General features: G+C 40.2%; 7 protein-coding genes across 9 annotated transcripts; 4 read left to right on the top strand and 3 right to left on the bottom strand.

Annotated features, from left to right (window-relative positions):
• Window positions 1-35,308: 35,308 nt before the first annotated feature.
• On the top strand, window positions 35,309-53,029 carry arfgap2 (ADP-ribosylation factor GTPase activating protein 2). The gene is made up of 16 exons (XM_074667328.1): window positions 35,309-35,439; window positions 38,428-38,546; window positions 38,728-38,800; window positions 41,236-41,367; window positions 42,175-42,255; window positions 44,097-44,205; window positions 44,540-44,596; window positions 48,821-48,873; window positions 49,079-49,215; window positions 49,326-49,457; window positions 50,008-50,136; window positions 50,226-50,378; window positions 50,477-50,603; window positions 50,700-50,787; window positions 50,913-51,037; window positions 52,543-53,029. The coding sequence occupies exons 1-16, from the start codon at window positions 35,368-35,370 to the stop codon at window positions 52,561-52,563; spliced, it is 1,608 nt and encodes a 535-aa protein (XP_074523429.1). The 5' UTR covers window positions 35,309-35,367; the 3' UTR covers window positions 52,564-53,029.
• A 1,793-nt stretch (window positions 53,030-54,822) lies between these two features.
• pex16 (peroxisomal biogenesis factor 16) lies at window positions 54,823-63,148 on the bottom strand. The gene is made up of 11 exons (XM_074667329.1): window positions 62,889-63,148; window positions 61,215-61,250; window positions 61,006-61,082; window positions 60,607-60,740; window positions 60,306-60,406; window positions 59,547-59,627; window positions 59,327-59,479; window positions 58,864-58,936; window positions 58,649-58,768; window positions 57,859-57,923; window positions 54,823-57,631 (listed from the first exon to the last, which is right to left on the bottom strand). The coding sequence occupies exons 1-11, from the start codon at window positions 63,019-63,021 to the stop codon at window positions 57,573-57,575; spliced, it is 1,032 nt and encodes a 343-aa protein (XP_074523430.1). The 5' UTR covers window positions 63,022-63,148; the 3' UTR covers window positions 54,823-57,572.
• Window positions 63,149-63,561: 413 nt separating this feature from the next.
• Window positions 63,562-78,993, top strand: cars1 (cysteinyl-tRNA synthetase 1). Of its 2 annotated transcripts, XM_074667325.1 has the most exons (23): window positions 63,576-63,671; window positions 65,867-66,103; window positions 68,514-68,605; window positions 68,894-68,982; window positions 69,064-69,160; window positions 69,262-69,360; window positions 69,785-69,934; window positions 71,550-71,690; window positions 71,786-71,874; window positions 71,955-72,076; window positions 72,182-72,294; window positions 72,391-72,519; window positions 73,652-73,781; window positions 73,861-73,964; window positions 74,044-74,141; window positions 74,224-74,413; window positions 74,532-74,600; window positions 74,678-74,759; window positions 74,860-74,940; window positions 76,567-76,634; window positions 76,736-76,795; window positions 76,885-76,968; window positions 77,767-78,993. In XM_074667325.1, exons 1-23 carry the CDS (start codon window positions 63,650-63,652, stop codon window positions 77,893-77,895), a joined length of 2,475 nt encoding a protein of 824 aa, XP_074523426.1. In that variant the 5' UTR covers window positions 63,576-63,649; the 3' UTR covers window positions 77,896-78,993. The 2 variants fall into 2 exon arrangements, with proteins under 2 accessions (XP_074523428.1, XP_074523426.1); XM_074667327.1 differs by lacking the exon at window positions 65,867-66,103 and having other exon boundaries at window positions 63,562-63,671; window positions 77,767-78,992.
• A 711-nt stretch (window positions 78,994-79,704) lies between these two features.
• On the bottom strand, window positions 79,705-97,939 carry crybgx (crystallin beta gamma X). Its single transcript, XM_074667178.1, has 8 exons — window positions 97,619-97,939; window positions 97,407-97,535; window positions 84,571-84,621; window positions 84,192-84,240; window positions 82,649-82,770; window positions 80,481-80,616; window positions 80,106-80,245; window positions 79,705-79,901 (listed from the first exon to the last, which is right to left on the bottom strand). The coding sequence occupies exons 3-8, from the start codon at window positions 84,612-84,614 to the stop codon at window positions 79,769-79,771; spliced, it is 624 nt and encodes a 207-aa protein (XP_074523279.1). The 5' UTR covers window positions 84,615-84,621; window positions 97,407-97,535; window positions 97,619-97,939; the 3' UTR covers window positions 79,705-79,768.
• Window positions 88,924-96,982, top strand: lctla (lactase-like a). Its single transcript, XM_074667179.1, has 14 exons — window positions 88,924-89,072; window positions 89,186-89,336; window positions 89,423-89,583; window positions 92,325-92,412; window positions 92,678-92,787; window positions 92,871-92,999; window positions 93,090-93,185; window positions 93,273-93,327; window positions 93,403-93,564; window positions 95,859-96,133; window positions 96,217-96,343; window positions 96,431-96,630; window positions 96,720-96,783; window positions 96,909-96,982. Exons 2-14 carry the CDS (start codon window positions 89,225-89,227, stop codon window positions 96,980-96,982), a joined length of 1,653 nt encoding a protein of 550 aa, XP_074523280.1. The 5' UTR covers window positions 88,924-89,072; window positions 89,186-89,224.
• A 769-nt stretch (window positions 97,940-98,708) lies between the features above and the next one.
• tipin (timeless interacting protein) lies at window positions 98,709-103,067 on the top strand. Of its 2 annotated transcripts, XM_074667176.1 has the most exons (8): window positions 98,709-98,778; window positions 99,926-100,063; window positions 100,165-100,258; window positions 101,495-101,570; window positions 101,679-101,801; window positions 101,884-101,938; window positions 102,024-102,269; window positions 102,373-103,066. In XM_074667176.1, exons 2-8 carry the CDS (start codon window positions 99,934-99,936, stop codon window positions 102,666-102,668), a joined length of 1,020 nt encoding a protein of 339 aa, XP_074523277.1. In that variant the 5' UTR covers window positions 98,709-98,778; window positions 99,926-99,933; the 3' UTR covers window positions 102,669-103,066. The 2 variants fall into 2 exon arrangements, with proteins under 2 accessions (XP_074523277.1, XP_074523278.1); XM_074667177.1 differs by lacking the exon at window positions 98,709-98,778 and having other exon boundaries at window positions 99,929-100,063; window positions 102,373-103,067.
• A 1,005-nt stretch (window positions 103,068-104,072) lies between these two features.
• dis3l (DIS3 like exosome 3'-5' exoribonuclease) lies at window positions 104,073-119,280 on the bottom strand. The gene is made up of 18 exons (XM_074667272.1): window positions 119,146-119,280; window positions 118,373-118,526; window positions 116,597-116,725; window positions 114,654-114,789; window positions 112,639-112,806; window positions 112,476-112,554; window positions 112,211-112,390; window positions 110,065-110,234; window positions 109,724-109,885; window positions 108,923-109,173; window positions 108,643-108,735; window positions 108,270-108,558; window positions 107,878-108,113; window positions 107,518-107,672; window positions 105,950-106,128; window positions 105,719-105,864; window positions 105,432-105,603; window positions 104,073-105,136 (listed from the first exon to the last, which is right to left on the bottom strand). The coding sequence occupies exons 1-18, from the start codon at window positions 119,273-119,275 to the stop codon at window positions 104,813-104,815; spliced, it is 3,153 nt and encodes a 1,050-aa protein (XP_074523373.1). The 5' UTR covers window positions 119,276-119,280; the 3' UTR covers window positions 104,073-104,812.
• Between the last annotated feature and the right edge of the window lie 22,538 nt (window positions 119,281-141,818).

Genomic DNA, 141,818 nt, shown 5'->3' with positions numbered 1-141,818 from the left:
CAACTCTAATAAAGTAATTGCTGACTTGCGTTATTCGTGTTACACAGTTACTTCTTTTTATTATTGGGTATAAACATTAACTTCACTTGTGGTCACTCTCTACTCTGGGTGCTCCATAAAATCCCAGGAATCCCCAGCCCCCCTCAAGTGTCCTGCAATGCATACCAACAACAATGAGCACCTGTGTACAACCAAGTTAGTAAAAGCACATCTGTATAGTATTGTTAATAAAAACATGTCTACATGGGCTATATATTCTTTCAATTCCCCCTTTTGACCTCATTTACATGAGGTCACCTAAAAGAAGTTACTTTATTCAGTGTTAACAACAGATCTTGTTTTTCTGCAGTTGCCCTGCCCTCTAGCAGGGAGGGGGTAATTTATTTTCTAAGAGATACTGGGTCAAAGGATACGAAGAAATACAGGAACCCCCACTCAGGACCAGGACCGCCACTCCTAAGGACAGAGACAAAACACCTCTCCATTTGTTAGACCATTTATACATTACCAATGGATGGGAGAGTCTCTGAACACCATCCTGATGTTGATGAGGTGTTGCTGTCATCCTGCATGGAGTGAGGTGGCCATTTCGTTGAGTTTCACTGCACCCGTCCACCGTGGCTCAGTCCTTTTTCTATATATGACATTTAGCAACCCATGCTCGGAGAGTCTTGCACTCTTACCCGAGCTCTTCTGAGTGTGTTGCTGGCAGGCCTCCTCAACCTGCATAGATATAAAAACTACCAGTGCAATTAGAATGATGTAACAGGATTCATGATCCAGTTGTGATAAGTCCAGGGGCGTCCCCCTTTAGACCTATTGTTGCTGGGTCCTAAATCACTGTCCTGTGCACAGCTCTAAAAAGGAAAAAAAAACAGTTCTATTGTTAGTTGAGGTCCTTATAGACATGTGAGCTACTGGGAGGACCTCCACCCATGTTAGCTTTGAGTCAGCACAAATTATTGCAAATTTTGTTTTCAGGGTTCTGTTTATGCAACCTACCTGCATTTTTGTCTGAGGGTGATGAACAGCATCATCACACTTGTGTTTGATCCCTAAGGCCTCTTCTACTGTTTGGCAGTCTGAATTTTTGAACTGTGTACCAATGTTAGACCTGACCTGTATTGACAAACTTAATCTCCAGATAAACCAGTTACTAGACTATTTAAAAAATGTACATGTATCTTCTTTCTTAGTTAGAATTGCCTCTATCCACTTGGTGGGAAAATTTTCAATAACCAGAATGTATCTTTACCCCTTATGGCACAAAAAATAGCACATACCTGACCGTTTCAGGGCAATTATGGCAGAGGATGGACATGAGGTGAGAAGATGACAGAGATGACAAGTTGCAAGAGATAATGCACCCTAAAAAGTTAACTTGTAGCCTTGTATTGTAATTTGGATTTACTGACTTTAATCTGCAATGTTGCAGTCATACTAAAGATTGACAGAGTGGTATTGAGACATGCAAGTTGTAATGCAGCAGCCAAGAGGATATCATCTACATACTGGATTAAGACTGGTCTCTCGTTGACAAAATGTATCTCCCTACACCTTTGGCACAAAGTCTTTTCTCTGTGTCTCTTCAGAAAATGTGTGTATGTGTGTGATTTACAATGACTGGCACTTAGAGGAGCACAGAAAGGAGGAGGGAGTAGGAGGGGGGGGTTAGGGTGAGGGGTCAAGCTGTTGTTATCTCAATTGGTAGAATGACCTGGCCTCTGCATAGGGGTAAATACTATTCTCTAACTTGTGAAACACACTAAATGTGACTTCAGTGACATTACACAATAACGTATAATATGTGGACATAATAAGATATCTCCTAAAAATATAATAATGTTTTTCTGCCTAGTTAATGTGACAGCAGCAACTCCACCCTTTTCACCCACAGAAGGCACAGAGAGTCAATTTATTAATTTGTGCCTTCAATCTGGTCATTAAAAAACTCCTCATACACAAGATTAGGAGTTTTGATGTGATTTAGAGTGATGTGGTAAGATCTTTAAGAGAGGCAAACAGCTTGATGGACAGAATCCACGGACACCATTGAGTGAACGGAGAAAGACTGCTTTCTTTCATCACTCTGCGTCTGTTGCTGCTTTTTTTTGTACATTCTAAGTTTTCGTTTGACCAGGTTTCTTGTATTTCTGTGAGTATTAACTGTTTTTTATGGCATCCTCATGATACTTTCTACACAGAGAGATGATGTTTGCTTCTCCTGGTGCTATTCTTCAAGCTCTTTCTTCAATTTAACTCCTGCCAGCAGGATGTTGTTTCAGACTATAGTTGACCAAAGTTTACAAAAACAGGTGTTACTATTTTTATGAAACTATGATCACATACAATCATTTACCACACGTGCTGAGTCTGAGATTGTATGGACACAATGCCCCGAGACCACACTTGACCCGGAAGCTTCTACAGTACTCAGAGGGATTACTGCGCCGGGTCACTGGGGGTTCTATCCCAGTGTGATTCACGGTTTTAATACAACCTCGACAGAGTCACCAAAATTACAACACAAACCACCCACAGTTTCCCCACACACACTTCTCAGAGCAGAATACAATTCTTTTAATCACTCAATGAGAAGAGACCCAGCCCACACAGTCAACCCCTGCTGGGCCTGGTTACCCCGACTAGAACCAAGGCCCTACATTTTCCTTTTTAGAGGGACATCCAGAGGGAACCCTTAATCTTTATACCATTGTTCCTTGTTTCCTTTACCATTTATTTCCTTTATTTCCCAAATTTCCTTTTTACCTTTTAACCAAAATTCCTTTTCGGTGGGACTTTAACCCCCGATATTAAGGTGGGTCCCCGACCCCCTTTTTTCCTTCCCTTTGAATAATAAGAATATATACGAGTAGGCCTTTATAATATTCTTGACATATTGTTTTCCCCTAAACTATGACAACTGATTGTTCAATGACAACAACATCTTTTAGAAATCAGCCAATTTGCACAATTCTATTAAAAAGGTTTGTGCTCACCTTATTCCTGAACAGAGGGCTCTTGTTGTTGTTGTCACCGGCCGTAAGGATGTCAATATTTTCAGCCTGAAATCAGCTGTTACCTAATTTCCAGGAAAAAAGACAATCATGTTAATTTTCATATCAAAATATCAGAATAATAATTTTTACTTACGTCCTCCTGGTCCATCCCCCATCACGTCGGGGTCACCACTTGTTGGAAATGAGGTGAGTTGTATGACATACATCTAAGTGTCACTCCTACTCCGCTTTCCCAAACTGCCTTGCAGGGTACCTCTAACTGGGTGCTCAGTATCTTCCCACGCTGCTATCCTGACAGAGCTACTTTGTCCACGCTGCCTTACAGGGTACCTTTAACCGTGCACTAAGTCATGTTCCCACACTGTTATCCTGACAGGGTACATTTTCGCACTGCCTTACAGGGTACTTTTTACTGTTCACCTCAGTTAGTTTCCCATACTGCGATCCTGACAGGGTACCTCACAGATAGTTTGTCACTCTCAAATGATGTCTTTGTTCTAAATTCCTCAAATACTTTAACTACTTCTTATTGGAAATGTGACGCTATCAATCTGACCAAAATATACTAAAATTATTAATCTGACTCCAATCTCCTCTCACCTCTTTCCGCGCAGTTCGTTGATGAGGAAGGATCAGGAGGCGTCCTGGTTCTCAGTTGAACACAAATTTATTAACAATAGGTCAAGAATATGCATTTACAGAGATCTCTGGTGCAGCCTCATTTCCCTGTTCCCTACATGTTGCAGAGACAGTTCATGAGACTGACCCTGACCCTCTCTCTCAGCACCAATATATAGTCACTAACAGAGTTTCTCTAAAGAATGTAGGTTGAGTCATCTTCTTATTGGCTCTCCAGGTGTTGTCCCCCTCTGATTGGCTGCTGGCCGTCTTCTGTCTCTGTCTGTGACTGGCATTCATCAAGTGGGTGATCAGCCCCCCTTCACTTATCTGTGGAGAAACTGTTAGACACACAAATCTCGCTTCATCCTTCCTTTAATTGTTTACCTTCCTCACTTCGACTGAAACACCTCAACTCTAATAAAGTAATTGCTGACTTGCGTTATTCGTGTTACACAGTTACTTCTTTTTATTATTGGGTATAAACATTAACTTCACTTGTGGTCACTCTCTACTCTGGGTGCTCCATAAAATCCCAGGAATCCCCAGCCCCCCTCAAGTGTCCTGCAATGCATACCAACAACAATGAGCACCTGTGTACAACCAAGTTAGTAAAAGCACATCTGTATAGTATTGTTAATAAAAACATGTCTACATGGGCTATATATTCTTTCATGGTTTAAGAGCATAGGTAGCCACTAAGTTTCCACAGCTGAATCAAAAAATAAAGTCAAACCTGAACTAACAGGGCTACTCCAGTGACCCACTCAAATCATACTTTTTTTTTCTTTCTAAAATATCTGTGGTTTGTTGACACAGACTTGGTTCGTCTCCTGGAATTCTTCTGAGATAGCAAGCTTTAGACACATCACAAACTCAACGAGAGGCAGTGACCGGTTGAAAATATGCTTTTAGGTTTAGGAGGAAGACACCAAAGGTTTGAGGGGAAAATTAACATTGGTGCCATCGCAAAAAAATATTAGGTCTATGCCTGAAAGATATTTTTTGTGTTAAGCTTTGAAATCCCAATTTCTTAAAGTTGGACCAACAAAAGCTTAATAATATCCTGGTTTGAACAGGTTACTGTATTGTCTACTTTCTTTAACTGTCGTTGACTTTGGTCTCCAGATTTTGAGACACTTCCATGTGCAGTTGTGTGTTCTGAAACTTTTACGCATCTGCTTTAATGTTTTGTTAGAAGTTTTAGTTGTCAGGTTTACAAATTAATCCAGGCTTTTACCTGTTAGACGATACAATTACTGTTAGTGTGACTGCTGGCAATCCTTTGCAGAAAGCTACTTTGGCAAAAAAAAAAAATTACATTCCCTGAAAAAGGCCTTGACACATGATGGCATATTTTAGCAATGACTGTTTGGTTCTGATTGCCAGAGACTCTTTATTAACTAGTTCATCGTGTGTTTTTTGTTTGCTCTATTAATACACATAATAAACAATTTTCCATAATCATACGCCTCTTTTTTTCTCAGAGATCACCTTGCCATGTGACCCATATTTATTGTGTTTCTGGTAAACCAGGACGTCAGCAGAGAGCTCCATCACCACACCCTTGAGAGGCACGAACCTGAAGTCTTTTTAATCTAGGTTAGAGTTTGGGCTGGCTGGGCATGTCTTGGACTGGCCTCTATTCATCCAGGATGGGCAATATCACATTTGCAAGGTCAATACAAGACTGACACCAGTGCTGCTCCTATTCTTTTTAGACAAGAAACAACACTGTAAATGTCTGTGGACCAAAGAACCAGTTTTTGGAGTTTGAAAATTAAATGTTGTCCCATTTCTGAAAGATAGAGGATTTCAGAGTATCTTTTGTCCCATTTTTTATACAATGATGGTCTAAATGTTTTCAGTTGGGGACAAGTCAGGACTCAGTTTAGCACCTTACTCTTCCTACAGAGCCACGCACAGATGATTTGTGTAGTATGTGTTTTTTTTATCGCCTCATTGAAGTATGTAATATCATTGTTTGGATGGCAGCACATGTTGCTCCTAAACCTGTCTTTGAGCCAAGAACAAGGACACTGGGCCCAATAAGGAATTTCTACTTTGGATACCACAGGACAGTTTTCTACTTCCGCTCAGTCCCCTCGTGGCTCAGGTCTAGAGATGTCTTTGTGTTTCTTGAACAAATAAATGATGTTTTATTCAGAAAGTCCATGAATGCAGTGATCTATAACATTTCAATTGTTCACTACTGAACCTGGGTGTTTTTCCATCTTTTGAGTCTCTTTGTTTTCATATTAGAGGGGTTCATAAAATGTGTGTTGTGATCTACAGACCCCCCAAATCCACTTCTGGCTTTTTTGAGCCATTTTCTGAGCTTCTCTCTTCTGTTTTGCCAAACCATGATCGTGCTCTAGTTGTGGGAGATTTTAACATACATGTTTGCTGCCCTGAAAATCCTTTTGCTTCCGAGTTTGTAAACATTATTGAAGCTCTTAATTCTAAGAGGATTCACACAGGGCCTACCCACAACAAAGGCCACTCACTTGATCTTGTCCTCTCCCACGGGTTTTTAATTGACAGTGTCCTATGCAATGATTTTAGTGTCTCAGACCACAAGTGCATACTGTTCAGGTCCGTGGTGCAAATCAATCAGCTCGGAAAGAATGAAAACTTTGTATACACCCGCATTTTTAATTCTACCTCTGCAGCCAAATTTATGGATGTGGACACAGTCCTCAATGATTTTAACAATACCTGCCAAAATATTCTTGATCAGATAGTGCCCCTCAAACAAAGAAGGCAGACAATGGCTGTCTGGCCTTGGATGACAGACTCCATATGTGCCCTTAAGAGGGACTGTCGCAGGGCAGAGAGAAGGTGGAAAGCCTCCAAACTGTCAGTGCATTTTGAAATCTTAAAATATCTAATGCACATTTTTAACACAGAGGTAAAAAATGCTCAATCAAAATATTTTTCCCACCTGATTGACAAAAACAGACACACAAAAAAAAACACTGGGTTGGCATGTCTGGTTCAGTTTTTGATTGGTTTTATTCATATTTATATGATAGGTCTTTCAGCGTGGCAATTGGCAGCTCTCGATCATCACATGCAAAATTGACCAGTGGGGTTCCCCAGGGGTCGGTCCTCGGTCCACTCCTCTTCTCTCTCTATATGCTACCCCTGGGACATATCATCCACAGCCATAACGTTAGCTTCCACTTTTATGCAGATAATACACGACTATATCTGTCTTTTAACCCCCACGATTTTAACCATCTAAACACACTGAGGAACTGCATCCGAGACATAACATGCTGGATGTCTCAGAAATTCTTGCAGCTAAATCTTAAAAAGACTGAGGTGTTGATTGTTGGCCCTGGTAGAGCAGGAATGATGACACATCTAGGGTCGCTTTCATATAACATCGCTGCCAAATGTAAAAATCTAGATGTCACTCTTGATGAGAACCTCAGTCTGAACCAGAATGTCAGCATAGTTGTACAGTCTTGTTTTATGCAGCTGAGGAAAATATCCAATATAATATCTGTTATGTGCAAAACTGATTTTTTGTTTTTTTCTTTTGAGGCACCTTCAGGCTTCCATACATTCAAGCTCCTGATGAGTGGCACCTGTGGGCTACCTTACAAAAGCCTGTGTGTGACTCCTCCCACGCTCTCTCTCACACTGCAGCCTGGAAGAGCTGCATGCATGGCAGCAGACCGAAACAATTCCTTTTTTGTCGATTATTTAACTATATTGTTTATCAATAAAGCATTCCTTAGTTGATCTAATCTTTTGACTCCCTATGTTGCTTCCCCTGAGCCAGGGTTGTAACATATTGGGGGCTCGTCCGGGATAAGTTATACCTGGTAGAGTTTTGTGAATGTTTCCCCTAGTTTGTCGGTGTTTGTTTCAGTAGTTTGCTGTTAATAGTTGTAGCTTTCAGCTGCTTTGATTTTTCTCTTCCAGTGATTGTATGGTGAGTATTGTCTTTTGAGTGCTTTAAAACAAGATTTTCCAGTGATCTCCCTGGTTAGATAGGGAGTGGGCTAGCTGGACTGATTCATTCGTACTTCCATCAACTCACTCATTTATTATTTTGCCTTTTTTGTTTTTGGAGATAATCCTGGGTGGAGACATGTTCTCTGTTGGGGGTAAACTGGGCTCAGGTCCTCAGTCTTCAGACTGAGGGGTACCAAAGCTCAGTTTTGAAAGTTGCCTCGAGCCCGGCACGTCTCCAGAAGATATATAGGTTTGTGTTAAGCTAGGTAGGTACCAGGGAGGTTACTGTTTGATGTATGCACTCAGAGACTTACTTGCTGTGGTCACTCAAGAGAGTTTTTTGGTATGTTAGGTGAGTTTAAAATTGGTGCTACATTGAATGGAGGCCATTGTGGTACAGTGTCCAGGATCCTAACTGTTGTGTGTTGTGCAGTTTTGTGTAATGTGGTGAAGGGGTGTAAACCTGACCTTGTGTAGGCTAGTTTTCCCTTAGTTTGTAGTTGCCTTAGAGGTGTTTTTCATTACCAGCATGTTTCACTAGAGTAATGAGATGTGTTTGGGTAATATTTTGTGCTAAATTAGCAATTTGATGGGATATTACTAGGCCTGCTTTTGTTGTTGTGGCTACTAGAGCGATTTTGTAGAGAGAGCACATGATACTGCTGCTTTTGTTGTAACGGACACTTAGTTAGGGCATGATGCCCGTTTGTTTGACTTGGTCTTGATTGAAGACTAAAGTATTAGCTATTTTGTTAGTTTTTGGAAAAGTTATCTAGTATGGCAACACTTGATGACTTCACTAATGCACCATCAGAGGAGCTGCTAGAGCAGTTTACTAAAGAACAGCTGCTAAATCTTGCAAGCTACTATGAAATTGAAGTCCCTAGTAGTGATAAAGGTTTAAAAAAAAATGTAAAAGACACCCTTAAGGCTGCTCTAATAGGACGGGGTATTCTTGAGCCCACACCCATACCAGCATTAAAGCTTCAACCTAAAGTGTCAGATGAGACCATAGAGTTGAGGTTAAAGGAACTCGCAGTTAAAGAACTGGAGTTAGAAGAGAGGCAAAAGGAGAGGTTGCTTAGAGAACGACAAATGAACTTGGAACATGAGCGTTTCCTTAAAGAAATGGAACTCAAGCACGCCGCATTGGCTCTCTCCACCAATGCTGAGCCACCTGAATTTGATGTTGTGAAACATATCAGGTTGGTTCCTCCTTTTGTTGAAAAAGATGTTGACAAATATTTCCCTCATTTTGAACGTGTAGCCACCATCTCAAAATGGCCGAAGCATGCTTGGACATTGCTTTTGCAAAGTGTTTTGGTAGGAAAAGCACAGGAAGCGTACTCTGCCTTAGACCTTGATGAAAGTCAGGATTATGAGAAGGTTAAAGCTGCCATATTGAGATCCTATGAGCTTGTTCCTGAGGCCTATCGACAACGTTTCAGAGGCCTTAGCAAGCTTGACAGACAAACTTATGCTGACTTTGCCAAAGAAAAAGAGACCCTTTTCGATAGATGGTGTAAATCACAGAATGTTGAGAGTAAAGACGAGCTCAGGCAGCTTGTCTTGCTTGAAGAATTTAAATGTTGTCTTCCTGATGTGGTTTGTACTTATCTTAATGAGCAGAAGGTTACCACTCTTGACAAAGCTGCTGTCTTAGCAGATGAGTTTTTGTTGACCCACAGATTGAGCTTTGGGAAAGATCAAGGTGAGCAAAAGGGAAAAGCTTTGTTTCACAGGACACGTTATTCAAAGCAATCTCCCGCCGTCTCTACGTTTTCAAAAAAAAATGGTGCAGGAGAAAAATCGGTGCCACCGGAAAAAGTCTGTTTCTACTGCAAGAAACCTGGTCATCTGATTGCAGAGTGCCCTGTTTTGAGTAAGAAACAGAAAACTACCAAACCTGTAGCACTAATAAAAACTGTAGTGTCTCCCTCCCTTGAGCAGGCCAGGCCAGACCAGACTGAAAAAAGTGAGCTTGCTGGCTCCTCGTCTTTTCTCATGGATGGTTTTGTTTCTCTGGACTCTAATCCTGCCAGTTTGCAACCTATTAAAATCTGGAGAGACACTGGAGCTTTTCAGTCACTTATCCTTCAAGATTTTTTGCCATTCAGCAATGAGACCTCATTGGGATCTTATGCTGTAGTTGAAGGGTTTGGTGGAGGTTACTTGTCTTTGCCCATGCATAGCTTGAATCTCCAGACATCTCTCGTTTCTGGTGAAGTTGCTGTGGCTATTTGCCCACATATTCCAATAGATGGTGTGTCTTTCCTGCTAGGCAATGATTTAGCTGGTAATAGAGTAGCTGCTGCACCTGAAGTCGTTCCTGTTCCCATCGTGTCTGAACCTCCTGATGAACTCGAAAAGCAGTATCCAGACACTTTTCCTGTCTGTGTGACTACTCGTGCTATGTCAAGAAAGAAAAAAGACAAAGCATGTGACCCTGAGATTGTGCTTTCTGACACTTTCTTAGCTAAAGACCTGACCTTGGATTTTGATAAGGTGTTCCCCTCTCATGCAGAACTCAAAGTAGAACAGACCAGTGATTCAACTTTGGCCCACCTCTTTGAAGAGGCTGTTGAAGCAGAGAAGTTGAAAGATGTCTCTTGTGGATATTTTGTTGATGATGGCGTGCTAATGAGAAAGTGGACCCCACCTCATGTGTCTTGTGAGGATGACTGGAGTGCTGTCTTCCAGGTTGTTGTCCCGAGTGTCTATCGTTCGGATGTATTGAGTTTAGCTCATGATCACTGTTTGGCTGGACATATGGGAATTAAGAAAACTTTAGATAGAGTTTTGAGGCATTTCTTCTGGCCTGGGGTAAAGTCTGACGTGGTGCAGTATTGTAAAACTTGTCATGTGTGTCAGAGTGTTGGTAAACCCAACCAGAAAATTCCCCCTGCACCTTTGCACCCTATCCCTGCAATTGGAGAACCATTTGAGCGAGTTATAGTTGACTGTGTTGGTCCACTTCCTCGCACTAAGTCTGGTAACCAGTTCTTGTTAACAATTATTTGTTCTGCTACCAGGTTTCCTGAAGCCATACCCCTTCGGCGTATCACAGCTTCAACAGTTTCCAAGGCTCTTATCAAGTTCTTTACTGTGTTTGGACTCCCAAAAGTTGTTCAGACTGACCAAGGGTCAAATTTCATGTCTCGGGTTTTTTCTCAGATGCTCCAGCAGTTGTCTGTTCAACATTGTAAATCATCAGCTTACCATCCAGAGTCCCAGGGGGCCTTGGAGAGGTTTCATCAGACTCTGAAGACAATGTTGCGAGCCTACTGTATGTCATCCCAGAAAGACTGGGATGAGGGAATCCCTCTACTCCTTTTTGCAGCTAGGGAAGTGACCCAAGAGTCCCTTGGCTTCAGCCCTGCTGAGCTTGTGTTTGGGCATACTGTGCGTGGCCCTTTGAAACTGCTGAAAGATAAGTGGTTGGCTAACCAGTCTTCTCCTACTAATGTCTTGGATTTTGTGTGCAGTTTCCGATCCAGACTCAAGAGGGCATGTGACCTGGCCAAGCAGAACCTGGGTGAAGCCCAAGAAAAGATGAAGGGTTGGTACGACAGAAGAGCAAAAGACAGGGTGTTCTCCCCAGGTGACAAAGTGCTTGTGTTTTTGCCAGTCATAGGGTCTGCTTTGCAGGCTAAATATAGTGGACCTTATGTTGTAGAGCGTCAGGTTGGTGATGTTGATTATCTGGTCAAGACCCCAGATAGGAAGCGCAAATCCCGCTTGTGTCATGTTAATCTGCTGAAGCCCTACCATGAGAGAAGTCCGGATGCATCCTCCAGTGTTAAAACAGTTGCAGTGCTGGGATGTCCAGCTGCTGGAGGTGAGAAGGAGGCAGATGATGCTGTTGTAGGTCAAGAAAGATATCACGGTAGGCTGCCAAACTCTAGAATCCTAGCCAATCTTGATGACCATCTTTCTTATCTAGATTCTACAGAGCGCTCTGACATCATTGAGATAATACAGAAGCATCCTTCTCTCTTTTCTGATGTGCCAACATGTACTAATGTTCTTAAACATGACATTGATGTTGGTGATGCAACACCTGTAAAACAACATCCTTACAGGGTGAATCCTGAAAAGCGAGGGATTTTGCGCAGGGAGGTAGATTACATGCTTCAGCATGGCATAGCTGAACCTAGCACCAGCTCCTGGAGCTCACCTTGCCTACTTGTTGACAAATCAGATCAGACGCCTCGATTCTGTACAGATTTTCGCAAGGTCAACTCGGTAACTAAGCCTGACTGTTTTCCCCTTCCTCGATTGGAAGATTGTGTTGATCAGGTTGGATCAGCTGCTTTTGTGACCAAGTTAGACCTCCTCAAAGGTTACTGGCAAGTCCCTCTCACCGAGAGAGCTCGTGAAATTTCTGCCTTTGTGACCCCAGATGATTTCTGCCAGTACATTGTCATGGCGTTTGGTATGCGAAATGCTCCAGCTACTTTCCAGCGGCTGGTGAACAAAGTGTTGAGAGGTGTGTCCAACTGTGAAGCTTATTTGGATGACGTAGTCATCTATAGTTCATCCTGGCCTCAACACTTGGCTCAGCTGGATGAAGTGTTCAGCAGACTAGCTGCAGCAAATCTGACGCTGAACCTCGCCAAGTGTGAGTTTGGACGGGCCACAGTCACCTACCTAGGAAAGGTTGTTGGATGTGGAAAAGTTTGCCCAATCGGTGCCAAAGTTGAAGCCATTGTTAGCTTTGGGGTTCCAAGTTCCCGCACCGAGTTGAAACGTTTCCTTGGTATGGCTGGCTACTACAGAAGTTTCTGTAGGAATTTTGCAACAGTTGCTGCCCCTTTGACAAACCTGCTCAGCCCTAAAGTTCCCTTTGTTTGGACAGAGGTTTGTCAGGTTGCTTTTGAAAACTTGAAAGCTTTGCTTGGGAGTGCTCCTGTCCTGGCGGCCCCAGACTTTGATCGTCCTTTTAAGTTGGCTGTGGATGCCAGTGATGTTGGTGCTGGTGCTGTGTTGTTGCAGGAGGACTCATCAGGTGTTGAGCATCCTTTGGGTTATTTCTCAAAGAAATTCAACACACATCAGAGGCGCTACTCCACTATTGAAAAGGAGGCTTTGGCCCTTATTCTGGCTCTGATTCATTTTGATGTTTATGTGTCCTCCAGTCTGCCCCTAGTGGTCTACACAGACCATAATCCCCTGGTCTCTCTTAGCAGGATGAAGAACTCCAACAGTCGTCTGATGCGGTGGAGTCTGTTCCTGCAGGGGTTCAATCTCAACATCCAGCATATCCGAGGAAAGGACAATGTGATTGCAGATGCCCTTTCAAGGTCGTGAGTGATAATATAAACTAAACCTGTCCACAAGTTTGGGTTTTTTTGCGGTGGAAAAAAACAACTACTTATTTGTTAAGTATTTACCTATTTTAAAGGTTGCAGGAGAGCAACCTGTTTATGGGAGGAGGTGTTATGTGCAAAACTGATTTTTTGTTTTTTTCTTTTGAGGCACCTTCAGGCTTCCATACATTCAAGCTCCTGATGAGTGGCACCTGTGGGCTACCTTACAAAAGCCTGTGTGTGACTCCTCCCACGCTCTCTCTCACACTGCAGCCTGGAAGAGCTGCATGCATGGCAGCAGACCGAAACAATTCCTTTTTTGTCGATTATTTAACTATATTGTTTATCAATAAAGCATTCCTTAGTTGATCTAATCTTTTGACTCCCTATGTTGCTTCCCCTGAGCCAGGGTTGTAACATATCCTTTTTATCAAGAAAAAATCTGGAGGTTGTCATTCATGCTTTTATTTCCTCTCGCTTGGACTACTGTAACTCTCTGTACATGTGTCTGAACCAACACAATGTGCAGAGGTTACAGCTAATCCAACATGCAGTAACACGACCCCTCACAGGAACCAGAAGGAGAGAGCATATAACTCCCATTTTAGCCTCTTTCCACTGGCTCCCCATAAATTTCAGAATTAATTTTAAGATTTTGTTGCTGACTTTTAAGGCACGCTCTGGTCTTGCTCCAAAGTACAACTGTGCATGTTTTAATTGTCAAAATGCTGCTTTTACTTTATTTTTATTTTATCTTTAAGTGACAGTATCATGGGCAGTATTTTAAGTCCTTTTAGATGATTTTATCCTTTGTTGTTTTAATTGTTTCAATCCTTAACGCTTTTATTTTTACAGATGTTTTCCTTTCTTTTTTTGGTGGTGGTTCTTGGTCTTTTATATATTTAAATATTTTTCCTCACATTTCTCTTTTACCTCTCTTTCACTTCTTCTCTTCTATTTCTTTTTATAGGTTGCTTTTATGATGTAAAGCACTTTGTAACTTTGTTTTGAAAGGTGCTATATAAATAAAGTTTATTATTATTATTATTATTATTATTATTATTATTATAAACTTTATGAAAACTTGAATGTTAAAAAAGGAAAAACAGTTGTCATATAAGGATGGCTATAAATAAAGGTGAGTCAACATGAGCCTGTTTCCTGTAAATACTGTTTACAGGCTCTTGACTGGAAACCTCACCACCTGGCACTGGCACTGAAGAAATGTGAAGCACCCCACCCTCTGTCTGCCCCAACAAAGGGCGGTACTTCCCTGCAGGCACATGTTTATTTTGCACACTTTAATTTACGACTGACTCGTGTGAAACTACACAACCTGTGAAGGACTCAGGTCGAAACCAACAGGGTTCCACAGAAAACAAAAGGCTTTTGTTCAGGTTTGCAGGTGATCATGCGAATCTAGAGGAAGGTAAACTTATGGAGGTTCAAGGGTTCAGTGAGGTTTTGGAAATAAAACTCACTGGTTGCTGTCTAACAAGAATCTAGGCCCTGGGAGCAATGCCAGGGTTTCTGCAGAAACTACCCACCACCTTAGACGTCCTTCTCTGGCTTTTAGGACCAAGAAGTCTTGACCAGGAGTCAGTGGTTTGATGGCTGCTAATGGGTTCCAGTCACCAAGGGCAGTGTCAGTTTATGGATCACTCCCTTGCATTCCAACACCCTTACATCAATCATCCTGTGCACAAGTTGTACTGCCATCACCATTTTCTATTTGACCATTTCCCAGACTTTCCCTGCTCATTTCCAGGTGTAATGCCACAGCCACATCAGATGGGTATTCACAAAGATGTGCGTTGAGATTACGTACAAAGTCAATGCAAAGACATGTTCTGACGCAGATTCGCCCTGGCCGGCGCGTTTGGGGCGTTGGGCGCATTTGGCGCGGCGCATACGGAGCAACCAGCAGCTGAGGAGACAGGTTTTGAAGGTAAGTTCTGTAAATATTCATTTGCCTGCACCTCGGATTTGCCTGCACCTCGGATTTGCCTGCACGGGTCATCACTGAGTCTGACTGTGTTTTGCTCAGTGGAGTTTTGTTGTAAAAGATGGAAGTTATCTGCGGTCCTCTCTTTCCTAGACCCCTTCATTATTCCCAGGGAGACCTTCAGGAACATGGGTCATGGGGCTGAGGATGAGGTCAGGGAACAGCCAGGCAGGGCCAGTGGGAGTGGATTACCAGGGAGGGGCAGCAGGCCCCTCAGGGAGGGGTAGAGGTGAGTGTAAAGGTTTGTTGAGAGATGAACATGCACACAAAAAGAATTGCCAGCAGGTCATTGTCAGCGTGTCGCCCCTCAGCTTGTCAAAATAGTCCAGCATCCAGCCTCAGGCCTGACACACGTTTAAATTCGCCAATTCACATCCGATGTGGCCACAGCATGAGAGGTGCAGCCTGGGGCTATAGTCTAACTGGTGTCCAAGGGTCACCTTGACCAGGGTTAATCATAATTTCTAGCTCTAAGTCTGAAGCAAGGTTGCAACTATAGGGATACACCCAGCTAGTGCACTCATCCTTTAGGACTGCATCATGGTAGATGATGTTTCACCTCTGTTGCTCCATATTTAAGAATCATGGCCAACTTGCAGTCTTAATGATACTTTCTATACAGTTGAAGGAACCAGTGACTCTTAACAAAAACTTTCTCTTCTTGACTTTGAGACTAGACACTCACCCTTGGAAACAAATGATGTAGCTGTCTGTTGACACAAATGACAGTCATAAGAGGTCTTTCCAGTGTGTTCAAGTATTTATTGATGATGGATTGCAGATGAAGAGCAGACTGTTATGGTGAGTTGCATACATTTTCACAGGCATAGATTTGTTTGATCGAGATGAAGTTAGTTGGCAGCAAGTTCTGTTCTTTGTTTTAGTCTATGTGCAATGATAATAAACATTACAAGAAAGTAACCGCAGCAAACGAACAACTGCTTGCTTGTTTGTACCTTTTGAGCTGATTTCAAACTAACAATTTTTTTTTTTTTAACTCGTCCTGTCCAACGTCACGACAACTGAATCATGGTCTTGCTGCCCTATTGTGCAGGACACATTTACTTTTCCAATGGGAGCCATTTGTGTATAGGGCTCCTAAAATGATACTCTTTATTAGTATTTTGGAATATATACTTTTTCCCATATATTGCCAAGTCTGAAGATTACTGCTTGACCAGAACAAAGTGATATCAAAGAAGCTACAGTGATAAAGGTAAAGAGTGTAGAGAGAGAAGAGTGAGAGGGCCCTCGACACCGGGCATCCAGCAGTCACAACAGAGCCCAGACAGTCCACCCTGGAGACGGCGATACACTGGCTTCGGAGGAGGCAAGGAGAAGGGGGCCTGGGGGAGCAAGAGGCAGACCCCCAACACTGCAGAGTGAGGGCCCCAGGGAGCCAGGGACTGAGGCCCACAGGCCCCGCTAGACGCTGGGCCCCCGATCAAGGGTGTGGGGTAGGACCCGGGGCCACCTGTGCCCAAGGGCCACCCACCCCTGAAGAGGGAGTGCCTGGCTAGGCACCTGGGAGGATGGTCCCAGCCCAGGCCACCACCCACAGCGAGTCCATACCAGCCCCTAGTGCACCCAGATTCCAGAGACCACAGAGATCCTCTCCCCAAGACCCAGCGTCCACAAACATAACCCCCCATCCCAACCCACCCCTATCCCCTTCCCATCTGTACCCCAGCTCACTAGCCCTCCCAGTTAATCCTAGCCCTCATCTACCCTTACTCCTCCTTAGAGTAGGCCAGAGGACATCAAGAATATATACATCATTACATCATCTAAAAACATCATTCATAACCCCCATATGGCCTGTTTCAGTTGCTCTTGTATGTTCATTCTTTCCATTATTTAATCTTCTTTTCTATGAAGGCTAAACTCAATTAAACTGCTGGATATTCCTGCAGAACTCTGGATATTTAAGACGTTGGGGCTCCGTTATAGTGACACTGCAGGTCTACAGCAATCAGCCATCTACAACTTCAATCCAGAGGAACCCACAAGACAAGTACAAAGTCTCCGAGACGTGACAAAACACGACACCAAAGTAATGTTGTTTTTCTGTTTCAACCCCAAAGGTTTTAAGATTTTGAATAATTAGCTGCCAGCATCTGATAATCCAAAACCCCAATTACTGCCCTAGATCTTAAGCGTCTGTTATTGTTGTTAATGGAGCATGTCAACAAAAGTCACACCCTTGAAAGGAAAACGAGTGTTGACTTAAAGTCTGTGCCATACACAAAGCTGTGTTCTGTTTTTTTTTTTTTTTTTTGACAGCTTGATGATTTTACAGTCTAATAAACCTTCAGACTTTTCTTCTGGCTCAGTTGTGAGAGACATTCTCACCTGTCACATTCTTGATACATGACTCTCAACGAGAGCGGATCATGTTCTCGTGGAGATGGGGTCACATGGGGGTAATATCTATCAACATCAAGGAACAGGGAAATTTATTGTGAGCTTCAGTTTAGCTAAGTAAATTATTTTGTTTAAGCTCCGTTAGGAGCTCTACCAGAGCCCGATTGAGGTCTCGATCAGTTTATTTCCTGCTGAGCCTGTCCCACTTTATTTTGTCATGTCATTGTTTCTTCTTCTTGACTCCCTTCAAGGTTTTCTTTGTGGTTGAGTGCCCTGCCATTGTTAACAGTCCCATATTCTAGTTAAAGTATGTAGTCTCTATTTTGGCCTGTTTTTTGTCAGGGCCAGACATGCTTTTAGGTCAGATTCTTGTCGTGCCACCAGAGGTTTGGACTGCTCAGGGAAAACTGCCACACAAAACTCTCACATTAAAAATAAAAATAAAAACAGTAATATAAATGAATAAAAAAAATAATTTCGAGATTATTTCCATAAACGTCGGGAAAATAGCCATACATTAGAAGAATAATCTCATAAATGTCTGAGAAAAAAAAATGTGAATTTACAGGTATAAAGTTATTTCAGTCCATCAGCAACTGTCTAGACAAAAATGTGGACCATTGTACTGTTAGTTGGCATGCCTTCAGTCACTTCTTTGGATCATGTAGCAGCAATAACGGGCATTAAATAAACTTAATACAACCAGTCAACCACCATCACACTAACTCACAATATTTCATTGTAAAAGCCATTATTTAGTCGAAGCATTGTTGATTGATTTACTCAAAATAATTACACTCCAAACAGATAAAAATGCAGTTATGCTTTAGCATCATGTGAAGTATAGCCCTGAAAGCTAACAAACTAGGGTTTTGTTTAGAACTTTGGTAAAGTGAGAAAGACACTCACAGATTTGGCTTTCTCCAGTCAGTAACTCATCAGTGGAACATAGCTTTTACAAAATCGCAAAAAAAAAAAAAATACAAAATACAAAATTGCTTGTTTAGATAATAAAAAAAATCACTAGATGAATCTGAAAAGTTGCTAAATATTGCAAAAAAGTTGCTAAGTTGGAGCCTTCATCTCTGTCTCTCTCTTGTAAGCTCTACATTAGAGTGCCCCCCACAGTCTTGTTGCTGTGACTCTTTATCCCACCCATTTGATGCACCGCCCAACCAACCTCAGACCTCGTACTGTTCACTGCGCCAGTGTCATGGATTACAGTTTACAGAGGTGGATGTATGTGTTTTGAGCACTCGTCAAGCATGAACACATACGACATCAAACTTAATAACCTTGCATTGGTATGTAGTCATACCCAGCATGTTAAAAGTAATTTAAATAGCTAGTAGCACAACCTGTCACTTGTCATATTGACACATTAAGGTGATAATGACAACAGTGAAGGTCAGCCAAACAAAGATTCATAGATGGGATGGAACCTCTAGTGGCTGTATTGAGGCATTCCCCCACAGGAACTAGGGTCTTAGCTCCGTTCTGTGTGAGGCAGGGCTTTTGAATTGAACATTTCTGATTGGTGGAGCAGCCACAGTGTTTCTGTCCACAATAAGATGACCTCCAGATGTGATGAACTTGGTTTTCTACCTCCTAAACAATGGCCTTCTCTGAGCCTGATAGTGCGAATGTGTCTCTGTCAGCTCCTGGTGTTCCAGTTTAAAGAGTGACCCTGTAAACTGGAGACCTTCAGGTAAACGTGTTGGTGGAAATCCAGTTTGCAACAGCTGTTCTAACACAGAATGCATCCTTGTTAAGTTTATGTGGAAAAACTTTGATGAAAAATACACTTTCCAGCCAAAAGGGTTGCCACCTGGATTCAACTAAGCAATTGGAAAATTATTGCATGGACGATTATCTTTCAGCTGGCAACAAGTTATTTAACCCCAACTGTTGCAATGAATTGCTTCTCATTTCTCAAACAACCTAGTAGAAAGAGATCCCGTGGTCGAGGAAAAGATGTTAGTCTGCTAGAGAAAGGTCTAAGAAAACATCTAAGGAGGTTGCAGAGATTACTAAAATTGGGTTAAGAACTGTCCAAAACTACTTAAAACCTCATTAAAGGGATAGTTCAGTTTATTTGAAGTGGGGTTGTATGAGCTCTATGTGACCACTAAGGACATTAGATACAGTAGAAAGTTGTCTCCTCTCCCTCAGTAAGACATAGACTGTAATCGCTGGTGACGAGGAAATAGGAGCTAACAGGGAAATACCGTACCAGATTCAAAGGCTATTTTCTCTGCCTACAAGAACTAAAATCAAAATGTAATACCACAGTTTAAGAGTACGCTACATAGAATCATTTTGAAGTGCATTAAATATAAACATTTATGTCTGTAATTGGCGCCCGAAGCATAGCTTGTTTACAGTCCCTACAGCTGAAAGGAGGAGGGGGAACGGAGCGCACTAGCGCTGGAAGGATACATGACCAGTTAGTTAGGTCCAGATAAATGTATTCTAGCAATTTTTCAACTGGTCTTAAGATTTTGATCAGATCTGTATTGCACCAACAGCACTAATGTACAGAAAAAAACATTTGATATGCAGCACAGATTCTTATGCATCTAATTCTGTGTGTGCTTAGTGAGTTAGTATCTTTCAGTCTCATTCGCACATTGAAAGCAGGAGCAAAAGCTGCACAATCAGATTGATTGCACTCTGAAGAAGTCTTAAATGAAAAACAAAAATGACCTCATGATTAATTTCCCAGAAGAGTTCATTGTCTGAAAAAGCCATGAAAGCCATGATAGGAATGACTAAGCTGCACTTTGTATAAAACAAATCAGGCGGACACAGAAGTCTTTATTTTGTGATGAAGACAGGAATGGGATAACATATTGCACATTTGCTCTTTATTGTCTGTTAAATCCTGATAACATGACAATAGATGTTATTTAACTCCTACTGTGGATGCTATTCATCAACAGAACTACAAGTGAGCCTGAAGAGTCTTCAGGGGCTGGGGATGTAAAATAACTGTTCATTCAAAGTACCGACAGCAGATAAAGTCAAAATACTTCACCAAACCCTTAAAGTTGCAACCAGCAGTTATATTTTCTTGCTAACTTAACATAACACATCTTAAATGCCCTAAAAGTAAACTCAAATAGAGCAGCATCAAAAAATCCTGCAGAGCCAGACTGGAAAGGTTTTGTTTTTGCAGCAGCAGCAGAGATGATGGACTGTTTGTGAATTCCAGAAATACTCAAAAACTAGTTAGTGAACTTCTGCGGCAGGTGGGGATGTGTCCCAGCCAAATTAAAACAAAGAGAAACCAAAAGCTTTTTCATGCATGGTGTCATCTAACAATGCAAGGCTCTTTTAAAATCATTCTGACTGTAAACAAGGGTGTGGAGGGATTGTGATAAGGTGACATTCCCAGGTTCAGTCCAGGCACGTATTTGAGTTATTAGATTTTTGGATGTGAAAAACAGTTCAAACATTTTCTGTTTGCATGTTTTTTTTTTTTGTTTTTTTTTTTTATAAAACTTAACCTCTAGTTTTTGCTTTTATTTTTAAAACAAAGGATGAAATATACAGTGTAAATATGAGGGTGGGCTGAAAAGTTCATTGCCTGAATAGGAAGGAGTAAATACAACATGTTCTGACACGGTCCATGTTTTCTTGGGTTGTTGCTGTAGCAGGATGTCCAAACCTTGGGTCATCTTCAAGGCTCTCCTTACCCCTCTTGAATTCCGCTTCCTGCTTTTTCACAGTTGATAAAACTGGAGATTAAACTCTGATGTAGCAACCATACTAGCTTGAATGTCCTTGGGAGTTAACCTCATTTTCTGCAGATATCTGATAACACCACGGGCCAGTTGCTCAAAGATGATCCAATTGGATTTAGGTTGTCAGGTTGGATTAAATTCTGAAAATGGGTTGTTCAAAAGGGAAAGAAGGATTTCAAAATCAGATTGGATCATATAATTTAATCCTAGTTTAATCCGCATCAAACCTTCTGTTTGTGTTTAGAGCTTTTCAGTAGGATCTGGATCACTTTGATCCAACAAAACAGGAATTATCCTACTCCAAACAGGGGTTAGGATTTAAAGGTGGATTTCAGGAAGAATATGTTGTAAAACTTTAAAATTAGTCAAACATTGCAACATTTGTACAATTTAGTGTCAATACTTTTATTATTATTTTGCACTTGATTTGTTTTACCATTACAGTGATAAAGTAAATAAAGTTAACTGAGGCTACCAATAAAGCCTTTCAGTAAAGTAAATTAAAACAAAGAGAAACTGAAAGAGCAGAATTAGAGATACTCCTGGCACAGGAACAAATCAAGCTGAACAAACTGCAGCAAACCAAAGAAAAACTTCTGCGCCACCTTCTAAGAGCAGAGCTGGATTCTCCTTCACAGATTAAGAAGAACCCTGAACATTTTTATATAATTATTTTGCTAACTATGGGACATTTAGCCTCTCTCTCTTTTTTTTTTTTACACATTTCAGATGTATGTATATTTGTTAATCATTTGTTGTGGCTCAGATGAGAGGTCATAAAAGAAATGAAAAGTGGAAGTGGATGTTTATGTCATTTTTGTTTTTTCTCAAACTGAAAAAAACACCTACAAAGACCCCATGTTGGCCCTTCTACCTGTTGTTCTTTACAGAGCTGGTAGCCCACATTATGATATGTTGTCCCATTTAGAGCACTGGTAATCCTGATTTGGTAATCTTAGAAACTGTGTATCTGGATCAGGGTGATTCAATCCAATGTTGCTGTGAAAAAACGGCATGAAACTGAGACGGATTCCCTGATCCTGGATAGCGAGAAATGGGATTTCCAAATCCAGTCCTCTACATCAGTGCCAGTTAATCTTAAAATAAGCCATGTATGCCAATGTATGCCAAGTTTCATCACTACGGCATAACTCCTTCCGAGTCAGGCTACAAACTTTTCAGCCCTCCCTCGTAGTGTTGATTTAAGACGGCATTTCATGACCCCACTTTGGGAGCCACAGCATCGAACAACATGACAGTATGTCCACAGATTGTAAAAAAAAAAGTACTACTTGCTCAGGTCCTAAATATCAAGCTTGGGGTGCACAAATTGCTTTGAGTTTAAATTCAAACTTCAAGATGACATATTTAAGTGACGCATTTGATCCTACTATTTCTGACTTTGAAGATTGGCAAAATGCGCCATGTGTCCAATTTTGTAGCATCTCCCCCTATCCCTTTCCCCTGGTACTGCAGTCACCTCTTTCATAACTTGTCTCTCAGCCTCAAATTATCTTTAGGAAATTTGTTAAAATCCACATTTTCTGCGCACAGTGAAACGTTAGAAAGTCAGTCTTTAATGGACAGACTGATGATGGAGAGTGAATGGATACATGACTCTTGTTTCTAACCAGACTTAAATGTGTATCATACTGTTAAAGTGAGATTGGCTTGCGTTACTTCCAGCCATGAACTATCAGAGATTTGCGGTCTTCTGCCTTTTTCTTTTTGTTGAAGTGACAAATGACTGCGGCCATCACCACCAGCGCTATAAAGAACGCTGTGGCGAAGAACACAGTGCTGATGTTGGTGTTGAGCATCTGCCTCAAGTTCCACTCTTCTTCTTCATTGGATCCAGTTTCTTTGGGAAGAATTGGAGGACTCACTGAAAGACATGAGGGCAGCCATTATTTCACAGATAGATGAAAAGATAGAGCTATAGAGATAGATCTTACTCAAACCTTCCACTGGGAGGTCCTTCTTCATGACTGGGGTGTTAACATTCTTGTCCATGTCTGGCGTGACAGCTTTCGTTATCGCATTGTGTGGGTCATCATTCATCAGCACCGCATCGTTTCTATCCGCTTCGGCTTCAGGAACAGCCTGGCGGACAAACAGCAAAGGACCCTGGGTGATGGAGTGGCTGCCAGTCTCCTTGCTCAGTGCACTCCTGCGTCGGCGAGACGGTTCCTTCAGGCAGCCCTTTGCACACCTTGAGAAGGGGCTGGTGGGCTCGCACAGGATGACGGAGCAGGTGATGTATACCTGTCAGAAGGCAGAGGGCAGGATGTCGATCAGAGGAGAGCAGGTGAATTTTGTTTGTTTACATTTAAAGAGTTTTAGGGGTAGGCTTCTTATGATTTTTTTAACACCCTGCACTAAGAATAGATTACCTGCAAAGTAAGGGAATCATTGCGTCCTGTTTAAAGAGGGGTTTTTGTCCCTTTTCACAGCATACGGTAGTGAGAAACATTTTCTATGAGGAGTATTTATTTTTTATAGTTTAACCACAGCTCATCTGGAATGACAAGGGAGACAGAGTTTTTGACCTATACTGCAGACAGCCACCAGGGGGAGCAGTTTTTGTGGCAACCTCGCTTCAAGCCAAGCAAGATGACATCCTTTTTTTTTCTTTTTTATAGTCCATGGTCTTTATACTGTCCCTCTGATTCTTCTCTCCCTTCTTCATGCGTCTGCGGGGTCTTAACGGCTTCGTGTGGACATACAAGTCGTTTTTGCACCTATGCCTCCTCGCGCAGTCTTTCTCACCCTGAAAATTTCCATGCTGCACACACTCAAAAATTTCTAACCTGCCAGACCAAAATGGGTGAACAGATGGCAGAAGAGTAGGATCTCCTTGTGGTCGAAGTGCTGTAATACAGGCATCTGTATGACTCTTCACAGAGATCACCATGACAACCAAGTGGTAAATAATACATGGCCTGAAATTGCGGCCACTCTCGGCAGAGAAGAGAAATCAGTTAAAAAAAAAACCCTGGAAAAATCACTGGGAAATCTTTTATGGAAATACCTCTTTAGCCTTTGTGATTGTGTGCCCTGCCCCTGTGTCTGATTTACCCTTTCTAGCAGCCACCTTTGGACTCTGATAGGTGAGCCTTTTGTTTTTGTCTTTTTTTTTTTTTTTTCAAATATGACATTAATTTTAAGATCTCACAGAGCAGCAAACAGTAAAATCTTCAGGGTTTTCCTAACCCCCCGCTCAGCTCCTCTTCTTAACAGGGTCAACTCTTGCTCTCTGTTGTACCTGGGACTCTTTGCTGCTGCTCTCCCTTCCTGGGCTTTTCATTTGCTCCTACTCAAGCTTTGGTATTCCACGTGGGCACATGGAAGGGCAGGGAGCTCCCAGAACAGAAGCATACCACCAAAAATCACACATAATTTAAGTTTAACGCAGCCTGTCCCATGCTTCTTAGAGAGAAAACCCAAACTCTTCAAGGCTTTTGTGTTTTTGACAAGAATCAGTGTTTGCTGTTATTACCTGGTCATAGTTTCCTGAAAATTTGAAGGCTTGAACCTCAAAGTTGAATGCTGCTTGATCAGATTCATAGACTTTGAAGGTTTCATCAATGATACACCTGTGAAGAAAAAAAGCATTGATGCCATTACCTTATTAATGAGACCCTGTTTGCCTTTTCTTATTTTTTCTTTTAGAGTTTAAAGTTCCACATTTTAGATGTAAATGACGAACGTATTACCCGTTCTGGATCAGGTAGTAGGAGATGCTGTTCTCGGGGTTCTCATCTGGAGTTGCTTTGCAGGATTCCACGAACAGCTTCACATCTGGTAGCTCAGACTGAGCCTGAATGCCCATGTAGATGGTCTCTAGCAGCTTCACCTCCACCGGGTAGGCCTTGGCTGGCACCTTATTTGAAAAGTTTGCATCTCGATAAATCTCAAACGTGTAGCCAAAGCTGCCGAAGTTGGACTCTGTGAAAATGTAGTCTGATTTGTGGAGAGCGAAGTAGCTGGAGATGCTGATGGTTTTGGGGAACTTGCAGGAGAAACCAATCTTGACCTTCTCTCGTCGGATTATGACCTCGCTGGGCAGCTCGAAGGAGTTGATCTCATTCAGGAAGACGATGAAGTCTCCATTATCCTGCATGCAAGACAAATTCAAACAGTTTACACAAAAGAGGACAGAATTTTACACCTGCTGCAGCACATTGTTCAAATACAGTGAGTTTCTATTCCCTTTGGATTAAACTGTAAACTTCTCTGCACCTCCACTTTGGTGCCACAGGTGCTGAACGACATGGTGCCCATGATGTGAGTGCCATTAGAAGACAGTGAGCAGGATGGATCTCTCAGCTCCAGGAAGTTGACATCAATGCCGGGCATGGAGGCTTTCTCCAGAACCACCGTCATCTTGTTGGGCGAGCACTGCACGGCGGCCTTTCCTGTGAATCAAAATCCAGTTTTTACTCGAAACAGTACAAGAAACTTTCACATTAATAGTGTTTTAGTCGCCACCTTTGGGAAGTGACATTAGTTTGGTGTTCCTGGCCATTACACAAAGTTAAACTTTTTTTATTTTAGTGACATTTTTGGTCCTTGTTTGAGCAGGAAATTGAGGGGAAGAGATGGAGAATGACACAGGAAAGGGTCCTTGGACTGGAAGCGAGAATGGGTCACCAAATATATGGCGCACAATTCAAACATTAGGCCAAACCCATGTCTGCAGATTTATGATTCCTCATATGAAAAACAACAAACAGCCATTCCTTTGACTTATGATCCAGGGCTCATATTCATGACAATCCATTGGAGGGGAAAATGGACTGTTAGTTCTTAAAAAAAAAAAAAAAAAAAAAAGATTAGCGGTATGCATGAGACAGGTTAACGGCTCAAAAGAGCGTTAGATTTAAAGGTGTAGTCAGTGGTCTGGGAGAAAACGAGTGGAGAGGTTGTTGATAAATGAATTTAGACCTGCCTCTCCCTTTATACCCCACCCCTGGCTCCACGCCTGAACGTGTATCGTCATGGAAACGGCCGTAGAAACTGAGTAGCTGACCAACATGGCGGAGGTCAGGCCAGCGAACGCTCGAGGGTCAGTTTGCTGTAATACGTGAAGCTGTATTTATTGCTTTGAAAGTGGTAGTAGTGTGAAGAGTTTTAGTAGTATTGAAGCAAAAGATATTATAATATTCAGATATATAGATATTTTACGATCAAAGACGCATGATGCTTCACAAAGGCCGAAAAGGCAGAAAGGCCCAGGTTGTTGAGCTTATCTTTGAAAGAGACTTGACCTGCAGATGTACAATGGAGTAGGAGGATGCTGTCTTCAGGAGATTTAGCTGCAACACTCACCGGCTCCAGCTGTTTTAAAGGTATTTCTATCCATAGCTTGCTGCTATTGTTTGGGATTTGTGGTTCTTTGATTGTTGAATGGTGTTTGATGTTCACTCTAATCTTGGTGCGCAAAAGGCAAACGGTTGTGTGCGCACCGGGGGGAGAGAAGAGAGAGGGAGGGATGTGAACTTTACACAATACCTGTGAATCCAGTAATGAACAAGAATTTTTGCCCCCCTGCACCTGTCATAATGCCCCCCTGTTTAATTTTGTCTGAAGCCGACTCTGGGTTAGCACACTGCTAAGCTGCAAAGCTGAGGTAACCCTGACTTGTCAGACAACAGTAGCTACAACTTCACTGCCATAATTTATAACATAACAACAACAACAGTACATTTTGGCAGATTAGACAATAAAATGAATGCCCGACGGCCGTACTCACTGCCGTAAGTTTTATAAGTTTGTGTATGTGTGGTGAAATGTCAGAGTTCATTAACTGCTTAAAAGGTTATTCATTTAGGTACTGGGATATTGCTGCAGCGCTTGTTCTGCAAAGCAGCTTTCATATTACTGATTTTATTATTGGGGTTTTCTGCTGTGCGCTCTGAAACACCACACACATTTACTCTGTTCAAGATCACCAAACTTTCTCTTTCTCTTTGTTTACCTGATTGACTCACTGATAACAGCTGTTTGTGTATTCTTGTTATAAAATCTACATTTCTCCGACTGCAAAATGTTTTTCTTGATCTTCTCTCAGTCACACTGTTACCGCTCACCAGGTTTATCACTGTTTATGAGTAGTAGACATGCACAGTTTGAATTTGTTTGATGGGGTTCTTCCGGAGGTTTCCCTTAATTATGACGTAATCTGCACCTGCATCGTTTTCATGCTGTAATTAGTTAACTGGCCAATTATTTGCAGTCGTGCATTCAGCTAACGCTGCAGCCAAACGGGCCGTTCCATAACAGAACATTAGGACTAATGGTCTCTGTGATTTAATGACTGAACGTGCATACGGGCCCTGAAGCAATGCTGTTAACCCCTTTATATGTGTTGTTGCATATTTGCAACATACCCTGTCAGGTCTTGATGCAGCTGAAATAACCTTTGTATCTCACTATCACCTGTTGATTCACAGAAAATTCATAGAAATTCTCTAATCTTGCCCCACATCCTGTCTCTATGAAAGTTTTGACTGCAGAGAAAATGTTTCACCAGAATAGCTGAAGAAAACCCACCTTGAACAATGGATGCTTCGGTCACCATAACAACAACACATCTCATCTCTGATTGGCTGCAGGGAAAAAAAAAGAAAGATGTTAAAAATGCAGACATTTAAAAAGAATCATCTCTAATCCAAAATCTAAAGTAGATATTTTGTTCACTCACGCTTCTTTTGCCTCTGCAGTGAAGCAGATGGGGACGAATCTGTACAGGTCGCTGTACTGAGGAGTCCAGGTCTGAGTCATGCTGGCTTTCCCAAAGTCCCCCTTGCTGAACTGTCCCTTCATGCCCTGAGGTCCGCTCACCTGGAATTCTGTGATGCTTCAGGAAAATGACAGACAGGTTAAGAAATTAATTTTTATTACACTCTGGAGTACAAGTTATCGTTGTTTTTTTCTTTTTACTCGTCTGCGTCACAGGGCTTGTCAAATTTAGGGGTCAGGAGCCTACCTGGCGTGGTCTGCCTGTGCCTGGGCGACCAAACTGAACTCCTGGTCCACAGAAGCAAAAAGAACATCATCATACGATGGAGTGGTAGACAGGAACACGGACAGAACATGACCAAGTTCACAGTTTGGGATTGAAGCAGTGACTGAAACAGACACAAAAGATCATCAAGACCAAAATCCAGAGTTTTTTTTTTTTTCCTTACAGAGCTAGCCTTAACGTTTCGTCTCCTTGAAGGACTTACTCTCCAGGGAGAACTGCAGCGTCACTTTGCACAGAGGTGCTCGGTCCTTGTTGTTGACGTCCTGGAAAACCGTGGATCCGTCGGCGTAGGTCAGAGTGATGTTTTTGGAGGGGTAGTCCTCCAGTGTTACTTCGAACACATGGACGCCAAGGCCCAAGCTCCCTTTGCTCGTCAGCGTGCACGTGGTCTGAGGGGACAGGAAGAGTTCAGTGAAGGTGATTGAAAAGAGAGTAGCTCCTGTAAATGTTTATTAATCATTATGTAGACACTTGTAACCTCCTGACTTTAAAGTCCACTGCAAGAAGAATTGTTGAGATTTCAAAACCAAAAACACTGAAATATCCATAACCTGTTTTTACCGTCTACCTGCATTTAATACTTGATTCTGATTGGTCAAACCTCATAACAACCCAGAGGAAAACCTGATCATACACACTGCAACACAACAATCCTTAGACTGGTATATTTCTTATCTGCCAACACCAGAGTCTCTTGTCTTTCTTTCTTTCTTTCTTTCTTTGAAAATTTTCAGGAATCTGGGATTAAAGTCGAAATTCTGCCTTTAATCTCAGAATTTGGGGGAAAGTAAAAATTTTGAGGTTGAACACAGAATTCTGGGAAAACAAACAAACAATTTGGAATTAAATTGGAATTCTGAGATAAAAGTCAGAACTTAATAAAATAAATTTAAAAATTCTGAGATTGATGTTAGAATTTGAGAAAACAAAATGAAATCTGCCTTTAATCTCAAGATTTTCAGCAACACAAAATGCTGGAATTCTACGATTGAAATCAGATTTTTGTAGGAGAAGAGAGGAAAATCTGAAAAAAAAAAATCTTCAAATCATTAGATTAAATTAAATGAATTAAGGTCAAGAGTCTAAAGAAAAGAAATTAATTTAAAATGGAATTTTGAAGACAAACAAAACAAAACAAACAACCAAAAAAAAAGAACTTAACTAAACAAAATGAAAACAGAAAAATTGTATATCCTCTTTGATCTTAACATTTTTGAGGAAACAAAAGTAAATTCTGAAAAAAAAAGATTCATTTCAAAGCTATAGTTAGATCTGTAAAAAAAAAAAAAAAAAAAAAAAAAAAACGGTTTAGATACTAAAATAAAGTCTGGGTTCCAGGATAAATCATAAGGGTCAGAGTTTCCAGAAAGAAAAAGCGGGTCTGACTTTGATCTTTAAATTTCGAGATTCAAGTCAAATTCTATCTGAAAAAAATAATTTTCTGAATTCTGAAAAAAAACAGCAAGTTAGAATTCTATCTTTAATGTCAGGATTATTAAATGTAAAAAATGAGTTCAAAGTCTGAATACTAAGAAAGAGAATTTAGAAATTCTCTGTAGTCTCAGAAAATCCAAATTCTGAGATAAAAGTTAGAGTATAACTTTCTTACTGATCCAACCTGTAAAAATATAAAGATAAATAACCAGTTTCCCTAATCCACTTCTCTATACGTCAAACTCCAACTCCAAGGAAAGTGATGATGTATCGTGACTTTGACTCCTCCACTTCACTCCTCTGCCCCACTCACCCTGATGGGATTTTAATCTGCAAAACCACCTTTTCCTTTCATGTTATCCTTCATAATCTAAACTTTCTAGGTGAAATTAGATGATAAAATTTAAAAATGTCCTAATTTGATTTAGTTAACATTCCAACAGCTTCCTGTTAAAAGAAACATTACCTCATCCAGAGCGAAGTTTATGGGAACCACAGTGTTTTTAGTGAAGCGACATTTCACTTTGTCTCCTTCTGGATCGTGTGCCAGAAGACGTAACTTTGTGAAACAGTTCTGAGGAACTCTGTAAGAAAGACCAAGTTACGATATGGATTATTATTAACCCAACACATCTGTTTTTTGGTTTTCAATGACATTTTGGAGTAACATGTTTGACACAAAATATATCCTCCCTCCAGCCCTCCCTCAGTTTCAAACAGTTGGTGTGGTCACATGATCACTTACAGCAAACTTACCTTAGAGAGGACACTGTGGTGGACACAGGACAGCTATTAAGACCTTGTGTGTCAGATCGGGTACCCAGGTTCAGCTCTGCCAGAGATGTCCAGGTGGTTTTAGCCTCCAAGTTAGTCTGCCAGCAGCAGTCTGAGGCCCTGAAAGGGAGACAGGAGAGATGTGTTCGTATCCAGATTTCTTTTCAAAGTCATGGATCAAATTACATCTTAACTCTTAACACTGGGTATCTCAGGCTGCTGGACATGTCATGGTCTAGTTTTTGGAATCTAATCCAAAAAGGAAATTTTAAACCAGGAACTTCTCTTTAAAAAACTCAATGGTTCCTGTGACCTGTTCCTATTTGAAGTCCTGGGAAAATTAAACAAAGTAGGTCAGAGAAGTGTTGAGAAAGGAAAAAAAAGTAACTGCACTACACTACTAGACCAGTAGAGGGCAGTAAGGAAGTGATTAAGACCATTCAGCAAAGATAACACCAAGGGAGGCAACTGACAGGCCAACATCATGATGTTTGCTTCAGTGTCCAGCTTGTTTTATCACCAGCTTCCTTCAGCCATTTTACCAGAAGGCCATGGGAAAGTTTATGGTTGATTCAAGGTTACATTTTGGTTGTTATCCCTCACACATTCAGCCCAAACCAGACAATAATCAGGATATTTCTATGAGTTTTGTTCATTTATAGAAATTCTCTTTTCTTGCCCCATCAGTTTACACATGTAGAAGTCAGACCTCTCACAGTGTCGAGTCTGTTTTGTTTTCTGTTTTCTAAGAATATTATCACTCTATCATGACAAACCAGCTTTTTTATCTTGAGATTAGACGTAAGAAGATTTGAGATCTGACCAGAAATGAACTCATCATTACAGGAACACCAGAGGAAACATGGATGCATGTTCGTTGAGGGCTTCTGCAGTTTTATACCGTAATCTATCAAGGTCTTGTTGAGACAAACTTTCTGATGCAACTTTTCTCATAATCTTTGAGCTCCGCCCTAAATACCATTGATGCCGTATGTCAAGATACTTTATGAGAGCAAACCAACTCTGCTTGTTTGTGTTCCTGTGAGACGGCCTTACTTTAGAGAGAACGAGGTCTGCTTGGTGGAGATATTTGCGATAGTGCGAGTTTCAAACTGGCACCACTGGCCTCGCTCTAGGTTTTCCTCTTCTAGAGCTTTAGATGTATCAAAGCTGCACTTATCACTTCCACAAGAGAAGGTGGTCTGTTCCTTACAGCTCCCTCTGCCGATCCGTCTGTGGTAGAAGGTCATCTATGGGAAAAAAAAAAAAAAAACACATGGTGATGTTTAATCAAAGTTTTAAGAGGACTTAAAGTGTAGTCAGAGAACAGAAAAAGGATCAGTGATGTTTTATTTTAATTTTTTGGTTCTTTTTCAAGTTTCATTTTGTTTCATTATGTTGGAAAGGAATCCAAACTTTTGGGAGCAGGACAGTAGTTTGCACATAAAAACTCAGGAATATCTTACTAACGACAGAAGTGTGATTCTACGACCACAGACAAAAGAGACATTCATCTTTATCAGAGAGAAATGCAGGGTGATAGCGTCACAAATGGCATAAGAACAGCATTTTCTTCCAGATTTTTATTCATGATTTTGCAAATATAATTTTATCTCAAAAAGATCTTGTAAAGCTCTCGACAAGATCTTGAAAAGTTTTCTCTAAAGAATAAATGAGGATGTCAAAGAAATGTTGTAAAGATCTCGAAAAAGATCTTGAAAAGTTTCTCTAAAGATTTAATGAAGATGTCATAAAAATGTTATAAAGATCTCAAAAAGATCTCGAAAAGAACTTGAAGAGATCTCAAAAAGTCTCTTTCCATAATTAATAAAGATGTCATAAAAATGCTGTAAAGATCTCAAAAAGATCTTGAAGAGATCTTGAAAAGTTTTTCTAAATATTTTATGAGCATGTCATAAAAATGTAAAACTCAAAAAAAAAAAAAAAAAAAAAAAACGAAGGGACTTGTTGAGCTCTCATAAAAATCACAAATTGATCTTGAAAAGATCTTCGACAGAGCTTTAAAAGTTTCTGTGAAGATTCAATGAAGATCTCATGAAGATCTTGTAAGGTTCTCGTAAAGATCTTGAAAATTTTGTAGGTCTTTTTGAGATTGCATTCATCACTGGATTATGTATTTATGGAAGTATTTTTCAAATGATTGGGGAGGAGTATTCGTTTTTGAAAATACTCAGCTATGTGTGTTCAAGGCCTTCGTGAAAATACTATTTCATTCAGTTTAAATTTGAACTAAGCATACAGGTGCAGCCAATCAGAGTGAAGTCAGAGCATCAGAAAAGCCAACAGAGCTTTATACAGGAGAGATCAAAATCAAAGAAGTGAACTGTGGTGCTGCTTTGTGGGTGAAAAGTGACTACAGAAAAAACTCTGGTCTAGGGCAAGATTTTCAAACATTTCACCCAATGACCCCAAGACGGCTTTTCTAGAGGCCGATAACCTCTTGTGGTGGGAATTCACTATAAATCCAAACCAAAAACAGACAAAATAACACAGAAAGAAATGTTAAGTTGCTTTCTTTTCTTTCTAGGCTCTTTTTTTTTGTTACTCACCTCGTCCACTACAATCTTTGGGCATCAAAGCAATCACAGCAGATCACAAATCAAGATGTTTTAAACTCCTCTGAGGAGAATTCAGCATGGATTGAATTTGGCGCCCCCTGCTGTCTTTAATGGAATAAGATTTTAACACTTAATCATTTATTGTGCGCAAACAAGGAATCATTAATATAAATCAGGTAGTTAAATGGGATTTATGTCTAAGCTTTTTGTGTCGCTGAATGTTTTGAGAAGTAATCTGCTGGGTCCAGACTCGTTAAGGGTTTTTGTGTTTAAAATATTTGAAGCTTTGCTGCACCCTTACTTTAATAAGGTCACCTGGCAAAGTTCCCAGCTTGGGAAGTTTCAAACCACGGTAAAAACAAAAAAGTACAAGTACACCAAAGAGCATACTATGAAACACACCCAGGGATTTAATGATGGCTTTAAAAGATTTTCTGTCACTTCTTAACAAAAGCAATTAACACTCTCTTCAGGTTTAAAAAAAGACAGAAAGAAAAAAAAAAAAAGCATGTGGTGACTTTTCAAGAAAAACAACCGGTAATGGCTCAAATTGCAGAATTTTTTAAAAAAGCTATTGTATCTGATTTTGCCAAAAATTTTTCAAAGAGGTTAACAGAAATTATATTATCTACAATAACGAATAACATTTGGAGCAAATTTGTCAATATTGTTCAGAAAACTTTTGCCAGAGTCAGACCCGAGGATCAGAGCAAACTGTGATCAAGTGGTGAGCAGGAGTTATGGTTAATTTGGATCTTCTACCTGATAAGTGTCATCTGCCATCTTCTCTGGAGCCATGAGGTTGAAGCTGTCCCCATAGAAGGTGGATACACAGACAGCCCCACGTAAAGTGAACAGCAGCAGAATTATCACTCCTGCCTCCATGATGTCTGAGTGTTTCTGAACATGCTGAAGCTCCTGCAGTCAGTGTCAGTCTCTGCTATGAGAGAGGTGGAACTTTTCACTGTCAACAAACCAGAATAACCAGATTCTCAGCTTTAAGCGCAAAACTTTGTGATGATTTTTTTGGGGAAAGATGATATGTGAGATCTTTGAAGAATTAGTTACGAAATCAGCTTCTGTATTAAAAAATATTTTACTTTCACAAAGTTCATTTTCTTAACACCTGTACTTTAGTAAAACTTTAAAAACAAGGTGTTTATGAGGATAAGAGAGTCCACATTCCTGGGTTAGACACACGTGGCCAAACCAGGAGCCTGTACTAAAGATAGATCAAGAACCCAAAAATTCAGTTGTCACTGTAACTCAGCTGAAAGTTTTATAAGGCTTCAGATAAATGTCAAAATGAAGCATGTTATAGATAAAAAATCAGGAGTACATACCAAGTTCTGGGCTTAAATGAAAAGCAAATCAATTTAATTTTTATGTATTAAATAAAGAGTTGCTGAAATATTCTGTTTGACTTTAAGAGAAGCAACTGAGTTGAATGATTAGAAATGAAATGGCGACTGTAGAAGAAAAAAAAAAAGAATTATGGTATTTTCATGTTTGAAATCCTATAGTTCCAGTTTCTGTGATGCAATGCAAAATAATTCAAAAAATATTCATCACAGTTTTGATACAAAGCATGTTATGTAAACTTTATTTCTAAGTGCAATAATGGTTTACATTAACCATAATGCAAATTTTATTGCAATTTTATTAAATTTTTGAGTCAATGCTTGTACTTTTTAAGAAACTGTAGCCTTTGTGGTACAACCATAAACTGTATAGAACAGATTTCTACCCATAGCGTCTGTTGGTGGGTCAAAAAATGACTCCTGTAAGAAAACATGTTTCCATTCCATTTTTGCCATTTTGGTTAAAAAATGATTTGTTATTTTGTTTGTTGCTATTACAGTTTTATGAAAGAGGATGAGGAACACTGAAATTTCAGAAAAGGCCAAATTTTTTTCCAATTATTATTATTATTATTATTATTATTATTATTATTATTATTATTATTATTATTATATTTTAGAAAAAGTCAGAATTCTGAGGTTAAAGACATGATTCTGACTTTTGTCTCAGAATTAAAGTCAGGGTAAAAATAAACAAACTAAAAAGAGACTTTTGGTAATTTAACAAAATGTATTACACAGAACAGCAATGGAGAAGGTCAACACACTTTTTCAAAACATACACATACAAACACTCACGCACACTCCACACACACCAGATGGATGCTCACAGTCTTCATTGCAGCTCTGTAAACAGTAAAGCCACTCGTCCATTTAAGGGTTAATGCTGATTGGTTGGGGGTAGCACAGGACCTGTCAATGTTTACTGTTTGTTGTATTAAACTGGGAAGGAATGTGTAAATGTTATACTTTATTTATTTATTATTTTTGAAAGGGGTCAAAGTATAAATCGGTGGCACTAGTTTGAATTAAAATCAGAGTTTAATTGGTTTTGTTTGTGTGCGTATAACGTCAGCGAGGGACTTTCGCTTTTGTTCGATATGTTACAAACGGGGACCCGTAGTGTCGTCAGTGTATGGAAATTGTCACAGTGGTAAGATGGCTACGGAACCAAATAAGACTGAAATACTTTCAATTTTCAAAAGACTGAGATCCGTCCCGACTAACAAGGTAAGCTGCCATGAAACAGCAGTTTAATCTCCGTTCTTCTCTTCGTGTTTCTCCCTCGGACTGTCTGTCCGTTCGCTTTGACGGAGCTCGGCCTGTTTAACGGTCACAGAGCTAACAGGAGCTAACTGTTAGCCTGCCGGTCTAACATAAAGGCCACGTATACACTGAGCGAGCTAACAGCTAAAGATAACGGTAAATTTCTTTTGTAATACAATTTAAAGATAGTTAGACTAATAAAAATAGACTAAGTAACCGTTAAAAAGGTTGTGAGTCCATTAAAGCTACTGACGTTTAATGTCTGGAGCTGTAACACTTTACATTATTGAACCATATGCTGCTAATGCTAACAGTGTTTTATGAGTCAGAATCAAACATAGAAACATCAGAAGGATACAGATTCAAGATATGAAGACGAATTAATTACACATGTTATTTTATTTATGATACAAAGTGCTGCTCAGCATGCGAGGTAAAATAATAATGGAGACATACATACAATACTAAGTCAATGAGAAAATTCCTTACATATGTTTATCCAACTCTTGATAAGTGATTTAAATGTTAATTTTGTAATTCTCTAAGAGAGCATGCATTATGTACATTATCTACAGTAGTAGCCCAAATTATTGGGACATTTTAAGGAGGTTTAAGTTGTTTTGTTGGATTATTCATTGATTTAGGTTATCATTTTCTGTATCACGTAGGATAGAGCCATTATAAGAAGATTCGGGGCAATTTTCTGGGAATTAAAAAAAATAATCATTGAAAATGATGGACTAGCCTCCTCAAGTTCAGACCTCACCCCCATCTAGAAGATTTGGCTGAGTTGTAAAATGAAGTAGACAGATCTTCTGTATATTCAAAGGAAAGCCTTCCTCTACAGTTGCAGAAGTCACGAGTTATCAGAAGTGTTGAATCTCTCAGGAAATGTATTGACACTATGGCAGAGATACGTGCAGCAGTAACTGCAGCAAAAGGTGGACAAACCAAACATTCAAGTTCAAAGAGCTAAAGACAGAAGGATCATCTGATATTTGATGCGCTCAGAGTCACTGTCTAAATGTTTCATGATCAGGATTTGGAGGCAGAAAATAATTTGGACAGCCACTGTACAATATAGGAACCAGACATGTCAAACTCTTTTACACCGGTGATGATTTATGCACATTTATTTAAAATTATCTGTAATTTTTAAGAACACTAAGCCTCCTCTTCTTGAATTTACCTTATACTCTCATGTTGACATCCTATTTGTTATAGAAACAGACATTAAACGAAACAAAACATTTCTGTCTACCATACATGATTAGTTCATTCATATCAGAAGATAGACCTTCAGTTACGCGTCGTCAGTCAGTTTTAAAACTTTTAAGGACTTCCTTTCAGCCACGTTGACACTTGTTGTAGGCACACATTAGCTGTCATCACATGTGAATAATAAATGTGTGAGCTTATTGGTCTTAAACTTTGGCAGAAATGTTCCTATCTGTTGATTCAGATGTTCTGAATTAGAGAGAGTTTATATCACTGTGTGCAGATAGTGGAAAAGCCAACGCTGTAATGATTTATTGTTTTATTGCTGTTTTGATGGCATGTGGCTACCAAAATATCTGATGTTGTTGTGTACCAGTTTTATTAGGGGATTCAGCTTTTAAATTGTTCTGTTTTTGTCTTTGAAGGTGATTTGGCCTGTTTAGTGGTTATGTACTTTCACAGGTTTTAATACTGCAAATCAGTCTTTAGACTTTCAGTTCATCTCAAAGTTTTCCAGTTTTGAAGTGTTGATTAGTTTTGATTTCATTTTTATTACACTCAGTCTTCACTTTGGGTAATTTTCAGTCACTTTTGATTCATGCTGGTGGTTTGGTTTAAACTAGTTTCTATAAATGCTCCGTTCTGGGTAATTTTATTGTTACCTTTAGCAATTTTTTTGTGAAATTGAATACTTGTCAAGGAAGAAACTCTGAAGATTCTGACTGTAACAATCTTGAAAAGTGGCATTCAAAGACAATTTTGAGTATCTGGTTCTTATTCTTGTGTTACCTTTAATAAACTTAAAGTGATACTCCGGGATGGAACAAGTTGGGTCCTATCACAAGGTTTAGGGCAGAAATTACCCCTACAGCAGTGTTTTTGTGCAGCAGAAGCCCAGGGCGCTCGCACCAAACACCCCCTCCCTGCTCGTCAGCCGGTTTCCTCTGCACTCAGACGGGGCCAATTTTTTACTTGACCAAAAACACAAATGAAGGGACTCCCACCGAAAAAATCTGATATCGGTCTGCATTCAGGCTTTATTTAGAGAATTTTCAGCGCATTACTTTCACACAAAAACACCGCTAAATAAGGCTCTAGTTCTCATCATAGATGATCAAGGCTGAAACTTATACCTATTTTTATGACTTTCCTGATCAATACTGTAATTATGTGGACTACAGAACATCCACACGCTATTATTCCATCTGATTTATAATCCACTTCTTGAAGAAGAGAATAAGTGAAAAATTCAAATCTTCTCACCTAAGAGAAGCAGCAGCGAGAGAAAACTCAGCACTTGGCTTCAATAAGTGTCAAATATGACTAATAGATTAAGAAAAGGTGTGACTAACAGGACTGTAAAGTGATTGTTTGAGCGTTCCTGCTGAGTGGTCAGCTTTTAAATGTCTCCACAGTTGTTTGTATTTATTTGTAACATCATGAATCTTTGGTCTTTGTCCTCTGATTTGATAAGCAGATGTCCTCCTGCGCCTTTTTGTTGTGCAGCTTATTCCCTCAGTGAATGAGGTATTCAGCATTTAAGTGATATTTAAGTACAACAGAGAGTGTCTGTGGTGAGACACTGAGCCATTCACAGGTGGCACTCAGCCAGAGAACGCACAGTTACACAACAGCATGTTTGATATGACAGACTCACATACAGCCGTCTTCTTTATCTGATGGATAATTACTGTGTACGTGACGTTGTGTTTGCACTCTTTTATTTCTCTGCAGGCATGTTTTGACTGTGCAGCCAAAAACCCGAGCTGGGCGAGTATCCCTTACGGTGTGTTCCTGTGCATCGACTGCTCGGGCATCCACCGCTCCCTGGGAGTGCACCTCAGCTTCATCAGGTGAGCCTCAGCGTAACAACAACAACGATCAGAGCTGTTGAAATCATCCTCATGGTGCATACTTCTCTGACAGTTTTGCTCTGCAGTTGAACATGAATAGAAAGCACATTTGCATTTTACTCGTCCCCCAGTTTACCTGAAATACTGGAACGCTGACTTTCTGTACTCTCCTTATTTTTAGATCCACTGAGTTGGACTCCAACTGGAACTGGTTTCAGCTCCGATGCATGCAGGTTGGAGGCAATGCCAACGCGGTAAGTCTGAGAAAACCATTCACCATGAGACTTCTAAAAGGGTTCATGTATCTGTGGTCATAGAGGGTCTAAGGTTGGCTGTGTTGGCCCCTCATGAGGCATTTACTCCCCCCCTCGTCAGACTTTCCATTTCACCGGAGCTAATCATGTCCAGCTATGGCGCCACATTCATTGAGCACACCCTTCAATTCTGAAGACTACCTACACAAAGACCTTACATTGAGCCAGGATAAGATCTAACAGGCAGGAGTCTGTCTTATCTCATCCAAATCCACATTCTAATCCCGTGTTTACTGTCAGTCAGGTTTCCTGCATCCTGCTGGAGAGAAAGTCGTGTTGATTAATGTTGAACTTCACTTTTACATGTTTGTTTTAATGTAGACCTTAAGATGACAGACACACTGATTTAGGACAAATAAAACTGAGTTTAATGATGATGATGATGATGATAAACAAGCTCAAACAAAGCTCTCATCAGTTTATTTTGCGGTACTCAAATCATAATAAGCAGTTCAGATCAGAGAGATGGAAATTGAAACTGATTCCCTTTTTAAAAAGCGTCATGCCTCAGGTAGAGAGTTTACAGTTAAATAATAACACCCATAACAACTTCATTTGTTCAATACTTTTAGTTAACAAAGTGCCGTTAAAAGAGCAAAGTGTGAATTACCCAAACAATGAAATAATCCGAACCCAACATCATGGATCAGATCAAGACGAGCAAAGATGAAATAGGATACAAATAATTTTAAGGGGACAGAAAAGGAGATGTAAAGTGTGTTTCCATTACACTTTTTCGCAAAATAAAAGCAAAATTTTTGAAGTTTTGATGAAGTAAAATTGTGCCTTGCTGGTGTTTTTCATTACAACTAGAGCTGCACACAACTTGAGTAAAATCTTGTCCTGCACATTGAATCAAAATCATCATCACCAGCTCACCTACACACTCCTCCCTCCTGCTGCACTCTGACCCACTCACAGCCTTCCTGGTGCCTTCGCTAATGCTCAGAAACACCAACACCTGAACTTAATACATGACTAACGGCAGAGCTGTTATAATCATAGACGGTATAAAACATGGATGTAGTCTCGCCGATGTCACCTGTCTGTTTCTGAAACGGAAAATGAAGCACATCGGCTATAGCGGCCATATTGGTAGTGACAAGGGCTTCTCCTACAGCCAGAGGGCACTGGCCTTCACGTGACCCTCAGCTGTGCCTCTTATTGGGGGAGCTCCCGATCTTAATATCCTCTGAACGGCCGAGTTATAAAAAAATTCACCCTCCGTACAGTGGGTGCTGGTAGTAAAATTAGCGACTCAGACAGGAAACGTTTTTTGAACCAGGCTGTAAATAAGTTAATTTCTGCTTTGAAAACAGCTTTTTTTGGCTTGGTGTGTATGTGACTTCCGGTACTTCCGGAGCCAGCCTCAAGCGAACACTCGAGGAACAGCAGATTTTAGCATTTCCGCATTGTCTCATATTCCCAGACCGGAGGTTGCCGCTTGGTTATAATATGAATGCTAGAGCCTCTGGACACGTAGTAGAGACTTCTGGGAGATGATCGTAGTGAGGAGGTGAAGGAAATGGGTCCTTCATTTAAGTCAGGTGATATGTTTTTGCGAAAAAGGTTTTTCCATTGCACTTTTGTGATGAACTTCAATAGTGAAGAAAACTTGAAATTTGAGAAGATTTTGGAAATGTTGGTGTTTCCATTTCCATTTTTATTGAGATATTTAGAATTTGTGCAGTTCTAGGTGTAATTGAAACACAACTGTAAGTGCTAAAACCACAAGAATAAAAGAACATGGCAAATAAATAAAAGCCTTGGACGTAAGAAAGGATGTCAAAAAAACATGAAGCAGATGTCAGGGTATAAAAATATTAAAGCAGGGGGAATTTAAAGTAGTTGTAATGAAAATGAGAGAAGGAAACAATGACATCACTTATCAAAGCTGGGGAGTCAAAGCTTTTAAAGCAACAAAATGAATAATGAGATAAGAACAGAAGATGAAGACATCACAAAATAGCAAGTCTGTTAACGCAAGAAAAGATTTAAAAGATGGTTTTGAATTTGCAAGTTTATTCCTCTCACTTTACAGCCTTGCAGACATTTATTTTTCATGCTTTCAAAATAAAAGCATGTTTAGTAAGAAAATAGGCCTTAAAAACAAGGTTTAGGCAGGATCAAGTACAAATAAAAGGCATAAATGATAACACTTTGTTAAACAATCATTGCTGAGTAGCTGAGTGACTTGCGGCCTCAGAAACAAATTCAAGAAAAGTCATCACATCATATTCAAACCATACTGCATCCGACTGAACAGCATCTTCTATTGTGGTACTGGACCATGTCGTCCTGTTGCATCATATTGTACCAGCTGCATCATGTCATAAGTGTGATCCAGTAACTGTTTTTTCCCCTTCTGTGTTTAGACGGCGTTTTTCCGCCAGCATGGCTGCTCCACAAACGACACCAACGCCAAGTACAACAGCCGCGCTGCTCAGATGTACAGGGAGAAGATCCGACAGCTGGCTAACACTGCGCTGTCCAAATATGGCACAGATGTGAGTATCAGTCAGATGGATACCTCTTTGTCCTCACCATGCATGTTATTTATTATTGTTGGGCATATGTCTGAAGCGATTGACTGAATCTGTATATTGTTGAAGCTACAGTTCAAAGTAGGGCTGCAGCTATCGAATATTTTAGTATTCGAGTATTCTACTGAAAATCCCATCAATTAATCGAGTAATCGGATAAAATACATTTTTGTAAAGTTAGAGAGCAGTTATTTTTCAAATGAAAATTTTTATTTTCTGATACAGCATGTCAATAACAGCACTTGCTTTGGTAGCTCTAAAATTTGTAAACACACTTTGACACATTTTTCGTGCCTTGTACATCTGATCAAATGTTGCGGACCCAAATGGCACCTGTTTCGTCGAATGACCCATTAGTCTCCAAACTCCAGAAAAGAAGCTAGATTTGTTGCTAGTTGCTATATTGTATAAAAGGTAGCTTGAGGGGTCTGAAAACTCTCTTCAGCTCTATTTGAAATACCACTCTTTGATCTTTTTAAAATTTAAACGATTCCTCGAGGCGGAGAAAATTACTCAAGTATTTTTTGTAATTGAGTACCTCGAATCATTCAAGGAATCGTTTCAGCTCTAGTTCAAAGTCACTTTAACTGAGCAACAGAAACTAATGGCTCCTGTTGGCTCATTGATTCGTTACATAAGAGCTGTAAAGTAATTATCAGTGCCTGAGACGTGTTGGTGGATCTGCTGTTATCGTTCAGAGTCCACACTGTTTGTGTTTGTCACAGTGAAATAAAAACGCTGAATGAACGCCCTTCCCTCTCTGTGCTGCAGCTCTGGATCGAGTCGTCTGCAGCAAACACTCCTGCAGCTCCTGAGAAGAAAGAGGCAGACTTTTTTGCTGAACACACACAGGTTTGTTGTCTACTACGAAACACACAAATACAGTCATTTTCCACCTTATTCAATACCCACTAAACTCCTGCAACCCCGATATGAACACCTACAGCTTCTTTAGTGAAAAAAATCACTGCTTTTTTAACACGTAACAGTCAATTAATCACTCTTTTTAAACCACATTTAAGCTGTTTCATGTGTATTTTTGTGGTGGAAAGTGCAAAATAGTGAAATACTGATTTTTCAGGACATATGCACTTTTATTTTGAAGGTTTATGATTTAATTCAGCATAATCTTAAAAGCATCAGATCCTGTTTATGATAAAAGAGCTATAAGACCCCTACAGCATTACTGAAGAAAACAGCAGGGTGAGATTTTTTCCAAGACAGTCCAGCTGCAGACCTCCACCCTCAGCTCCAATCTATGATCCCCTCCACTGTCAGAGGGAAGTGATGTCAGGAAAAAAAAAAATACAATCAAGAGGATTACCTTCTAAGTTACTTCAAACAGTCTGGTTTTTCTGTGTTTTAATTATGTCCGTTAACCTGATTTCTCCATAGAGTTACTTTTGAAAAAACAAAGTGTATCCTACACGTAATTGATAACTCAAAATAAATTAGTGGGCACCTCTGCTTGGTGTAATGATCTGGACCAGGAGTCTACAACCTTTACGTTTAGAGGAGCCGTTTTTTCTCATCTGGCCTGGATGAAAGTCATCTCGGAGCCACAAAATCTACTTTATCTTCACAATAAAGACAATACGGTGTATAAAGCTCCACAGATAGTTGAAATACATTGTATTATTATCGAAACAACAAGTATTTTGAATTTGTGAAGTTTTAGAACTACAAAAAAGTACTTGAATTTGATAACATTCTGATAATGTTGCTCAACTCATCATTTTTTTGTTTTCTAATTTCTTGCCACTTATCACAGATATATATCAAGCCGGCACATTGGCAGTTAGATGAAACCATAAACATATATTTAAAACCTGTATTTTCTTCCAGATTTCTCCTTCTGTTGATTTGCTTATCTTACCAGGGGTGTGAAACTTGAGGTTAGCCACAGGTGCATGGAAAGTTGGTGAGCTGTTGATGTTATAGGAGGTGAAACAGAGCAGTGGCAGGCTTTACTGCATGTTGTGATGCAGTTAGATCATCAAAATGATAAATTATGATTTTTATCTAGTGTCATTAATCACCAATACTCTGTGTAAGAAAAATCTTTTCAAGATACAAGGAGCCACTGCAAAGGAGTCTAAGAGTCGCAGGTTGCAGATCCCTGATATAGGCCATTGCCACGTGCATTGAAACTACACTAGAGATGATTTACTTCATGCAGAATTACATGGATGGAAAGTCACTATGTGTATTTGAATGAAAGTAAAGCTTTTTCTTACATCTCCCTCCTCAGTACTAGTAAATTTAAACCTCAATGAATATATTAACTGCTATATATTATGGATCTAATACTGAAACAATTGTGTCTCTAGAGGAAATGAAAACAGTTGAGGTGCCCACTAATTTATGTTGGCTTACTGATGACATTCATTTTATTCTTTGATTAGTTTAATGTAACCCTATCAGCATAACTTTAAAAGGTAATGCTCTCAATTTTATTTTGTATTTTTTACTTCATATCCTGACGTCACTTCTTTCTGACGGTGGAGGGGATCTCAGAGTGGAGCCTGCAAGAGGGTCTGCAGCTGGATCCCTCTCAATTTTTTTGTTGAAAATGTTTAAAAGCAAAGAGACCAAAGATGGCGCTACAACAGAAGAACTTTGAGAAACTGCTGAATCGAAACTCCTTGCACTAAAACATACGTTGATCTTTTACTTCTCTTATTTGTTTCCAGCCTTCTAATGACTGGAGTATGGCGCCTTCCTCTGAGGTGTCTGAGCAGAACGGAGCTGCTATCACACCCCAGCTGACCGACACAACGGCCAAAACCCAGGATGAGAACGGTTAGTGGGACACACCTGTGTGGGGCCTGTTTGAATCAGCTGTGACAGTAATGAAGCATGCTTGGTATGACAGAACCCCCCCCAGACATCCCTCCGGGGTTGTAGTGAAGGGATGTTTATATATTTAAAACAGTTCACCCACCTTTACATTACTCAGTTGCTAGTTTAACATGAAGGAATAGATGGTATGTGTTTTGAGCTTTACTGCCATCCATGCAGCCAGATTGGCAGATGATTTTGATAGTTGTGAATATTTTAACCTCCCAAAGGTGAGCCCTGCAGAAATGTTCAGGTTATCTGAATCCTCATCTGATTTATTTTCTGGTCTGTGTAGCTCCAGAGGATGGACCCAGCATCGACGGCCTGAGCACATCACCCAAAGCCTCCATTGGTGAGTGTGTGTTTTACCTTCAGTTAGTGATAGTCTTAACTCCTCAGCGTTGTTTCTGCTGATCCAGAGAGCTCATATCCATCTCAGTTCATCCTGTTCTTCAGCCTTTCAATCCTCTGTCAAACTCTGCGTGTTATTTTTCTCAGTCAGACAGTGAAACCATAATGATGTGCTATCATCGTCAGCTCAAAGACAGAAAATTAATGCTCTGAATTCTTTCTTCTCTCTGTGAGAGGATGACTGACGAGTTTCCACCCAGTGCGTACAAAGCTGGGTCGCTCATGAGTGCGTCATCTTTTATTAGATATTGTAATGTTTCTACATCCTTTATGTTTAACTCTCTCCTCAAAGAGCATTAGAGTATGTCCTTACAGACGGGGTTTGCGCAATTTGCAGACTACAATTTTACTTCATCATCGAAAAGCGTTTCTTTCTAGTGATTGTTTTTTGGCCTGAGGAAAAGACATTTGGTTGATGTTTATAAAAATGTTTTTAGTGGTTGTGTTACATTAATATAACCTCAGAATGAAGCTGTACAGTTTAATGAACACATGCTGTTATTAAACATCACGACCGAATATCTGCGCTCACACTTTTAACACTTTTATCTCAGTCTTCCTATGTTAATGATCTTTTGTGTCTGTGTGAGGAGTGTCTCAGGATCTTTTAGATTTTATCACATTCCCAAAAGGTTTTGTCTAACATCACTAAATTGTTTATTATCCTTCTGAAAAAGCTTAAGTTCCTTTGTATTTGAGATAAAGTTTTCAGTATCCCACTAAAAATACTAATATTTTGAAGAACTCTTTTCTCAGAATCTCACAAGTTTCTCAAAAAGTCTTTTTTTATCCCACAGACTTTTCTCATATTCTCACTCAATTTCTCCAGGTTCCTACAAAATCTGACAAGAACTAAGCCAAAGTTTTTAAGTATTTAAAAAAAGATAACTGGATCTCAAATAAAATAACAAGTATATTTCTGAAATTTTCTTAAAAATCTAAGAGAGTTTCTTTTTTCATGTTTCCTGTGAGAGTTTCTTGGGAACCCACAGATGTTTTTCTTAAATTTTCCCCAAAAAGTCTCCCCCTAAACTTTTTTTTAACAATCCTGTTTCTGGGGATTCAAGAGACTTATGAGCATTCAGCTGAAGTTTCTCAATATGTTGCAAAAAAAAAAAAAAAAACCTAAGACACTTGGAATTTCACAACTTTATGTCTTGATACATTCTTCCAGTTAAGTCCAACGTTTATTCAGGACCTCACAAAAGTTTCTCAGTGCTTCACAGACTTTTTGAAATCATAAATATTTATTAAATTGTTTTTTATCTTGCTTTAGTTTGTCTGGATCCCCCCAAAAAATTTTTTTGTTTTAATTATTCTTCCAAAATAGGAACCCTGAATCGTAATTTCTCCACAGTAATTCCTAAATTAGGATTTTGTAGAATTTTCTATAAGTGAATCAAATTTTTTCTCAGTTTTCTCAGGGCCCTACATCAGCTCTTCAGAATCTCACAAAAACCTCTCAGGGTTTTTCTCTAGTTTCTCTGTATTTCATTAAATCTTGAAAACATTAATGTGGAAGTTATCTTAATTTTTTGTCCATTAACTCCTGATGCTTTATTGAAATTATTCTGTTTATTAAAAACACATATCAGACAGAAAAGGAGACGTTGGTTTCAACAGGACAGTGAACAGGTCACAGAGAAATCAGGATGAATGAGAATTATTCCCATGTTTGATGGCTGCTTTGTGAGCTTCAAAGTGTTTATTTTATTTCTTCACTCATTCTTTTATATTCAAACTGTCACTGATGGAGAAGCTCAAAGCCTTTACCTGACGATTAATCGATAATAAAAACAGAGCTTGTTTTATTCCTGTTGACAGAAAAATTAAATAACTATTAATTCACACACAAAGAGTGACATTAATCCAGTCAGCAGAGAGTTATTGTTCTGATTTCACCTTCTTTACTAATGTTGTGTTGAACCTGTTCTGGTGTCGTGTGTGTGTCCTGTGGTGTAGAGGACTCCATGCGTCTGTCGACACACCTTGGACAGACTCCCACAGGTGATGAACCTGAGCACAGCTGCTGCTGTAGCTGTTGTTTGCAGTGGCTGGTTTGTTCCTCAGATGCATGGTCGTGTTGCTTGACTGACACCTCACCGGCCGCCTCCCTGCTCTGCTTATCACGCACAGGAAAGAGCTTAGTTCGAGGAGGGTTGTGTGTTACTCCTGCTATTTTCATAGCGTTAAGCCCTGCATTGTGTTTGAAGAGAACACTCATTGTCAACACCTTTCCGACATACCTGCACACAATCAGTGTGAGGATTAGAGGTATTTTGCTGTGAGCATTTTAGATATGAGGTGGTGACGCTGTGGCGGCATTTCTCAGAGACCATCTCACAGACAGAAGCAAGAAAAAAAACTCTATTATAGTCATACAGTCAAGATGGTGTTTGCACAAGAGTCTGTGTTTGTCTTCAGTTTCACAACATGCACAAAAAAAGTTATATAACCTGTGAGAGTCTCAGGAATCCAGACATTTTTCTTGGGATATCATTTTTTTATTTCAAAGATCCAGCAAGTCTCTTTGAAGGTCAAGCTTAAGTTCCATAGGACCCATAAAAGTTCCTCAGGATCCAACAAAGTGTATCAGGATCTCACAAGAGTTTCTAAGCATCCCATACAATTCCCATAAAAGTCTCTCATGAGCTCCTAAAAGTTTCTCAAGATCTCATACAAAGTTTCTTAGAATCCCACAAAAGCTTCTCAGAACCTCATTTTAGATCCCCAAGATCTGGCAAAAGTTTCAACAAATCTCATAAAAGTGTCCTAGGACCTAATAAACGTTTCTCAATATCTCAAAAAAGTTTCTCAGGACCTCATACAAACACCCCAGGTTTTCATCAAAGCTTTTCAGAACCTCACAAAAGTTTCTAAAGATCTCATAAAAGTTTCTTAAGATCTCATAAAAGTTTCTCAGTATCTCAAAAAGTTTCTCAAGATTTCACAAAAGTTTCTCAAGATCTCACAAAAGTTTCTCAAGATCTCATAAAAAGTCTCTCAAGCTCTCATAAACAGTTTCTCAAGATCTCATACAAGATCCTCAGGTTTTTATCAAAGCTTCTCAGAACCTCACAAAAGTTTCTCAAGATCTCTTAAAAGTTTCTCAGGATGTCTCAAATATTTCTCAAGATCTCACAAAAGTTTCTTAGGATCTCACAAAAGTTTCTCAAGATCTCATAAAAAGTCTCTCTGGATCTCATAACAGTTTCTCAAGATCTCATACAAGATCCTCAGGTTTCTATCAAAGATTCTCAGAACCTCACAAAAGTTTCTCAAGATCTCATAAAAGTTTCTCAGGATGTCTCAAATATTTCTCAAGATCTCACAAAAGTTTCTCAGGATCTCACAAAAGTTTCTCAAGCTCTCATAAAAAGTTTCTCAGGGTCTCACCTTACTCACTTTGATGCTGCTGACTTTTTCAGGCTCCAGAGAGTTTCTGAGGTTCAAACAAATAATTTCATGATTCTATGAACATTTTATTGCTTTCACAAAATATACCTAGAATTTTGCAGAATTGCCAAAAGTTCCTGGGGACTTTGTCAACATATTCTGGAACCTTGTAACAAAGAAACACTCCCAGTTTATGACGTTTATTCAAGACTTTGCCAAAAATTCTGTTTTGCAGATATTTTTCTGATTCCTGTAGAAGTCTCTCAGATCTCAGTTGTTTTTCTTGGGGTTCTGCTTAAACTCTTGAGAATCTGATAAAAGCTCTTAGTATTGAAATAAAGTGACCAGGATCTCATGAATGTTTCCCAAGTTTTCTGAAAAGTTTCCAGAGTTTGAGAAAAGTTTTAATTAATCCCGCAAGAGTCGTTCTTAGGCTGCGAAATAGTTATCAGTCCAGAAAATCGGTGGGTGTTTCGGCTTCATATTACCAAAGAAAGACGGAGAGAAGCATCTGTGTGACTGCTGTCAGGAGAACTTGGTGAAATGAAGGTCTTTAACGCTGCTGTGCGCTGACTAAGTGTCTGTTCCTCAGCTAGTGTTCACACTTCTGGACTTAACAACAAAAACACTAACTGAAGCAGGTTTCCTCTTGGTGCTGACTCTCCAGCTTCTCTCTGTTTATTGCTGTCTTTGCAGGCGAGCTGTTCTCAGTTTGTGAAACAGAGTGAAACGGTCTTCAGTTTTAACAGTTTGTCTATTTCTGTTGCAGATGTGAAACCTTCCATCATTGGGAAAAAGAAACCCATGGCGGCCAAAAAAGGGGTGAGTCATGCTTTTGATGGATTACAGGACGGCAATTTAGCACAAGTATTTTACTGTTGTTGATTGACAGTGACCTAATATGCATGTGATAAGAAAGCTTGATTTCAAAGGAGGGAAAACTTTAAAAACAGCTGATAGGATTTTTCTTTCCCTGCCTAACTCTGACCTGGAGCTAACGGCTGTGCCTCGTGTCTTGTTGATGCAGCTCGGTGCAAAGAAAGGTCTGGGCGCCCAGAAGGTGAGCAGTAAGAGTTTCTCTGAGGTGGAGAAGCAGGCGCAGGTGGCCGAGAAGCTGAGGGAGGAGCAAGCTGCTGAAGCCAAGAAACAAGCTGAGGAGTCCATGTAAGGAGCACGACTCACATGGAGCTGTCATCCTGTCCGGGGAGGATATTTCATTTTTGAGTCTTATTTTCAACCTTGCATGCCTGACATGTTGTCCTCGCTCTTTTCAGAGTGGCTTCGATGCGTCTGGCCTACAAAGAGCTGGAGATCGACAGGAAGGTGGAGGAGAAGAAGCTGCAGAACCTGGAGGGGAAGAAGAGAGAGCAGGCGGAGAGGCTGGGGATGGGCTTTGGGAACAGGAGGTAACACCATGATGCAAACTTTTAGCCTCAGGAGTAGATCGTTTTGAAGGGTGTTAGACTGAAGGTGAACCATAAACTGTATAAAGAGTGGACAGCGTAGCTTCTCCATTTACCATTGTACGGTTTTGAAGCAAAAATACCCCTGTCACAGGCACAGCCTGAGTCTGCGAAGTAGAGGCTTTGGACGACTTTCTTAGGAAGTTAAATGTGAAAAGTAAAGCCTCGTTTTTAACCTCTTGAAACTAATGAAAATGAAACTTTTCTGAAAAAATAGAGACTTGAACACAAGACAGCCAAATAATATCTTCAAATCACCACAACTATTGAATGTGTGAAAAATTTCTATGAGCTGTTTTAATTTTTTAAAGTTTGATCACAGCTCATCTGGAGCTGGCTGGGGAAATGGATTTTATTGACCTATACTGCAGCCAGCCACCAGGGGGAGCAGTTTTTGTGGCAACCTCACTTTGAGCTCAGCAAGATGAAGTCCTTTTTTTTTAACAGTCTATGACTTGTGCGTCTAAACTGTGGCGTTTGTTCCTCGTCCCAGCGCCGTGTCTCACTCAGTGATGTCGGAGATGCAGGTGATCGAGCAGGAGACTCCTGTGGGAGCCAAGTCCTCCTCTCGCTCCAAACTGGACATGTTTGATGAGCCGGGATTCACCTCTGGACCCCCAAAGTACGTCTGAATGTGATCCCTATGGAGCACTTCAACGTGGTGAGAGCTGAAACGACTCTGATGTGAACACTGTGTGTTTGATGTTTCAGGTATAAGGACAACCCGTTCACAGTGGGAGACAGTTTTGGGTCCCGGTGGGACACAGAGGGAGGCACTGCCTCCTTTACCACCTCTTGGGCTCTGGAGAAAGAAGACCCCAAAGAGGAGGTCACCATCTCAAGCATCCAGCCAATCGGAGAAAGGTATCTGTACAAACCTCGCTCATGCTGTCTTTATCGTAGAATGTGATTCAATAAACGTTAGTGTGCAGCTCTGACCTCTGCTCCTGTGTTGGATCCAGACTCCCCAGCAGAAGAAAAGCCGAGGTGTCCGCCCCGGTGTCAGAGTCCAGTGAGGCCAGGCAGAAGTTTGCAAACGCAAAGGCGATCTCCTCAGACATGTTCTTCGGTCGTGAGAGCAGCGCAGAGGTGAGGAAGCTCATCAGACTGCTTCAAGCTTCCTTCAGATTCCAAAGCCAGCGAGCTTTTATCACACAGGGGTTAATTTATGTCTTCTCTTCTCAGTACGATGCAAAGACGAAGCTGGAGACCTTCTCTGGAAGCACCTCCATCAGCTCAGCCGACCTGTTCGGAGACGGGAGTGACCAAAAGGGTGAGCCACGTGTTTGTGTGCTGCCGCCATTCTCTGACTGAGAGATTCAAAAGTTAGAAATCATAACTTATTAATGAGCTGCTTGAAACACTGATCTTTCCTCCTCCTCCTCCTCCTGCTCTCAGGACGAGCTGCAGGCTTCGACAGCGTGCTCCCCTCTGGCCCTGACATCGCACAGTTCAAACAAGGAGTGAAGACTGTAGCTGGAAAGATGGCCGTCCTTGCCAACGGAGTTATGAATACAATCCAGGTGAGTTTTTTTTTTGTCTCCTGAGAGGGCATATGACTGAAACCTTTGAGAATCAAAGATGCAGAACATCATACAAAGAACTTGTTTGTGCATAAAAGTCTATTGAACTCAGCGATGAGATTCTCCTGAGGTCTTAAGTTTTTTGCACACAGTCTGTTTTTTTTTTTGGATCAGAAAAAAAAAATATTGACACCCACAGACACCTTGCACACTGAATCGGATACTTTTGTTTTTGAACTAATTGCGAAAATTTGCAGTAGGAGAAAACTGGAATCAATTGTTCCTGAGCAGCTGCTGTCAGTATGTTTGAGGTATGCACATGCACAGGCACACAGACACACTGTCACACATATTCTCAAGTATTCATTCATCATCTAAACATCCCCTACAGCGTCTCTGAATACTCAAACAACCAGGAAATGAGCTGGGTGGATACGAATAAACACAAAAAAGAAGGGCTGTCACTTTAATGGGTTAATTTGATAAATTAATTACACTGCGTTGTAAATATTAACGCAAGATTAACTCATTGGCTGCCAGCCATTTCCAGAGCATCTTTAATGATCTCTCAAGACCCAAATAATATTGTTTTCTATGACCATGTAAACACCAAAACTACCTAAGAAGAGTGGGCTCTCTTCCTTTCTGTCCCTCTGTTTTTGATCAAAAAAACAGACAAAACTTCATTTTTTTTATTACGTTTATCTCAGCGTATCCATCTTTTCTCGCAATTGCGCCGCTCCTTCTCTCTGAACTACCGCGACACATCCTCAGTTGGAGCGTGAGCTGCCTGAACTTTTCTGACTTGCAGCGTCTCGCTATGTCTCTGTCATCTCACATCTTTTCCTCATATCCATGCTGAACTCTCATCCAAAGAGCACACCGCTCTCACCCACAGTAGTTTACGAGCAGGATTTTGATTTTCAAGCTCCACTAAACCTTGCCAACACAATTTACTTCCATGTCAATGGCAGCAAACACTGACATTTTAATGTTGGCCAGTAGAAAAATGTGGTTTTACAAATTTTCTTTTCTTCATTTATTTGATTAGTCATGCACTACAGATTTTTTAATGTCCTAGAATCCAAATTCTTTATTTTGGGACCTTAAGCAGATATGAGATTAAATGTGATTAATTAGATTAATTTATAACAAATCCTGGAATTATTTAAATTATTTTTAAATCGCCTATCAGTGAACCTGTCCAGAAAAAAAAAGAAAATAATGATAGACGAAAGTTTGGGAGTCAGTGTGCAAACGTGATCGCCATAACATGGGATTGGATTTCTTTTGTAACGTGCATCAATTATGGACAAAATTAATGGACTCACGTGCATCATTAATGGTTGATCTCACCTTCAGCCAGCTGTTCACCTCTCATGACAGATTGGACGGGTGTTGAAGAGAAACAAGAAAATTTTGAAGACATTTCAGTTTTTGTTCTTTTGTTGGTCAAGTTTTAGTGTCAGCACGCATCTGTTTGACCTTTTCAAATGTTTTCTCAGGATCGTTACGGCTCCTACTGATCCACCCCGACACACTTTGCCGACCTGTGTGAGGACAAACTAACCGACGTGTGCGTAGAACCAACGGGACTGACTCGTGGATTCGAGACGACGACTGACGCAGAAAGGATTGCATGAGGAAAAAGAGATTGTCCTCCCTCCCTCGCTCGTCTTCTTCTCATAGAGACATTTTTCCAGGAGTGAGACAGTATTCTCTTCTCTCATTCTCATCTGCAGACTCTTGAGTTTTATTTTCATAATGGAAACCACGGAAGGGTGTAATCTTTTCTAAAAGCAGAGTTATGTTGTAAGTTCTCGGTCTTAGTTTTCAAGATGACATCAGAGTTAATTCTACGATATTTTATTCCTTCTAAAGAAATCAAAGTGTTGTTTTATGATTCATATTATCAAGTACTTCTTTGCTTTTTTCTGTTTTTCTTTGTTTTATTGTGATATTAAAAGCAGGTGCAGTTTATATTTTAAAAACTTTCAGCGTTTATTTGAACAAAAATCCACGATGTGTAGATTCAGTGTTCCAGTTTGGTCCAGGGGTTGTTTTGTTTATGTAAAGCACTGACAGCAAACTGTCCTCACTATTTCAGGCTTTTCATGAGCTGGTTCTGTGTGTGTCTGTCCCGAGGAGAGGAAGTGATCAGAGCATCACATTCATGATGTCTGAGCTGCTATTTATTATCTGTCTTTTTTAAAACAACTAAAAGGAAATTCAAGCATTTCACCCAGATGCTCCTCAGATTTTTATTTAGAGTGTCTGAAAGCTGCACAGGAAGGATTCCCACAGAGAGGAAGAGCTGTCATCGCTCTCTTTTAAACCACCAAACCCCATTGATAAAAACATCAATTTTATCACACAGCACACAGGAGATCCTCCTCAAATGCTGCCTCTATTAGTTAGTTTCTTTGTGAATTTAGTGTCTGAAACGGTCAGTGCAGCTTCAGTTTAACCTCAACAAACAACACATTAACTCAAATACAAACCACTCAAGGCTGAAGAAGATCAATAACTCCTTTTGTGCGTCTTGTTAAAATCTTTGTTTTTGTTAATGGAGTTCGGCACCTTTACGGGAAGCTTTGAGATGGATTTTTTTCATCACATAACCATCTTCCTCTGTCAGAAAAACTCCCAGACTCAAGGTTAACAACAAGAACAAGAACTTTTGCGCATCTGTTCCTCAGTTACTCTCTGAATTATGTGCAAAAATGTATCAACATGGGTTTGAAAATACTGTAATCATACCTCTTTACAGCTCAGTGAACTGACACGTGTGGTTGAATTAGTTAAAGGGTGATACTTGTTGTAAATACAGACGTTAAATCAGCATGGAGTGTCTTTGTAGTTCGTAGATAATGTGATTTTTTAAATTCAGAGCACACAGAGTCCCAGCTCATGAAGACACCACGATGTTCTCTCTATGCATCTCCACTTTTACACATCTGTGCGTCTCATTTCGATGTTTTTGCTCCTTGAATCTGAAGTCTGCCTCATCATATTTATTATACATTCTCCTCAGGCTTTAAAGCTTTTAATTTGGATCCATATTTTACTTTTGTCTGCAGTTTGAGTCCTCGCAAGTGGTCGTGTCCACTAAGGCATGTGAAAAAACGCTCTGCGTGATTCATGTCGCTGTAATCTCACCGCAGTTTAACTCTGAAATGTAAAATCTGTGGTGAGAAATTGTGTCAAAAAACGACCAGGGCAACTTTGGCTGTTTGGATATTGAAAGTGTTGCTCCTTATTGATTCTGATTGGTCGATGTTTTGAAAGTTAAATCTGCGATAAAAATCAGCTGATGGCTACAACGTTTTATTAAAGTTGCTCCCACTAGTGGACACGGCTACAGATGGATAATCAGGGCCAGGACAAAAAAAAAGTGTTTTTGTGAAAATTTTGTGCGCTTATATTCTGAATTTCATGGATTAAGTCTGAAATCTAGAAAAGAAAAAAACTTTTCAGAAAATGAGGAGGATTTTCCAATTTTTGATTTGAATTTTTAGTAAAAATGTTGAAGCTGAAACACTTTCTGAATTCAAAAAACTTTTCTGAGTGAAACTTTGACGTTATTCTTCAAATCTCAATCAAAAAAGAGAGAAATCCTCCTCTGCTGATGCTTTTAATATTTTTCTTTTAATTGAAGCTTCATCCTTGAAATGCAGAATAACACTTTTAACCCTCATGAAATGGAAGAAACTTGCCTTACGGCCAAATCCTTCCAGTCAGGGTCACATGGCAGACACTACCTGACGTTCTCTGTGTTTTTTCTCCTTCTGCTGTGACTTCTTTCATGCATGACGTCCTCTCTGTCACATGTTTGTACCAGGCAGACTTTATAACCAACGGGCTATTTAAAGATCTGTTCAGTGAATGAGACGTCTGGAAACCGGTTTGTGGTTTTCTTTAAAGGATCAGGGTGTCATTTTCCCGTGCGTGTCCAACAACCTCTGATGAAACTCTCCAAAAACGTAACAACACGGACTGAAAGGATGAAACTATTTATTTGTAGGCTACAAAAAGGAACTTATTCAGTATGTTAATAAAGATGGAAAACCTGTGCTTGTGCTCTCGTCTCTGTCTTCTGCTTCAAACCTGTTTTTGCTGTTTTACAGGATTTTTATAACTTGTGTTTGGCTGTCATTGTTGCCTCTGATCGGTGTTTTAGTGCTTCTGAGATGTGACAGCCCAGGCCAAGTTGTTCAGATATAATCTGATCAGATTTAAAACATGAGATTAGATCACATCTTTAATAAAGTTGTTCAAAAAAATGGGGATTTATCTTGTTCCAATCTAATTTTAATTCCAACTGTCAGTTGTTTTTTAGGATCATTTTGATCCATACAAAACAGAATTATCCTAGGACTGGGTTATACAAAGAGGGTTAGGGCCACTTTAAACCAAAACAAATACATCCCTTTTTTTTCTTATTACTATTTTTTCTGACTTTTTCCTCTGAATTCTGAGATTAAAGTCTATGAAAAAGGTATAGGGCCACTGAAAAAGAAAAAAATCTACAACTTTATTTATTGAATTTTTTTTCTGGGGAAGGAAAATTCAGAATTCTGATTTTTTTTTAAAATATAAAGGAAAAGTGGCTCTTATCCTCTGCCATAGATTACAAAAATTAGATGTCGAAATTTAGCAACATTTATGACATTATGTTAATCTTACAGACATTTTTAACACGCTTTGACCAGCAGATGATGTCATTGTAAAGTTGTGCACAGATTTTGGCAACAGAAGCCCTTACCTGTCAAGTTTTGGATTTATAAACAACGGGAATCTTCTGGTGCCCACTGTAAGTCGTCCCCCATGTACAAATACGGTACTTTTCAGGCCTAAACGGGTGACATGGCAGCGATGGTTTGTTCCCGCTGTTGTCACAAGCCTCGCGAGAACTGCCACCCAGGGCTTCCGCGATAACACAGGATAACGGCGGGAAAGAGGGGTGAAATACAGTAGTTTCTCTGCCATAATGTGAGACTTGACAGCTATACAGAAGCGATGTTTTACTCCGTTCTTTCAGAAGAATTATCGTTCTTTAAACTCTGAATAAATGAATGGTATGTGGTCGGGTGTTGACCGTTACGGATCGACCGGTGTTCTGGAGTAAAGAGTAACCGTGCTAACGAGAGACTATCAGCAGAACGTGTCAGTGATTGCGGGCAGACAGTCACCAGTCAACAGGGTCACACTTTCCACTGTAACACCAGCGTCTTCTACGTCTGAGTGAAGCAGATTTATCGTTCACAGTCAAACTAAAAACGTTGACAATTATCAATCCAAAAATACTAAATCATTATTTTTCTGGCAGATTGGGAGAGAGTCTGTCTGGACATAGTTTTCTGGATCCTTTATGACGACCCAGGTCTCAGACTTAGCGGTCTGTGTGCTAGTTTTTAGTTTTCGAGGGTTTCTTCTTTACAGTCACAAGTTTATGTCTAAATATTTCACAGTCTTAACATAATATCAGAGACTTCAGTCAGAAACACAAAGTGGTAGCAGAAAACTTATGTTGCCAAAAATGCTCGCACAACCTTTTACAAACATTGAGAGGTCGATGTAATCCACCAGAACAGCTGTTAGGATCTTTCAGTTTGTGTGTATTTGGCGCCCTCTGTGGACAAAGTGGGTAGTCCCCTCCACCACCAATAAACCAGATGTAGTCATTTTTAACCAACTGTATCTGGATCAGTTCAGTCTTCTTTTTACATTATGGACCACCAGACGTTTTTTGTTTTTGTTTTTTTATTATCAGACTAAAATAAACACAACTGCTTCTGTATTAGCATCCAAAAATGAATAAAACCACCAGGACCACAGTTAATTTTCTCTTTATCTTGATATTTAATACCTGAAACTGTTGTTGCGGGTCAGACTGAGGGTTTCTGATATTTTTTATTATTTATATGATATTTCTGGCTCACCAGATAAAACCCCAGTGAGAACAAGATTTCTGTTACAAAGCAGCAGTTTTTTCAACAGTAAGACTTCTACATACATGACACACATCGCTATTTAAAGACAGGAGGTAAACAGTGCCCCCTGTGTCCACATGGGGGCGCCAAATCAACAGAAACCTCAAAGTCTTTGAGGTCTCTTTGAATCTCCTGATCGACTGAGACAGATTTTAGAGCTCTGTGTGATTTCACCCCTTCACACACATGATCCCACCAAAATAAAAGGCTTTTCCATCCTTTCAAAGCTACTTGAGTGAGAGATCTGTTCACAAGAGAGGAAGGAGGTGATAAAACTAACAGTCACATAATGTTCAGCTCAGGGAATGAAGTCCTCCAACATGACTGAGTCATGAGGCAAACATTTTCTGTGAGTCAGAAACAAAACCTGAGGGTGAGACTTAAAAAAAAAGGCTGATTACAAAAATATTATCAGGATTATTTCTGCAGGAAAAGCCAAACTCAATCAGGACGTCGGCTCAAGGAAGGTCCATGTTCACTGTCTTTGTCCCAGGTTGGACCAGTCCTCACAGACATTAAAGATCGGATCACATGACCCAGGTTTAGCCCCAGTTATAGAAGTAGATCTTCTGCCAGGAGGGGAGGTAATCCATCAGAGGACCTGAAGGAAGACAGAGGATATCACTCATAACTGTTTATTAGCTAGTTAGATACTGGATTCAGGAAGCTGAACATTGTAACACAGAGCTCTATGGAGACTGACTCACTGCCAGAGACAGCCCCTAGTGGATACTCTGGGAACTGCAGCTGATGTTTTGAACATTTCACTAAAGGTGTTTTCTGAAGCAAGGAGCAGACTAACAGTGCAGAAGTGATTTTGAAACTCACGTGCGATGAGTCCGATTCCTGGGATATGATCAGCCAGCACTCTGAGCAGGAAGAGGATCTTTTCTCTGCCAACCAAAAACACAAACATCACTCAACAAAACCCAAACAACTATCTCTGAATAAACAGATTTTTAAAAGGCTTTGAGGTCATTTTGCTTTGTGAGGAGATTTTTTTGCCTTTTCCTGCAAGTTCCTTGTCTATCTTTGTAAATTTTATCTGTAAATATAAAATGAATATTTCGAAGTCTTATTAAAGTGCAGCCTTGGAGGTAAACTTTAGAAAACAACAATTCTGCCAGGTTAAACAAAAAATAATAATCCTGACCCTAAAAAAGAAAAGAAACACAATTTCAATTTTAAAATAATGAGAAAGTTAATCAAAAAACAAGACGAGGAGTTGGAATAAAGAGATAAAATGTAATAGTAATGAGATAAAGGTCAAATTTAGGGGTTAAAAAATGATATTTGGAGAATTAAAAAGTTGGATTTATGACATAAAATCTCAAATTTATCAAATAAAATATCAAGATGAAAAAAAAAGATGAAAAAATATGACAATTATTTCAAATAATTAAGAATGATTTAGGAAAGTTTAAAGTGATAAACTAATCTCATTATTCTGAGTTTTATTTCATATTTTTTAGCTGAAATAATGAGAAAAGACAGAATTAAGAAACATAAAACAGATGTTATGAGTTCGTTGTGCACACTCAGAAATATTCAAACAGCAGGTAAAGACAGAGGGGTAACTTTAGTAAAAATGAACAAATTAAAGTTGTGACGTGCTCACTCTGAGTATTTGTCATAGAAAGGTGATCGGAGGAGGTAGTACAGCAGCAGAAACGTCCTTCTCTTCATCTCTGCTCGCTCCCATCGGGTCTGAAACTTTGTTTCATTGAGGATGGCGAAACTGCAGAAGAAGAGAGGAGAGTTTTACACTTCCTGTTCACCAGACAAAGATCAAACAGGCTTTAATATGATGAATAAACTTAAGGGGCAGTGTACCTGGAGACCTCGAGGGCTCCAGAGACGAGCCATGGCTTCCATGATTGTTTCCCACAGAGACCGAGACCGAGCACTGAGGTCAGGAGGAGTTAAAGAAAGACTGGAGAGGTGTTTGTTTTTTTATCTGATCTGTGTTTAAAAGAAAAATTCAATCTCTGTCGAACTCTCACTGCTCAAACACAAACAAGTTTACAGTTCTCTCCTCTGCTGTTACTCAGCTTAAGTTTGCTGCAGCTCGCCATCTAGAGGTCAACAGAAGAAATGCAGGATGAAACCACAAAAATCCAGTCAGAGCAGCTCTGCAGCCAAACTCTGCAAGCACCTCACTGATCTTTAATAAAACATCACTTTGTATGATTCTAGCATCAACCCTTTAATGCACATTGCCGATGCTGTGTTTTAAGGTCGTGACCTTGAAGAAGTCGACCTGCACGGTGTTGAGTCAGCAGGAGCTGAAGGATACGGTGCACCAGCGGCCGTCCGATGAACACACACTCAGCGATGGTCTCCTGCAGACTCAGCTCTGTGTGTTTGCTGTTGAGCGTCTCGCCGTTCAAGCTGTTTCTCCGCGTCCTCTGAGTCGGTGCGCCCCACAGCCGGGCCTGCAGGGGGCGAGCTGCAGGAGGAGGGGCGGTTAATAAAGCAGTTAATCTGAATGAATACTTAAAGAAAAAAAGGTTCACCATTGCCCAGAGGTCTGATGACTCGCCCCGACCTCTGACCCACGAAGCAGGAGTCGTTTTCCTGCTCCCTGTTTTCATCATCTGAGCAGGAGAGACACGAAAAACACGACCTCAATCAGTCAGAATACCACAATGAAAGAAACTCCTGATGAAGTTTCTCAAGATTGTAAACAACTTTTTCAGGATCGTATTATTGTTTTCCCCACTATTACAAAAGTTTTTCAAGGCTGTGAAAAAGTTGCTCAGGATTTGAAAGGATCTTGCCAGGTTTCCTAAAGATCCCCCAGAACTTCTCCAGGATCTTAAAAAAGTGTTATTGGGTCATGCAGTAGTTTCTCATGATCTAATTCTTTCTGGACAAGATCTTTCAAAGTTTCAAGAATCTTTTAAGGTCTTTAAGCCTTTGAGGTTTTACAATTTTTTCCTCAAGATCTCAAAACTTATCCTCGATCTTGTAAACACTTTGTATAAAATCTTGCAGAACTTGTGATTTTGCAAAAGAAATTTCTCAGGTCTTCCAAACATGGATCAAATTTTTTTTGTTTTGTTTTTTGAGATCTCTAAAGACTTCTTCCAGATGTGTAAAAAGTTTTTAAGATCCTAAAAAATCTCCTCAGGATGTGACATAACTTTCCAAACATCCTGCAAATGTTCTGGAGATCTTTACAAAAGTGTTTCATGGTTTCATCAAAGCTTTTCTGGATGAAACAAACGCAGTCTTATTTCATGAGCACAGTCTGAACTGTAGTTCATGCTGACCTTCACTGACGAACTCTGCTCCTCTATCCAGGGGGATTATGGGAGGTGAAGTCTGGATGCCAGATTTATACCACAGTAGAAGAACGAAGCGAAAAACTGCCCTGGAGACAAATGAAGAATAAACTGAGTCAGTCTAGAGAGTTCAAAAAGATTATGACTGAATACTTTTAAAATACTGAAGTCATAAAAACACACAGGGAGGCCACAGGAGACCAAAAAAGTCCACATTCTTGAAGTTAAATGACAGTTTTTTAACAGAGTGATAACTTTTTAAAGTTGGTCTGCAGAAAAGAGCCCTCACTTAAAAATCTGAACGAGTGCGATGACCATCCAGCGTCCGGCCTCCCCCCACAGCTTACAGGCCCCCATCTCCAGGAACACCTCCACATACTCCAACACAGAGAGCCAGGTGAGGAGTCTCTGCTGGGAGATGTTCTGAACACACACACAGGACAGGTCAGTGTTTTGATTTTAGTCAGAGAATGAGAGAAACACACAATGACACTGACAATACGTCTGCAGGGAGCAGAGACACTTCCTGTAGAGAGCTGCAGAGCTTCGATGTTGCTCTGTGAAATTTACTTTGCTGGTATCAAAAAGTTTTTACTCGTTGGCTTTAGGTTTGAAAAATCTTTACCGTGCAAACACTCTAAGGTCTGGGTGAAAAAAAGAATTGGAGATAACAGGGATTCTGACTCACCACAGGAAAGGCACATCTCAGCCCTTTCCTCAGGATACTGTCGTTGAAAAGCACCAGGAGGTTGGAGGCCGAGTAAACTGAAGGAGGACAGAAAAGGACTAATAAATATCCTGAAGCTAAGATCCTGTTACAGACTCGCTGAAACACTCTTCTACATTAATCTATAACTAACCACAGTCTGATTTTTCAGAGGTCTAACTTTGACTCACCGAGTTCAGAGAGGACATGAGAATCTGCAAAACGACCTGTAAAAACAAACATATGACATTGAACATTTACTGAATATGATGTGTTTATTAATAATGCTGAGAACTCTGAAGTTTCTTTTAATGCAGGTCAAGGTCAAGTTTATCATTCAGGGACCATGAAGAACACAACACTGAGCCAGAATCATCCATGTGTAGTCTCTGAGCAGTAAGATCTTTTAATAAACAAATATTTTTTTGTTGTTGTTATCTAATTATTATTCTTGCTGGTCCAATTTTTGTTAAACACTAAACTAAACAAAAGTTATGAATATGTGTGTTTACGTGTTTGAGGATGTATGCATATATTTATACAGATCTGATATTAAGTGTTTATGTTCTATTTATTTATTTTTTTTGTTTGTTTGTTTATTGCGATTTTCTATTTCTCTGGTTACAAAATTATTTATCAAAATTAATTTTTTATTGTTTTTTTTTCAGGAAAATATATGAAAAAAAGCTAAAAAGCACACAAAAGGTGGAACATAAGCAAAAACTCAGTAAAGAATGTAAAGACTGGGGTAATAAAGTGAACAAAACACATGTAGAAAAGAGTTGTATAAAGAGACGAAAATGAGGTACAAAATTAAAAAACAAACAAACAAACAAACAAACAAACAAAAACAGCAAAAAAGTAAAACAAAGAAATTAAAAAATTAAACAAAAAATAAGCATCAGTGTATTACAAAGTGGATTGCTGACAGTTTTATAAGTATAAAACATTAATGTGATCAAAGAGGTGGTTTTAAAGGCTTAAGTGCACATGAGAGGACCTAATTCACTGAATTTATGTCAGTAGTTATTTACAATATTTTTGTGATGAGATGATTTATGATTAATTCTTTATTTCATGTTAGGACTTTATAAACTTAATTTATGAATATTGATTTAATTTATGTAATATATTCTTATTGAACTGAAAAATTGTTTGAAATGGAATCAATTTTAAACTTGCAACACTGTAATAATAACATTAAAATAAAGTACTCCGCTTCAACCAACTGTAATTTAATGAAATGTAATATTGAGCGATAATGTCATCAAGAAATACAGCAATAAAAATAAAAGCTCCAACAGAAGAACCAAAAACTACGCAAATAAAAGTTATTATAAGACCAAGTAATGCTAATAAATGAGCATGTGCAAAAATCTCATAACATATTCAAACAACTAAAACTCAGTGTTCACAAACAGTGCATGCAATTACAACAAGTAACGTGAAATTTTCTTTGCAAAGTAAGCAGGTGGAAGTTTGAGGTATTTTCACAGAAACAGTTTGAATTCCTGAACCCCTTACACTCCTAACCTGTTGATCAAGTCTTTAAGTTCCAGGTTTAAACCCCCCAAAACCAAACAGAACGGATAATACATTTTTATCAAAAACTAAAGGTAAATAACAGTCAACATTTTAAATTCAAATTCTTTGAAGACTTTGACGTCTTTTAAAAGTTTACTTTCTCCATGAGGGCATAAACTATGGTGTTGTTTGAACTGTTTCCTGTTTACGGTCAAAGTGAAACTGATTTCCAAACCGGGGTAAATTCAGCTCTGTGAACCTCAGACTGAGACAGAGATCAGTAAATATATATATCATTAATGTATTATAAATAATTTAACACAAGCTTTGCTGTGACTGACCTGCGATCAGGTAGGACAGAGTCCTCACGGTGCTCTCCAGGTGTGCTGTGGCAGCTGGATTCCTCCTCACATACTCCGTGTAGCGCTCATAAACACGGCTCAGCTTATCGATATGCTCTTTAAAGTGAGACATGTCCTCTAAAAACTGCTGACAGAGGGAAATATTGTCCTCATTTATCCTCAAAGTACTGAATAAATCAGAGTCACTTTATTTACACCTGTGCTCCACTGTGTGTGGGTCCAACGGCGAAATACGTCCCCTGGATATAGAGCACATACACATTGGTTCCCCTGTCAGTGACACGCTGCATTCAAGTGTGCCTCAGATTTTCCAGCTCCAGGAGCTGTAACGCTGTTTGAACGTCTTTGGTGCACAGTCGGTGTATGTTTCGTTGAAATTAATTATCTCACAACCCCTTTTTCTCACCTGATGTGATGTCGGTATCGTCGCCTTCGTATTTTTAATTTGTTTTTATTTTATCTTTCCCTAATGTCTTTACAACAGCACAGTCACATCTTATCTCCATCTGCTAAATATTTACTGTCATCTCCATAATTCTTATGTTTTTCAACTGTCAAGGCACGTCGTTAAAATCTTCTATTTAGATGTGCTATACAAATGTAGTTATCATGAAGTGCATTTTCTGATTTGAAACCTTTTTTTCCCGATTTTACAGTCGAAGCCTGAACGCAGAGCCTGTGCACGGGTTCTTCTTCCGGACACGTTATTGTTGCATCAGCATCCATCCAGTGCTGTGCTAATGTCGACCTCAGGAGAGCCAGGTACAGAAACTCACACCTGTTTTTATCTTTTATGAAAATATTTAATAGAAATTACCATAAATTCTTAAACAGCACGTTTACTCTGACTGAAGGAGCTGTCAGTGCTGATTAGCTGTTAGCTTTGTTAGCTGCAGGGGCTGTGTTCCAGACGAGCCGCTGAGACAAACCAAACCTCCTTTAAAAATCAAGGAATTAAACCCAACGGTAACGGTGCGAGATTTTTAGGGATTTTACCGAGAAGTCACTCAAATCAAAATGACATAATGCAACAGATGTTTATAAAAAAGTAATGCACCCCCTTCGGCTCGGAAAACATTCCTCATTATGGAGGTTTTTGGATATTATACCTAAATATTGAATGTCTTACAGTGTTAATAATTTTAAATAAGGTTTGGTATGTGATTAGTCTCGGTAACCATTATAAACAAAAATCTTAAAGATAACGAGAATGTGTTTGTTCCTCCCTGTCAAAGTGAACAAAATTAAGTACTTACATATTATTAACTGCGCTTACATGAAAACAACATTGAAGCAAACTAACCGGGCGTGATTTACTCCAAAATAAGCGCAGAAACGTAAATAGTAGTCTAGAACTAATTAATAGGTGTGTACAGATATCGTAATATATTGAAGAAAATGAATAATTTTTATAGTCACTGATATATGCAAAGTATTTTCTTGTACTTTTTATTTTTTATTCATGTATTTATCTTTTTTTTTTTTTTTTTTTTTTTTTTACCGTGTTTAGCTTTTAAAATCATTGTAAATCTGTTTTCTGTTGTTAGACTTTGAAAATATCCATTTTGAAGGGGCTGTGTAATTAAAAATAATTATTTTGGGCTGTTTTTTATGTAAAATGAAGAAAAGCAAGCGAAAAAAGTTTTTATTTTTTTATTTTTTATAGTATTTCTCTTTTTAGTTTATCAGTATTTTTGTAATATTTTGATTCTTATATGTTTTTATTTTTAATTTTGGCAGTGTTTTTTTTTTCTCTCTTACATCTTTCATTGTTTTCAGATATTTAGTCATGCTCTTAAGGTTATTATGTCAATCTTCTATTTGGAAAAATCTTTTTTTTTTTAAAAAGTGCTATTTTAAAGGTTATTATTATTATTATTTATTTTATAGAGAAAAAACGATAAGTAATGTAAGTCTTCAAACTGAGCACCAGGTTTTCCAGTTTCTGATCACTGTTCCTTTAATATTCTATTATTTTCTACCAATCTTTCAAACAAAGCATCTCATCATATTTCTGACACCTTTTTACTGTTGCATCAGTTTGTTGAATCTGTTGCACCAGCTCGCTTCCTGTCTGTTTACTTTCATTTTCAGTATCTTCGTACACATTTATATAATTATTTGCTCTCAAGAAAATAAACAAAATCTACATAAATATGCTGTTTTTTGGAGGATTTCCCCAGACAGACATTGAGGCTATTTCTGAATCCCTGTATTTACCCAAGGTCTGAATACGAAGCATCGCTCAGAGCGTCTGTAGTCTCTGTTTCCTGTAAAACAAAAAGCCGAATCTTGCTCAGGAACTTTGTCATAAGTCTCCTCATCTCTCGCTGCTGTTTTGGACACAGTTGATTCACAGATGGCTTTAAAAGCTTCTTGAAAAACTTTTTCTCTGTGTTTAATTTTTTCTGAGATCCTAAAGGCAAAGATTTTCCTTCTTTTGCTCCTTAAACTCCACCTCTGACCTTCATGTTTGGTTGATCCTCTTTCATTTTGACCCAGTTTCATTATGAGTCTGACTCTCCTGCATGTCTAGAGAAAAATCAGTGAAAGGTGAGGACATGTCGTGTTTCAGTATGATGCTACAGAGGGTTTTCAGTTTACATTAAAAAAGATCAATTCAATGCAGTGTTACATTAGTCCAAGTAAAATAAATCTCATTCATATTCTTCGTTGTGCAGAGAAATCCAGAATTAGAAACTCAGACATGCTGTGCGTGAAATCTGTCTGTTTCTCCATGAGGGTTTCACGTCTTTAATCTGTGATCTTTAGCTCCTCCACGCTGCACACTTTGAGCTGGACTTCCTCTCAAACTCAGCGAGAGTTTCCTGTCAGTCTGATCCTGGTTTTCTTTAAGGTTTTGGGGGTAAACTTGTGTTGCTGTTGCTGTTTTCTGAGGCTGTTGTGGTCGATTCTTAGCGAACCTCTGCCCTCTTGTTGTCTTGTTGTTTCTGCAGCCTTTGAGTTTGGCTTCTTGCTTCAGATAGATGAGGAGGCCGCGCTGGCAGCGGCCCTGAATGACTACCTAATCTCACGCAGCTACCTGGCTGGGTTCACCCCCTCCCAGGCCGACCAGAAAGTCTTTAAGCTCCTCCGCACGCCCCCAGACCCGCAACATGTCCACGCTCTGCGCTGGTACAGACACGTAGCGTCCCTGCAGCAGGACCTCCTCCTCCTCCTCCCTGACAGCAGCAGTGAGTAGACAGACGAAGGCATGAACAGGAGATACGGCTCAGGCGTCTGAGGTCCTGAAGGCAGAAAGCTGCTCCGACCTGCCCCTCTGCAAACACTCACAGCATGAAACCACTGAGTCTCTTTGACAGCAGCTCTGACAGCAGTGTAGTGTTTGTGCCGTGTGTTTCTCAGTGTCAGTGAGTTTTCCTATCTGTGTTTGAACAAAGCGACAGCAGCTGGACCGTGTCAGTTTTACCCACAGACATCACAGAGTCAAACACCTCTAACTGTACCAGATGTTGACTCAGGCACAGATGAGCAAATCAGAGAGAACAAGTCATCACAGCACACCTGGCTTCACTGCATGAGTCTTTAACCAGGCTGAATGTGTCACATGGTGTCAGCATGCTTTGTTTGGCTTCACAGCTGATGATTTAAAACCAGGGTCCTCGTACAGAAAGTCTGAAGTCTACATGAATAAAAGGGACAGTAAGTTGAGGAATGCTTCAGTTGATCACTTTGAGCTTGCTGTAGTATCCCTGATGCTTGCTGCTGCTGGTCTGACTCTCCGGCTGATGCTGCACAAAGTTTTATGAGAAGAAGTTTCTGTTAAAGCTAAAAGAAAACAGTAAAGAAGTATTAACACATTGTTTGTGCTCGAAAGATCTTGTCAGACCTTTTTATTTACACTTGTGCAATTAAATCCTCGAAATGAACCGTTAGGACATTATTATTCTAAATCAACACCCTGAAACAAGTTCTCTAGAGGATCACAATTAGCTCTAAATGAGCCCTTTTTATAACCAAATGGCATAAAATGCAACTTCTAGCCTGCATATGTGCACACACTTCTCTGTCATCTTCTCTTCTTCTCATCTTGTCTTCTTCTCTCACAATATCAGATGTTTTGCCGTTATCTGATATTGAACAACACATTTAGCCTATATCGATATTTTTCCTGTGCATTTAATTGCAGAGATCATCAACCGTCTTCTGAATTGGAAGTAGCATATTGTATTAAAGTGCATAATATTATCACATTTGCTGTGTGATCTTCGTTTCTTGTGCAAAAAAGGAATAGTATATACTTAAAACTGTATATTTATTTATGATGTTTGCTTTCAAACAAAAAAAATCAAAAAGAGAAATTCTACTTGAAAGCTGGATGAGGCTCTACCTGAGAAAATAATAACAACAAAAATTGGACAAGTTTCATAATTGGTTGTCAGTTAACACAATCTCTGTTTACAGGGAACATGTGAGAAGTGCAACTGTTCAGCAATTAAACCCAAATTCAATAAAATCATTTACTTTGGCAATTGTAAATGTGCCTAAAGTAGTCAGCTACATGTATCTTACAGACTGTTGCTTAAATTCAGGTTTAACTTAAAGCAGGAGCCAAATATGGGACTGCTGTATCTGAACTGTGCAAACAAAAAATCCAAAAAAATATCTGCAGCTTCAGCCCTGTATTTTATCGATTTGTTATATCGGCGGAATTTTGAGTCTTGGTCCATAATCCAGTATTTTATTTTCAAGCAAATATCAGCCGATCCCGAGAACGTGTTGATAATATCGTGCTTCCCTAGCTCTTTCACAAAACTTTAGGAAACTACAAAAAAAGTTCATAAAGTCACTTTATTTCAATAAACATTAGAAACTTGATACGTACAAACCTTTTGCCTAAATGCAAACCCTTTTACACAACAACTGACATCAACTTGTCATCTCAACTGACAACGTCCAGTATTTAACTCCTCAAAATAAAAGTGCTGGTCTTTAGATTCTTCTTACTATAAATCTTTTCTTAAGATTGTGAGTATTTCTCGCATAAAATAGACGTTAGTTGAAGAAGTTGCTCCTCCTGTGTTAAAAAAGTGAAGCCAGAGTCTGTGTCCGTTAAATTAGAGCTGATACTTGATGCTGTTCATTATACAGCAGTTATTACAAAGAAAAACAGAGAGGAGAAGTCAGAGGAGATGCAATCTATAGTGATTTAAGAAACGCTGTAAGTGCAGGAAGTATGTCACTGCACAAATTTAACCTACAAATAAAACCTAAACCCAGCAAAACTTCAGCCTAATGAAAGGAACTTCCTGATGTTGATCTGACTTCTCTGTGGTTTTAAAGTTATTTTCTTTCTGTTTCGTAAAACAGCTGATATTACATGTTGAATTTATGCTGTTACATCTGAGGTTTTCCCTGCAGAAAAAGAAACAAGCGGAGATTTTTATTTTCAGTATCTTTTCTGAAATTGAACTCAACATCAGAAAGCTTCTTGAAGTAGTTTTACATTCTTGTTGTAGTACAATGAATAACATAAAATATCTCCTCTAGAGTCTGAAATCTGTGGGTAAATGTTTAAAGGTTGATATCACAGCCTGTCTTTTCCGTTTCCCTTCGTCTAACAATGTTTCTTCCTCCTTTCAGTGAAAGGGAAGCGGGTCCAGCCCCCCTGGTCTCCACCAGCAGGGACGGATGTTCCTCAGCTTCGACTCTACAACAGCCTGACGAGAGCGAAGGTACGAAACCATCAGGTCCTGCAGAGAGCTGCTTGTCTTTTGCCTCCTGCAGTGGCGTTTTTAAGACTTTAGGAATGATGGATCACATGCTTAAATCTGAGCTAACGTGGTTTCACTGTTAAATACATCCAGTTTGAGGTTTTAGTCACTAAACGTTTGTGGAATAACTTCTTGTTTTGGTCATTAGATATGGATACATCTCTGATCCTCTCACTTTAGTGGTTCAGTTTTGTGTTTTTAGAATGATTTTTGCTTTTGTAATTTTTTTTTTAATGTTTTGTCCTCCAGGAGCCGTTTATTCCTCAAAAAGGGAACAAAGTGACGTGGTACTGCTGTGGTCCAACGGTGTACGATGCCTCACACATGGGTCACGCCAGGTAAATGCAGAAATGTGGATTTTATCTGTTACTCTGTTGCAGGAGGTGAATTCTCTGTTAAAATCTGTTTTTTTTGTGCAGGTCTTACATTTCCTTCGACATCCTGCGGAGGATCCTGAGAGATTACTTCAAGTATGACGTCCTCTACTGCATGAACATCACAGACATCGATGATAAGGTGAGTGTAATTCATGAACAGAGATTTTACATTAATCTGCATCAAACAAGTTTTTTTTTCCCTGCAGAAACGATAGTAATGTCCGCATTTCTGTCTTTCAGATCATAAAAAGGGCGCGGCAGAATTACCTCCTGGACCAGTACAAAGAGAAGAAACCAAAAGCTGCTCAGATCCTGCAGGATGTCCTGAGCGCCAGAGGGGTGAGAGCATCCGACCTGATTAAAGACAACATAAAGTCTTCTGTGTCTCTAGAGTTTTTAAAATCCAATCCAATCCAACTTTGTTAAGCACTTTAAAAAACAACCATAGTTAAAACAAAGTGCTGTACAAGAGAGTGAATAAGATACAAGATAAAGGAAATAGACATAAAACATAAGTAAAATGAATTTGTCAAGGACAAGGAGCAATATAAAAGACATAAAACAAAACAAATTAAAATGAATAAAAACACAGAAGAAGCAAAATAAAATAAATAAAATTGATAAAAATAAATAAAACAATCGCCGGCTACTGTGCTTCAAAGGCCAGGGAGAAAAAGTGGGTCTTAAGAAGGGAAAACATGAACCCTCTCTAATATTTCTTTCTACTCGTGTGTGTGTTTGTGTTTGTGTTTCTCTGTCTCAGCCCTTCCAGGCCGGCCTGGCGTCCACCACAGACCCGGACAAGAAACAGATGTTGGAGAGACTGGATGCTGCCGTCACGGCCGCCCTGCAGCCTCTGCAGGCGGCAATGGAAGGCAAAGCTGCAGATGAGGTGGTTCAACCTCTGGCTCAGGTGAGTCTGAGAGGACGCACAAAGATTTATCTTACCTATTCATCTTTGTGAAGCGATGTAAGGGAATTCTGCAGCAACAATCCAGAGACATGAGGACAGATGGTCAAAGACTCTGCAAAGAAACTCTAAATCCTTCAGCTTCAGCTTTAGATGTGCAAAATGTATTTATTGTTGGGCAAAAACAAGTCCAGGGAGCCCTGAACTAGCCCCGTTTCTTCCAAGTGTTTGGTACGGGTTGGATCAGTAAAGCCTGATCTTGTTTGTGTTTCCACCGTGCCCTTATTTGTAGGTGGCGTGTAAGCAGGATGCTGATGCGGTTCTCAAATGGGGTCACATGTACCCCTGGGGCACTCCAGAGGGTTATGCAAGATTAAAAAATGTATATTCAGAAAATTGTAACCAAGGAAAATTACTTTAATATCATCAATTTTTAGCTCCAACATACGCTTACCTTCATAAACTGAATGTTATATCCAGTAGACATGAATAGTACAGAGCTATGTTTTAAGTTACGTTTTAAGTGCGCTTGTTACGAGGTACTTTGCAGAAAAAAACATTTCACAGGGGTGACACCACTGGAAAAAGTTTGTGAACCACTGAGGTATGTAATTGTCTGATGCCATAGCAGTGTGACCATAGACTGTTAAAAACATGGACGTAGCCTAGTCTGTTCCTGAAACCGTGAAATGAAGCCAATACGCGGACGCAGCCACATTCGCTACGATGCTAACTGTGATTTTTTCTTTGTGCAGCTACAGGGCGGCCAGCCGTCACGTGACCTGAGCTGTGCCTCTGTTCAGTCAAAAACGATGACGATCAAATGATCCTAATAACTTTTAAACCTCAGAGATAGAAAAGAATTCACTCACTGTAGTGTGTGCCGATAGTGAAATCAGCGTCTTAGACCCAAGCGTTTAATGAACCAGGCTGTAAATATGTTTTTTTAATGCCGTAAAAATCTGTTTTCCCGCCTGGGTGTACACGGGACTTCCTGTTTTTCTGCAGCCAGCCTCAAGCAGATTCTCAATGAACAGCAACTTTTAGCGCTTCTGCATAGGCTTCGTTTTTACTGACCGGATGTTGCCCCTTAAGTGCGACACAGTAAACAAAGAGAAGAGATGGGAGACATCCAGTGCAGCTCCATTTGCCAAACCAAAAGAAAGTTATCTTCACAAAGGTGACTGGAGATTTACTTCAATTTATACTTTATTCCAGACCCTTAGGTCCAAATAAATATATTAACAGCAAAACAACAGATAATAGATATTAAGAAATTAAAAAGGAAAAGCACGGTTCATATTATGACAGCGATTAAAACACAAAGAGACATTTGTAACAATGTTTCCAGTAACAGGATGTAAACCTTGCGTTGCTCATTGTGAGTAAGTGACATTATTATTTCATTGTCTGAATCAACCAATCGACCCATTGGAACCAAGAGGAAAGACGAACCAAACTGAACCACTTGGTGAAAACGGGGCCAAACATGCCCTGGAAGAAATATCTCAAAGCTGCAATCATGAATCTTTTTTGCGCTCCTCTTTGGGTTGGATTTCGCTTCTGGAAAGTCTGTTTTCTTTCTATCAATCTCATTTTCATCCATCTTTCCTCTCAGGCGCTGTTGGAAAACTCGAAGGACCTGCTGGCTGACTGGTTGGACAAACAGTTTGGAAGTCAAGTGACAGAAAACTCCATCTTCTCCACCCTGCCCACGTACTGGGAGGGAGAATACCACAAAGACATGGAGGCTCTGAACGTGAGTCACCCAGAGACTTGGGACCAAATCAGTCTTTATTAATTCACTGTTTCACCTTTAATGTGGATTTCTTTTCTTTTTTTTTTTACCTCCAGGTGCTTCCTGCAGACGTCCTGACTCGGGTCAGTGAATACGTCCCTGAGATCGTGGACTTTGTGAAGACGGTCGTCTCAAACGGTTACGGGTAAACAAGACGTCGTCACTGAGGAAATCACTGTCACATTTCACCAATGTCAGTTTTATTGATTTGTTTTTTTTCATCAGGTATGAGTCAAACGGCTCTGTGTACTTTGACACTGCTAAGTTTGACTCCAGCCCTCAGCATTCGTACGCCAAACTGGTGCCAGAAGCTGTGGGGGATCAGAAAGCTCTACAGGAGGGAGAAGGTTTGTTTTCTGATTGACATACTCTCACATTTAACTTATTACAGCAGCTGAGACACTTTGTCAGGTTTTGATGCTGATGAGAAGTCTGTGTGTGTGTGTCCACAGGTGACCTGAGCATCTCCGCTGACAGGTTAAGTGAGAAAAAGTCGCCCAATGACTTTGCTCTGTGGAAAGCCTCAAAGCCTGGGGAGCCGTCCTGGGACTCACCGTGGGGGAAGGTGAGGGATGGATGGTCATGTTTGTTTTCTGTTAAACTAAACGATTGAGAGCGTGACAGGAAGGTGCAGTGAATATCGTTCCTCTTGTTGTAACAGGGACGTCCTGGCTGGCACATTGAGTGTTCGGCGATGGCTGGCTCCATCTTAGGAGAGTCCATGGACATCCATGGGGGAGGGTTTGATCTGCGATTCCCTCATCACGACAACGAGCTGGCTCAGTCTGAGGTATGATCAAACTAAAGCTAAAACACACCAGATGCGTCTGCAGTGCGTCAAATCGGTTCATATTTAGCTTGACTATGATGATAAACAGACATAAAGAGTGGAGCCAGACCAGGAGTCAACAGGTTTGAGGTTTTACAGCCCACATGAATGAAGAGAGACTTATCAATGGAGTGGGAAGCTGGGAATTCCTCGGTCTGTGACTCCAGCTGTCTGTCAGTCATGCAGTTTGTCGGACTGAACAACTTGTAAGTTGACAAACGCAGTCAAGATGATGTTGCAGCTCTCTTCTTTGTCCGTTTCTTTTAATTTTTTCATCTCTTTTTTTGTCATTTTTGCATTTGGAGCGGGTTATCACTGGTTTTGTCTTCAGTGATATTTTTACTATTTTTGCTCCTGTGTTTGTCTGGAGATCCTACATGTAACCATGGCCACATTATTTACATGCAAAATCAGCTGTTAGCAGCCTGTAGCATGTCAATGCTAACTGGTGCAAGGCCTGATGTTTCCCCACAAGCTGAGGAGAAGGAGGTGAGGACGACATGCTGGTTCTCAGGTGTGAGCTAAGAAGTGACGACATGGACCTGTCCTTCCATCCATCGATATTGGGGACGTAAGATCTATCTCCAATAAGATGGACGAGCTAGCTGTGCTAACCCAGCAACAGAGGGAATACCAGAGGGCAGAGTGGCATCATGCTATTCACAGACATGGCTAACAGAGCTAACATCAGACACCAACGGCACATTGGAAGAGCTTCACCTGCTGTGAGCAGACAGGATCCAGGAGACAGAGACTGAACAGACTGCTGAAGAAGCTCAGTCCTGGACCCTGTGGAGGTGGAGGCTGGCTGACTGGACAATGATGGACAAGCTGTCAGCATCTATGTTCTTATGGAGCTTTTTGTACTTTCTATACACTTTCTTACTTTTGTTTTCTTGATTGCTGCTGTGGCTCCTGAATTTCCCCTCTGGGATGAAAAAAAGTATTTTCTACTCAATTTTATTTTAAGATACAGAAAAGTCGCACTGCAGACGTATCTGGTGTATTTGAGGCGTTTCTCTGAACACCCGCTGGAGCTGGAGGTCTTAAAGTCATGTTTGAACATGCGTCTGTCGCCCTTTCTCCCTCTCAGGCTTTCTTTGAGAACGACCACTGGGTCCGTTACTTCCTGCACACGGGTCACCTGACGATCGCCGGCTGTAAGATGTCCAAATCCCTGAAGAACTTCATCACCATTAAAGACGCTTTGGCGAAGAACACAGGTGAGTCTGCTCCTTCAGTTTGGCGTCTTTAACATCTAATGACGACATGTTTAACACGTTTAACCTCCTCCTCCTGCAGCTCGACAGCTCCGTCTCGCCTTCCTGATGCATTCCTGGAAGGACACCCTGGATTACTCCTCCAACACCATGGAGTCGGCCGTCCAGTACGAGAAGTTCATGAACGTGAGTGTCGACTTGATGAATCCTCCTGTAGTGAAGAGTTTATTTTGTCCTGATCTGTTTCTTCTTTCTCTCCTCGCAGGAGTTCTTCTTGAATGTTAAAGACATCCTGCGTGCTCCGACTGACATCACGGGTCGCTTCGAGAAGTGGGAGGCGGCAGAGGTGGAGCTGAACAACAGGTGAGGCAGTCAGGATGCTTTTCTCCTCCTGTGTCTTTTTTTTAATGAGCTCGACTTGATGTGAGTTCCTCCTGTCGTCCAGTTTCTACGACAGGAAGTCCGCCGTCCACGAGGCACTGTGTGATAACGTGGACACCCGAACCGCCATGGAGGAGATGAGAGTGCTGGTGGGTCAGAGTAACAGCTACATCGCCAACAGGAAGAGCGCCAAGCTGAGGCCCAACCGCATGCTGGTGGAGAGCATAGCCGTGTATCTCACCAACATGCTGAAGGTGAGAGAGTTTTTAGTCCCTCTAAAGGTTCCTGGTCCCCACGTAGAGTTCCTGTGGTTGAAATGTGATGTGTGGGTTCAACAACTGACAGCGGGGTAATCTGTCTTTCTGTCTTCAGATATTCGGCGCCATTGAGGAATCTGAGTCCATCGGTTTCCCTATGGGAGGTCAAGGACAGAGCGTAGACGTAAGTGCAGACAAATTAAAAACACGAGTTTCAAAGAACGAAACTTTAAACGCTGGTTTCTTCCTCTGGGTTTGCAGCTGGAGAGCACGGTGATGCCGTACCTGTCTGTGCTCTCAGACTTCAGAGAGGGCGTCCGCAAAATCGCCCGTGAGCAGAAAGGTGAGAGGTTTGAAAGTTTGAGAAGGTGAAATGTTTGTCGTTGTTTCTATAAAGCCTGAATGAACTGTTGTTTTGTTTTTTTATGTTTGATCTTGTTCAGTGATGGAGCTGCTGCAGCTGTGCGACGTCGTCCGGGACGACACGTTACCGGAGCTTGGAGTCCGTCTGGAGGATCATGAAGGTGACTCCAAACTTGAGCTCTGTGGATGATACAATGATGCTTACAGATTTTGAAATGCAAAGGGCTGCACAGATGGAGGGAATAGTCCGACCCTCTGGAGGGAGCTTCATTTATCATCAGTAAGCTGAGGGGACACCAAAGGCTCCATAGGTTCAAGCTGCAGTGGTCCATTGCTGCCTAAAACATGTCACACTATAACTGTCTGGTTTTATATTTGTATCGTAGAAGTATGTCAGGACCCCCTTAATAATGAAAAGTAAAATCTCAAGAGGTTATCCTTTAAATTCAAATTCAGTTTATGAATGGACAATTGACACTTCATGCACGCAACTCTGTCTTCATTAAACTGGCTCCTGAGCAACCACTAACACATAAATGTTCCTGCTGAGGTTTTTGTAATTTTTTCATTTATTTAACCGCCAATAACCAGGAGAAAACCTCACTGAGATAAAAAAAATCTAATTTTTAAGAGCGACCTAAACAGCAGCAGTGACCAGTGCTTCTATTATATTAATGTCATAATTCAGTAAAAATTCAGTGTCATGAAATCACGTCATATTTAGGGTCCTCGGCCTGAGCAGAGGGCACCTTCTAGCAAGAGCTAGAAGGTGTCCTCCGCCTTTGGCGGAGGACACTATTGTTTTTTCAATCTATTTTTCCTGGCCCTTCCATACAAAAAAACAGTTAAGATTTGCATTTTAAAATGAAATGCTTCTGCATGTCAAATATTTGCAATTTTTGCTTTTTCTCGCTAATTTTTAATGATTTTATATTAATATATGATATTAATTATTTTTAATGCATCATTTAATTTCTCCTTTCTTTTCTTTGTTTTTTTCTTGCTCTTAGGATTGCTTACTGTGAATTTTTCTGTTTTTCTTTCTGGCTGTTTTTCATACATATTTTCTTTTTTTCATTCTTTTGTCTATTCTATATTTATTATATATTATTTATATTTTTATTTCATTACTCATTTTCCACTGCTCCCTTGTTTTATATTTTAATGCATTTATTTTCTTTTTCTCTTATTTTCTTTGTAATGTCTTTTATTCCTGAAATATTATTTCCTCTGCACCTTCTTCAACACTTTCTTTCTTTCTGTATTTTTTATCTCTTTTTCTTTCTTTCTTTCTTTTTTCTTTCTTTCTTTCTTTCTTTCTTTCTTTCTTTCTTTCTTTCTTTCTTTCTTTCTTTCTTTCTTTCTTTCTTTCTTTCTTTCTTTCTTTCTTTCTGTTTCTCTTTCACGGATTGAGCCAGAATCCGAGGGCCAAAACTTGCCCCAAAATTCATCTTATTCGGCACTGAATTCAGGCACTCCAAAAGAAAAAATCCTGTAATAGACTTTTTATAGAAACCTGTGATGTTATGGGTTTGGTTTTATAAACAAATTAATTAAGTGAAAGCTTCAACATTTAATCTGACTCCATCAAAACATAGGCGTACGCCATCCCAGGCTTGTTTTGTGCATAGGCAGGGCAGATAAATGAAGTTCCTGTGCTGTCAGGATAAACTCTGTCTCTTTGTTAAACCTGTGATAAACTGATGATGGTCCTGATGATCTCCTGGAAGAAGAGAGGAAAATGTGGATGATGTTGATGATTAATGAAACTGATGTTTGGTGTTCAGGTCTGCCCACTGTGGTGAAGCTGGTGGACAAAGAGACGTTACTGAAGGAACGAGAAGACAAAAAGAAGGTGAGGGTGACGTTTTTAATATTTGAATCCATCGTAATGGTGCTAACACAGACTTCATGGACTGAAGCTGATCTCTGAGCCATGTTTGTCGTCTGTCTCAGATGGAGGAGGAGAAGAAAAAGAAGAAGGAAGAGGCGGCCAGGAAGAAACAGGAACAAGAGGTCAGTGAGATACAAAGTTTTTTCTGTTTTTCTTTCTTTCTTCAAAAACATGTTAAACATGTTAACTGACTCATCTCGTTTTGTTTTAGATGGCTAAACTCGCCAAGATGAAGATCCCTCCGTGTGAAATGTTTCGCAAAGAAACCGACAAGTATTCTCAGTTCGATGAGACGGTAATTATTACATTCATTTTTCATTTTCAATAAAATATATATTATTTTTCTAATTTTTTGTTCTTTTTCTTTTGTTTTTTTTCTTTCTGTATTGATGGTTTTCTTTATGTACTTTTTTGCTTTCATTTCTTTTTTTCTAATTTTTTTCTTTTTATAATTTTTATTTCCTGTTTTAATTTGTTTTAGTTTCACCTCTATTTTTCTTGTCTTTTTTGTATTTGTTTCTTTCTTATGCATTTTTTTTTTAAATTTATTCAGCTTTTATTTCCTTATTTTCTTCTCCCTTCCTTGTGCTAAATGATCCCAGATTTTGAAGCCTCGCCGTGGCCTTAAATTCCCCAAATTTACCCTGACAAATAAATAAGTAAAAAAAAAAAAAAAATTAATAAATGATTCTTTTTGTCCAAAAACCTGCTCCAAAACGCCCCCTGAAGCTTTAAGAATGCCCCCCTGTTGGTTAGTCTTAATTTTCTTTACAACGAACAGATTGAACGACTCTTCTGATAAAGCCATGTAAAAGGCAATTTCTTTGCTCACTTTTTTTGTGGAGTGTTTTTATTTGGTGTTCCACAGGGCTCAATCCTCGGTCCCATCTTGTTTTGTTTGTTTGTACTTTCTCTTAAGTTGTTATTAAAAAATGCTCCTACTTTGTTTTTGAAGAGGTGTAATTGTGTATTAAATCATCTAAATCTAATAAATTTGAAACAAATCTATTTGAGTCTTTATGTAGATTTTGGGAAAGTTTACGATAACTTAAGCTAAAAACTTAAGCCTTTTTTCTTTGTTGTTGTTAAACAGGGTTTCCCCACCCACGACACTGAAGGAAAGGAGCTGAGCAAAGGCCAGGCGAAGAAGCTGCGTAAGCTTTATGAAACCCAGGAAAAATTACACAACGAGTATCTCCAGATGAACCAGAATGGAAACTAATCATTCACAAACTGTCCGAACCATCCGCTCCTCAGAGAAACCTGCAGAATAAACATTTTACGACCCAAGACGCTGGGTCAGAGTTTGTCTCTGTTTGTCCGTTATAGATCGGAAAAAACAACATCGGTGGAGTTAAGAATGACAGTTAAGAATAAAAGCCTGCTGAAGTCTCACAAAGGTAACAGTTATCTCATAAGACAAAATGTTTAACTTTTGTGTGAATAAAAAGGTGGTTTGTCAGATAACGAGCCATAATTACCCTGAAGCAATCCCTGTAATATGATAAACGTTTATTGCTAAATTTAGAAGTTGACACTATCAATACTTTCCAAACAGCACTGACACATAAGGGGTCACACTTCTTTTGTGTGGCCACCAGAGGGCGCTTATGTCACACAGAAAGGACCAGCTCCAGAAGAATGCATCAAAAACAGGATTTACCGAAAAAAATGGCAAACTACTTTCAAATTGTGGCATTTAATGAAAATTTATGATGCAATCATGCAAATTTATAACTTATACACTTTTTTGGGACTTCAGCAGCTCCTTATAGAAGCAACACGCTTCATGCATCACTTTCAAAATAAAGGGAAAAGAGAGTTTGGAGAGAACTGTGAGCGTAGGAGACTTCATCCCTTTTATTTTTGTCCACAGCTGCAGAGAGAAACAGTTTAAGACGTAGAGTTTCTAGATTAATCTAAATAAGGATCTGTTACCTCCCAGCTATCACACTGTAATCATCTTCAATAGGGTTAACAAGTCTTATCACAGTCATGTACCTGATGAGTCCAAAGATAAATACAATTCTGGGATACACAGGCTTATAATAATAAGATTAATGTCTGGATTTGTCAGGTTAAAATGGCTTAAATGAGTTTTTTGGGGGTTTTTTTGTTTTTTTTTAGCTATAAAGGAGACAGATCTACTCTGTCAGATCTGAGTTTTTGCAGGGTGGTGTCTCCAGATGTTTTCTACCTTCATGTTTGTGACTGAAACTCTGTAGCTCTGCTCATCTGTGAAGACGAATCATAAATATTGTAATGTATATAAAAAAATAACAAGTGGAAAGAAGGCAATACACGAGGAAACTCCATCAATAAATGTCTTTGTAAGGTTTCAAAATATGTTTTGCTTGCTTTACGTGAGTTCTTTGGACAAATTTTACCCTTAAAGAGGGGTTATTAATCATTTTTGTATTTTAAACATGGATATTAAGTCACAACACCAGATCTTCTCTAGACTGCTCAAAGCTCCGCCCCCTAGAGGCCTGAAGAGGGCTGGCCAATCAGAGGGAAGGGGGTTGTGGAGCAGGGAGCCTTAAAGAGCCATGAGTTAAAACAGAATAAGGGTTTTCTAAAACACCAAAGAGAAAAATAAAGACTTTTATGAGCTAAAAAATCAAATAAAGATACTATGGGGGCACAGAATGAGGGGCGGAAAAAAAAGGACAATACTCCCTCTTTAAGCTCTTGGTGTGGGTTTGAAAGAAGGTGGCTTGTTTTTAGCTGTTTCATTTCAAAATCTAACTCATAAAGCTCCGTCTGCAAATACCCCACTACTGCTTTAAGGCCATAAGATTCAGGAGCTTTGGTTGATTCAGTTGTAAGTGAGTTGATGTTTCTCTATGAGATTTCTGCATTTTGACGAGCCCCCTTTATTGGACACATGCAACATTCTTTGAAAACTTATGGGAAACTTCCCTCAGGAGCTTTAAAACATCGAACAAATTCACCCCGATCCCAGACGTAAGCACAAAGAATCGAACCACACAGCTTTGTCTTTGTGGAGTTTATTACTAAAATAGTTGTGGTGTCTTTAAAGCTGACAGGTTTCAGGTGTGTGTGACGCAGGAACACTCAGGTGTGTTTGGTGTTTAGTTGAAGCGGACTCGGCGCATGGAGCCGACCGTGTTGTGCTGGCTGCCCCAGTCTGAGCAGTTGTTGTAGTCTCTCTTCTCCAGGACGTAGTGAGGGCCCCTGTAGTTGGGCTCTTGATACACCACCCACCTACACACACAGATACACACACACGGAGAAGGTTAGTCCAGCTTCTCTTTTAGCTGTTACTCTGTTGAAAAATATCTGTAAACTTTATTTTTTGCTGATGTTTGGCATCTTGGAGTCTAAATGATTGTTTGGGATTATAATCTGCAGAATATTTAAAGCTTCACATAATAAAAAAACGAATGGTCCCCTCTCAGCTGCACTTACGCTCCTCCCAGCACGCGGATGGAGGCGATTCTGTTCAGGCTGTAGCGGTTCATCAGGTTGGGGATGTCGTCCTGAATCTCGATCTTCTTTCCAGAGTATCCGGCTCGCTCGTACAGCTGAGCGCGGGCCGGGTTGTTGTCCTAAAAACACGAGACATGGAGATAAAATCAGTTTGTGTTTATGTCTTCCATCAGGCCATCTTTTTATTTGTCCTTTCGCTTTTAAAGAAGTGATCCGTTTGATTATTTCATCCATTATTATTTGTTGTCTTTGAATCCAGGAGTCTACTTTCAGGACTTCTGAGCCTTTACTGAGTCATGAGGATCAGGTTTTATCTGTGATGTATGTTTTTTTAAAAAGAGCTTCATGTTTCACCTGTTTGACGGCACGGACGGAGGAGATGTGGTCGGCCTGAGCGCACCACTTGTCGTAGCAGTTGTACTCTCCACGGTCGGACATGTCCCACAGGTACTGACGGCCCCGGAAGTTCTCATGCTCATAGCCGACCCACCTGAGGTAAAGAGGACAGAGTTAAAACATCACATAGGTCTGAACCAAGAGTTTGTACAAGTCACAGCTTGACTGAAAGGCAGCTTCTCGAGTAAAACTAAAAGAGAAACCACATCAATCCAACTTCAGATTACATCTGAAGGTTGTTTTTTTCGGTTCTTCTTTTCTGTCTTTACTCAGAGAGGACAGGGTGAGAAGAAATGTAGAGAAGAGGTCTCAGGTTAAAAGCTAGCCTCACACCAGTGTCCCACATTGGATTTAATTTTGACTTTCAAAGCAAACTCTGGATCTCCTCACTCTACATCGCTCTCCAACTGTAGCCTGACATCCTGAGTCAAGGCTTTGCTTGGCATCCCTCAATTGACGATGAGGACCAACGGTAGCCCTCTGACCCTTTCTGTCTAACTCCCTGAGAAGATCCGACTGGAAAAGTCTTTATTATCTTATAAAAACACATTTTTATAGACATACTTGTTCCGGAGACGTTATCTGAGCATGTCTTTACACAAGAAATGGCCGGTATTGGTATCAGGCCGATACAGGCCTCATTCGAAGCATCAGGTACTCATGAAAGCTGCCAATACCAGCATCTGATTCTCAAGGCAATTAAGTCTCACATGAAGTAAGTACTCCCTGCCAGTAGTTGGCGCTACATTGCAGCGGTTTGACACCACCAGGAAATGTGGAGAGGAGAGAGCTGCTGATGTTTTATTTTGGACTCTATTAGAGTGTGCAAAAAATTGAAAATCTATTAAGTCTTTTTTGTCTTTTTTTAGGTAAAACTTGTCATATTACACTTGATATGAGCCACTTTGAACTTTTCAGTCCAGGTAACATCTTCTTTCAAGTTTTTTAAAGACAAAAATGAGGTCTGAAATTGCTTGTAATTAGTAAAAAAAAATCTGCCAATGGAACAAAAAAATTGCTAGAAAATTTGCTACAGAACAATGTCTTTATACAAGTAACTTACCTCTTTTTCCATTGGCAGATTTTTTAACTTGGTACAAGCAATTTTAACTTAATTTTTGTCTTTAAATAACTTGAAACAAGATATTTTTCTGGAATTGTCAAGTTAATGTGGCTCCTACTAAGTCTAAAAATACATTTCTACTGAAAATAAGACAAAAATACTTGATAAGATTTTATGTTTTTCAAAGTGATTGTGCTGTCTGTGTTCAAAAATGATCTGTCAGCGTTTGAAATTTGATGTTTCAAAAGTAATAGCGGGATCAGTATCAGTGGGTACTCTAGAGAGAGTACTCGTACTTAAGACTTATTCTATACCCTTTTTGGGACTATATTGCAGACAGGATTTTATATCGTTGCTCTTTTTATCCTTCAAACATTATTTTATTTCCTGAAATCTGTCCGTGGTTTTCAGACTTTTTATTAAAAAAAAATTGATTCTTTGCGTCTTTCTCTCCTTGTCTTAATCTTTTTATCTTCTCATTCTTTTCATTTTCAGTTCTGTTTTCTAAAGCACATTGTACACCTGTTTTGAAAAGTTATACATAAAGAAAGTTTAAATCTGTCCTAACCAAGGGAAAAATAACTGACTTTTTAAAAGTGCAAACTGAAGAGTTCTGTCATCAAGTCTAAGAAAATAAATGTATTTTACTGGGAGAACAGGTAGCAATGAAAGGAGATCTCTACACTTTTACCCTTTTTATGTTGTATTTCTGTCAACCACATTAGGCCTTATTTTCATGACTAATGACTAAAGCTCAACCTGACTTAAAGCTGAGTTTTGATCCACATCTTGATCCAAGTTCATGTGAAAACCTGGGTCATTAAAGCATAATTCCTCCATGATCTGAAGCTCACCTGTCCACCAAACCTCATGTGAAGTAGTTATGATTTAACTCTGCTCAGAAACAGTTGATTAAACCACCTGCAGTTATCTCTTCAAATATGTAATTATGAAGCTCACAGACATTCTGTGTTGACCTCATCTGTGTTTTCTCTCAGAGGACCTAAGTGTTTGTGTTTGTGTTAGTGTCTGTGCTGGCCTGTGGGTGGCGCTGTTCACTTACGCTCCGCTCTCCACCTGCACAGAGTTGCATCTTTCTGGGAAGTTCTTGTCGCTGAGTCTGGTGCAGTCAGAGCTCAGGTCGAGCCGCCGGCCTGCAAAGTTCCTCTGCTCGAAAAGGGTCACCTGAAGACACACACACAAAGACACAAAGCGTTATAAACAACAAGAAGCTTTTATTTTGAAAATCTGGAGTCTTTGGTTGGTGACTTAACCAGATGTGTCTCTCTGCTTCCTTCTGAAGATGATGGATATCTCCCCCTTATTGATTTAGCACATAAAGACTACACATCAGCTAAACAAAGCCAGAAATTATGACTTTCTTTTCCAGAAATTAAAGAGTTAGTTTCTGCAAATATTTGACCATCTTCTCACAAACGTACATCTCTTATCCTGCACATTTACAACTTTATTCTTGCAAACTTATTGCGTAATTACTGTAAATATGGTCATTAGGTCATTCTGACAAAACCAATAACTCATGAATTTCCAACTCAAACGCAAACGCAAAATTTGAGGTTTTCTCAAAAAAACTACATTATTTTTCTTGCAATATTGTAATTTTACTTCTGTACACTAACAGCTCTGTCTACATGTGTCTTTAATCTTGCCAAAAGATTTTCAGGTCTTTATTTTATCTACAAAGTTTATGACTGATTTTGCAAATTAGGGACTTCTTTTCATATATTTTGAATTTTTCAACTTCAATTTACGATTTGATTTCCACAAATTTTTGACTCGATCTTTGCATGACTTCACAAAACTTCATTTTTCACAAATTACTGACTGACCCTTTAAGTTGCTCAAACACCCGGTCAAGTTTTTTTTAAATCAGTACTGAGTAAAACCTGATCGGGTCGTCTCCACAGCTTGAAAAAAAAAGACTTTTGTGGTTTTTATTCTTGCACTCAAAAAGAAAAAAAAACAAAAACATATTTTTTTGTCTATTTTTCATAAATGACATATTAACAATTAAAAAAACTGAATAGACGTTAACATTCCTTAAAAACTGAAATCTAAAGGGTTGAAAAGAGAAGTTAAAGGCATAAAAATATTTGGCTTTATTTTCTCAAACTTACTGCTTAACTCCCAAATTTGACGCATGAATCTGCTTTTTGAGGGTTCACTTTTCTCCATGTTTCTTTTAAAGCTAACAGACTTTAATTTGGATTTGCATCTTTTTTTTTTTTCAAAGCCGTGCACATCTTGCTTCTACTGCACAGATCCAAAACTCTGTTCTTGGCTGGAATAATAGAGAAAAAACTCTTTTAATTCATATTTCTCCATCAGTATTTTCTCACTTGTGATTTAACATATAATTTAGGGTTATTAAAGTTTTACAAAACCATTTTTTTTTTCATAAAATAAAACAACATCTTTGTTGGTGTTCCTCTTGTTTCCTGCTCAACGACCCTGATCTCATCCCTCCTTTAGTCTGAGAATCAGACCTCTGAGGACATCACAACAATCCTCTGAGGAGAAATGTCTCAGCATGGAAATAAAAGACATATCATGTGATACGTAAAGCCACAAGCCGTCACACTCACCCTCCCACTGGACCCGTAGAAGGCACGTTGGAGCACAGACCCCAGCTTGCTGCAGATAGAGAAGCACATGTTGTAAATATCGTACACACAAACACACACAAACACACACATCACTCTTAGCAGAGTGATAACAGACAGACTGCAGAGAGTTTAGAGTCAAATTGAGGATATGAGCCACTCAGAGGATCATTGTTTTACAGATTTTGGTCAGCCAATGTGAGCTTTCTGAATTTCTTTCTTTCTTTCTTTTTTTTTTGCAGTTGTTCAGAATCACTGATTCATCGTGTGAATGCGGTGATTTTGGGACACTGGTGTCACACACAGAGTGGAGCAGGAGGACCTGAGCGGAGGGGGGCTGCTGCACGGCGCTCACACATACCTGGTTTGTTGGGCTAATCCTGGGACCTTAGTAAAGATGTTCATGTCAGCTCTGCGAGGCAAAAAGAAAGGCCCTTAAATACCGACAGGTGAGGTGAGCCTGCAGGTACCAGAAAGATCAGAGAGCTTCTGCAACCCTCCACGGCATTCATATGCTAAACACACAGCAGGGCTCATGGTTTCCTCTCTGTGCACACACACACACACACACACACACACATAGATATGCACAAATACATACAAACACACATGCACTGGAAGGTGACGTGTGCATGCAGAGAGGACAGTCACTCATACACACATATACACACAACATGTAAATGTGAGAGTGCAGTGCCAACAGTTTCACTTTGAAGCGTTCAGCATTTTGAACAACAGTGATGAGTAAACAATGAGTGTGTGATAATAACAGGATTCATGCTTTGTGCGGGAGGCTCCAGCAAACTGTATTCACCGCAGAGGTCACGACCCCGAGGGCCACAGAGGGAGTACAGGTACGAAGCCTGGGGGTACAGATCAGGTTGGATTAGACATGATGATAAACATTTAAGAAATATAACATTAGACCCTGTGTCAATGTGTCCACGTCACCCTGCAATACTCCCCCGAAACACACAAGGGCAGTGTAGTCTGAGTCGTCATCATGTTTTCTGTTTTTGTTTTTCACGGTGAGTGTGTTATTTTGTTTAAAACAAGAGATGATAGAGAGGAGATAAGAAGGATGCGCAGTCAATTGTTACAGGAAGCAGGATCCTGCTCAGTGGACCAATAACAGGGCTTCAGGTCATTGTTTCAATGCATAGTTATATTACGAATAACGAGCATGCCTGGCTACCAGTGTAGACTTCTGCTTTGGAAAATGGTTGTACACACCTACAGAAGTATGAAACAGCCTCAATCCTGTGGCAGCCCGAAGCCTGGTTTAAAAAGCCCCGTTTCCACCGAAGCCAGATCCTGTTTGGTGATGCCATTTTCCAATAAGAAATGGTTCCAAACAACTATAGTGTAGAGCAGGGGTCTGCAACCTCTACCGTCAAAAGAACAATTTTGCCTCAGCTCACCTGGATTTAAGTCATTCTAGAGCCACAAAATCTACTTTATCTTCACAATAAAGACAAAAAATGTTAAAAATTCTCTACATGGTTAAAATCTAGTGAATAATTTTCTAAACAAGAAGTTTTTTGAAGTTGTGCAATTCTATTTGGGATGTTATTGTTAATTACTTAAAAAAAAATAAAAAAAAATCAAGACATTTAAAAAAAATACAGTCATTTTTAAAAACTAGCAATAATTTTGAAATTTCCAAAACTTGCAAAAATTTAACAATAATATAAATTGAATAAATTTGCAAAAAAAATTAGAATTTTTTTTTAAAATCTTGAATTTGATAACATATATGCACAGCATTGCTTAAGTCTTATTGTTTTGTTGTTTGCTAATGTCTCGCCACATACAAAGCATGTACACTGAGCCAGCACACTGGCAGTTGAATGAAAACATCCACACAGAGTTAAAATCTGTATTTGCTTCCAGATTTGTCTAACTGTAGATTTAGTTATCTTACCAGGGCAGTAAAAACTTGAGGTAAGCACAGGGGTCTGGAAAGTTGGTAGGCTGTTTATATTGTAGGTGGTGAAGTAGAGTGGTGGCAGGCTCATTCATAAGATGAGATGGATATTTAGCATTTATTATATTTAGTTAAACAAAATTTAATCATCAATACCCTCTTTAAGTAAAAAAAAATTCTTTATTTCAATAATACTTTTTTAAAGCTACAGGGAGCCACTGCAGAGGAGTCAAAGAGCTGCATGAGGCTCCAGAGCCACAGGTTGCAGACCCCTGGTGTAGAGCTTTCCATTACACCCATCCATCTATCTTCAACTGCTGGGGCAGTAATGTCTTCAGCGAAGACCAGTGGCCCCTATCCCCAGCCACTTCCACCAGGCTTCCCCAGGCCAGCTGAGATATATTATCCTCAATCTGTCCTCGGTCTACCCCGGGGTCTCCTCACCAGTTGCCCAATCCACCTCATCTGGCTCTTCTCGATGTAGAGGAGCAGCGGCTCTACTCCAAGCCTCTCCCAGGTGTCTGATTTGTTTAATCTTGGTGCGTACAAGGGTTCCAGGTCTTAATGCAGCCAGCCTCATGTGGATTCTCAACTTTTAGCACTGCCGCACAGACTTTATTTTTCTAAACCGGATGTTGCCCCTTGGTTGGAACGTAGATTGATCAATAAATTGAGAGCCTTGCCTTCTGCCTGCCAGCTTCCCATCCCACCCCCAGAATACTAGTGAAAAATCCCCCCGTGATGAGATCACTCTGTTACTTTCTTATTTTATTTTTAAAATAAAATTTAACAAACACCTTCTGAAAAGTATGGAGACACGTGTTGCCCTCTCTTGTTCCGTTGAAGCTGAGTTAATGACTCCTCTTTCCGTTGCTAGGCGCTACCCAAGTAGCTGCCTGTTGCAGCAGCTCTCTCGTCTTTGTCCGTTTCTTGTAATTTTTTTGTCTCTTTTTCGTCATCTTTTATTTGGAGTGGATCATCACTTTGTATGGTTCATTGTTGGTCACGGACACCAAACTTTTTGTGGCTTCGGCGATATTTTTTACTACTTTTCTCCTGTGTTTGTCTGGAGATCCTACATGTAACCATGGCTGCATTGTTTACATGCGAAATTAGCTGTTAGCAGCCTGTAGCATGTCAATGCTAACTAGTGTAGGGCTTGATGATTTCCCTCGAGCTGAGGAGGAGTAGGTGAGGACGACGTGCTGGTTCTCGGATGTGAGCTGGGAGGAGACAACGTGGACCTGTCCTTCCATCCATCGTTGTTGGGAACATGGGATCTATCTCCGGTAGGATGGACGAGCTAGCTGTGCTAACCCAGCGGCATCGTGCTGTTCACGGACGTGGCTGACGGAGCTGACATCGGACGCCGGCGCCACATTGGAGGAGCTTCACCTGCTGTGAGCAGACAGGATCCAGGAGACAGAGACTGAACAGACTTCTGGGAAGGCTCAGTCCTGGACCCTGTGGAGGTGGAGACTGGCTGGGCCGGAGAGTGGTGGACGAGTGGTGGACGGGATGTCGTCATCTAATTTCTTATGGACTTTTTTTGCACTTTCTATACTCTTTCTTACTTTTGTTTTCTTAAATGCTGCGGTGACTCCTGAATTTCCCCTCGGGGATAAATAAAGTATTTTCTATTCTATTCTATTCTATTCTTAATGGGAGTGTTGAGGTTTCAGAGTAGGAATTGTTCAGGATGTGACTCCTTGAAGCTGGCATGCTTTGTGTCATGGTGATGCCTCAGATTATTTTCTTTAGCAGCAGAGACAGTTAAGTTTGAGGCTCACAGGTACAACATTTCTAAAAGCTGGCTCTATAAATACCAATCAGTCCATTACTAAGATCTGGTTCAGGCCTAAGTCAGCTCTAACTATGAGCTTCATTAAAAAGGAAAGTTTGGAGTCTACTCCCACTCGTGCCCCGGACCTTCCACTACTTTTAGAGACCGTAGGTATAAGAAGCAGGCCTGCATACTTCTCTGTGATTTTCAACTCTTGTATCATGGTAAGACTTATATTTCCTTTGCTGTATAAGGTCCCAGACTTTGGACCTCAATTCTTCTGACACTAGATCATCTGAACCTGCCAACCTTGTCAAACCAGGTCTTAAAAACAGACTATCTGAAGCTATTAGCAGCTTAAAGTCTCAGTTATGTTGAGATTGATTGGTAGTAAAGTGGTTAATGAAGTGTAAAGTGACAGCCGTGTGCAGATTCAGTGTAAACTCAGTATCAACACGTGTGTAAAGTGTCTTTGGGCCGTGCTGCACATGGTTCAGGCTCCATAACATTAACTCTGCTTACAGTGTCAAAATCCCTCCTTTTTCCAAAAGATCTGTTCACACAGCAGATTCACGCTCACACTCCACTGACTCCAAATGGAGCGGCATTCAGTGTGTGCATGGAGGCGGGGGGTGGCTGGATGCTGCTGTATGAGCGCCTGATGAATAGCAGAAAATGTCCTGGATGCTTCACTCTGTTTTGTTTTTGTGACTCTGAACACAGCCGGGCACAGTGGGGAGCGCTCACCGGGTCCAGAAGCTCGGGGACGTTTCTTGCACTTTGGAGCGGTTTCCAGCTGAGACAAATGCAGGACTGGCAGCAGGTCAGACATCTATATGTGGATCTGAGACGGATTCAGAGCAAAGGGACGGATGTAGGGAGGGAGACAGGCAGGAGGACTCAGAGGCTGATTCAGATTTTTATCCCTAGTTTGAGTTTTAGCATCTTTGAAATGTCTTTCATTCTGACCGTGCTGGACAAACTGGCCTACTTCCTGTCTCTGATAGCGTTTTGTGTCAGTGTGTCGTACAGCTGGCTGAAATGAGACCAGATTATTCCTGTACATGCACGATGACCAGGTGTTTTCTCTCTGGATATTTAACAAATGATCCTGAGTTTTGAGGATTGAGTTAGGATGCTTTTACACCTTTATGTGAGTTTTCTGACTGTAACAGATCTGTCATGTTTGTAGCTCAGAATTCACTGATGACAGATGTTCACACTTTTAAAGATTTTCCACTAAAATCAGCCGTCTCTGTTTTCTAGCTGTAAGTGAAGACAGTGAGCTCCTCGCCAAAGGTCACGATGCTGCAGCGTCTCCTCCTGAGCGTGCTGCTCCTCTCTGTAACAGCCAGTGAAGACTTCGACTGGACAAAGAACGAGAAAACATCTTTTTACTACGGCACTTTCCCGACTGGTACAACACAAACTTAATCTAAAACTGAAGACATGAACAGTGAATTAACTTGTGGAGAACTTACACACTCACGGTCTCCTCTGCAGGTTTCTCCTGGGGGGTCGGCAGCTCGGCCTATCAGACTGAAGGAGCCTGGAACGTTGACGGGAAAGGAAAGAGCATCTGGGACACTTTCGTCCACAAAAAGGGGAAAATATTCCTGAACGATACAGGGGACTCCTCGTGTGAGGGATACTACAAATTCAAGGTAACTTTAAATCTTTCATAGAAAAACGTAAAAGAAGAAGGCTGAGAAAGTCTCGGTTTCACATCTGTTTGTTCTCATAATCAAACAGGAAACAGTAGTCTAATGGGTGGATAAAGAAATGAATGTTATTGTTTTATGGATATCTTTCTCATTCTATTGATTAGTATCTATTAGTTGATATGTTTCTGTGATTTCTTTAAACAATCAATGACAATAGAATGACTCCTCCATAGCTTATTGAAAATTGTAGTAGGAATCAGTGGTGCGCACAGACTTTTCATAGGACAAGAGTGAAAGAAAACATAAAGTACATACAGCATATTCTTGCCACCCAAGAGGGCACCTGTATTCTGCCAACCAGAGAGGGCACTTAAATGTGTTTTGTCAACAAGGGGGGCACTTTAAAACAAGTTTTGGCTCATAAACTGGCACTTAAGCACATGCTTTGGCTCCTAGAAGGGGGCTTTAGCACGCTATTTGGCCCCCAGTTGCGCACTTTAGCTCATGTTTTGGCTCCAAAGCTGGCACTTTAGCACAAGTTTCAGCTTAAAAAATTTTTGGCATTTAAGCTGGCACATATTCTGGCCCCCAGACTGGCCCTTTAGCACAGGTTTTGGCTCCCAAGAGGGCACTTCACATTAGTGCATGTTTTGGCTCCCAAGGTGGCACTTTAGTATATGATTTTCTCATCCTATTGTTTAGAATCTATTCTGTTGATATGTTTCAGTGATTTCTTTGAAGAAAGTCCTTGACCATAGAGTGATTCCTACATAGCTTATTGAAAATTGTTGCAAGGATCAGTGGTGCACACAGACTTTTCATAGGAGGGTTAGGTATTTTGCCAACCAGAAGGGCTCTTAAGTATGTTTTGCCGACAAGAGGGGCACTTTAAAACAAGTTTTGGCTCACAAGCTGGCACTTTAGCACAAGTTTCAACTTGAGCAACTTTTTGCATTCAAGCTGGCACACGTTCTGGCTCCCAAGATGACACTTTAGCGCATGTTTTAGCTCCCAAGGTGGCCCTTTAGCATGTGTTTAAAAACAAAAAGGGCCACAAGGAGGGACGACTATCAACTCCTGTGCACACCACTTAAATTCCACCACTTAAAGGTGCCGTAGGCAAGATTACCTAGGTAAAATGGCGGTTTGAAAACCAGCACAGCCCCTCCCGTCCTGTGTTCTCTGACATCACGCCCTTACCCAAGTTTAGCCCCTCCCACAAGAAGTTTACACACAAGTTTATGGTTCCTCTTTTTGCTCATCTTCTTCTTCTTCTTCTTCTTCTTCCTCTTCTTTGTGCTGTCCTCGTTTAACTCCTTGGTGTTTTGGGGGTTGGAAGTCTGACAAGGAATATGCGAGCCAGAGCTTCCTCATGCGAGTTCACGAGAACGAAGAGCTTTACAACCGATCGCGATGAAGTACAAAGCGCCGCCCCTCGACCAATCAGGATAGAGCCTCAGGGGCTCTTCTGATTGGTCAAAGATACCTGGAGTGGTCGAGAATCCTTGTCAGCTCATTACAGAGACAGATGGAAATGCTGCGACCTCGCGGTAGTGCAATTATACTACACTCATAAAGGGTTATCAATGGATACTCTAACATTTAATCTAAAGAAAACACAACAAAATAAGCATTGACTAGCTAAATCCTGCCGACAGCACCTTTAAATTAGGTTAAATTCTAAGGAAGGTAGAGATTTCTGGTCTGTTGGATGAATATTAAATTGAGAGTTACAGAGAGAGGAACCTTCAAAAATGAAGGGAGAATATCAGTTAGGATATCCAACTTCAAAATTAATGTAAGAAAAGAGGTGCACTATGGGTATCAGATCAGTTCACAATATCTCTTACTGGTTTTATAAACTTGTAACTATCGGTACTGACATCACTATTGATGTTGGCATCTGTGTTGGTATCCCTGTGGCTTTTATATTAGCATTGGTAAAGGTATTGACATTGGTAGTGGGAGCAGTATTGTTAATGGTATGGGTGTTGATATCACTCGAGTGTTGTTTTGGTGCTTTTATCAGTGTCATAATTGGAAACTGTCAAGGGCACAGACAGGAGGACTCGAGGCGCAGGAGTCAGAGTTCAAACACAGGTCTTTAATCCAGAAAATAGGTCGGTACACGAGATATCCAAACACAGGCAGAGGTACAAAATCGGCAGGCAGAGGATCAACGAGAAAGCTAGAATAGGGTCAGAACACGAGAGATCAAATACGAAGGGATGCTGGAAAATCAAAGTACTACTTGTGATAATCTGGCAGGGAGTGAAAGGGAGACCAGGGTTAAATACCCACAGGGAGTGCCCAGAAAATAAGACACAGGTGAAACACATTAGGGAGGGGCCCGGTGATCAGCAGTGGGGGAGAAGCTTGACAGGAACTGAAAAAGAAAGAGACACAAGTTAACAAAATGAAACAGGAAGTGGAAAATGAGCGAAAAGGTAACAAAAGAAACTTTACAAACTGGTGGTTCTGATAGAAACAGTATTTTTTTGTGGTATCTGTTACTGTAAAATCAATAATGGTCAACCTCGTATTTAAAATCTCCTCTCGATAGACAGCTTCTTCCTTATCTGATTACTCAATTTCCTCAAAATGTTCCTAAGACCTCAAAATCACAAAAAGGAGAAGTATTTTGCTCTCTTCAAGAACTGTACCCATAGATATCGGAGACTTTTGGACCAATAAGCTGTGACTAAAGAACCAATGTCCATTTTTTCCTGTGTGCTTTTAAGGATGACATTAACCTGATGAAGGACATGAAGCTGAATCACTATCGATTTTCCATCTCCTGGCCAAGGATTCTACCAACTGGACTGAAAAGTAATATGTAATTCTTTAACTTTCATTCCCAATCTATTTAAGGTATACTATTTATCCTGATCTTTAACTAAATTGTTAATCTTTACCCAACCTTTATCCATTTGGTTTGCTGGTTATTGAAGTAAATCTCCAGAATTAGAAACAACTTTTTTATTTGAATTGTGTTTTTTTTTCCAAGTAAGAATTAAAATACAAAAGATTTCCATATCTATTTATATATTGATGAGTACTGATCATAATATTTCATTCACTGCCTGCTTCTCAGGTGAGCAGATCAACGAGAAAGGACTGAAGTATTATGATGATCTGATAAACATGCTGCTGGAAAATAAGATCACACCTGTTGTTACTCTCTACCACTGGGATTTACCACAGGTGAGCACCAAGAACCAGTACCTCCTATTTCGAACGTCACACACAGGTTTTAAGCTACACCCTGACTCTATTTTGCTCTTCAGGTGCTGCAGGAGAAATATGGCGGATGGCAGAACGTCTCCATGGTCAACTACTTCAACGACTTTGCAAACCTTTGCTTTGAAAGGTTTGGAAACAGAGTGAAGTACTGGATCACCTTCAACAACCCCTGGGTGTGTGTGGTTAAAGAGGAATGGTGCATTCACTGTCCTGTGAGCAGATGTCTGTATATTTGAAATCTGAACGCTGTGTTGTGTTTTCAGTCCATTGCAGTGGAGGGGTATGAGACTGGAGAGCACGCGCCTGGACTGAAGCTGAGAGGAACAGGAGCGTACAAAGCTGCTCATCACATCATCAAGGTGACAAACAGTTTGTAATTTCTCACATGGTGTTTGTATTAAAGTTTAACAGACATTGAGCTTATGCTACATCTGTCTCTGAAACAGGCACACGCCAAAGTCTGGCACACGTATGACACTCAATGGCGAAGCAAACAAAAAGGTAAAAAGAAAATACCAAAGCACAAGTTGAACCTTGAGCGTTCTGGATGATAACATGATGTTTGCGCATCTGCAGGTCTGGTTGGGATCTCTCTGACAGCTGATTGGGGGGAACCGGTGGACGTCACAAACCAGAGGGACATTGAAGCAGCAGAGAGATACATCCAGTTCTACATGGGATGGTTTGCTACACCCATCTTCAGTGGGGATTACCCCCAGGTTATGAAGGATTATATCGGTACGTCAGCTTTACTTTGATCGTTACAAATTAGATATTTACTCAGACACACAAATCTGCTTGATACTGTGTCACTAAGGACAATCAACGTTTAGATTTCCTGACTTCGTGAAGGCATCAGAATGATGTATCTATCCATTCAACAAACAAACATATCAAAGTAATTTTCTCCTCTTGAGGACGGACCTGACAAAACTCATCTTTTAACTAATCTGCATCGTGATCTTATTTCAGCACACTGAAGAGACGTTAATCAGAACATCAGTGTACGCTTCAGATTCATACAAATGAAGGAAGACGTATTAAAGCCTCTGTGAGACTTACTGTTTACAGTCAGACTCAGATTCATGATTAGGAGTGAGTATTGGCAAGAACCTAACGATACAATACTCATCACAATACTTGGGTTATGCTACGATATTATCACGATATATTGCGATATTCTACACATTTAACTTTTAGATTTGATTTAATGAAGGTCAGATGCACTGTTTCATACATACACTTAACTTCAAAACATGAAGTGTGTCAATTCTGTCACTTGAAATAAATTAAACTAATGTTGCAAAAAATATTGGGTGAAAGACGAAGTTAGTTGGTAAAACTGATAAATGTCACTTGCTTTGACCAATGTTACTCATAAAAAACCCCCAAAACATTTGGTTATTTCTTTTATTTGTGTACTACACTGTGAAAATTAAAGTTAAAATGATTTTAAACTAACTGACCCAAGAATAAGGGGAAAACATTGATTTTTACTGCATTAAAACCCACATCATAAGTTTAGGAATTAAATATTTTGAATTTAATCTGAGATTATACTTATTGTACAGTTCATGGACAACATACAGCGGAGTAGCTCCTCAGCGCCATCTGCCACAGTGGAAGTGCAGAAGATGTATTGTTCTTCCAAATCTGATAATAAGAGTTGAAATATTGATATTTTATCACAGGTCAAAGTATTGCGATATATATTTTCGTAACAAGATTTGTTACAATAGCTTATGATACAAAACCATTTGGTTCAATAGGATAAATTTGATGAGATGCCAAACTACGCAGTGTGTTTAGATACAATTTGATTTGATTTGATTTGATTAGATACCAGTGGTGTGTACAGACTTTTTTTAAGGATAAGGGGGAGGATTAAAAAAAAGGTATGATATGATACAACACAATAAGACATAATAAGATGTGATTCAGTTACATCTGTTGCGTTACAATATCATTCTATGAGATATGTTTCAATACTATGTGATACAACACAATACTCTACGACACCATGCAATATCAGATTAAATAAGACACTATAGGGTACATCAGGATAGCATTTGATAGAAAATGATAAGATTAGATTCAAAGAGGTACAAAACTAGGGATGCACGATATATTGGTATCAATATCGGTATCAGCCGATGTTAGTCATTTTTTTTAACACACTCGTATCGGACAATGTGTAAAAGTGGACCGATATTTACTCATTAGTCACTGACCACTTTCAGAACATCTTAAATGATCTTTCAAAACCCAAATAATGTTGTTTTTATGACTATGTTAACACCAAAACTACCTAAGAGGAGTGGACTCTCTTTTCTTTTAAAACAGACAAAACATACTTTTTTGATCGTGTTCATCTTGGGTGCTCCATTGTTAGATCCTCTCCATGGTCGTCTTTTCTCATAATCACGCTGCGTTTTCCCTCTGAACTACCTTGACACATCATCTCAATTTTTTTATCTTTTATTTATTTATTTTTTCCAATATTGATATTGTTGAATATCAATTATCAACCATATCAACAATATTAATATCGAATATCAGTATCAGCCAAAATTTTCGTATAGATGCATCCCTATACAACATCACAACATCACATCACAAACATTTGGTCTCACTAAAGGGCCCCAGAAATTGTCTGTTGGTCACAGAGGCTCATATCATTGCTAGCCAAGAGCTAATAGGTCCTTCGCTTGTTCAGTAATAATACATTTTATTTGTTGGTGCCTTTCAAGGTACTCAAAGTCACCTTACATTACAAGTATAAAAACGAGAACAATTAAGTACACAAAAACAACAAACAGCAGAAGTGAGGATGGCGAGGTCAACCAGAATAAGCCGTCAGAAACAAATGAGTTTTAAGCTGGATTAAAAAATGAGGGACAGGAAATGTCCCGGATAGTTTGAGGGAGAGAGCCTCAGAGACGAGTGACACTGTTGGATATTACTCACTGTTAACCTAATGGAAAGTCATTGGCTCTTATTTTCATCCTGAAATGTTTTAAACTCTGACCTAGGCAGGAAGAGTGGTCAGCAGGGCCTGGGAGCTTCTCGCCTGCCCGTCTTCTCACCTCAAGAGAAGAGTTACATAAAGGGGACCTGTGACTTCCTGGGCATTGGACACTTCACCACTCGCTACGTCACCCTGAAGAATTACCCTTCAGGTGTCGGGGACAGCTATTTTACTGACCGGGACCTTGCTGAGTTGGTCGACCCGCAGTGGCCTGATCCTGGCTCTGAGTGGCTCTACTCTGTTCCCTGGGGCTTCAGACGCTTGTTGAACTTTGTCAAGGTACATGCAGAAGATTTCAGTTAAATTTAAGATATACACTGGTTTATATTCACTGTGAATGAAATATGATGTCCCTGTTGCAGACTCAGTACGGGAACCCGATGATTTACGTGACAGAAAACGGAGTGTCGGAGAAAGTTCTCTGCACTGATCTCTGTGACGACTGGAGGATAAAGTACTACAGAGAGTACATCAATGAAATGCTCAAAGGTGAGAGCAGCAAAAATGATTTCAGTGGGTTTTTTTATATTTAAGCTACTTTTCTTACTTGTTGCTCTGTGTTTGTTAACCTCACAGCGGTTAAAGATGGAGTGAACGTGAAGGGATACACGGCCTGGTCTCTCCTCGATAACTTCGAGTGGGATGAAGGCTACTCAGAGCGGTTTGGACTTTACTACGTGGACTTCAGGAACAAAAATAAACCACGCTACCCGAAGGCCTCTGTCCAGTTCTACAAACGCATCATCAGCAGTAACGGCTTCCCCAATCAGAGAGAGGTACGACTCTGACATTACCCCACAGTTTAAACATCACTGTTTAAGTTTTTTTGTTGGATCTTTACGGGAGAATTCTTGTTTATTTGCAGGTGGAAAGTTGGAAGAGGAAATCTGTGGAGACTTGCACCTCCAGTAACCAGCTCCTGGCTGCAGGTTGGTAAATCAAAACATTTAAATGTAGGTCGTGTAAAGCTAGGTGGGGCCAAACAAAGAAAAATTCTGTCTTCAGCTTGTTATTCTGCTCTCTAACAGAGTTTTTCTTTGTTTTGCCCCTCCAGCTAGAAGACAGTCCCAGGGAGATCAGGAACATGCAGGAATGCAAAAGTCTTGGCCTGTGCATGATGAAGTTTAGGTACTGAAGTTTCTTATTAAGAGGATTGAAACACTGAAACTCTCACTCTACCACACTTCAGCTGAAGGTAGTACTTACCATTTAATCGTCACATATTCTATATACTTGTGGCTGTGGATTTCAACATCAGAAGTGTTCTAGTTTTTGTTTGTTGGGTTTGTGTCTGCAAAAAAGTCTGTATGGAGAGCAAAAGCAGGCAGACCATATGCAACCTTAGATATTATGAATATTTCTAATTTGCATCATGACATTATTTCAGCAAACATAAGTTAATCTAAGAATAGCAAATCAGTTTTTCATCGACATGACATTTTTCTTGACTTTTTAGGTCAAATTTGTTTGGCTTTAAGATGAGCGAATGTTTTTCTTTACTGTAAATAAAACACTTACTCCAAACGGAGAGTTTTACACACTAATAACTCACCTCTCTGTGTGTTTCAGACCCGCTGATTGGCCACATGGAGATGGTGACAGAGATCGTAGTTCCCACCGTCTGCACACTTTGCATCCTCCTCAGCGCAGTCTTCTTCATGTTCCTGCTGCGTGGGCGCATCTGAAAAAACAGACACACATTAATCTGAGAGTGATTTAATAGCTGTGAAACTTCATCCTGCCCAGTGCATTGTGTTCATTTACCTGTCCTGCTGTTCTGTTTTTGATGATCCGGTTGTCATCACTGAATCAAAAAGCCAATAATTCAAGTTTGCTATCTTGCCATTTTACTTATGATCATTTCTTTTTGACATTCTGGTCTTGTGTGGGTTTTGGAGAAGCTAAGTTGTATAAACACTCAAGCTAAAAGCAGATAGGAGATGATTATCTGTCGATAAGTTTGTATAATTGAATTCAAAAAGGTTAGCAGAGATAAACTGCTGTACTCTGTGATCATAAACTTCAATTAAAGACATTTCTATGACTGAAATCATGCAGATTGTATGTGAAGAATGATATTCTGGTGACTGGTTCATAATGATCTCTGTAAGTAACACAACATTTACAGGAAACAGCTTACCTCTATGACTTCTAATCCTTCAAAGTAAAAGCACAGGAACCAGTCAGGAGCAACTGGGGTTTGATTTAGGGTGCTAAAACTGAATTATGCACGGACAGTAAATTAAAATTGAACAAGGCATGACAATTTTAATAGCAAAATCTAATCATGCAGTATTTTTCAAATAAGCATTTAATAAGGTGTCAAGTTATACTTTTTATAATTTCAGCTTGACTGAAATAGTAATGGAAAATCACAAAAATACTGACCGTTATTGAAGCATTCAACTTCTAAAATGTAATCATTTTTATCTTTTTGTTTGGAAATATTTCGCTGATTGATGAGAATAGATTCCAAAAAATAAATAAAATGAAAAACAATCGAGAAAAAGAAAGGATTATCGATAAATACACATAGTTACTGTTGGATACTTTCTCAAGATAATAGTTAAAAATGTAATGATAAAGACATTATATTTAAATAAAACAGAAATAATCCGTCATTTAGGCATGTTTCATCATTTCCTCCTTTTTTGTAAGCTATTTTAACATTTTAATGATTATAACCAAAAATATTAAATTAGTTGTTTAATTTAATATTATTATTATTATTTATTTATTTATTTTTTGTTAAATCCGTGGTTTTTGATTAGGAATGACAGATTCAGTTATTTTTTAACATTGTTGATTTTTCTCTTTTAAGCGTGATATTTGTAGAACTTTATTTTGAAAGGGACAGCTTCTAGCCGGAAGTTGTTGTTAGCTTTACGCTTCTTGTGGCTTCTCTACCGGACAGCGCGTGACAGGTGAGACCTTAACACGAGTATATTAAAGAAATTGTTGTGTTTTAAGCACTTTTATCACTTTAATTCATGGATTTACTTACTACTGTATCTTCGCTGTTAGCCTGCAGCTGCTAACTATCTCACCATAAGTAACGTTGTCCTAGCAGAGCGACGTTAGCTTTACAGCTCGATGTTTACACTTTAATACAACTGTTAACGTTCTTCAGAATAACAATTTGGTTTAGACGGCTGTCAGATAAAGAGATGAACGTTTCCCTTATAACAGTTATCCGGATAATTCAGGTGTGAAGGTGAAATTAAAAGCACTGCCGAGCTGTGTTTCTGTGTTTGGCTATGGTTGAGTTTACCGCCATTCAGTGCCTGACGCTGACGTCATCATGTGACGTTTACAGGGGGCGTGTGTGTAAATACCAGCCATTCAGCGTTATATTCAACTGAACGATTAAATTTTGATCTTAACTAGAAATAAGAATCCAAACTGTCTTTAACTCTAAGTAACTCTTGTTGATTTAAAATATTTACTATTTAAAATGATGAATTAACTGTGGTAAAAGCTGGATATAATACGAATTAAGCATTTTGATTTTACTAATTTGTCAAAGAGGAACTAGTTACCTCAATTTATACATAGGAATACAAATAAATTTTACTCTACTCATTGATGGGGTAAAATGTGTGGAAATAGCTGTAATTTTCTTGATCTAGTGTAGCCCTTTCAAATTTTATTCATTTCATTCAAACCAACTTTAAATCAGATCACAAATCCTTAAGACCGGCTACATTTCTTTTTCTGTTTTGGTTATGTAAGTAGAAGTTACCTTAGTGACGAAACTCTTTTTTCTTTCTTTCTTTTTTTTTTTTTTAGCCCCATTATTCCAATTTATCAGGCACGTCTGTTCAGGAAAAACACAAGTTTTACAAGGAGTCCATAAAGTTTATTTACATTTTTTAAAATGATTACGAAAGCAGATAAATAGAAAAATAAGTCAAATTTTTATCAAAAGGAGTAGACATTTAAGTTTTTTTTGTTAATTTGATAGTAGAACTAAGTTTGTAGGGGAACACTGAAAAGTCTAACACGTCAATGTTTTCCTCAACAGGATATCGGAATACAAAGACATATGATACTGTCCTTTCTTTCCTTCAGGTTTACTCATGGCAGAGGAAAACGGTCTCTTCAGCATCCCTGACTATGACGGTTTAGAGGACGAAGCGTTCCCTCCTCTTCCACCTCCTCACTCCCCAGGCCAGGGAGGGCAAGAGAACGGAGACCCTTTTGGAAACGGTGAGAAGGCGTGAGAGGGTGGTACAGAGGTTGCTCAACACTTTAAAGTTGTCTGACTTCAGTGTGAATACGTGTCCTGGTGTCATGCTTGTGTCATGCAGATGAAGAAAACGGTGACGTGTCCAAACTGGCTGATGTTCCTGCTGCTAAAAGGAAAGGAGTGAAGAGACCGCAGCCAAAACTGGATTCTCAGAGGTGCTGAAGATCAGTTTTCAATGCATGATTAAAAAAAAAAAGTTCAGTGAGGTGTCACCTGCCGATCAAATGAGAAAATAACTTTGTATTTAGGATAAATTCTGCACTTCCTGCAGCTAGTTATGGCTTGAAATTGCACAAAGCATCTTCAGAAACCACAGCCAAGGTTTCAGAGCTCAAAGTTTCCCTGATAATCAAGTATGGACAACATTCAGTGAAATTAAAACGGCACTAAAGTCAGCAGATTGTTTTTTTCTCTGAAGAACCCATACAATCTTGTTTTACAGATATTTGCTTTATCACAAATTTCCCCCTTTAGGATGATTTGGCTGCAGTTACAAGCCAACAACAAAACGTATTTCTCACAGGTTTATGAGTCATGCAGAAAGAAAAGCAGGTTGTTTTTTTATTTTTCTTCATCCAATTTATTTATTTATTTATAAAAAGAATACATTTTTCTTTAGTAGGCCTTGCACAGAAATGTCTTTGTACTGTAACACTGAGGGGATATTTCACAGCTTGGACCTTTCACTTAAGTAACAAAGCTGAATCAGTCTTTTAATACAACTATTCTCCCCTCTGTATACTTATTTGTCATCTGACCTTTTTTTTTCTTTTTATTTTAAAAAGAAAAGCATATTGTGAATTTTTAGAGAGCCTCTTCCTGGATGACAGGGCAAAATACTTCAAACTGTGCATGGTACAGTCAGGCCAGTAGTTGCTCACAGCCCCAGCAGCAGAGGGTTGAAAGACGGAGAGCCAGTAGTAGTGTTTTCATTACACCTAGAATTGCTCAACACCTAAATATTGCAATAAAAATGGTAAAGGAAACACCAGAGTTTCAAAAAACCTCTCAAATTAAAAAAAATCCTCTCATGAGTTTTTTTTTAAGTGTTGATATTTGAATTTATTCCTGAATTTCCCCTCAGGGATACCTTAAGTATTTTCTATCCTAGTCTAATCACAAAAATGCAATGAAAACACCTTAAAGAAGCAAAAACTCAATATCCGGTCTGTCCTGTAACCTTCTTTTGATTTTACTACTCCATTTCCAAAATGAATCTCACTGAACAAGATTTTACTCAAGTTGTGTGCTATTTTTGTCGTAATAGAAACAGTGGCAAGGCACAATTGTACTTTTGCAAAACTTCAGAAATATCGCTTTGATTATTGAAAAAGTATAACAGAAACACAGATGATCAGCTGTGAATTTTTAACATATTTTCTCTTCTCCAGGCTGACCTCAGACAGAGGACTTCCAGCTCTGAGAACGCTGTTTGAAAACGTGCGTTTCAAAGGCAAAGGGCGTGAGGTGAGAGCTGAGTGAACGCTGCTGTGCTGCACTTTGTCACATCACACGTTTAGACATCAGTTCATCATGTTTGTGTGTGTGTATGTGTGTGTGTTTTCGTCCGGGCAGGTTGAAGACCTGCGGCTGCTGATGCAGAAGATGGAGAACTGGGCTCACAGACTGTTTCCTAAACTCCAGTTTGAAGATTTTATCGATAAAGTTGAGCGGCTTGGGAACAAAAAGGACGTGCAGGTGAGGTGGAGACCAGAAACTAACTTTTATTAACTTTTTACGATGCTGTCTTTTCTCATTTGTGATCTTATCTCTCGTGTAGACCTGCCTGAAACGGATACGTCTGGACATGCCGCTCACACATGAAGACTTTATAGGTAAAGATCTGGAAAAATTAGTCACATTTGTTTTTTTTTTTTGAGACTGTTCAAGGTTTAAATTCTCTGTGGAATTTTGTTTCAGGTGATGAAGAGCCAGCACCTGAAACAAACGTCTTCAGAGATCTGGATCCATTTGATGGTGCAAGCTTCCCAGATGACCTGCAGGGGGCGATTCATTCCACTCCGGCTCCATCTGCTCCACCTCCATCCTCGCCCTTCACCTCCCCACCTGCCCTCGCCCTGACCGAGGAGCAGCGCCAACGCATGGAGCTGAACAGACAGAGAGCTCTGGAGAGGAAGCTCGCCCGCCAGCAGCAGCAGACGACAGGTGAGCGTTTGCTTTGGCGCTCCTCTGGGGGATTGGGATGAAAGGCTTTATTACACTGTGGTTAAATGAAGCTGATATTTGTCCTTAAATCTCGTCCTCTAAGCCTCAGATCCCTCAGACTCTCAGACTGTCGACTCCTCCACGTCAGCAGACGATCCCACATCTGTCTCTTCTGCAAATGCCCTCAACACGTCCAAAGCTCGGGATGAGGGGGAGGAGGAGGGTTTAGACCTGGAGCCAGTCAGCAGCAGCACGCAGCAGCTGAGCGAGCCTCCACACAGAGACTCTGACCTGTCTGAGGAATCAGCTGAAACCCAGACGAAGAAAGAAGAAGAAGAAGAAGAGAGCAGCCCCGGTGCTGAGAATGAACCAGGAAACGAATGTGAGGACGCAAGTTAATGCTGATGGGTTTGACCCCAGTTTGAACTTTGTTCATATTCAGACTTCTCTTAAATGTCCACAACAACAGCAGCAGTAACAAATTTGTCTATAAAAGCTTTGAAGGGGTTACAAAAAGTCCATATTTTTAGTTATTTTCTTCATCAACCACAGAGATGTTAGAGCTGTAAATTGAGGATAATTTCAGTCCATGCTTCCCCCAAATTTTGACTTTTTTTCTCACAACTCAAAAACGTTGCAATGTTTATGAGGCAAAATAAGTCAAGCATGGGCTGAAAAGATTTTTCTTGTGTTGTTTCTTTGTTGTATAATCCACTGATAAGTTACGTTTTTATTTTGTTTGTATTTTAAACGTCAGAACTTTATAATAAACATTTTCTATCACGTTGAATTATTTGCCGTATGTTTATGTTTGTTTATATCAAGAAATCCTGATGTAGTTGTGGTGCTGAAATGAGAAGAAATTAGTTTTAAAGCTTGAGGAACTTTATCCTTGTGTTGAGTCTGGCACCCCTTGCAGACAAAGTGGGAATTTTAGCTCTACTAATCTGCAGATAACTGTGATTTGAAGCATGCCAAACCCATGCTTGTCAAAAGCAGTGGTTTCATGTGGATGACAGCTGTAAACGTATAAAAATATATGCGGTTTATGCGGACACATGGATCCTTGTGGACATGGCCTGAGAGTTAGGTTGTATTCTCACCTATGGCTTGTTTGCTTTTGATTCAGGAGCAAAAATGATACAACTGTTGCTGTTGGTTCGTTTGTGTTCACACAGCTAAAGTCTCTTGTGGTCCAAAGTTGTAAACAAATGCCACGTGCAATCAGTGTTTTCTCTTACTGGTCAGGAATGATACCCAGAAGGTAGGGGAGCTTCCTTATCTTCATTCATTTATTCAGGTTCTCAACTGCTTTCAACAGCCATATTTTCAATATATGTTATTAAATTCAAGTGTTCTTTCAAAGATTTTGAATTTTTTAAAATTTATTAAATTCTTTTTTTTTTTATTTTGCAAATTATTAAAATTTCAAAATGGTTTAAAAATGTTTTTTTAACTTAATTTTTTTCTTGCAAATTTCTGAAATTAAACTTTTTTTTTTTTTGCAATTACTTAGAAATGTAAGAAAATGAAACTTTTGCAAGCCTTTGCAAATTTATTAAATTTTTTGCCTATTTTCTTTTTTTTAATTCTTGCAAATTATTACAATTATTAACTTTTTATTTTTAATTTTTTATTTGAAAAATGGCAAATTTATTAAAAATAAAAAGTACAGACATCACTAAACTTCTTGTTTAGATAATGTATCACTATATTTTAACTATGTATAGAATTTTAAACACTTTACTCTCTGGAATGACTTTAATCCAAGTGAGCTGGGGCAACATGGCTCCTTTGATCGTAAAGGTTGCAGACTTCTGAGTCCAGGTTGCTTCTGTACAATAATGTGCTGATGCACCTGTTGAGACGAAGACGTGCAGCCTGACAGAGAAGATGGCCTCTCCTACTCCTTCAATTGTTTTGAATTTATGGTTGGCAACCGGGCACATTACTACCTTCATTACTACAGAGTGATCCACAGTTATGAGTCAGTTATGCCGGTTGCTGAGGTGATTGTGTTATCACTGCAAAGGAACCGCTACAAGGGATCCAACGGAAGCAAGGTGAGACCAGACCACCCTATTTTAGAAATCTTGCACTGCTTGTTTTGTCGCACATCCAAGTGCGAGTGCTGTGTTCACATATCCCAAAAGGAACCTGACTTTCTGGGAGACATGGTGGCTCGTGGTGTCGGAACAACTGCCCAAAATGATCCAAGTGTGAATACTCCCTAAATCTCATCCAGGGGCACCGTTAGCCTGGCGGTTCAAGTTTTCACCCCATGTACAGATGCTATGTCCTCACTCTGGCGGTCATTAGTCTGAAAATCATGACATTAGATTAAGATTTTAAACTAAATTCACATATTTAATGTTAAAAAACTCTTGAGGCAGCACAAGATAAAGCGTTTCACCTGTAGAAGGTCAAAGTTCACATAAGCAGAGCAGAAACATCTACAGACCTGTGTTCATGGTTCAAGAAAATCAAAACTCCTGTTTGTGTCTGTTTGGTTTATGATTGTTCTCTGAAGGTTTTCATGATGTTCAGGCTGTGGTTGCACACCCCCGTTTAGGCATCTCCAGGTCCATCAGAGCCAGCTCCCTGACCTCCTCCAGCAGCGAGTACAGGTTGGGAGTCTTACTCTGCTGGTACTCTCTCTCCTCTTTGGACAGTTTGGGCCTCCTCGCCTCCTTCACCCTCTCCTGCTGGCTCGCCTCCTCAGCCAGACGCACCACCTCCTGCACCAGCTGGCTGCGCCCCTGTGGGCGGGGCTCCTCAGGCGCCGGGCTGCTGTGAGGTTTGTTGCTGATGATCTCCAGGTTTAAAGTGTCCGAGTGGAAGTTGGTGGAGCGGACAGAGATACGAACCTGCGGAGAGGGAAGAAAGAGTTTTAACACATTTATAGAATTCTGCTTATGGTTGTATTTCTGTCTGTTGTGACATCGAAGTTTTGACAGTTACTCCTGAAACAGAGATGTGATCAGAAGAAAAGGAAAAAGAAGACGCAGCAAATATCAACAATTTTATGATTTTCTTTCCCTGTTCTGTCCTCCCCTTTGTGTTTGGGTGACACTTCTTCCTTAATGCATCTTGCAGAGTTTCACATGTAGAAAGAAGTTCATTCATTCTCATCTCTATCCCCCGTCTCCTGTTTTGACTCACTGTGATGTGGTCGAACAGCCTGAAGGTGGAGGTGCCGCTGACTGATGTGGTGCTGATGTGGTCTGAGGATCGTCTCACAGTGCCGCTCTGCCACTCACAGCCTCCGTCCTCCCCTGCAGAGACCACCTGACCCTCCCGGTTCTTCAGGTACACCGGAGCTTTAACGCCATATCTGAGGAGAGGAGCGGTGGAGTCAGGATGGCAGGACTAGAAATGAAAGCGATTGGACTGCACACTTGACAGCAACAATGAATCAGGAAAAAGCCGCGTCAGGGTCAGGGTCTTACTCTGGGACAAACACCAACAGGCCGTTGTCTCTGATGGCGTAGATGACGGCGTCGGCCACACAGTGTGGGTCAGTCTGAGGGTCTCTCTCCTTGAAGAACAGACACTGGAACAGCTCAGTGGACAGTTTCTGGGCCCGTTTGGCGGCCTGGAGGGGTCACACAGAGGTCAGGGGTCAGAGTTTTATTTACACAAGAATAATGGCAGAAGAGGATTACAGAACCAGCTCTGACCCGGTTCTTGCTGTTGATGTGCTGAGCGGTTTCATCCAGCTCTTTGTGACCGAGGAGAGATTTGGCAGGGTCTGCTTCTGTGTCCATGGCGATAGCTGCAGTGAGGAGGCGGTGGACTACGATGTCGGCGTAACGTCGGATAGGTGAGGTAAAGTGCGTGTACCTGTCCAGAGCCAGACCTGAGAGGTGGAGAGGTGAGAACAGAATATGCAAATGAGCTCAGGTTTACCCCGCCCTTCCAGGAAGTAACCTGCAGCCCAGTTACCATGGTAACTTTACTACAAACAAACAAACTACCAGTCATGAAAGCATCAACTCATTCTGGAGATGTGTGTATCCCAAAAATGTTTTGGGCTGTATTTCCAAATCAGCTCACTTGAGGAGAGATTCTCAGAAAGGGGGGCTCACAAAGAAGTGTGTGGCTGGATCTTTTTCATATTAGGCGGTGTTGTAGACACGCTAGTGCCACACATTTCTGTCAGTAAACCATTGCTAGGCGCCGCCCTGTTGGCTATGGCTGCCTTTTGCAGCAGCTCTCTCTTCTCTGTCCGTTTCTTGAAATGTTTTCGTCTCTTTTTCGTCATTTTTGCATTTGGAGTGGATCATTACTTTGTATGGCTCATTTGTGGATCATGGACACCAAACTTTTTGCGTTTTTAGCGATATTTTTGCTGTTTTGCTCCTGTGTTTGTCTGGAGATCTTACATGTAATCATGGCTGTGTTGTTTACATGTGAAATCAGCTGTTAGCAGCCTGTAGCATGTCAATACTAACTGGTGCAAGGCCTGATGTTTTTCCACAAGGTGAGAAGAAGGAGGTAAGGATGATGTGCTAACATCGACCTGTCCTTCCATCCATCATTGTTGGGAACTTGAGATCTATCTCCAATAAGATGGTCAAGCTAGTCGTGCTAACCCAGCTACAGAGGGAATACCAGAAGGCAGAGTAGCATCATGCTATTCACAGACATGGCTAACAGAGCTAACACCAGACACCAACGCTACATTGGAAGAACTTCACCTGCTGTGAGCAGACAGGATCCAGGAGACAGAGACTGAACAGACTGCTGAAGAAGCTCAGTCCTGGACCCTGTGGAGGTGGAGGCTGGCTGAACTGGACAATGATGGACAAGCTGTCAGCATCTATTTTCTTATGGACCCTAACCTCAAACCTGCTCTCTATCTCTGACCAGCAGGGGGCCACACCCCTGATTCTAAAAGAAGTGTGTTTGAAAATCTGAACATTTAAAAGATGCAATAATCTCATTCTGCTGTTTCGGTTTTCATTCAACTGCTTTGACAACAATCTGGTCTTGTTGATGTGGCTGTTGTTGTTGTTGCTGTCTTTGTCATTGCTGTTGTTTTTGTCGTCACTGACCATGTTGAATCCGTTTTTAATGTCCATATTCCTGCTGTTGTTGATAGTATTATCGTTATTATTATTGGTGTTAATTTTCCCGTTAATGCTGATGTTTATGGCAGTGCTTTGTTGTTCTTGTTGTTCTTGTAAAGAGTGTTGTAGTCGTGGTGGTTGTTGTCGTCCTAGTTGCCCTTGTTTCTGTCATTCACCGTAGTGGTAGAACTGGTCTTGGGACAGCAGACCAGTGGAGAAGTAAAGCGCCTCAGACATAGCTGTGGTCGCCATCATCCTCAGCAGCCTGTTCACCAGCGGGTCCTGAGGGTCCACAGCCAGGTCCAGAGAATCCGCCAGAGCCTTGTTAGTCCTAGAAGAGGAGAATGACCCGCTCAGGTATGGATCTAACTTGAGATCATTTCAACAATGAGCTGAGGTCAACAACAGGCTCCACTTTCTAAAACTGCAGCTTGATCATGAACCCTGAAGCTTTACTGGACATTTAAGAATAAATCAACTCAAATGTCTGATTTCTTTTTAACCCTGAATTTCCCTCTCAGGTCAGGATCAGTCACCTGGTGTCGATGGTGAATCCCCCCGCTGAGGCGCTCTCCACCAGCTGGCTGAAGAACTCCTCCCGGGGTTGGGGGTGACACCTGAGCAGGGCCTGATGGGGGAAGGTCTCCTGGATCTTGCGGGCCACCCAGTGGTTGGCGTAGATCATGCACTCGGCTACTGTCTCGTGGACCTCGAGGGGCTGGCGAGGGACGAGGGCCGTGATGTTCTTCTCATCATCCAGCTGGGCTCGGACCTGAGGAGGGACAGATGAGGAGTTTAAATCAGCAGATGTGGAAAGAAGACAGGTCACAGAGCCTTCAGAGTTCAAAGTCCAGTTAGAGAAATAAAAAATACAACAGTTTCTCTGATGACTCCTCAACATGAAATTAATAGACTTTAACAAACATACCTCCACCCCCTCTAGCTCTAGAGCGCCCCCCCTGTCCCTCTGAGCTCGCAGGTGTCTGGCCACATGTGTAAGCATCTCCAGAGCCTGTGTGAGCTCAGCTAGCTTAGCATCCTTCTCCTCAGACTTCAGCTTCTCCAGCTCCGGCACCTCGGCCGGCTCGCCATTGAGCAGCGCCTGAGCCAGCTCGTAGTAGAGCTGATAGGAGGAGCGGATGACTGTGCGACCGTACCACACTTTGGTGACGGCGAGGGATTCTGCGTCCAGCTCCCACAGCACACTCATCGCATACCTGGAAGATTTTAAGACAAACTCCTCTGACTTTCTCTGAACATCTTTCACAACAGGATAAGGAGGAAACAGGTGGTTTTCTTACCTGTCGACTCCTCCCAGGAGGGAGCAGAGGTCTGCGCTGAGGATAGCAGGTAACATGTCGTACCTGCGGTCTGCTAAGTAGTACGTGGTAGCTCTGGAAAAGAGGCAAAGGATGATGGATGGGACAAGGATTTAAAGGAAAAAAGAAAAGGCTTCTGGCTGAAGAACATGGTTTATTTTGGAGAACAGCAGAGAGGTAAGAGTCTAAAAACTGGAGCATTTTGCTGTAAAATCTAAAAGTTATGTCTTGTCTCTGCTTGTACCACCCACTGCTTTCTCACCTCGTGCGTGCCTCCAGGTCAGTCAGTGAACCCTCGCTGACAAAGTGCGTGACGTCTGCGATGTGCACTCCCAGCTCCAGCCGCTTCCCTCCGGCGATGCTGCGGACCGACAGCGTGTCGTCCACATCTTCGCAGCCCCGAGGGTCGATGCTGAACACCAGGTGTGTCTCCCTCAGGTCCCGTCTCTGCGCCACCTGGACGGGATCCATCACCCAGGGCTTCTCCGGGGAGTTCACCGGCATCTCTCTGAGCTGCACGGACACATGGAGGAAAGGAAGAGGTCACGTGAGGTGTGAAGGCTTCAGAAAGAAGGAGACGGGATGAGGATGAATTATGTATTTTGCTTTGGGCTGAGGAGAGAGCATCAGACACTTCTTCACCTGAGGACATCTCTACAAAACAAATGAGCAGCGTGAGTCTGAGAGAGACCTTGGGTTGCAAAAAGAGAGAGCACATGTTACACAGGCTGCATGAGATGAAAGGAAAGAACACGGACAAAGCTGAGAAACGTTCATTCATGAGTCCAAGGAGAGGAGTTCAGAGAAAAGGAGGCCTCTCTGAACTCTGAGGAGGAACTTCAGACCGCTCAGGGACACGTCCTCTAGGCAGCGCTGTCACCATGTTCCTCCTCATCTCCTTAAAGGTTCAGCATCATTAGGAGTCATGTGAACCTTTAATATTAAATGATTGGTCTCAGAAAATATGAGACAATCTTCCATGCGTCCTGTTCCCAGAAAGACATGAAAGCGTGTCCCTGGTTGTACTGTGTGTGTGTTCAGACTCAGAGAAAGTGTTTCCAACCTGTGCGTCTGAGAAAGGAGGCACGTGGATGCAGTTCTCAATGAGGATCGTCTGGATCTCCGTCTCCAGCTCTCCGGCCCGACCCAGCACCCGGACGCTGTGACCGTTTGGATAGAGCGACGTGCTCTCCCACGAGTCGATGCGAACCACCACCCTGTGGTCCTGCAGGAAGGAGACGAGGTTAAAGTCAAACGCTGAACACATCTCTTATGAAGTTTCTTTCAGCTCGCTTTGTGAGAGCACAAAATATCCAGAAAGAAGTGATTCAAATATGTCTAAATAATACAAATATAAAGCGCTGAGTCATACTGCATCCCTTAAAATAAACAAGAGACACAGACCTGCAGGGTGTCAGCCTGCTGAGTACTGATCCTGATTTTAGGAACTCGATGGTCCCAGGGTACCACCAGGATCCTCTGAGAGTTCCTGCTCTGAGACTGAGTCCCATCTCTGGGTGGAAAGGTGACCACGTAGTCCCTCCAGTTCCTCTGCAGGATCCCAACGACGCGACCTGAGGGTTTAAAAATGAGACAACAGAGCAGAGACACATGATGCACGTCAGCAGGATTATATCAAAGAAGTTTTTAAGTCCTCTTTAAGTCAATATAGAATCACCTCAGAGCCTTAAAGGGGGATTAAACTGGAAATTCAATGAAGGTAAAACGTGTTAAAAGGCGTCTTTAGATTTAGATTCCACCTACTGAAGATGGAAATGTGCAAACACATCCATGAGTGCAAGATTATTAACTTTTAACACAATGTGCTAAACTTGCTAAATGCTGCAAAGTCCTGTACTCATGGTGGGTTAAGATGAGATAGGGCTTCTTATCATGCCTTGATGTTGGGTTTCTGTTAATAAAATTTTATTGACATTAACGGGTCTAGACCTGTGAATGTTTTTGGAAAGTGTCTTGAGATAACTTTTGTTGTGATTTGGCGTTATACAAATAAAGACTGGTTAAAATGTGGGGTGCAGACTTTTGTTAAAGGAGGGGAAATGGAATAAAACTCAGATCAAGAGCAACTAACTCATTTTTAACCATAACGGTACTGTGTTTTTGTGAAGCCTATTAAGTTGTGGAATCAGCTAGGGGTGGGAGAAAAATCAATAAAACAATATATCAGGATTTTTTGTTTGACAATATCAAAATTATGATTCTTTTCATTTTTTTTTTCAAATTCAAACTATTCGTTTCAGTCTTTCTTTATAAACTAGATTGATAAAAAGTTACCACTTATCTCCAGCAGAGGGTGAAATGTTTCTCTTTGACTCATGTGATGTGCATTTCATGTGAAATATGGCACCTGGTATCGTCTGTAGACATTATCATCATTTAACTTTTTCACATGGTCTGCTGTTAAAAAAGCAAACTAAAAATGCAATAATGTCGATGAATCGCAATCTAAATTGAATTGGTGCCCCAAAAATCGTAATAGAATCGAATCACGACAGTAGCTTATTGTCCCAGCCCTGGTATCTGCACTCTGGAGTCTGGATTTTCAGAGCTTGAAGTGATCTGGTTTCAGTTTATAGTCCGAGTAGTCCTGATCACCAGCAGAAGTTTAGTGTCTGAGGGAAGAACAGTGAATGTGAGGAGCAAAAGCAGGCAGAACACAATCTGCCTTCATGTCCCCCTGATAGTAACGGGAGGACAGTTAATTAATTGCTATAAGGAGATATCTGTGCAGCTAGCTGTTCTGATTTAACATTTTAACACAAGCAAAGAATCAAAAAATTAAAAGCAGACATTTTCAGATTCCCTGACATCAAATGATTAATCTGACTTCTGTTGAACGAACAGTTACTTTCAAAGTTGTCATCTTCTCCTCTCCAGGTCACACAAGACAAAGTTTGCATTTTTCTCTTTCTTTTATTTTGCCAAACTTAGGCTTTACTAGCTGTGGGGGAATCAAAGGGAAACTGAGTTTTAACAGCAGCTTCTCTGCAGCAGCAATGTTAAACTCTGGCACCAGACAGGCGCTGTCAGGCGACCAGAGACAATGACTGTTGTAACCTTCAAGGTTTTATTTTGTTGAGAGGGAATTACAATAACTGTTAACAAAAGAAGAAGGGCATATTATTCATTATTAATGAATAAGAGTGGAGAAAAAATACTGAAAAATGGTTCATCTCTATTGTTTCTGTTGATAACACTGGAGAAATCAGTTTTTGTTGACTTAGGTCTGATAGCTGTTTTTGGGTGCGGAATCCAAAACTGAACTCAGTTTTTCTCTTTCGCATCAAGTTATTGAACTATAGGATCCTGTTTTCTTAGAAAATATGAAAAATACTTAACTGAACAGATATATGCTTGTTTTATAAAAATCTTCAAATATTGACATTCAATGAAATATGAATCAATACATTTGGAATCTAAAAAATTAAAACAGATGATGTTTTCTGGTAGATATTTGCTGTGGTACTGTTTGAGGAATTCAATAATTTTTCAGTGAACTCGCCGACAGTCACTGAGGACAACGACTCACCTGTGGGCATAGGTTTGCTCTCGTCCTCCTCCCCGCTCCTCTCCTCCCCCTGACCTTCACTCAGAGCCGTCACTCTTCCTCTCCACTCGCTCTTCGGCAGCAACTCCACCACTACCGAGTCGCCGTGCACCGCCCGGTTACGGTGCTTCACACCAAAGATGAACACGCCCCAGCTGAGATCTGAGAGAAGATGAGAGACGGAGAGGTTCAGACTTTAAGAGAAGAAAGCTGAGCTCACTGTTTTATGTTTTCTGCAGTTTTCAACCTTTATTCTTATCTGACAATCCCTCCGTCATGATGGAAGCTTCGTTCTGCGCTCGGTGTTTGCTGACGTTCAGAGTCCCCTGAAGAAGAAAATGAAGAAATAGTCTTTTTTGAGTTCTTTAACCTCTAGATGTCATAAACTAGGTCTATGACAGGTGCTGTACCTTGATGTAACGTCCAGACTTGATCCCGGCCTCCAGGACCTCAGCGGGCAGATGTTCGCTGAACTCTTTCTGTGAGCTCTCACTCTCCTTCTCTTGCAGCGCCTGAGAGATGGAGCCGTACAGATCATGAGCTGCCTGCAGGTCCGGCCAGAAGTTCTGCAAAAAATCCTGCAAACAAAGAAAATATTTATGAGTGGTTCTATAACCAGGGGAACATTTCATGTCAATGGGGTAAACTTATCAATTTTACAATGTATTAATTTCAAGCAATGACCAATTTTACAGTGGGTCATCTGGATGATATTTTCCATTTATTAAATACAGAAAGTGAACAGGTTCCATTATTTATTTAGCTAAAAATGCAAATCATGTGTTGGAATTTTCAGTTTTTGTACTCTCCGATTTCTCAAATGTCAAGTTTGCTCTTCAAAATTAACACTTGAATACATGTTTGCGTTTATTATTTTCAGTATTACTTCTTGATAATAATCATTTAATTATGATAAAGGTGTTTTAAAAAGCTATTTTAATAGTTTGTATGGATAAAATAATTCATTTTGTCTGTGTCCGAAAAATCAGCGTCAACCATGTTACCCATTGAAAAAATTGAAAAAAAACCCTGTAAATCAGCAAAGGTTTGCTCAAAAGTCACATGACTTAAATCAATTAATGTCACAGACTTTTTGGTGGAAACCAAGGGGCAACATCTGGTCAGTAAAAATGAAGCCCATGTGGAATTGCTAAAAGTCGCTGTTAGTCAAGAATCCGCTTGAGGCTGGCTGCAGAAAGACCGGAAGTCATGCGCACACCCAGCCATACAAACCAGACTTTTACAGCATTAAAAAGTATATTTATATTTATCTCTGCGGGTCAGAAGTTATTAGGATCTTTTGATTTTCCAATCTGAGGCACAGCTCAGGTCACGTGACCACCAGGCGCCCTGTAGCTGCTCGAAGAAAAACTAACAGCCAGTGTCTTAGCGAGTGTGGCTGCGTCCGCTCACTGGCTTCATTTCGCAGTTTCAAGAACAGACGGGTGATGTTGCAGCTGCTTCCTCCATGTTTATATACAGTCTATGGTGAAAACCTTGAAGAAAGTGTTGCATATTTTAACTCCACCTCATCAATATTTCATCAGAATGATTGTCTGTACATGGGGCACATTAATTGTTCATCAACTGTGTTACCAACATTTTCTGCTGTTCTGACTATTGATGTTATAAAGACCAAACTGTGAAGAAAATGTGAAGAAATATGAGGTTATGGAGGTCAGGTGGTGGCATGTTCAAGGTCTGCAGTTAGCACAAGGGACAAAAAATGGAGGAAATGTTGACTGTGTTACCCATCACAAAATTTAATGTTGTAGAGACAGGTTAGCCCTGCCAACCGTGTTAACTTTGACTTTTGTGCCATAGTTATTTTAAACTTTGGCTAAACTGTGGTATAAATGACACAGAAATGTTGAATAACTCTAAATCAAGTATAATATCTGATTTATGTTGAAAAAATTGTCACAACTTTTATCCATAACACGGCTGCTCAAAAGTTTTTTGGATAACTTAAATATTTTTTTTTGCTCAAAGTATTTTTATTGACATATTCAAATCATACATAGGAGTATACAGATGAAATCAAATGAACACAAAACAACCCTATTTCCCCCCTTTCTGCTCAACAGAGCCCCATCCCTACAACAGTATTACTGTACCATTAGATAATGTAACTTAAATTTTTAAAAATTCATTAGAGCTTAAGATAGCCAACTGATGAATTAAGTACATTCCAGGTGTATCATTTACAATCAAACAGAATATGAAACATGAAAAGCAGAGACTTTTTCACTTTTTCATATACCTGAAACATTCCCCCTAATTATAGAATAACTCTTATATTTATCCTTTTGTCTGTTTTTATGCACTCAGACTAATGTCCCGCAAACTTTGGATCGTCTTCCCATTTATGTGAAGCGGCTGCAGACATGAAGTGTGAGTGTGAACGTGCAGGTGTGACTCGTACCTGCACAGAGATGACGTAAACTCCAGAGTGGAGGCTGCTGTACCGAGCAATGGCGTCCTGATCCTCTGTGATCATCAGCACGTCCATCATACCTGCCAGGTGGTCGTGGTACCACACAGCTGCAGAGTACACACACCTACACACACAAACATACAGTTAGACCAGGATGCACAGACAGCTGGGCCGTTAAAGCACCAAACTTTTGTGTGGTGTAGTCTAAATAATGAAACACCTGTGGCTTTAAACGTTTATATTCACAGCTCTGTTCTCTGTCTCCTCTGCGTGATAAACCTGTTTCATTAGAGCAGACTGCTCCTTTAAAAACCGTACGAATCATTAAGAGCCTCGCCGTTATCACCAACCCTGTTATTAAAACCAAACTGGTGGAGTAAGCAGAACTTTAACTGCGCTCTGTAATCTCTGCCGTCTGTGTCTGAGGAAAGTTTCATCTCACAGGAAGCTGAGACCAAAGCTCTGAAATCACTGATTTTCAATCCTTGCTGTAATGTCACAATAAAGAGACACTAAAGAGTGAAGCGAGCGGCAGCTCCTCCAGCCCTCACGCCCACATGGAGATGAGCTGCTGTTTGACTGACAGCTGAGCAGGTAGGAGGGCTCTCTGCACCTGCAGCCTCTGGTGCACAAGTTTATCCAAAGTTCAGATTAATTCTGAATTCATTTCAGTTTAAAACTTTTATTTACAATCTGCTGGAGGACCCAGAGGGGGTGATACACCTCGAACACTTTACAGGGGAACCTGAAGAGACCTCACTTTCCAGGGGGCGGATGGAGACGGTGGATCTTTGGAGAGAGGCTTTGTTGCTTCCTTTCGAAGTATTTTTTAGGCCAAGACGTGGACCAAAACTTTGCGTAAAGGCACAATTATTGTTTTTATTTCCTTTTCTATGAATTTAATCCTACTCTAAAGGGAAACTTCTATCTTTTAAGTCTTCATCATGTCTGATTGCTCGGCCATCTTTGTATCATGTCTCTCCAGTGGCTGGTCCTCGTGGTCATCTCTGGCACACTGTGGGGTCTGGCCACAATTCATGATGTGCTCCATAGTTTGGGACTCTCCACATGTACATAAGTCGGATGTTCCCAGCCCCCACTTCTTCATTTCCAACGTTCAGGTGCTTCAGGGTTTTCCAGACAGCCTGAGGTTGGTCGTGGCTTGTAGCCAGGGATTCACTGGGGGTTATGCCTCTTTCTCCTCCATTGGGTCGTCTTGGCTACTGAGGCTGTCCCATCACCTCTACCCTTCAGCGGTCCTGGCAGCAGCTAGAGTGGTCTCCAGGACTTTGGTGGTGCTCAGGAAGCTTTTTGTTAGTTAACATGCTGATTTTGTAAAAGATTATTTGTTTTTCCAATTTAATTTGATAAAAGATCCTCTGTCAGTCAAACTTAATTTGACAAAGGATCCTTTGTTGTACACTTCATTCTATCATTTATTTCATTAAGTGCTCCTAATTTACCTTTAACATCTGGTTTTATGTTACTTCCTTTACCCCATTAAGAGCTATGGTTGTAACACAGGTTTTGTTGAGGATAGGGTCTAGTTCCTGTGCACGGCATGACCAGCTACATGCTAAAGAGGCGTATTCTGCAGGAGAAAAGCACAAGGCCAACAACTTCAAGTTGGTAAGTTGACGTTTCTTAAGATAGAAGCTTCCTAAGTCTGATTTTAAGAGGTCTCTTCAGAAAGTCAGATTGTTTTTGAACTCCTGAGTATGACGTTGATATGTTGCAGATTTCTGTGATAAGATTTGACCAGCTTTGCCTGTGACGGACCTCACTGCACAACAGCTGATCCCACATGATCAAGAGCAGCCTAAAGGAAAGAGAATATTCTAAAAGATCTATTGCTGAATTTATATCTGAATTGGTGCAGTGGAGTCCAGAAATGAAACACTAAAAAGAATAAAGTAATGCTGAGCACTGACCTGGTCTGCCACCTCTCCTGGCTCTCCCCTTTCTCCCTCTCACAGTAGGAATATTCCTGAAACTCATTTGCAAACAGCACGCAGTCGTGCCGAGGGTCTTTGAGCAGGTTTCTCACACGGTTGTACTGCCTGCAAAGAAAAACACACTCAAGGCCAAAATCCTAGATCTGCAGCATGTAAGAGTAATATAAAAAAAAATATTTTCCTTTACTTTTTGTATTTAATTTTTGGTACTAGAAGCATACATCAGTGAAACAAAAATGACACATTTACAGCAGTGGTTTTTAAAGTGGGGGCTGTGGACCCCAAGGGTGGTCACCAGGGGGCATAGGGGGGGCTCAGGAAATTGCAGGAAAGGAAAAAATAGAATCAATTTATTTTTTTTTAATTTATTTTAATTTATCCTTAAATTTGGTTATTTTCTGTTCTCCTTTGTAAACATTTGTACTGAACACACAAAACTAAACTTTGAGGCTTCTCACCTGTCTAACTACTGGCTACATGTAAGAAAGGAGTATCCCACCTTGGCTGACAGAGCTGTGAAATACAACAACCTACTTGTGTGAATCTGGCTTTTGTTTGTTAATAATTTCCTGTTCTAAACAAATGTAATAATTATTGGAAATACATTCTTAAAGTTGACATTTCTTTATATATTATGAAGCATTTTCAGTTGGTCTCCAAAGGGGGTCCCCAGCCAGAAGCAAATGCTATTTGGGGGGCCTTGGCATAGTAAAATTTGGGAACCTCTGTGTTACAGTAAAATTTAAAATGACCTTCATCGTCAGTTCTGCAGAAGTTTTTCGTTTGAGCTGTTCTGCAGGTTTGCAATGTAAACCTCCTGCATCCAAAATAAATCAAAAAACCTTTTTTAGCACTAATCTGGCTCCAAGCAGCGCACAAGCAGCCAGGAGCTAACCGGCGTGTGTTTGAAAGATAAATTAGAATAACGCTGTGACACTTTAAAACAGCCCTGTGTGCACAAATCAGAAAGGAAAGAAAACATCCCGAGGATTCTGGATTCACAGAGTTCATCCAGTTTCTCAGAGTTCCATGTGTGTGACCGTAGCTGTGAGCGTGTGTGTGTTAAAGGTGTTTTAAAGCTGCGTCTCATTCAGCCCGGTCAGCACAGCTCTGATATAATGAAGCTGACCCTTACACACCTGTCACACAACTCACAGACAGGTCGTCATTAGAGGTGTTTGGAGATGCAGGGGAAGAAGCTAAAGGTCCTGACCGCTTCAGGAGCAGCGCTGGCGCCTGAGTCAGGAGCTTTTGTGTCAGCCGGTAGCTTCTCTTTAACATTCAATAATCAGAATAAGAGTGAGGTTAACTGCACTGCAGGTTTACTCTCTGTCGGCGTGTGTTTCTGCAGAATGATGAACACAGAGAAAATAACTTCAGAGCTCCAGAGCCGCTAAACTTCTTATCTTCTGTAAAACAGCTATCATACCTTTCCCACCTAACCCACAAGTAGAGTCTTTTTATTCAACCACTGTGAGACGTGAAGCCAGAAAAATGCCTCAATAGGTGAAGAAATGTTCATTAATGCAACCAAGGCTTATACTTACATTTAGTTTCATCTTTTGGTTACTTTTTACTTTTGGAAGATTTATGTTATAAATGATTTGTAAACTTTTAAATTCTGTATTTTATAACATTTTGCATCCAAATTATTGTTATAATTGGACTTGGAGCTATTTGCACAAACAATCCTACCCCATCCCTTTCTTTTGTGTATTTGTGCATGTGTTCAGCCTTCTGTTGCAGTCATACCTCCGTCCTTTGTTGTGCTGCACAGCCTGACAGGCGGTCTGCGTGAACACGATGCCCTGCAGCTCTCTGAACTCCAAAATCTCCAGATAATCCACCACCACGCCGACGTCGGGAACCACATAGTGGGTCAGGTCTGCTGGAAGCACCTTTCCATCTGCAAAAGACACACAAAGGTTTTATTTCTGCTGTTCTTATAGAAAAATATCTCCACTGATTTTATTTGTTTACTTCCATGCCAACGTATTACAAGAAGCCCTTAGACTAAGAATAAGGTTATATTTCCACATTAAATCAGCAAACTGTAAAATCTCTGTTATGCTGTCTCTGATTTAATCAGGGTTATACTTTTTGTCACTGATGCTCACTCTGTTATGGGCTCTTTGCTGCTGCTCTCCCTGCCCTGGCATTGGTATTCCATAGGCACATGGAAGGACAGAGATCACCAGATACAGCTTACTTCATGTAAATAACTTCATAAATCTGACAGCTTTTTGTAACTCTGTAATGAAGATTGAACAATGAAAACTTAAAAAGTGACTTCATTTAAATCATTCTTTATAAGATAAAAGCTAATAAGTCAGCTGAAACACACTGATTTAACGGTAATTCTGATGTAAACAAGTCTCCTTTGAACACAGTAGTCGGCCAGAGTCAGTGTTAATGTCTTCCCTGCTGTATTATCGTCATTTAAGCTGTAATATAAAGTCTTAAGGTAATAGATAGTTAATTATAGAGGTTGTTTTGATTCTGTTTTGTGTGTTTTTGTGACTGACCGTTATCACAGTCCGCCTGACACAGGGCGCTGTAGCACGGAACCTTCTCTCTCAGGTAATGTTCCCGGACCACACGGACTTTCCGGCCCCGGCTGCTCTTCAGATGAAGAATCTTTTCTGTTTTTATCATCTTAATCGCTCAGAAACCAGCCATGAAACATCCAGACCCCATAAACAACATTCACACAGGAGGAGGATTCAATCCATAGAAGTTTAGGGAAGCGCGGAAAGAAAACCCCGCCTACGTCATGGCGTCACGCTTATGCTACGTTTGAGTGCTGTTTGAAATAACGGAACGATGAATGACACAAGAAAGCAGAGAGCTCGAAATTACTCAAAAAATAAAAACACTTCAAGTAATGTTGTCTAAATTAAGCGTGTACGCAGCCTTTTACAAGGAACGACACATTACATTCATTTTTATTATTATTGATTTTGTTGACCACACAATACATTGTGACGGTGCTTTCCACGGAACCTGTGCGTTGTGAGACGTTCAATGTCTGCTTCACAACGTTAGTAAGTTTGGAAGAAATACAGTGGCCTTAAAATGCAGAACACATAAAAAAAAAGAAAAATAAGAGAAAAAAGTCAACAAAAATGGATGCAGACTGACAAATAATGTTTTTTTTTTAAAAGGAACCCAACCACCAAGAAGAAAACACAAAAATAATAACAAAAAACCCCCACAAACATTGAACAGAAACAACCCCCCCCCCCAAAAAAAAAATAAAAAATAAAAATAAATAAATAAACAATAATAATAATAATAATAATAATAATAATAACAATAGTAATAATATAATAATAATAATAATAATAATAATAATAATAATAATAATAATAATAATAATAATAATAATAACAATAATAATAGTAATAATAATAATAGGAAACTGAAAAATGAAAAAGACAAAAATAAAAAAAGTAAAAAAAAACACACAAAAAAGATGAAAAATGGAAACACACACATACAAAAAAAATGTTGATTAATGTTGGGTTAAAGGTTAGAACACATCTCATAACCCACCACAATATATTTTTTTTTGTTTGTTATTTTGTTTTTAAAAATACACAAAATTTGTAAAATATAAAATGTGCGACATTTTTACCTTATGAAAAAATGGGTTTCTGCAATGTTTTTCATTTTCATCAAATACTAAAAAAATATTCATGTATGTTTTTTCATTAAAAAAAAGTTAAAAGGCAGTTTATTTTATGTTTATATAAGAAATTTTACAACAAGTTACAACATGTTATTTGGTAGTGCCATAAATATTTTTTTACTACAAAAAAAAGGGTTCTACTTAAAGGAAGGTATTTGCTTTAAATATGTGAGTTCAATAAATTTGGGGCTTTTCTGTTGAAATATTTTATGGCATTTTTTTTTATTTGATATTTTTTTGCGGTCAGTGAAATTATTTTCTAATGATAATATTTCTTTGGTAGTTGACCTTCAAAGCCACCATACATATGAGTTTAAACATGATTTTTGTACATGAAATGATCAGTTTCCTCCTGTGTACACTGATATAATACGAGCACCTCAAGGCCTCTGTACATCAGCCATAAAGCGAACGCGGCGGTCGGGCGCAGTGACTCCTCTCGCTCTGTCTGCTGATCTTTGTCTGCTCTGAGTGGAGCTGCAGCACAGCAGCACAGACTGAGAGCAAGTTGGCAACTCCACCACACGACTGCTGAGGACTTTACTCGTGTTTCTCCGTCCGCATCTTTGTTTTTCCTGTAAATATCTCGCCTCAGTTTCTCCTGTCAAATCTCGGACCTCGTGGTTTCAGAGCATCTTTCTTTACACGCACAGTCTGAGGGGATGAACTTAATATAGGACGAGTCGCTCCTGAAGGTAAGCTTGATGTTTCTCTTTGATACAAACACATCAGACTATTAAAAGCAATGAGTAACAGCTTATGCTGCTTAGAGTCTGAAAAATAAATCCTGTGGTTGCATAGAAGGAGGTTTCTAAATGTATTTTTTTTCTTCACCATTTGCACATTTCATTTATTCTAATACGCTTTAATGTGCTGTTTTAGCATATGTTTAAGCGCTCTGTTACTCTCTATCCTGCAGAGGTTATGACAGGATTGTTGTCTAAGCACACCAGTCTTCATATTTACTGCTGGCTACTAGCAGCAGCGGGATCAATCCTTTTTGTGTGCATGACTTTTGTTTTCCTTAATGAAATCAGTTGCATCTGTGCTTTATTTTTTATCAATTTAAAGAACTATTTGTTTCTCTTTTTAAATGCATAAAATGAAAATGTGTGCGACTTCTCTTGTGCACAAATTTGCAGTATGATTGTCTGTGTTTGAAGTGATTTTCTGGGACTTTCCTGCATTAAAAGTTTGTTTCTTTTTCATGCATGTGTGAGCTTTTCTGGCATGCAGCTGCTTTGGGGTTCCTTCCTATTTCCTGCAGGTTGACTTGGTTTCAATCTCTTTATTCAGTCTTCTGCTCCCAAAGCTCTGCTGGTTCTTATTCCAGTCTGGTCGACCTCGGTTGACTGGTGAAAGCACTGAACTGTAGGAGAGGTGAATAAGAAGGGATCCTGCAGAGAGCTGATCCTGGTGCAGAGAGTCTAGACCCTGCAGGGGTCAGAAGGTGTTGATTAGACGAGTCTGGATCATCATTGCTGGTCTAGTATTTCCATCAAATCCTGCAGGTTGATTTTGCACAGGGAGATGCACACGTTGAGCAGCAGATGGCGACGTTGAGCAATGCACATGTGTGTAACAAGCTGCTGAGTCCTCGTAAATGTCATGTTGTGAAAGCTCTGGATAACAGTTGAGTTAAAAATCTGAGTGATTGTGTTTGAAGATGAGAGGATGAAGAGCTGAAGAGGAAAGCAAGCATTCCTGGAGTCACAGAGAGGAAGAGAGAGCTGGCACTGCTGCCCTCTCCCTCTCTCTGAGCGCTGTGCAATATGTCACTGAGGCATTTGTCACAAATGTGCCCTGGCAATAATAGTAATGCAGCTTTTGACGACTCCGGAGCTCTTACTTTAATTAAACGAGCTTTACTTTTTAAGAGGATGCTGTGCGGGTCAACAGGAGCAGAAGTTGCCAGCAGTGAGAGCAGTGAGAGGGGCTGCTCTCTGCACAGGAGGACTGCATGAATCACTGGGGGTTGTGAGATAAAAGTGAGGAAATGAATGTGCATCAGGATCACAAATAACTTAAATAAAGAGAGGGTGAGAAATTTCATTACTGTAAATCCTCCCTTGTGTTGTTTGTGTCTGACTTTTGGAATATTTTCACATAAAGCAACCAAAATGCAGACGTTCACACTGTCTTGTAAGAAAAGCTGTTATTCTTATGCTTTCAAACTAATTTACACATATGTTTAAAGTCTCACTGACTGTAAAGCACAAAGAGTTTTTGGAGCTGCTCCAGTAGATTACTGCAGCTGAGACAAGCTGTGGTGACAGCAAGGCTCTCTTTAGGGACTTCTGAGTCCGTTCACCCCCTTAAGGTTCATGTTTTTGCTTCTAACAGGTTTGAATGAAGATTTCTTTGATAAGGTGTTTCTTTTCTAAATTTAGTTCCACCTCCACCCCCACTCCACAAAAAGTTCCTGCTTTGGGAGAAAGTAGTTTTAATAGGGATGTCCTTATACAGATTTTTTGACTTCTGATCCAATTCGATTTTTCCATGATATGTTTTGCTGATACCAATCTGATTCCGATCCGATACCTTTCTCTGATAAATCCCAAACTCTGTTGGGTGGATGAATCATATTTGTTGTATTAAAGTGAGCCCTGTTGGGAAGTCCTTGAGGAACACTCACTTTACAAATGTTGCAAGATGCTGTTTTACTGTCATTTCTTTCCAAAGAGAAGTAGTCCCACCCAGCGGGACATGTTTGCAACGTGGTTTGATTTACAGCAGCTGTAAAGCGTGACGATGCTGAAAACACATGAAAATTGGATCGCTCACGATCTATCCGACCCCCCTAAAACAGCCATATGGAGCGCCGATACCAAATGGTGTATTAGATCAGGACATCCCTAGTTTCCAAAGGGCAGGAACTTGGCAGTACTGAATGTTTCTGATAGGTGGAGCATAGGTGGAGTGTTTTAATTCCCCCTCCGTCCGCAATAAGATCCCACGGGACTGACTCACTGCAGTTGCCACGGACAGGTTTAAGGTCAGACAATATTTTCACGGACCAGCTCCTCTTCTGTCACCTCACTGGCTCTTTTACCCTAAAGAAACTTTCCAAAGATGTTTGTTTTTTGTCCATTTTGCTAGCTTGGGGATTTAGCGTCAACAATGGATCATAGACAGGTATGCCGGAGAGAATGTGGTCATTTTTCAAAATAAAACCTTGTTCAGAATCAGATAATAAATCAAACTGAAACAATTTAAGTTGAGTATTTTTTTTTATGTGCAGCCTGGTACCAATTGACCCACGGACTGGTATGCGGTCGGGGGATTGGGGACCACTGCTCTAGTGGACTCTCAGGGAACTGCAGTTTATTTTAACATAGAGCTTTATATGGACTGACTCACTGCTGGTGACAGGCTCTTGTGGACACTCTGGATACCGCAGTTTATCCTTATTTTGTTGCTGCATTGGCATCACTTTCTATGCTTCTATCATGCATTTAAAAACGTTATGTCTGTCATTTACTCATAGAAAACGCTACAGTGCTTTCTCACGTCTTGATTTCTCTTTATTGTTCCTTTATTAATCCGATTTTTGCCGTCCAAAGGAACATTTTGCTACTTCTTTATCCAACCACAAAGGCAACCAGATCTTCAGACACCCGTGTTATCAAACAACAACGCTGTAAACATGTTTGTTTCTGCTGTAAAGTTTTAACATGGCTGTCTAAGGGGACTAACTTACTGCAGGACAAAGCCTCTAGTGGACATTGCAGGAACTGCTGTTTTTCAAGGAACTTTGATTTCCAACACCTAAAGGTTGCTGCATCCTCAGTAGGGTTGTTTCTTTGAATTGTTGTCTGTTAGGAAAAGAGGAAAGGAGGGTATGACAGCATTTGAAGCCATAATAAATTCCAGGGATAAGTTGTAGCTGTCTTTTTATCGTTTTAAGCATTAATCAACCAGATTTTGGTGTCTTCCTGTTGGTTTGACTGGAGGCAACACTGAACTAAACTCAAAAGTCCAGATGCTCTTTGTTAAAAAAATTAAATCTGACTAAAACTGTCTGAACTAATTATCAGAGGCTGCAGCAGAAGAAGTAATTAAAGGACAGTTTACTCCTGAGCCCGTAAGACAACACTTGAGCGGCTCCGTGGGCCACATCCTAATAAGCGTCCCTCCTCTCTGCTGCAGGTTTTAACGGTAAACATAATTTCAATCGCTGTTTAAAGAATAACTGGCCGTGCAGAGGGAGAGGTGAAGTGTGCTGCAGGCGGAGGACCATTCCTGCAGGCCGCTCGTCCTCTCATGCATACAAACCAAACAGGCTGTTGCTCTTTGCAGCCACGGAGACGTTAAACACCTGATTTCATTTATAGAGGAATATCTGAGCGAGCAGAGCGCTCCTCGGGGCTCTTCAGAGGCCTCATTGTTGTGTTTCGTCCCTGAAATTCAATGATGTTTGTGCAGACGCTGGCTTGGTCGTGTACTGTTTGTCATTCCACCAACACGTTAAGCAGACTTTTCATTTCCATTCCTATTTCTCTCCTTTTCATATTCATGCTTGTCGTTTCGGAAGGGGGGAAAAATTGCTGCCTGGAGCACGTCGGGAAATATTTGCAGAAGAAAAACGATTGTGGGCACAAAAAAGTCTCCAATTCTACACGGAAAGGTCTGATGAGGAATCAAACTGAGCTGGGATTGGTTTTACCAGCATGGATGGAAAACAGAGAGGCTGGGGTTGAGTTTTATTTTGAAATAAGTTTTGTTGTTATCTTAAGGTGAACTTTTGCACATTTCCTTTCCATGCATAATCCCTTTAAATGGAAGCTGGCGTCTTTATTCAGCAGATAATGAAGCTCAGGGATGATTCTGTCAAACACTGATCTAATTTAAGCTGATGGCAGATAGATTACGCTCTGCAGTGTCTGACGTCTGTGTTTCCAGTCTGCTGAACCTTTTCATCGGGGAATCCTGCACGCTGTGGATCAATACGTGTAATCAGTGCTGATAAATGGACGAACCCTGCCTGTTGTTTCTCAAGGACATGTTGGATTTAGAGCTGCAGTTTGAGTTTCATTCCTTTATTCAATCAGTTTGTTTATTTGGTGACATGTTTTCTGCTTCTTTTTCCTGAAATCAAACTCAAACTTTACTCAAACTTAATAAAAATGAGTCGACTGTCTGCCTGAGAGCTCTGAGTTCATTAGGATTCATTTTCCAGAAACAGGCCAGTAAAAAGCAGGCAGAAAAACATGCATCCTCCTGCCTCTCTGGTGAGAAAACACAGCACCAGGTGTGCTGCTCCCTTGCCTTATGGGGGTAATATCTTGGAAAATAATTTGCAAACAGATCTGCAGACATATGGAGCAGTTTGTAAATGCATTTTTGTTTATTAACAGAGGAGTCTGAGGGTTTTCAGGGATGTGAGTCCTCCAGATTTATCCAGAGTCCTGGATTTCCTGACCTGAGGAGGGGACTCATGAGTCATTGATATCCATTAAAGGTGTGTATGTGTGTGTGTGTGTAACAGGTGTGACTAGGGCAGAGCGGGAGCTGACAAATGGACTGTTTTCAGCTTTTATTCACTCTGCAGAAGAAAATAAAAGTCATAAATTCTGCAGCTCAGCTCCCTCTGCATTGCAAAGCAGCACTGTGTGGCGTTACTTTACCAATGCAATATGAACAAATGCATCTAAATTACGCTTTAAGGTAGAGATGGAGCAGGGAACCCCTTTGTTTATGTATGGATGAAGTTTTATGTATAGTGTGTTGTTTCAGACTGGGCCTAGTACTATGTATAAACAGACCTTGTTGGTGTGCACTCAGTATTGAGCTAGAAGTGATTCTGTGTGCACTTTGAGAGAGCTGCTGTGTTGCTGGATGTGTTCATTTCTGACTGACAGAAAACATCTTTAGCCTCCACCAAGCATATTGTGATTATCACCAACACTTTAGTCCTACTTTAATGTTATACTTCCTTTCAGCAGACTGTCTGCTACAATTTGGTGTTAGTTGCAGGTTTGTACGATAATTTGTTACCTGACAGTGTTGAAAATTATGATGACCCAGTACATATTTCATGTTCTGGATCTTAGTATCCAGAATATTGGCAGGATCTGGATCATACTTTTACATCTGTCAGAAATTATGGTGATCTTGTCTTGTATTGTTTTTCAAAGCAATCCGACCATTTATGGTGGAGTTACATACACATATGGTGAAAACAGCTCTATCTCACAATGATGAAGAATCCTTTAAAAAAATCCTGGATTCAGACGGTGATCTGGATCACTTCCAAAATTTAATCATTTCTTCCTTATCTTTTTTTGAACATTTCCTGAACATTTCATCAAGATCCATTCATTACTTTTTGAGCTAAGTTGTTTACAGACACACAAAGAAACCGACAAGCTCTCCCAAAAACATAACCTCCTTGATGGAGGTAAAAATTGAAATATTTGGGAATAATTACTAAAATATGCAAAAATTTGCCTTATCAACTAAAATGCCATAGACCCCTGACAGTACCCCCACGAACCCCTAAGGACCACGGACCCCCTGTTGAAGACCTCTGTTTTAAATGTTAAAACTCAGTTTGAAGTGCGGATGGTCTAGGGGTCTAGGCCCAGGGTTCAAATCCAGCCTGTGGCCTCTTTCTTGCCTGCCACTTCCCACTTCTGCTCTGTTTTCTGCTCTATTCACTGTCCTAAAGGATATTAAATATGTTATTTTTTTGTTTTTGCTTTTTATCTTAAGTGTAAAGGAATTCCTGTTGTTATCAGCCAGGTCCACATTGCAGTATTTATTTCAGTCCTTTATGTTTAACCTTCAATAAAAACAACAACTCAAAGATTGCATTATATGGCCTCCATATTTAATGGCCTTGAGTTGGAAAAGGCTGGGAACCACTTGTGGTCTAGGTTGCTGTCCCTCTTCAACCTTCTGCTGGTGTCCTGGGTTTTGAGTCCAGGCTGTGGCACCTTTTCCTTCCTGCTCTGTCCACTGTCCTGTCTTGTGAAATAAATAAAAAAAACCCAAAGATAACCTAAAAAAAAAACCCAGCATAAAATAACTTTTACGCTCATAAACTAAAGCAAACAGTAAACTAAAGCAAACAGTAAACTAAAGCAGTTCCAGTATGTTTGCACACCTATATAAGACAAAAAGCATAAAAATATGAATATTAAAGGCATGAATTACAAGATAAATAGCAAAAATACTACTCCAACTTTACCAACAAATAGTGCTAAAGAAATCCCAAGGGTGCAGAAACCCCAAATATACAAAAAGTCAAATTAATCAAAATAAAATCAATTCAAAACAACACAAGGAGACAGAAATCACCAGTAAATAACAAAATTAAAACAAGCCACTTTAACAAGCCATTATTCTTCAGTTACTGTCCGGAATGTCCATGGTTGTCATCGCTGCAGTACAGCCTCCCTCCTCTAGCTGGAGCTGTAGTTACAGTTCAAGATCCCTTATTGTCTCTTTAAGGCTCCCTGCTTCACAAACCCCCTTAACTCTGATTGACCAGCCTTTTGAAGGCCTTCTAGGGGGCGGAGCTATGGGCAGACCTTGGTGTTTGAGGCCCATCCTGGATTCCTAAGAGATGACCTCATCATTTCAGCAACTCTGGTGAAGATCTGATACTATTTCTAGAGTGTAGTGTTTGATCAAAAAGCAGACAGATTCAGGGATTTCTACAACTCATGAACATCAGGAGGTTTGAAACTCTGCACATGCTCAGTCTGAACATCCAGCTTTGGTACTTTTTATCCATGTTAAGAATATGAGACAGAGAGAACATCCCTCTTTAGATCCAGGATTCATATCTGCAGACTGAAAACCAACATGTGACGTCCCGATGGCTGTTCTGTTACTCATACACTGTGTTTGTGCAGATTTTCTGTATTGTTGCACATGCCATGACTTAAAGAAGAAACAGTTTGTGGCTCCAGGGTACGAGGAATGTCATCATGTGGTGTAATCTTCGAGTTTCCAGTTTTTTAAAGATGTTTCTCACACTTCCATTCCTCCCTGAACTCCTGCTCTGTTTGTTTTGTTGATCGAATTTAGGCCGCAGATAAAAATCCAGCTTTGTGTAACCTTTCTCCAGAAATAACAGGCCTGTGTTTGTGACGGCAGAAATGAATTATGGAGAGACTCTCTCTTTCTCTCCGTCAACGGCAAAACATCAGTCATGAAATTCAAACAGCTCATAAAGCGGAGGTAAAGAGGGAGAGAGACCATTAAGGCCAGCAGCCCGACGGCTCTGTGAGCTTTATTCATCCTGAACAAAGAGAGGGCGCAGGAGAGGAAGAAAGGAGGAAGAGCACGCTTTAAAGTGCCTGCTGGGGGCTCTGAGTGGACACGAGGAGGAGGAGGAGGAGGAGGAGGAAGAGGGTGACCGTTACAGAGCATCAGGAAGACTGTCTTCAGGGCGAATGGACGACGCACAGTACACACAACAAAAGGAGGGTGTGTGTGTGCAAGGGGGGGGGTGTCATGGAGAGGACACGATCAGAGGCAGGGTCAGGGTTTGCAGCATCTTTGGATGCTAAAAGCTGAATTTACACATGCACAAACTTCCTGAGCTGCTTCTGTCAGAGACGTTTTCAGGGCCTTTGGTGCCGCTCTGTTTCTGAGAGTTTCAGCAGGAAACACCCAGGTAAGTTCATCCTGAGTGGGTTGGTGATGGTATCATGTGGCAAATGCAAAATCTTAAAAAAAGGAACCAACAGCCTTAAAATCAGCCTCAGGGTCCTGCAGCTCTGTGCACTTTGCTCTTGCTCTGTGTCTGACTGTGACTGAGACAAGCTGTTAGCATCTTCACTCCGAACTGCACAGAGCGGAGCTAATCTTCGTTACTCTGCATCAGGAACAGATGGGTGACATAGGAGAGGCTACATCCACATTTGTACAGTCTGTTTTTCAAGTCAGCTAAATATGCCGACTATCAAAAACCTCAAAAAGCATCCACCCCTCTTTGTGTAGATGTTATGATCCAAAGATGCTGCATGAGATCCTCTGGCTGCAGGTTGCACAGGCAGATAGCTGTGTGACATTTGTTGCTTGAGTGTTTACGAAGAACAGCATCGGCTCCTATTTAAAAAATGTGTTAAAGTGGCTGTGAGGAGTTATCTGGAAAAACCTCCCTTTTAGATACAATCCACACTTTATAATGAGATTATCAGCGTCAATGTAGGATATTTTGAAATGCTTTCTCTAGGGGTGGGTACCTTTCACATTTGAAAGGATGCAGTACTGATTCCCTGTACTTGGCAATCAGTAGGGGTACTCAACGGTACCAAATTTTGGTATTTTTGTGTGTGTTTATGTGGTAATAGATATTAATTTGTTTAATACTAACATCTTTAACGCATCTATTCTTCAGTATAACCGAACAATGCTGTGTTCATGTGTACATGTTATTTTCCAAATAAATAAACCACATATTTGCACAGCAAGTCATGCTGTGTTTGAGAATTACAAGGTCCAGTGAATGCATCACCCGCGATGAACAGTTCAGTGGCTAACGTCCGTGTTGTTTGTTTCTCTGCTCGAAGTTGTGAGACAGGCTCGTCCGAAAGTTAAACAGGTTATTCTAAGTGTTATTCTCTGACAGTTTTTAATGTTGTTTCATGCTATCAGTAATCAGCCATTCCTTCTGTTTGAACCACAATGCATGATGGTATATATTGCTCATACAGTGAGCATCGCTGATATGCTACTTTTCAAAATGCATTGTGGGATACAATCAGTGGACTATATAGTGAATGACCATGCTCACTCAGACTTCGTACACTACAAAATGGCGTATACACTATATAGTGCATTATATAGTGAATAGGGAGTGATTTCAGACACAGCCGCAGTCTCTATGACAACACCCTGCTGGTTGTCGAAGGAGGTGAAAAGGAGTGAAAAATCTGTGTTTTCTCTGTTTGAAAATTGTTTCTGTGATTAATTTAGTAGTGATGGTGGACACTGGAGCCTAACTGTCAGACAGAAAAAGGACAGAAGAGCAGAAGAAAGATAAACAGGAGAGAGACAGAGCACGAGCTTAAAGGGCTAAACTGTTTGTGATAATGTTCATTCCAACCCATATAATTCATTAACATTAATTACCGACAGTCAGCGCTACTTATTGATGGCTGCTAAACTATTGTAGCACTGGGCTGCTAGTAGCACTACATTTAGCCGGCAAACGCACTCTGTCATGTTTCAAACAACAGTGCTCTGTAACTGTACTGGTTAATACTAGTGCTGTCAGGCGATTAAAAAAATTAATCTAATTAATTACAGGATTTGTAATTAATTAATCTAATTAATCACATTTTAATCTCATATCTGCTTAAGGTCCCAAAATAAAGCATTTGAATTCCAGGACATTAAAATTACATTAAAAGACATTAAAAAAACATTTTAAAATAAGGTGGGAATATATACAACACATTTTTAATCTACACAGTCCTGCACCTAAGATAAGATGATTTGATTTTTAGGATGGTTTTTGCTTCTGTCACATATTTACTCACTGTGGACTCAACTGTCACTGCAATATGAACTTCTAGGTCAAGAGAACCAGGGCTAAAGGCTAAAAACTGTGAGGAACTATGTACAAAACACTTTATTCAAGTCTTGGATCAAATAAAAGTGAAGTATTTTTAGTTTAACATGCTCTGAACACACAAACTGTTGCTCATTGGTGCAGAGCAGCCCCAAGCTGAAACATGACACCAGGAAGATGGAAGCAAATTTTCAAAGAATTCTTTAGATTTAAATACAGGACATATGTCGATCATTCAGGGCTTGCTTAATGCAGTTAAGAGTGTAGAATTATCTGTTTTTTACAAAATTGAGCTAGAGCAAACGGTTGATTTTCTGCAGATTTTCAAAAAGGACGTGTGAATAAACGAGACCTGGACTGTATCACCTTCCCCCCTAATGCATGTTGCTAACGTCCTGTGTGATACACTCAGGGACCGTCGGAAATTTGAAAATCCGACGAGAACACCACTTTTTCCAAGTAGGACAAACTGTTTGTAAATGCCAGACATTTGAAAATAAGTGCATCTTTGAACGCCCCGCGGGTTTGGGATCCAGATTAATCTGTGTTAATTTTTATAACGCGTTAATTTGCGTTGTAATTAATCTAATTAACGCGTTAAAATGACAGCCCTAGTTAATACCTAACCTCGTTGTAATGTATCGGGTAAAAAGTTGTCTTCAACTGAGAGCATTTAACACTTTAAATAGTGTTAATGAGATTACCCATAACTGGAAAAAAGTAACAGCATTAGTAACGGCATTATTCCCAGCACTCTTTATGCAAAAGCTGCACAGTCCTTTTATGAACAAGGCCTTGAATTGGTGACGTGGCCTTTACTTAGCTCCTTAGTTTTTACAATCACTCTCTTTTTCTGTGCCGCTTTTGGCAGCTGTTGACACAGAATCTCTTTAGGCCTTTGTTTTGGCTTCATGTGCACGCCAGCTTCATTTCCCTTTCTTTCTTAATGTAGCTGTGTTAGTCCAAACAAACTCCAGCTCGTTTGGGGGCCGCTCTGACTCTGTTGTGAACGGTAATAGTTTGTTTTTGAGGACTCAGCGTTTGTTTTTGTTGTCCTCAGCTGTCCTTGGAAAAAAAATCAACATTTTGTCAAAGTTCGAGACAGAAATCAATTTCCTGAAGAGGGAAATGGGTCAAAGACCGACAGATGATTGGTTCACTATAATTACACCAAACTAAGGGAGCGTTGGAGGAGGGGAGTCCCAGTAAAACCTACAGTGAGGTTCGAGATGATCCAGGCCCCAGATTTTCTCAGAAAGCTTCTCCCCAAATTTCATCTCTGACCAGTGCAGGAGTCCCAAAGAGTCAGTGAGATTTTTCTCTTCTTTCATTAAACATGAGAGTCTGCAGACAGACAGTCCTCATCACTGTGCTCCTCATAATAAATAATGACCTCCTCTGCTGCAGGAGGCCAGTGTGACCCTGTGATCTGCTGCAGACCGTCCTGCAGCTCTGCTCTCAGAGAAAGAGGAAACTTTAAACCTGCCACTGGATTTATTTCAAACACGAGGAGAGAAAAACACAGACGTCCCCGCCGTCGGCCTCAGCGTTAAGCTCCTCTTCCTCCTCAGATGAAGTTGTGGACTCTAAGCTAACCAGCTCTGACAGATTTCCTCACAGAGAGTCTGAGAGCTGTGAGCATTACGGAGGATTAAAGCGAGTCCAGCAGACCGCAGCAGGATCCTCTCATTGTAAAGAGATTCTCCAGTTTTTCTGACACTCATCAGTCTGCAGACTCTGTGAGCGTTAGCGTCTGAGCTCTGACAGATGACAACCAAACACTGAGAGAGGGAGAGGCGGCAATTAAAAGAGAATTAAACTTTATCCTGCTCAGGTTTTAGTGTTTAAGTATTTTGCAGCTGAGCGTCCTCGCTGTGCTTCCAGCAGAAGATTTTAATATCCTTGCTAGATGTGAAAGTGTTTGTGTGATGTTTTCATCAATGTCCGACACCCACCTTATCTCAGCCAATCAGAAAGTTTTGACTCTACAAAGACTTTCTAAGAAATCTTGAAAAAGTTTCCCTTCTAGCTATGAACGTCACGTCTAAGTCTCTATGGCAACACCATGCTGGCTGTTCACGTTTAGGAGTGAAAAATCTGTGTTTTTTTCTCTGTTTGAAAACGATTTCTGTGATTAATTTTGTAGTGATGGTAGACACTGGAGCCTAACTGTCAGACAGAAAAAGGACAGAAGAGCAGAAGAAAGATAAACAGGAGAGTGATAGAACACGAGCTAAAGGCTAAAATATGGGTTAAAGGGCAGAAACAGAAGCTAGTTGCTAAAACACGGGCTAACTGTTTGTGCTAATGTTCATTCCAACCATAGACTGTATATAGAGTGGACAGCGTGGCTCCGCCATTTACCATTGTACGGTTTTAAAGCCAAAATTCCTCCGTCACAGGCGCAGCCATTGGTAGCAGTTGTGCAGCCAGAGTCTGGGCAGTAGAGATTGTGAGGGATTCTGGGAGAATCTGAGTGGAGCTGGGTGACAAAATTAAAAATAATTTGATTTTTTTTTCAAGAGTCTAATCACTTTTTGACTCTACCTCCTGACATATTTTACAATCCCCGAAAAAAATAGACGAGAACGGCAGCTATCAATCATCGTTAAACGTGACGTAAAACCTCATTTTTAACCTCGAATAATTAATGAAAATGAAACTTTTCAGAAAAAAAGAGGACTTGAATACAAGGCAGCCAAATGATATCTTTAAATCACCACAACAATCAGACGTGAGAAACATTTCTACCAGGTGTATTCATTTTTTAAAGTTTGACCACAGCCCATCTGAAATGACTGAAAGCCAGATTTTTTTACCTATCCTGCAGCTAGCCACCAGGGGGAGCAGATTTTGTGGAGACCTCACTTCGAGCCGAGCAAGTGGACAGTCTATGATTCCAACCCACAGTCAGCAGTTATTCTGCAGTGGTCTGTTCAAACTTGAGAGTCTATCAATAAAATGAAGAGTGAGGTTACGTTAGCTCTGATTTCTAGATGCCTGGCAAGACATAACCAGGATTTGCTAATGTTTCACGCAATGGGGCTACCGGTACCGCTTGATATAGCTGGCTACTAAACTACAGTACAAGCTGATAAAGTTTCAAACTGTAGGGTTACACAACTGTTAGTAAACACCTTACCTCGTCGCATTGTAGCCATTGTAGCCTAACTCTTAACTCTTAACTCTGTCTGTCTGGTGTCCCCACAGTATCTTTAAATGACTTACAGCTAAAAAATAATCCCTTTTATTTCTTACCCTTGTGTTTTAGAAAACCCCCTTCCCTCTGATTGGCCAGCCATCGGGAGGCCTGTTAGGAGGCAGAGCTATGACCTTGGTGTTTGAGGTCCATTAGGAGATCCTCATGTGATGACCTCATCATTTCAGCAAGTGTTGCATGGAGCGAGCATGGATCATATTTAAGATATAGGAAAAGCAGAATACCCCATCTTTAAGTTCCTGGTTGGAAGTAAAAACCTGATAGTTTTAAGTGGGGAAGGTTTTGGTATTTTTACTGGTTGTTTTTAAAGCAGCTTGAGTTTAACCACCTTCCCAACCAAAGTCTGTGCCCAGTTTGAGCAACCCAGGAAGAAAAGTCTGACTCTACCTGCAGCATCCAAACCTCTGAGCAGGTTTTGGATGCAGACGCCTGATCTCTTCACAGATTCAGCACTGTTTGTGAGTTTATGTCCTGAACCTGTAGCTGCTCCCTCAGCACCTCTCTTTCCTTCGCGCTCTCACTCTACAGATGACCTTCAGTCTAACGAAGGACGCCGCTGATTGCCGTGCGCTGCCGCGCCGCATCGGAAACACCTTCATGTGCTCTGATGTGAATTCCAAAGCGGATATCTGAAGGAACTTTGGAGATAAATATGCTTCCTTAAGCTTTAATGTTCAGGCCGCGCTGCAACAACATACTAATGATGAGTGACGGTCCTCGGAGGATTGAGGCGCTGCTGCAGGCACTGCGTGTGTTTAATCAGGAGGAGGTGATGGAGCTGTGTTAGCATTAAAGGGTTAGAGAGGAGATTTCAAACACGCCAATAAATGTCATCTATCATGCATCTGTGAAATCCTGCAGAAGCTGAAAACATCATTAATTTATTCCACACAGACCACAGGTCAGGCCTCTTTACAAACACACACTAACAGGTGATAACCTGACTTCTTCACTCTAATCCAGACTTTACCTGTGTCTCTTTAAAATGCAGATTAAATCAAGGAGGCCGTGAAATGTGGAAAACACCTGGAGGGGAAGTATTTTGATAAAACATGGAGCTTTGTGTGGAGGGGGTTTGAGGCTGCAGAGTGTTTTTTAAATCGTAGAAATAAAAAGTATGAACTATAAAAACTTTATGTTCTATGTATTTCATCAGGATAACTGAATGCTGTGATGAGCTCAGACTAGATGTGGACAAGTGTTTTAGTGTTCTTTTTAAAGACAAAAAGGTATTTTTTTACCTTGACATGTTTCGACGTAAACGCTGCTGTCTTCTTCTGATACGATTATTGTTGATTTGTCCCAGTCCATTATGTGGTTTTTGAAACATGTCAAGGTAAAAAACACCTTTTTGTCTTTAAAAAGAACACTAAAACACTTCAGATTTCTAAGAAGACAAGATGAATCTAATCAGTAACTTAGATGTGGACAAGGAAGCAGAGAGTTGAAAGGGGTTATAGGGGCTACACTGCTTTGACTCACGCGGTAACCTGCGCTCTAAATAAATGAAGCCATTGCTGACGTGTTACAAACTGCAGTTCCTGGAGTGTCCACTAGAGGCAGCCTGAAGAAACCACATAAACACCCATTCAATAGTAACCAGTTATTTATAAAGTTGTTAAACTGACCAGTTTAGCATAAAATAGAGGTGTGGCTGACTTAACTGACAGGTGGGCATCCCATAGCTGTCAGTGAGAAGGCTACAGGCCTGCCCGTTTACGTTACTGCTTTTTACGTGTGCTTATTTTCAAACCTCCACATAATAATACGTTATAGAAATCCCTGAACCTGTCTGTAAACTAATCAAAACTCTATACTCTTAAATAAGCACCAGACCTTCACCAGATCTTTGCAAGATTGAATTTATGAGGCTTGGTAAAATAATGACAGAATAAGAATCAAGTTTTATTGCTAAGTAAATTTGCATATACAAGGAATTTGTCTTGGTGTGTTGGTGCTAACAATCAACAAGAAAATAATGAAAATGCAGATAGAATATAGAAAAGTTTAAGATATGAAATATACACATAAACAAAAAAAATATATATATATATAAAAAAAAATTGAATGAAATCAAACGATGATTATAATAATAATAAAAACCCAGAAATATTTACAGAAAAATGAAAAATGTATTATCATTAGAAACAGAGGATAAAAAGTGCAACATGAACTGTGCAATTTAAAGTTCAGTTGGCGTTAATCAATATCACATAGCCGTGTCTCGGTATGGTGTTTCCTTTAGCCGTGTTTTCACCAAGCAGACAGGTTCGATTCATCTCGGTACAGCGCACATTTTGTGGCATTTCCACTGACTTATCCCGGGAAAGATCCCCAAATAACCGAGACGAGCCGTCCCACTTTTTGGGACCCTTTCGTATGGGTGCCAGACTGAACCGATCCGCTCTCAGAAGGTGGCGCTACAGCACTGCAGACCGTTGATTGGTCAAAAGAATCGTCACTTACCACGACAGCTGCTGTATTTCTCCTGGCGGCACACAGACTTCTCTGAAACAAAGCTTGATTGCACTTTGTATCAAAGAGCTACATGCCAGTCACAGAGAGGACGAAATGCTGCATGTCTTCCATCTATGCTCTTTGTTCACTGTGTCACGTTTTTCTTCTTCTTGGATTTATTAGCGGGGTACACTTTGTCGCGCTGTTACAGCGTCACGCTATTGTTTAACAGCTGTGACTTCGGCATCCGACTTACACGCCACCTACCACGAGAGGGCACAGTTTGCTGTTGAGACGCAAACAGGATCAGGCTTAACTGTACCAAATCGTGCCAAAGCATAATGAACCGAGCCGGACTGCTTGGTGGAAACGCGTCGTAAGACTAAAACTGGGACAGGTCCCCAAATTACTGACCTGTACTATGGCGTCACACTATTAGCATCTGCCTTACACATCACCTACCAATAGGGGGCAAGGTTGGCTATAGAAACGTAAAAAAGCATCAAGTTTTACCGACCCAACCTGTACCAAACTGCACTGAACAGTACCAGACCACTTGGTGGAAACGGGTCTGTAGATGTCTCCTAACTGGTTCCTGACATTTTGGAGAGGCGTGGCCTCAAACACTAAGATCTGTTCATAGCCCCGCCTACTAAGAGGCTTAAATAAGGGTTTACTGAAATACAAGTGAGAGACAAAAAGGGAAATCTTTTAAGCTGTTTATCATGTCAAGACTCTACGGGGACACCAGAGGGACAGAATAAGGATCAGAAAGACGTCTCTTTTTGGTTGTTGTTGTTTTTGTTTCTTCAGTTGTTTCTGAGAGGAATAAGAATCCAAAAAAAAGCCTTTACCTGTCAAAAAAAAAAAAAAATTAGAAATATCTCCTGGCCTTCCGGATATGAACTTTTTATTGGATATTAACATTTTAATATGAATCTCTTTGTTTGGGGGATGTTATTGTATTTTCATGGCAAAATAAGAAAAATGTAAAAATCCTTCTACCAAGGTTTTTGGTTTATCTCTTCAAAAAGTTGATTAATAACCTTTTAGACATGAATTGAAAGATTAAATGAAATTATGATAATAAAGGAGATCTGAGCATTTTACCAGCATTTATAAAGTAAATTAAATGAATTTATTTCATCCCTCATGCAGACAGAAGAGCACCTCAGATCTCTGATCAATGCAGCTCAATTTTGTTGCTTTCCTTTGAAACCTGCCGATGAAGACTCCATTGTTCCTTCAGCTATTCAGATCCAGCTTTTGTGTATGAAATTCAATAGTTTTGACCTTAATATATGTTCTCATTGAGTTCTTTATTAACTCATGAGGTTCTATAGCCCTCCATTCTTCATGTTGACAAAAGGTTCAGCAGCCTGAGCCCGTGTGCAGACATCAGGAGAGAAAGAAGCTTTATGTTCAGAGAGGGCGGGATGAGGCGCTGCTTCAGTTATCAAGAGGAATATTTGCTGAGCTGCTTTCAGTGTAAAGGAGCAAATAATGCAAATTTATACAGGGAAATCACAATTAAACATAAAGGTAATGATTAACATTAAGAAGAAAATATAGCATAGGTAAAAAAGAATAAAGGCTACTATTATTCAGATGTGAACTTAGTTTCCTTTTTTTTTCGTTCACTTAAAGTTGCGATGGTCATTCTCGTGTCACTGATTTAATTACTGCTAAAAAAAACAGGTAAGTCCAGTGGCTGTTTAAACACAATAACTAAAACCTCAGGCACAAGATCTATAGGCCAGGACAAAGCTCAACTGTTCAAATCCTGTTTTGACTTGAACTGACATGCACTGACTACAAAGGTGACTGTAAACTGACTGTAAACTGACCATGAAAAACTGTAAACTAACCTTGAACTAACTGTAAACTGACTTAAACTGACGTCAAACAGACTGTAAACTGACAGTAAACCAAAACTGAAGCTCTTGATGTTTGGAGGTTGCAAAAAGCTGAAATCCAATTTCCATCAGTTTTTTCTGCTGTTACATGAGGCTGGCTACACAACTTTTAAGGTTTGGATAAAAACAGAAAGAAACGAAACAAATATGAAGAGAGGTCAGCGTCATCAGCTGATGTCCCAGTGTGTGAGACTTCACTAAGTCTGATTTTAGATTCCTGCTCTCCAACCAGTTCTTCAAGTTTCAACCTCCAAGGATCTGACCCTGAACCAGAAAATAAATAGAGAGATGCACAGATCCTCGCTGGGCTACAAGAAAGAACCGCTTACATCGGGGGCTAGAGGCAGATTTATCGGCAAAAAGTTTTGGCCACCCAGAACTTAGTTGTTGCTAAAGACAGCTTAGCTCCTCCTCTGAGGAACAACTGATACATTTGATAAAATGAAAAAATAAGGAACCTCAGCTTCACCTGAATGTCTGTCAGTGGAACCAGCTTTGGCGCCCCCTGTGGACAAAGTGATACCTCCTGTCTGTTTGTGGATCTTTGTTGTCCTGGAGACTTCCTATTGTTAGATTTCCACATAGGTATATTGGTAGGCACGCGGACACACACGCGCACACAAACACAAACACACACACACACACTCTAACTGGAGGCTTCTCTCTAACCCCTGGCCCTGCCTTCATTTCTGCCACGATCCATTATGAGTGAGTTTATCTCTGAGCGTCCTCTGAGGGCCTGTGTGTGACTTTTTACAAATACTGCTGATATGTTGGGACGTGGTCGTTTCGTCCCGAGGGAGCATCGGCTCTAACCTGCTGCTCTGAGGCTTAGCTCCTCTCTGACTGACTGTCAATAGGAGGAGAGGAGGAGATCGACGATACGAGTAAGGCTGAATTTAACGTTTTAGAGCGAGTATGCAGCCTGAACTGAGAGAAGTTATGACAAAGACTCTTTAAGACACATTTATTTTCACTCAGGGGTGAAAGATGAGGATGTAACTGTAGCTCAAGCAGTACTAAAAAGTCAGTGAGAGAAAATCTGAATCTGAATTGGTGGAAGATCTATCTGTACCTGGCATTCATGTGATGGTTAAGAAGAGATGTGACAGACAACATTACAGCAGTGTGGAGGCCCTTATGTCTCCGCAGAGGGCGCTGTAACTGTTGATCCTTCATTGAGCTGTTTTCATTTATCCTTAAATTAACTTTTTGTCCTGTGAAAATAAAATCTATAATCTGTTTTCAAACCAGGATGTAAAGTAGCTTATGCATGAGGCATCAAAATAACAAACCAAAAACAACACAAACCCAAGAAGTTTTTATAGAAATGAAAGTAGTATTTTCACAATATGTTGCCGCATTTTTTAGATTTCTTATGATGTAGAACTCAAAACTTTAAGTTATATTACATATGGATAATAAGTAGGGATAGAAACCAAAAAACGGTTCCGGTTTAGAATCGATAAGAAACGTTTCAATCCATCGATATCGTCAGAGCTGCCTGACCTTACGTTGACTAGTCTGCCACAGCTATCTTAGCTTAGCAGTTGGATAACAGTTTCCCAAGAAAACTGATTCAGAATTTTCTGCTTAAAGTTTTACTGAAGAACTGAACTCACATAGAAATGTACATTAATCTCTCACAGGAGATTCATATTCAATACATTCACCAAAAACAATTTAAACAAAATGGTGCTAGCTTGATGCTAACGTTTATAGGAAATTACATTGATATGCTAGCAGTTAGCATACAGTCGAATAGAATTTCAACTGTCATCAACGAAAAATATCACAGTTATTCTTTGTAAACAATACTGAAAACTCCAAATGGGAAAATATTCACAGGAAAATTAAAGAAAAGTTGCGTGCAGGCTCATGGCTGACTTCATAACTACGGCATGATTCCAAACAACTTAGAATAATGCTATAACCACTTCAAGACACTAGATGGCCCACTTGAGTCAATAATATATACAAAACAGTACATCAACATCACATGATGTGCAATTTTTGCCTTTTTTTTTTTATTTATGTCCAGAGATATTCAGATCCAGTGACCGATTTCACATTTATTTACTTAAAAACTGAAATAAATGTTGACATAGAAAACCTGTGAGCTACTTTTTGTATAGAAAAAATTCACAGGAGGAGTTGATAAGGGGATCGATAAAGAATTAGATTGATAGCCAGCCCTAATAGTAATTTATCTCCACGAAACTTATCAGCTGGTTCAAATGTAAAAATTTATGGTTGGGCTCAAAATTCAAAATTCCAGCCCAGACAGGTGCCTTGGTATTTTGAGATTTTACCTTTTTAGTTTTTACAGTGTAGTGCAGACACACAGCTGAAGCTCTGTCAGGAAGATATCTCTGTTATTAAAGGTAACTGGGTTAAGAGATCCTCAGGATTGTTTCGTTTGGTTCCCTTTTTTATCAGGATCTTAAACACTTTTGACCTACGACTCTCCGTCTTATATTTTAAGGTTAATAATTAATATTTTCTCTCCTCCTCTTCCCCATAAACTCACTGCTTGTTGTTTCATCCGACTCCTCCATACATCCCATCTCTCCCTCACAGCTGCTTCAGGTCTCTGGGGGTCTCCATAACTCAGCGCCCTCCCTCACACAGACACTTTAAGTTTCAGAGGACGCCGCGCTCCAGGCAGATTTACAGCTCTGACATATTCTTTACATTTTTATGTTGGGCTTTACTGTACTCAGAGGGATATTATGAGCCTGGAGAACCTTTCTGTGTCCTTCACGTGATTGATACTTCTCAATAACCTTCATGTAAACTTACTGTGGATGTACGTACACTCATGGTGAAATTCACAAAGAAACCTCACAAACAACCAGCTGTAAAGGAAGCGAGGCCTTTATTCATGCAGCTGCTCTGTCCTGTCTCAGACCTCAGATCTGTAAAGATAACCATCATCTCTCATCGTTTATCATCTCTGTGATCTCAGTGCCACATTCATGATGCCATAAAGTACCGTTAAAGTCTTTCTGATAAGATAAACCACCATCAGGGACAGATTCATCACAGACACATGACTCTCTGTTCAGAATAAAAAGCTGTTAAAGCAACAAAGATCAGAAATCACTGTCTGAAAGTGAACCAGCAGCTGGAACAGGCTCTGAAATTCAGAGATGTTGAGGAGGCTGATGATATTCTGCTATCCCATATCTCAAAGGTAGGGTCTGCAGGAAAGTTTGTTGTGAGTAAACACAAATAAAATTGAGCTCGACCTCCTTGGATCAGTGCCAACAGCAGCCCACACCCACTGCCTCTGACCACAACTATGTGAACACACTCACTAGTCTAGCAACCACCTGTAGCATCATGTTTCTACGTAAGAGAGGCTCGAGAGCCGTGCCCCT

Source organism: Halichoeres trimaculatus, unplaced genomic scaffold, assembly GCF_033239565.1.
Source record: "Halichoeres trimaculatus isolate MK-OKI-2021-1 unplaced genomic scaffold, fHalTri1.1 fHalTri1_scaffold_3, whole genome shotgun sequence".
NCBI classification, from domain to species: domain Eukaryota; kingdom Metazoa; phylum Chordata; class Actinopteri; order Labriformes; family Labridae; genus Halichoeres; species Halichoeres trimaculatus.
The sequence above is the reverse complement of the archived record's forward strand: the minus strand, read 5'-3'. Positions and strand labels throughout refer to the sequence as shown.

Coding starts and splice junctions, on each gene's coding strand:
- pex16 (XM_074667329.1), bottom strand. CDS start 63,021: ATGTCTCACTTTAAAGAGCATATCGATAAGCTGAGCCGTGTTTATGAG. Junction 61,083..61,214: donor TCATGTCCTCTCTGAACTCG/GTGAGTCAAAGT, acceptor GTCCTCCTTCAG/TTTACTCGGCCTCCAACCTC. Junction 60,407..60,606: donor GCACTCGTTCAGATTTTTAA/GTGAGGGCTCTT, acceptor ATTTGTCTCCAG/GGCAGTTTTTCGCTTCGTTC.
- crybgx (XM_074667178.1), bottom strand. CDS start 84,614: ATGAACATCTTTACTAAGGTCCCAGGATTAGCCCAACAAACCAG. Junction 80,617..82,648: donor GTGCAGGTGGAGAGCGGAGC/GTAAGTGAACAG, acceptor TCTTTACCTCAG/GTGGGTCGGCTATGAGCATG. Junction 80,246..80,480: donor CCGTCCGTGCCGTCAAACAG/GTGAAACATGAA, acceptor TCGTGTTTTTAG/GACAACAACCCGGCCCGCGC.
- arfgap2 (XM_074667328.1), top strand. CDS start 35,368: ATGGCTACGGAACCAAATAAGACTGAAATACTTTCAATTTTCAAAAGA. Junction 49,216..49,325: donor AAACAAGCTGAGGAGTCCAT/GTAAGGAGCACG, acceptor CGCTCTTTTCAG/AGTGGCTTCGATGCGTCTGG. Junction 51,038..52,542: donor GAGTTATGAATACAATCCAG/GTGAGTTTTTTT, acceptor ATGTTTTCTCAG/GATCGTTACGGCTCCTACTG.
- lctla (XM_074667179.1), top strand. CDS start 89,225: ATGCTGCAGCGTCTCCTCCTGAGCGTGCTGCTCCTCTCTGTAACAGCC. Junction 93,328..93,402: donor ATGGCGAAGCAAACAAAAAG/GTAAAAAGAAAA, acceptor GCGCATCTGCAG/GTCTGGTTGGGATCTCTCTG. Junction 96,631..96,719: donor GCTTCCCCAATCAGAGAGAG/GTACGACTCTGA, acceptor GTTTATTTGCAG/GTGGAAAGTTGGAAGAGGAA.
- dis3l (XM_074667272.1), bottom strand. CDS start 119,275: ATGATAAAAACAGAAAAGATTCTTCATCTGAAGAGCAGCCGGGGCCGG. Junction 112,555..112,638: donor AGTCTGGACGTTACATCAAG/GTACAGCACCTG, acceptor TTTCTTCTTCAG/GGGACTCTGAACGTCAGCAA. Junction 108,559..108,642: donor CTCCTGGGAGGAGTCGACAG/GTAAGAAAACCA, acceptor AAAATCTTCCAG/GTATGCGATGAGTGTGCTGT.
- tipin (XM_074667177.1), top strand. CDS start 99,934: ATGGCAGAGGAAAACGGTCTCTTCAGCATCCCTGACTATGACGGTTTA. Junction 100,064..100,164: donor CGGAGACCCTTTTGGAAACG/GTGAGAAGGCGT, acceptor TGTGTCATGCAG/ATGAAGAAAACGGTGACGTG. Junction 102,270..102,372: donor CCAGCAGCAGCAGACGACAG/GTGAGCGTTTGC, acceptor TCGTCCTCTAAG/CCTCAGATCCCTCAGACTCT.
- cars1 (XM_074667325.1), top strand. CDS start 63,650: ATGTCGACCTCAGGAGAGCCAG. Junction 71,691..71,785: donor AAGACATGGAGGCTCTGAAC/GTGAGTCACCCA, acceptor TTTTACCTCCAG/GTGCTTCCTGCAGACGTCCT. Junction 72,520..73,651: donor ACGAGCTGGCTCAGTCTGAG/GTATGATCAAAC, acceptor TCTCCCTCTCAG/GCTTTCTTTGAGAACGACCA.